The following is a 144,179-nucleotide window of genomic DNA, read 5'->3' on the forward strand; positions in this document are numbered from 1 at the left end:
ACTAAATAACTGACTGTGCATGAAAACTTCCAGTGAGGAAACTTCCATTTTAGAAAACAGGAATTACAATTTATGATGAGTCCACATTTGTTCTCATTGAGACAGGCGGATGCAAACTACACACTGTCTCCTCACTTCAATAATGTCAGTGTGCAGCCCAGCACTGAATCAGGCTGCACAATCAACAGGGGGCCAGTAAAGTGTTTGGATCACCCATCGTTCAGCTCGACCTTCACGTTTAAAGGTTACTACAGGGCATCCACAAACTTTGCAAAAACAAAACTCAAAGTACCTGAGTGCTGAGTGGCCATTGGATGGCTGTCTGTTTAAATGACCTTGTTGGGTGTTGGCTCATTGTCCACCAGCTCGGAGTGATTAGGAGAGGCCATTGACTGGACCCATGGTCTCCACGTTGGAAGGATATGCACCAAATCAGCCAAAGAGGCTGTTTTCACGTCAGAATCTGCTGTATATTTCCAGCTCACCCATAACATGTCCACACATCTACCCTGACAGGAATGGGCTGGAGTGGAATTCTACAGCCCCTATCACTACCACACCTCAATTAAAATACTCATCAAATAGGTTAAGTAGGTCATGGAAATAACTTGTTGATTAAACAAATGATAAACATCAGGAATAATCTGCATAAACAGCAAAATGAAAACAAAATCTACAGCCGCTGCAAGTCAGGAGCTAATTGTCCAATATGGAGGGTGGGCTTTACACACACATTCAATGTTAAAACTGCACTGACCACCTCACAGATGACACCAGAATTACTGACATGTTCTCCTTACACCAATATCTTCTTGGGGATACTGGGGTTAAAGTACAGCGTGTAAAACCAGCAGCTCCATGAGCAGCACTGCATGGTCAAGAGAAAAATGGCCTGAGTGATGTTTGTCTGAATTTGGGCAGTGGGTCAGATAGATCCCTCTGACAACATAGTATTCAATGGAGAGGTCCAACTGTAATGGTGAATCCATGTGAGACTTCAGCAACACGGACAATTAGACTGCATTCACTTCATGTTTACACCACAGCCTCTCGATCTGTGGAAGAAGCATCCACTGCCCTCTGGCCTAAATCACTCACATTGGGGTGTACTCAGGACCCTCATCATTGTGAGACACAAATATCAATCGAGTCAGCTGTCCACTAAACAAAACTGTGACCCTGCAATTCTAATTCCAATGATACTGCTTTCTCACTGTCTTGGAAAGTTCACACAGTGACTCAGAACTTATGATGGACAGGGGATAGGAATTTCTGTTCTTCAGAAAGTCATCCTGATCTGGAACCAAGACCCAGCCTTTGTACAGACTGGATGACTGTGTGAGTGAGTCATATTAACATCCACAGAGAGTAGAAGGAGTATTACTGTGTTCATACAGTCCTCATTCCAAATCTTACACAGGGCAGTATAGGAGCTTCTGAAAACACAGGGACGGCAGGTTCCAGAGTTACACCCAAAGTTGTACACCAATCCCACCCTCACCAATGTGATACCCTCCTGTAGGTCCCACTAACCCTGGCAGGGTCAGTGTTTGGAAGGAACCGTGAGGGACAATAACAGACCAAGAAATTCAGGAACAGTTTGTGTAACTATCCATGAAACAGTGAACAGACAGAGGGTCACAAAATACTTCACACAGAATGTTCTCCTCCTTCCATTATAAAACCTCGATTGGATCAATACATTTATGTTCCGAAATTTGCAAAACACAGAAAAATATACAATTACCCTGAGCATTCCTCACACAACATGTAGTGTTGGTCAGTTTCATTCAGGAAGACTCGATTAATGATAATATATTAAAACAGGCAGGTTTACATTTCACATTCGACTTTGTCAACCTGGACTTCAATAGTAAAAATATTCCGATTAAAAGCATAAATAAAGTAATACCAGCTCCTTCCCTGTGGCCTGTGGGTCCTGGACATTGAGAAACTGACACACAATGTAGGAATTCTATATGTGCTAGAAATTTGCCTGAGCAGGTACTATTGCATTGATAACCAGCTTTATTGATTTCCTGGAACAATCGGAGCTGAGCTCTGTGTGCACCAGTCTCATAAACTTGGAAATACATTCATAGAATCCCTTCTGTGTGGAAACAGGCCCTTCAGCCCAACAGGTCCACACTGGCCTCCAAAGAGTATCCCACTCGAATCCATTCCCCTACATTTACCCCAAACTAACACATCCCTGAACACTGTGGCCAACTCACCCAACCTGAACTCCTTTGGATTGTATGAGGAAACCCACACAGGGACGGGGAGAATGGGCAAATACCACACCGACTGGCACCTGAGGCTGGAATCAAACCTGGGTCCCTGGTGGTATGAGGGAACAGTGCTAACCACTGAGCCACCGTGCCACCCCTAACATTGAGCTGGACACAGGCCTGCAGGAAATGGTATCCATTGATGGTTCAAAAAAAAAGGGAATGTTGAGGCAAGAAATAGGTGAATCCGAATATGTCAAAGGCAGCACCATCTTCTGATGTTATCGATCACTGAGGGAACTCATGCAGTCAGTTACACTTGGGCCAAGCTTCAATGTTGGGGCAGTCTCAGAGGGGATTCCAGTCAGTGAATGTCCTGTGTGGGGGAGGAAAGCATCGGACACAGAAATAATGAGCAGTTTATCCAAATACAATGTGGATATAAATCTTCATGAAAAGGATATTTCAACAAACAGCCCTCTGATTATCTTTAATTCCCAGGGCACAAAGTATGACTCTGACTGAGAGAGTGGTCCCCCTGAGCTACAATCAATGAGACAAGTTTTTTTCCATCTGTTTGCTCCATATTGCGTACTGTCCAAGGCAGAGATCGGATGCTTTGCTGCTGCTGACAACAGGAACAGCAACAAGAGAATGTACAACCTGGGACAGTGCATGGGCAACAGCAGGGGGAGCTGGGAACACTACAACAACAACATGTATTTATATAGCACCTTTACTAATGAAACATCCCAAAGTGTATCACAGGATACTTTGAGGGAGGAGGGAAGGCAGTAATTTGGAGTGAGTGGAGAAATCGATTGTTGGGGAGAAGAGGACACAGATGAGGAAATACAGCTGTGTAAAGTCACTCCAATTCACTGAGCAGGGTCAGGGATGGACTGGAAATAATCCTGAAGGTGAGAAAGGAAGAGGCCAAGGATCGAGGGAAATATAATAATGACCAACATTGGATGGGGTGAGATACCTGTGTCCATCCTCCACCTCCATCATAAACACAAAATCTGTCTCTTCTGATTTGTTTGTGTCCCATCCATGAGAAGATTAAGGACTGTGAGGTGGGCAGTGGGAAAGTGACTCAGCTGCTCCTTCCTTGACTGGGACTCAGACTCAAATGTGTCAAATTCAGCAAAGATTTGGGAGAGGATGTGAATATTCAATGAGTTCAAGGTAATCTCACCACAGGCTGAGTGGTCCATTGCAGAGAGAGAATCAACTGGTCGTGGTTTAACCTGAGGGTCACCCTGCACAGGGGAAGGGAGAGGTTGAGAAGAAGAGCCCTTTATGGGAACCTCAATTCATGCAGGAATTGAACCCACACTGTTGGCATCACTCTGCACTGTAAACCAGCTCTCCAGCCAACTGAGCCCCACTGTCAAAGTTCAAGGATTTTTCTGGGAACTTTGAACAGCACGGGTTCAGGTTCGGTGTTCAGTGGAAAGTCTCAGCTGTGTCCTTTCCCCATTTCTCTTCTCCGCTGTCCTCGGGACCAGAGAGTGATTCCCCAGTCCAGGGAATACCTGCTGGAAATCTGGCTTCTGGATAAATGTTAGATCCTTCTGGTGCACTCTTATTGAATCTCAAGTAGGATAAGCCTGTCATACTACAACAGAAACCATCTGTCACTCTATAAGGAGCTGTTTAGATAAGAAACACAGAAATATACAGCAAATTGAGCAGATGGTAGCTGTTGAAATACCACCGAGACCATGAGAAACTGTGGGAGCTGATTTATTCCCATATCCAGAGAGGAGTCTCACAGGCACAGGCTCCTGAAAGGTCCCTTTTATATTCAGAAAGTCAACAGCTTGAGAACCACAACAAGTATCTCAGCAGCTCGAGTTCCTTTTGCTGAGCAAGGGATTCTGCAAGGACTAAGATTTGACAATGCACCCAATTCAAATCCAGACGGTCAGTCTCGGAGAATGAATCACTGACACTGGGGACAATTTGTGTCTTACAATGGGCTGTGTGCAATAGCAGACCATGTGATAACAAGACCTAGTGTGTGGGGGTTGGTTTGGGGTTGGGTTTCCTAAGCTGACCATTATCTACTCCTTTGTCTGTCTGACTGTCCATCTCTCACTTTGGGCTCTATCTCCACCTGTCGCTTACCCCTCAACCCCTCCCCAAACCCATCTCATGTATAAAAGCCAACTTTCTCCCAGCTACCATCAGTTCTGAGGAACGGTCACTGAACCCAAAATGTCAATTCTGATTTCTCTCCAAAGATGCTCCCAGACCTGTTGACGTTTTCTAGCAATTTCTATTTTTGTTTCTGATTTACAGCATCAGGATTTCTTTTGGTTTTCTTATTGGATCATAATTTTATTAGTTTTAACATAGTTTAGAAAAGGACAGACCTGATCCAAAAATTAAAGTTCAATATTGGAGTGAGGCCAATAAATGAATACAATAAATGATATTGTTGGATGTGCAGGTAAACCTTTGCTGGATGTGGAAGGCTCCTTTGGGGCCTTGGATGGAGGTGAGGGAGGAGGTGTGGGCGCAGGTTTTGCAATTCCTGCAGTGGCAGGGGAAGATGCCAGGACGGGAGGGTGGGTTGTTGGGGGGCGTAGACCTGACCAGGTATTCACGCAGGGAACGGTCTTTGCGGAAGGTGGACAGGGGTGGAGAGGGAAATATATCCCTGGTGCTGGGGTCTGTTTGGAGATGGTGGAAATGTCGGCGGATGATGTGGTTTATGCGAAGGTTGGTAGGGTAGAAGGTGAGCACCAGGGGTGTTCTGTCCTTGTTACGGTTGGAGGGGTGAGGTTTGAGGGCAGAGGTGTGGGATGTGAATGAGAAGCATTGGAGGGCATCTTCAACCACGTGGGAAGGGAAATTGTGGTCTCTAAAGAAGGAGGCCATCTGGAACACACTTCAGTTTGCTTTCCTAATATCCTTTTTGATTTCTCTTTTCACTCTCCTACCCCTCTTAATTTTCTACAGTGTGAGTTCTCAGCATCAGACAGAATTATTTACTTCAGTCAGACACTGGTTAGACGTGATGTGACACACCTTTGGGGCAGGTGGGACATGTACCCAGATCATTCTGGCCCTGAGGAAGGGGCACTGCCGCTCTCCTACAACACCCCTCGGTATTGGATAGAAACTTTCCTTTCTGCCTTATGTTATCCCCATAAGCTCCTTGATATCTTGGGGAGAGTGGGTCTTGAGATTTGGCTATTGCCCCCTGTTTTCTTTGCGGGAACATATTTACTCTAAAACCCTCGAATCTCCCACTTGAATATCTTGCAGCGCACTGACACTGATTTACCTTCAAGAACCTGTTTCCACCACACTTTCGCAAAGTCATTGCACAGCTGACCTTCCACCTCCAATTGAGAATTCTTCTAACTCCTGTTCTATCGCTGTCCTTTTCAGTAATTATGTAGATACTTCTCACTGGTGACCCTGCATCACTGCTATTGACACTTCATTCCCCTGCACATGCTCAGTTCCTCCTTTTCTCTCATTGCAGGACAAATTGGCCAATAACCTGATTGAGAGGCTCAAGGTGGAGGGGAGTGAACAAAGAACAAAGAACGAAGAAAATTTACAGCCCAGGGACAGGCCCTTCAGCCCCCCCAAGCCTGAACCGATCCAAATCTACCGTCTAAACCTGTCGCCCAATTCCTAAGCGTCTGTATCCCTCTGCTCCCCACCTCCTCATGCATCTGTCCAGACGCATCTTAAATGAATCTCCCGTGCCTGCCTCTACCACCCCTGCTGGCAATGCATTCCAGGCACCCACCACCCTCTGCGTAAAGTACTTGCCCCTTTAACTTTTCACCTCTCACCTTGAAAGCGTGACTTCTCGTTATTGGATCCTTCACCCTGGGAAAAAGCTTATCGCTATCCACCCTGTCGATACCCTTCATTATTTTGAAAACCTCAATCAGGATCCCCCTCAATCTCCTTTTTCATAATGAAAGCAAACCGAACCTACTCAACCTCTCTTCATAGCGAGTACCTTCCATACCAGGCAACATCCTCGTAAACCTTCTCTGAACCCTCTCCAAAGCTTCCACATCCTTTTGGTAATGTGGCGAACACAACTGTACACTGTATTCTAAATGCAGCTGAACCAATGTCTTGTACAATTTTAACATGACTTGCCAGCTCTTATACTCAATACCCCGTCCAATGAAGGTAAGCACAACATATGCCTTCTTGACCACTCTATCCACCTGTGCAGCTACCTTCAGGGTACAATGGACCTGCACTCCCAGATCTCTCTGCTCATCAACTTTTCCCAAGGCTCTTCCGTTCACTGTATAATTTACTCTAGAAGTAGACTTCCCAACATGCATCACCTCACAGTTGTCTGGATTGAACTCCATCTGCCACTTCTCCGCCCAACTCTCCAGTCAATCTATATCCTCCTGTATTCTCTGACAGTCCCTTATGCTTTCTGCTACTCTCCCAATCTTTGCGTCATCTGTAAACTTGCTGATCATACCAACAGTGCCCTCTTCCAGATCATTTATGTATATCACAAACAACAGTGGCCCCAGCACTGTCCCGTGTGGGACACCACTGGTCACCTTTTCTCCATTTCGAGAAACTCCCTTCAACTACTACTCTCTGTGTCCTGTTGCTCAACCAGTTCCTTATCCACTGAGCTAGAACACCCTGCACACCATGTGACTTCACTTTCTCCATTAGTTTACCATGGGGAACCTTATCAAAAGCCTTACTAAAGTCCATGTATATGACATCAAAAGCCCTTCCTTCATCAATCAATTTGGTCACTTCCTCAAAGAACTCTATTAAGTTGGTAAGGCACGATATCCCCCACACAAAACCACCACTGATGAGCCCATTCCTTTCTAAATATAAGTAGATCCTATCCCTCAGTGCCTTCTCCAGCAACTTTCCCACCACTGACATCAGGCTCACTGGTCTATAGTTACCTGGAATATCCCTACTAACCTTCTTGTACAGGGGTACAACATGAGCAAACTTCCAGTCCTCTGGCACCTCACCTGTGTTTAAGGATGCCACAAAGATATCTGTCAGGGCCACACCTATTTCCTCTCTCGCCTCCCTCAGCAACCTGGGATAGATCCCATCCTGTCCTGGGGATTTGTCCACCTTAATAATCTCTAGAATACTTAACAGATCTTCCCTACTTATGTTCACATGATCCAGACTAATCTCTAATCTCAATGTTCATCATGTTCCTCTCCTCCATGGACACTGATGCAAAGTAATCATTCACAATCTCACCCATTCTCTCAGGTTCGACACACAGCCTTCATTCTTTATCCTTTCGGGGCGGCACAGTGGCACAGTGGTTAGCACTGCTGCCTCACAGCTCCAGAGACCCGGGTTCAATTCCTGCCTCAGGCGACTGACTGTGTGGAGTTTGCACGTTCTCCCTGTGTCTGCGTGGGTTTCCCCCGGGTGCTCCTGTTTCCTGCCACAGTCCAAAGATGTGCAGGTTAGGTGAATTGGCCATGCTAAATTGCCCATAGTGGTAAATGGTTAGGGGTATGGGTGGGTTGCGCTTTGGCGGGGCGGTGTGGACTTGTTGGGCTGAAGGGCCTGTTTCCACACTGTAAGCAATCTAATCTAATCCTTTCTCTAGTTACCTGCTTGCTTCTTATATAAGAATAAAATGCTTTGGGATTCTCCTGAATTCTGCTCACTCAAGCTATTTCATGACCCCTTTTAGCCCACTTGATTTCTCGTTTAAGACTGGTCCTACTCTTCCGATATTCCTCCAGGGCCCACTCTGTTCTTAGCTGCCTGGACCTTATAAATGCTTCCCTTTTCCTCTTGGCTAATCGTACGATTTCTCCTGTCATCCACGATTCACGAATCTTGCCTTCCCTGTCCTTTACCTTCAACGGGACAGGCCTATCCTGCACTATCTTTAACCTATCTTTTAAAGCCTCCCACATCTCAAATGTGGACTTCCCTTCAAATAGTTGTGTCCAATCCACATTTCCCAACTCCTGCCTAATTTTGATATAATTGGCCTTGGCCCAGTTTAATACTCTTCCCTTAGGACCACTCTCATCCTTGTCTACGAGTATTCTAAAACTTAGAGAATTACAGTCACTGTTCCCAAAGAAATCCCCCACCGCAACTTCTACCACCTGGCCTGGCTCATTCCCCAATATCAGGTACAATATGGCCCCTTCCCTCGTCAGACTATTGATATATTGCTCTAGAAAACTCTCCTGGACACTTCTTACAAATTCTATCCCATCCAGGCCTCTGACGCTAAGTGTATCCCAGTCAATGTTGGGAAAATTAAAATCTCCCATCGCCACTACCTTATTGCCTCGACATCTTTCCATAATCTGGTGGATTTCAGTTCCTCACTCCCTGCAGGGAAAACATTCTGGAATTAGCTGGAGAAGAACCTGGTGGCTCATGTGGGAAGAGGGAAGCCTGTATGTCACACACACTGACCCAGCTTCATTGGGCTGTGCTTCCCTCACATTAACACCAGGGCTAATTGATTCTTAACCACTCCACCCACCCCAGAAGAGGAATATCTGCTCCACCCACTTTTCATCTGGTCTCAGCCATTTTTGCTGCTGTTGTGTAATTGATATTTGAGCTTTTGTGAAAAAGTTTCATGTTCTTGTGAGAGGCTGACAGGCTGCTTCTGTGTGAGAATATTTTCCCTCGATCCTTCATGTTCCCTTTTATGTTGCTGACCCTGTGTCCCCTATGACCTTACAGTGTCCCCCTGATTCTTTGTTACAATTAATGTGCTCACTTTAGTCCGATGGGCAATGAATTTATAAATTCCAATGTCCTTGATGGCTTTGCATGATCGTTACCTGGGAGAGCCAGTCCCCCTCTGATTTCATCTTTCTTCTCTAGAACGTCCCCCTGTCGATTCATATCCCCCTAGTGACTCGATGCAATGAAATCCACCCCTAGGCATGAGTAGCTCACTTTCCCCAGGTTACCATGATCCTTCACCCATATGCCCCTGAATGAGACTGAGCAAAATACAGAAACACAGAAGATAGGAGCAGGAGGAGGCCATTCGACCCTTCAAGCCTGCTTGACCATTCATCATGATCATGGCTGACCATCCAACTCAATAGCCTAATCCTGCTTTCTCCCCATAACCTTTGATCCCATTCGCCCCAAGTGCTATCTCGAGCTGCTTCCTGAATACATTCAATGGTTTGTCACCAGCTCCTTCCTGTGGTAATGAGTTCCACAGGATCACCCCTCTTTGGGTGATGAAATGGCTCCTCATCTCCGTCCTAAATGGTCTACCCTGAATCCTCAGACTGTGACCCCTGGTTCTGGACACACCCACCATTGGGTACATCTACCCTGTCCAGTCCTGTGGAAGTCTCTAAGTCTCTATGAGATCCTCCCTCATTTGTCTGAACTCCAACAAGGACTGAGCTGAGGACTGACAGTGGGCCACCCCTTCGGTCTGACTTGGAGGGACAGCCGTGACTGAACCTAGCAAAGCCCAGACTGATGTCTCCACTACACCCTGACTGGTCTCCCTGTCACCTGGGGATTGGCTGCCCTAGGCCTTTGGGTTTGATCGTGATCCAGTCCATGGACTGTAAGGTAATGGATCTCCGGACTGACCATGTTCCACATCCTGGATTGGAATCAGACCGGTCCCTTGACTGATTATGGATGAAGGGTCAAGGAGGGTGATGGCCATGGAGTATGCAGGGATACTATGCTGAAGGCAGAGATGGCTGATGGCTGGGACAAGCAATCAGTGAGGTGCAGTCTTCAGGGTTACACGGTGGAAACTTGTGCTGTCTCGTTTCTCAGAGAAGGGGAGGAGAATTGTCAGTGTCATATAAATGAGGTGAATTGGACTATTAATAAGATGCAAATGCATCAAAATGAGATAGTTACCTCTCAATAGCGAGATGCTGAAGGATTTAAGGTTGAAGTGAAAAATTACAATCAGTGTTGAGATTCTGATGCCTCTCCATTTTGTCCCGTCGTTGTTGCCATTGCAGAGGTCACACCAAGATGAAGTGAATTCTGTCGTATGTTTAATTTGAAAAGCAAAGCAGATTGGAAAACCTTTGGAGATCAGGAAAGGATGATGAAACGTCCTAAGGAAGAAATTGGGGCATTGGAAGGGAACTAGCAAGAAATAGTAAAACATGATAAAAACTTCAACAAATAGTAAGAGTAGCTACAGTGAACATTCCAGGGTGAAGCTTGAGAATGAGGGATGGGAAAGAAGGTGGTCACAAGGCATTTAGAAGATTACAATACAATCAGGCAGAGTCCAAGCTTGGTTTTGTTAGTGGGAAACCTTTGACAAGGTTAGAAGACTTCTTTGATCATGTGACAAGCAGGTGGATAAAGTGGAACCAGGAGATGTGGTAGATTTGGATTTCCAAAAAACATTCAATCAGGTGCCCCATTAAGGTTTACTGCACATTTAATCCTCAAGGTGATGGGGTAATACATGAGCATGAATACACGATAAGCCAACAGGGAACAGGAAGTTGGGATAAACAGATTAGTTACAATCTGGCAAAGTGTAACTAATGAAGTGCCGCATTGAGTAATGTTGGGCCCTCAAATATATATGATCTGTATTAATTATTTTGATAAAAAGATTGACTGTCTTGTCGCAGGATTTCCTGACACTGCAAAGATAGTTTGGCAAGCAAGTTGAGGCAGCTCCAAGGTGTCTGCAAATGAATATTGATGAGTCAAAATCCAAAGAAAAGGCACTGGAGAATATTATGGGAAAATGTCACTTTGGTAAGAAGGCTACCAATTGGAGAGAGACTGCAGAGTACTTCAGTCCAGAGAGATCAGGGTTTCCTGGAACATGAACCATAAAATATGAGCATGCAGGTATAGGGAGCAATCAGGGAGCAAATGGGATGTTGAGCTTTTATTTCATCGCTGAAGAAGTGTAAAAACATGGATGTCCTGCTACAGATTATTGATGGGGATTGATGAGACAACACCATGAGAACTGTGTAGAGTTTTGGTCTCCTTCCTTCGGGAGGGAGAGAATAGTATTGGAAACAATTTGAAGAATGTTCACCAAGCTGATCCCTGGGGCGAAAGGATTCAATTACGAGGAAACTTTGAACAGGTTGGGGGCATATGCTCATTGGAATTTGGAGGAATGAGGGGGATCTTATTGAAACTGATAAGGTTCTGAGGGGGACTGAGAGGATTGTTTTCCCTTGTAGGGTAATCCACAGCGATGGGGATCACTAATAAAAGGGGCCTCCCATTTCATGTGGAGATGAAGAAGAATTTTCCCTTTTGGAGAATCCTTAATCTTTGGAATTTATCTGCCTGGATCGTGGTGGAGGCCGGGTCATTGAATATATTGAAGGTTGGGTGGGATTGCTTTTAGACCAAAGAAGTCTCTGTCGAAGGCTCCAGGTCGGAAAGTGGAGCCAAGGCCACAATCAGGTCAGCCCCAGGATTGTATTCAATGATGGAGTGGGGTCAATGGGCCAAATGGCCACCTCCTCCTAATTAGTGTATCCTTTTGCTGGTTTGGCACCAGTTTGGTCATCATCGCTTTTGAGAGTATTTTTAAATAATCAGATATAACAATGTGAGAACAGCTATTTCATTTTGTTTTATTATTGGCAAGTAAAGCATTAAACACAATAGGATGTGGACTCTGTCCGAGCAAATTCTCACCAGCCAGCAATAATCAGACACAACTTGTACATTTGTTTGATCCATCAGGTATTCAGATTATTTCAGTGTCTCAACATCCAGCAAGTCTCACACTCAACTCCAATAGGATATGTCTTCCAATGATTAAAACGTCAAAATATAATTTCTCCAACAAACGTGAAACAAGCTTGTTAATGATTTCATAAATTATGTCAATTCTTCTTGGAAATCATTTTTTCAATAGAAAATTACTTTTAATAAATAGAGAAGCACCTCAGCAAATTTGAAATAATTATAAAGTTAAAAATCACACAACACCAGGTTATAGTCCAACAGGTTTAATTGGGAGCACACCAGCTTTCGGAGCGTCGCTCCTTCATCAGGTGATTGTGATGAGGGAACGTCGCTCCGAAAGCTAGTGTGCTTCCAATTAAACCTGTTGGACTATAACCTGGTGTTGTGTGATTTTTAACTTTGTACACCCCAGTCCAACACCGGCATCTCCAAATCAGAAATAATTATAGTGTGTAATGACAAACACTGTTAGAATGGTGACTATGAGGAGAGGGAAAGGGATTATCCAGACAGTGCAGGGACCCCCCTGTGGCCACCCCCCTCATCAATAACTATACCGTTTTGGATACTGTTGGGAGCAGTGACCTATCAGGGGAAAGCCTCAATGGCCAGGTCTCTGTCACTGAGCCTGGCTCTGTGGCTCAGAAGGGAAGGGGGGAAATAGGAGAGCAATAGTGAGAGGAGATTCAATGTTGAAAGGAACAGACAGGAGATTCACTGGTTGCAGACGAGACTCCCGAATGGTAAGTTATCTCCCCGATGCCAAGGTGAGGGATGTCTTGGATCGAGTCTACAAGATCCCTAAGGGGGACGGTAAGAAGCCAGATGTTGTGGTACACATCGGTACCAATGACATAGCTAGGATAAGCGATGAGGACCTGAAAAGTGAATGCAGGGAATTAGTTTGGAAGTTAAAAAGGCAGGATGAGCAGGGGAGGAATCTCGGGATTGCTACCAGTGCCAAGGGCGAGTGAGGCTAGAAACAGAGAGCGAGTGTAGATGATCACATGGCTGCAGGGCTGGTGGAGGAGGGAGGCCTTCAGAGATATGGATCATTGGGATACCTTCTGGGGAAGGTGACCTGTACAAGAAGGACAGGTTGCACCTGAACTGGAGCAGCATCGATGTATTGGGCAGGAGGTTTGCGAGAGCTCTTCGGGTGGGTTTAATCTAGTTTGGCAGACCCCCTCAATAGCAACAGAGACATGGAGGAGCAGATTGGAAGGCAGAATTTGGAATGGCGCAGAAGTAACAGGTTGTTGTCATGGGTGACTTTAACTTCTCTAATATTGATTGGAACCTCCTCAGTTCAAATAGTTTGGATGGAACAGTTTTTGTCAGGTGTATCCAGGAAGGATTCCTGACTCAATATGTAGGTAGGCCAACTAGAGGGAAGGCCATATTAGATTTGGTGCTTGGTAACAGACCAGGCCAGGTGTCAGATCTCTCGGTGGAAGAGCATTTTAGTGATAGCGATCAACAACTCCCTGACCTTTACAATAGTCATGGAGAAGGATAGCAGCAGACGGTATGGGAAAGTATCCAGTTGGTTTAAGGAGACTTACAGTGCTATTAGACAGGTACTGGGACACCTAAACTGGGAACAGATGTTCTCAGGAAAATGCACGACAGAAATGTGGAGGTTGTTTAGGGAGCAGTTGCTGATAGTGCTGGATAGGTTTGTCCCACTGAGGCAAGGAAGGGATGGTCGGGTGAAGGAACCTTGGGTAAGAAGGGATGTGAAACATCTAGTCAAGAGGAAGAAGGAAGCTTACTTAAGGTTGAGGAGGCAAGGTTGAGGACTCTCGAGGGTTACAATGTGGCCAGGAAGGAACTGAAGAACGGACTTAGGACAGCAAGAAGGGGGCATAAAAATGGTTAAGTGGGTGGGATTAAGGAAAATCCTAAGGTTTTTATCACTGATGTGAGGAACAAGAGAACGGCCAGAGTGAGGGTCGGGCCAGTCAGGGATAGTGGAGGGAACTTGTGCCTCGAGTCGGAGGCGGTCGTGAACGTCCTTAATGAATAATTTGCTTCAGTATTCACAACTGAGTGGGACCTTGTCGTTTGTGAGGACAGCGTGAAACAGACTGATATGTTTGAAGAGGTTGATGTGAGGAAGGAGGATGTGTTGAATGTATTCAGCCTGAAACTTTACATTCTGCCTTCTTGCCATGTGCTTTATTACTAACTTTGTAAAATACCTTAGCAAGGTATGACAGACAGGGATAGCACTGGGTTTCAGTGGCTTGATTTGATTAGATTCCCTACAATATGGAAACAGGCTCTTCAGCCCAGCAAGCCCACACTGACCCAGACCCATTCACCCCTGACTTGGCAACTTAGCATGGCCAATTCACCTGACCTTCACATCGTTTGGATTGTGGGAGAAAACCAGAGCACCCAGAAGAAACCCACACAGACAAGGGGAGAATGGGCAAACTGCACACAGACAGTGGCCCAATGCTAGAATTGAACCTGGGTCTCTGTATTGACAGGCAGCAGTGCTAACCACTGAGGCACCATACCCCACCATGAATGACATGCACCCACCCATGTTTCCCGTTATCCTTATCTCATTATGGAAAGCCATGAGGCCTGTCAGCTGCTCATTCCAGAATCACAGCAGTTTGCTTCTTGGGTTTCAGCAATGCTGTTTGAGCTGGACAGACATACATCCTGAAGGCAGAACACCGAGACAGTGAATAGGAAGGAGTGTGCTCTCCTGGTTCAAGACTGAGAACTAGCTCTCACCATTTTTCTAAACAGTTTGGTGCAGTGTAGCACTATGATCGAGGAATGATTTATTTCCTCTTCTTTCTTCACCCACACTCCAAGCTGAGCAGTCATTAAGGTGAGATTGGAATCCATTGACAGTGATAAACAATTTAACAAAGGAAGACTGGCTTCAGAGGCAAACCTGTCACTGGAAGATATTCTGGAGGTTTGTTCCAAGCATTCATGATGTAGTATGACATAGAAATTACCAGCTCTGGTTACAAGGTTATGTTTGTGTCTCTTCATTAGCAGAAACTTTGGAAATTCTTCAGCTATTTGAAAAGTATTCCAGAATGTAATGGCACTCGAGAGGAAAAAGCCAGGATCATTTTGTTCAAATTGCTTAGAACCGGGAACGTCCTGTAGGTTTTCCTGAAGGCCACATCATCCTGCTGTTGAAGAAAGAGAACATAAATATTCAAAGGAAGCAAACCACTGACAGTATATTTCAGAGCCAATTGTCTTCATTCGCTTGACCTTGACATGAGCTTGAAATACTGACACGCCTTTATTCATAATGGCTTTAAGATACAAGTTTCTGACAATAAAAACAACAATTGGGAGAGAACAAGTTGGGTTAATCTGTGAGAGACAGGAAGTTAGAATGATTATTTGTCGAGAGTTGAGTTTAATCTGAAATCCTGATTGTGAGGGAACAGGCCTACACCTTCAGGCTACATACTGTACATTGTGGCAGGTTTGAGGCTGTGTCAGAGGTGAGCTGGGAATTCCAGCAAGTGCAGCACCCTTCACATCAACAGACCCTGCCTTGTCTCAAGGCAGCAATGGGGTTGGTAATGGGCCTCACAGATACCCAAGTACAAGAGTATAAAGCCACTTTGGTCTAGCTCCCCAGCTGTGTTTCAGTCGAGGCCCAGGGGATCTTTTCTATCCACCTGAGAGGGCAGTGAGGCCTTTGATTTAATGCTTCATCTGAAAGACAGCCCCTCTGCCACTGCAGCACTTCATTTACACTTCATTGAGGGACCAGCCTCGATCAGGTGCTCAACTCTCCAGAATGAAACTTGAAACTACAACCATTGATTTGACACAATTTCAACTTAAAACACTTTAACAAAGGCAACATTTCACTTGCCACATCATCGAAAATTCAAAATAGTCAGTACTATAGGCCACGGGTGAACTGATTGAAGTCCCTCCCAGGAGGGGAGTAAAGTCAAGCATCAGCTCCTATGAAAAGCTAAGACTCGGAAGACAAGTCCATGAGAGGAGCTTTCATGAATAAATGAACAATTTGATAAATAAACCTAAAGATTAATGTTTTAGATTCTTTCAGTGTTTCGGTGTGAACATCCTGTATGGATTTTCCCCTCATACACGCTGTGAATCCATATTCTAATTACTTCGACCCAACCTGCAGTTTTCCATCTGCTCACATCCAAGAATACAAAGAATTTCAGGCTGGGATTGCAAGGTTTGAAATAGGGATCATCACATTGGAATGTTCACAGTGAAGTTCAGGAGTTGTTGGCAATTCAAGACAGCAACATTTGATTCAACATTGCCCCTTCTCCTCGTCAAAGGTTTATTAATAGGTGATCATTGCTTTGGGTTTGTTATTATACTGTTCATTGTGTGAAGAAATTCAAATAATCAAAGCTTACACCAAAATCAAAGTAAAACGTGAAAACTAGTCACTTGATCCAATCAGTTTGTATTAGCGTATGTGCATGTCGCCTGTAATTGATTGAAAGAAATAACAATTCAGAATGAACAATGTGTAAATGTAAAACAGAATGGATTTGCAGTAGAAATACACTTCGAAAGGAGAATCACAGCCTTGAGAGCAGATTTTCTTACCTGATTGTCTCATAGCAGTGAACTGTAATCACTATGAAAATGATAAAGGTCCCAACAATAATCAATGCAATAGAATGTGTCGATGAAGCAACATCTGAGGCATCGTCATTGTGATAGTCCTTTGAGAAAGAAAATTCGAAATGTTACTATATCAAAGCACCATCAGGGATCTAGCCACAGATCCACCATATTTAAGGGCTGATCACAAAAATCCTGAAAGCCATTAGAAATGTTCGAAAGGCACTTCCGCCACTTCATACCTTAACTCAAGGCTGAAAGAGGAGAGGTTGAAGAAATAACAGGAAAAAGGAAAATGAAAGGAAACATGAAATATGGACAAGACGAAAGAAGTCCAGTCTCCAGTACAACATGCCTCACTGGTGCAGAGGGAAGTTTCCAATACTGGCTGTACCAGCCTTCAACTGCACAGTGGTTGTAGGTGCCCTTGTAATCCACGCTGCATTTAGCTCCCAGAAGACAGTGTCCCATGGCTGTGAGCAGCTGGAGATGTATGTGGATCGTGCCATCTTGCAGAGTCTGTCAAACCAGCTTCGTTGCCAGTGGGTGACCTTGTTTTCTTTTCACATCAGAATTGAGGCAGTTCAGCCTCAACCAACTATTCTGAATGTTCCTTAAAACTCCAGCTCCCACCCAGCTGCCATTCAATGTGCAGAAGAAACCAAGGTCTAAAGGATCAGAGAAATATCTGTCAATCAAAATGGAGCAGCTGGACAAAACAGCGGAGTATTAGAAACCAGGATTGTTGAAGTCCTTTTTAATTAATTGTCTCTGTTCTGTTAAATCTACATCAAATGCCGCCTAAATTAAGGACATTTCATACACTGTAGAAAGAGACAGTCAAACCAAAATGGACATGTAGCAATTCAAAACGAACCCTCAGAAACCACGATTTCTGTAAAGGTGACAAACAACTCCAACAATTCGGTCTGCTGTGTAATGGATTACACATTTCCAATCTCATCTGCATCAATGATCATGACATGTTGTACTGTCGGAAAAATGATAGCTTACAGTGGCCTGTTCTGGGTGAGAGAAATGTGCACTGGGTATCTAGACTTTGCTTTGGGATTCTCTCTTGCCTGATGCATTTGGAGACATCAAAATTTGTGCCGTGTTTTATTTTGGCGCTGGGTTGGCAAGGGGTTCTGGGAGAAAACTGCCTGCCCTTGAAATGCCTCAACCTTGACTATTGCCAACTTGACTCTTTCCTCGGCTCATCAATGACAATTTCTGATCCCACAAGGATGGAGAGAGTCAGGTGAGTGAAGTGGCTCACAGGAGTAATTGCAGTGATTTCAATGGCAGTGTAACAGAGTAACAGCAAAGGGAGCTGAAGGACACAGCATGAAACACATAACAAAGTGGCATCACAGAGCAAGGCAGATCAGCGACTCACAGGGAAATGTTTCAGTTCAGTTACTGATAACTTCATTGTGATCAAGAAATCAGGTCGAAACAAATGAGGTTGAAATGGAAAGCCTGGAGGGAAGGGAATGGGAGCAGTGGGGATATAAAAGAATAGTGTGATATCAGCACAAGGGGAGGAGGAGCAGATTCCAAGTAACTGGGACTATTTTTCAAATAAGGCACAACCCTCTGTCTTTCTGGTACGTTTATACACTGTGCACTGAAAAAGGACACGGTGGGGCACCTCCGTTGTGTTGAGTACACACCCTGTAGCACGTGACAATCCAGGATGCTTCACGTGTTGGACAAGGTATTTTCTAATGAACCTGTTCAGAATTGTGATGTCACTCCTCTGGAGCAGGGAGGAATTGAACCCAAGCCTCCTGCATCAGGGGTAGGGACACTACCCACTGTACCACAGGAGCCCTCTTGTGCTGGACAATCACGTACACAGGAATTATCACCGTCTGGAGCAGCTTGAGCTTCAGAGTGTGAGCAGGAGCTGACATGCTGCAGTTTAAGAATCCCCGAGCAGAGAGGGAATGAATGACTGCCTAAAGAGAACCAGGGAGGAGTCCCAATGCATCTTTCTCTTTGATTGGAGGTGGGTTTGTGAACTGGTGATGGCAATGCCAAACTGTGAGCATCTTGGTGATTCTGTTTAGGGAAACACCGATAAAATTCCGAATGATGACAGTGGAAGTGCAACCACTACTTAAGGGAATAAACATACATTACTGTAGCCACAGACACCAGGGGGGTATGTTGCCTCCCTGTTATCTGGGTCAGTGATATCACTGAGCAGCCAGGGACCACTCTAAGGGGAAAGAATGATATGGGAGACTGGGCAGAAAAGCAAGAACCCACAGGATCCAAGAGCACAGGACAAATTGAATCTGAGCTGTTCAATGATAAGAAGCAAAGGGAATGGGCAACAGTGCTTTTGTGATTGGGAGGCTGTTTCAGTGGGGTTGTGTAAGGCTCTGTCCCTTACTTTACTTGGCAGGTATCAATGAGGTAGGGACAGGATTCAGTTTGCAGATGTTATAAAAATGGATAGTGAGGAAGAAAGCTTCAAGCATTAGAGAGATTACCACTGAACTGGGAGAAAACACGATGGAGAGAAATGTAAGTAGGGAATTAGAGGAGGGCAAATGGGTGAGGGAAGAAACAATAAATAGTGGAATACTGAATGGTGTGAAGGAATAGAGAGACTGTGGAGCACATGTTCCCTGAGGTTACAAATTAGGTCGATCAGCTGCAAAGAAGGCCAATGGGATTGTTGATTAACCAAGGTGTAAAATATAGCAGCAGAGAGCATCAGCTCAATCTAGGGCAGACACTGGTGGAGTCCTGCACACAACACCATTTACAGGGTTACTGGAAGGATTTAATCACAGACAAAATGTACACAGACATTGACAAAGGTATCACCAGGAATAAAGAACACAAGGACAGGTTGGAGAGACCAGGTGTTTTTGGAACAGGGAAGGTTGAGGAGAAATTTAATTGAGATGGACAATGCAATAGGCGCTTGAGGCAGAGTGAGCCTGTTTCCCTTGGCAGAGAGATCATTAACCATGGGGTAGAAATTTAGATTAATTTGTGGATGAATAGAGGGCAGTTGAGGAGAAGATAGAGATCTGGAACTCGCAACTGAAAAGTGTAATGGAGTCAAACCCTAATTATGTTCAAAAATGAAAATTGGATCTGCTTGTAATTGTTATAATTTACAGAGCAGCTACTGGAAAGTGGGATTGATTTGGGATAGATCCCTCTCGGTACACACAGATGCGATGGACAGAATGGTCCCCATCTGTGCTTTCAATGATCTATGTCTCTCTGCTTCCCTTTCATTCCACAATGAAATTGTATTTAAACCACAATGAGAGGACAGATTGATCACAGCATGCTGGAGATTTATTGTTCCAGAATAAAACACAGTATTTGATTGGATCATTCGTACCAGTAAGACAGCGAAAGAGGTCAAGTGGTTGCACTTGCAGGTGATGTTGTGAAGCTGACTTTCTGTCGTACAGCCAGACTCACTCCAGATGCCATGACTTGTGCTCCCTACAATGAAAAGTTAGAAAATCAGAGGTGAGCCATTACTCCCCAATTCTAGAGCTAACAAATTTTGTTTTATCAAATGTTAACTCACCTTTTCTGAAATCCCAAAAGGCACATTTTCCACTTGAGTTAGTCTAAAATGGAATTGATTTACATCATAAAGGACACTCATTCACTTAAATAACTTATTTGTTCAGTTGCACAACGATGAATGAATGAGTGTTTTTCCCCTTACCGGCAAGGTTGTGTTCTGGAAGACAATGATCACTGGGTCTGTGAGGTTTTCAATGGTGACATTGACCACTTCTATTCCACTTACTAGATTGTTTAACACAGTGCTGTTATTGTCACTCTGGAGACAAAGAACAGCAAGAGTAATGTATACTTAAGGACTGTGTATACTTTTTACAGATGGGACAGTGTATTTTAAACAGGATTAAATTTGAATAAATTCATATATACAACCCTTTTTGCAGAGACTTGGCCTTATTGGTATTTCAGTAAGTGAGGCAAAATAAGGAGCATTTCTGAATGGTATGAGTGTACAGCCAGCATGAAACTGCCCACCCAAACAAGGCAGAGGCAGCTTAGGTTTGCAGAAACATGTTTGGATTCATTTGTCAGAATGTCCTCACCAACATATGGGCAGCACAGTGGCACAGTGATTAGCACTGCTGCCTCACAGCCCCTGAGACCCGGGTTCAATTCCCGCCTCAGGCGACTAACTGTGTGGAGTTTGTACATTCTCCCCGTGTCTGCGTGGGTTTCCTCCAGGTGCTCCGGTGTCCTCCCACAGTCCAAAGATGTGCAGGCCAGGTGAATTGGCTGTGCTAAATTGCCCACAGTGTTAGGTGCAGCGGTAAATATAGGGGAATGGGTCTGGGTGGGTGTGCTTCAGTGGGTCAGTATGGACTTGTTGGGCCGAAGGGCCTGTTTCCACACTGGAAGTAATCTAAAAACATTCCAAAAGGCTGATTAAAACTGAAACTCCTTTACAACTTTGAACACATTGTTTATGATCCGACACTTGAAGGAAGAATCTCTTCCTGTAATGAGAGGCTGTTCATCCGGGGCGCTGAATATTGGAAATAGAAAAGTTCATGTTGTGTGGATGGAAGTAATCTCCTGATCTCTGTACTGGAAAGGAACACTTTGTCTGTGACTGCCGATGTTCCAGTTTACCTGACATCAAGTTAAAACAGGAAATGGTTTTGCAATCCATGGATTTTCCGATGGTTGTAGCACCTTCACTTCCATTTCAGTATTTACTCCAGGTCTCCCAATGTCAGTTATTTTCCCAGCTCGTTAAAGCTGTTCCAACCCATACTGCCCAATTCTTTTACAATTACAGAGGACTTCCCAGGATATGAGAGATTGGGAGAATTGGTGAGTATGAACTGGCCAGAGTAGAAAATTACTGAATGAAAATGGAGCATATAAGGACAACTAATGTTTGAAAAGTCAAAGTGAGGCAAAAGATGAAATAAACAAAAACTGAAAGTATTGTTCCTGTTGGTTCCTTTGTTTTTTTATTTGCTGGAGACTGGTATTCTGGAAGAAACACCAAGCTAGTGATGGATCAATATACTGAGTACCTTGTGTCCATTTTCACACAAGAGGAAGCAGACAAAACACCAGTAATAAACAGTAAACCTATTAACTAGGAGCAGGAGTAGGTAACTCAGCCCCTCAAGCCTATTTTGTCATTCAACTGATCATTGCTGATTTAATCTCTGCCTCAACTCCACTGTCCTGCCCTCTCCCCATAACCCTCTAACCCAGTATTAATTAAACATCTGTTACTCTCCTCCTCAAATTTATTCAGTCTCCCATGTCCACTGCATTCTGGAATAGAGAATCCCATAGATTCATGACCCTTTGAGAGAACAATGGATGAATGAAGGGATTGGGGTTCTCGTCAAGAATACGTGAGATGTAGACAACTGGGATCAAATGATTCTTATGAAGAGTATAAAGAGGGTAGGAGCATTCTGAAGAGGGAGATCAGGAGGTCAGAGAGGGGATATGAGAGCCTTGGCAGATAAGGTTAAGGATTCTCTAAAAACATGAACAGTATAAGAGGAGCTCGAGAGAGAATCCGGTCCCTTACAGGTCAATGAGGTTCTCTCTCTGTTAGGAGATGGGAGAGATACAAAATAAATACTACGTGTCAATCTTTTACTGTGGAGAAAAAAGATGGTGGCTAGGGAACTCTGGGTAAATAAATATTGATGTGTTGAAAACAGTTCACATTGCAGAAGAGGAAGTGTTGAATGCTTGAGAAAACATAACGTTAAATAAATCTCCAGGACCTGATCAAGTGTATCCCAGAATGCTGTGGGAAGTGACGGAAGAAATTGTGGAGCCCATTCAGAAATATTTGACTCATCTGTCATCACAGGTGAGTTGCCAGAGGACTAATGTTGTGCCTTTATTGAAGAAAATTACTTGGAGAATTGTGTTCAAGAGTGAGGGGGTCATGATGCAGCTATGTAAGACATTGATGAGGCCACACATAGGATTTTGTGTTCATTTCTGGTCGTCAGTCCAAAGGAAGGATTGGAGGCTTCAGAAAGAAGAGTTTACAAGGATGCTGCCTGGATGAGAGGGTATGAGCTATAAGGAGAGGTGAGTAAAACTCGGAACGCAGGAGCTGAGGGGAGGCTTAGTCGAAATGTACAAAATGAATGAGATGCATAGCTAGGGTTGACATCACTGTCCTTCTGAGCAGTTTATGCTCTCAAACCCAGTGTTCTCCTGCTATAACTTCAATACAGCCCAGAACTAAAAACTACTTAACGAGTTATGTAAATTGAAGGGTCAAATGCGATGTTGTACAGGCACACAAGCCCCCATACAAGAGGCAAAATACAGTTTCGTGGCAGTGTAAATGATTCATGTAATTTGGTAGCTTTTCCTTTGAGTGACAGAGTGAGTGCTGAAGCTGTGTTCTCTCCTGTTTTCAAGTGTGGGTCTTGTGTCTTAAACAGTGCCACAAGTACGTCAGTGAGCTTACACAGGTGGTCGAGGTCAGTGAATGTATCTTCAAAAGGACATTTCCCCCCAACCACAGCACTCTCACCACACGCTGCTCAATGCACCACAGCCATATCACCCAGCAGTCCCTGGGGACTGGGACTCAGACCAAACATCCAGATACTGCACCTTGTGCTCATGCAGAACCCAGTGAGGCCAGACCCTCACCCAGTTCCTGCTGCTTCCACAAAACTCCAGCTACTCGGTATAGCAGCCCCATCACATGACACGGTACAATACAATCACTGGGACATTTCTCTCTCTCTCTTGTTGGAAAATGTTGACCATGAGAGTATGAAGCAGCGTGTATGAGCATAAACCTGCTGTCCTTTCTTGCATCCCACTCCGAGGCACAGCACGACATTTCACGTTGTTAACTTCATAAATGTAGCAATTACTTGATATAATATTTTCCTCTTGTTATTTTTCAAATGAATTAACTTGCATTGTACTTCAATGTTGATTCTGACTACGTTACCTGGAAATGTTTTGTATTTCCATAGATAACAAAAATGATTCTCGATATCAGAACATTTGGCTGTTCCTTAACCTTGTCCAGAAGAGTTGGAGGCAATTCAATTTCAACCTTTCGGGCTAAGCTTGAGACATTTTTCTGCTGGATCTGTTTGAATGAAACAAGGTAAATCAGTTGTTTATTATGAGCCCAGCTGGTGATAATACTGAACCAGTTAGATTCCAGAGTGAAACCTGACTTGATTGACTGTAAAGTTTATTTTTCCAGTTTGGGTACCATGGTGATCAGTCACTGAACATATTCATAAGAGGTTTCTCATATTCTTTTAACTAAGAGCAGAAGTTTAGCATACAAACTGGAAAAACCAACAACATGATATAAGTGAGACGTTTTGGAAGTATTCAATCATAAACAGCAAAAAGACCCATGAACCCATTTCCACGATAGTATCTCTCAAACAGACTTAACCCCCTGTGAACTGTCGCTCCGGTCAATTTCTTACTCAACTGACAAGCTCACCAGGGTGACATTTACACATTCACCTGTGATCTTTTCTCCTTTTCTGAGATACCCAGACACTGACAGACTAAGAAATGCTAAGGGATTTTTTCTGCTCTGTCTACCTGTACAGCTGAAACAGCTTATGACATCTTGTTCACTCTGATGGTCTGGGGACTGTCAAAATTAAACTGCTCTTTTACTGGTATGTATTCTTTTCTTTCAAATCTCTCCCTACCCTCTCTCCAACTGTCTCTCAGTCTGTCATGAATCTTAAATTGGTAAACACTCCAAGTGGCTCACCTTTCTAACTTGGAAGTATTTCACCATTACCTCATTATCACTGGGTCAAAATCCTGGAGCTCCCTCCCAATCCCATTGTGGGTCTACCTACAGCACAGGGACTGCAGCAGTTCAAGAAGGGCATCTCACCACCACCTTTACATGGGCAACTCGGGATGGGCAATAAACGCTGACCCAGTCAGTGACACCCACATCCAATGGGGGGGGAAAAGAAACAAAGAAACATTGTCCAATAGTCTTTCCATCAGGTGACATGTTTGGGTGTTTAGCTTAAGCATTCCGATGTAATCTGAGGCAGTTCAGAGAAGGGTCACTTTAGGGGCTTGACAGTGTAAATGCTGAGAGACTATTTCACCTCATGGGAGAGTCTAGGACCAGCAAGCATAGTCTCAGAATAAAAGGGATCTTCTTGGAGAAAGTGAAGACTGCAGATGCTGGAGATCAGAGCTGAAAATGTGTTGCTGGAAAAGCGCAGCAGGTCAGGCAGCATCCAAGGAGCAGGAGAAGCAACGTTTCGGGCATGAGCCCTTCTTCAGGAATGAGGAGGGTGTGCCAAGTGGGCTAAGATAAAAGGTAGGGAGGAGGGACTTGGGGGAGGGGCGTTGGAAATGTGATAGGTGGAAGGACGTTAAGGTGAGGGAGATAGGACGGAGTGGGGGTGGGCGCGGAGAGGTCAGGAAGAAGATTGCAGGTTAGGAAGTGGTGCTGAGTTCCAGGGTTGGGACTGAGACAAGGTGGGGGAGGGGAAATGAGGTAACTGGAGAAATCTGAGTTCATCCCTTGTGGTTGGAGGGTTCCTAGTTGGAAGATGAGGCGCTCTTCCTCCAGCCGTCGTGTTGCTATGGTCTGGCGATGGAGGAGTCCAAGGACCTGCATGTCCTTGGTGGGGTGGGAGGGGGAGTTGAAGCATTGAGCCACGGGGTGGTTGGGTTGGTTGGTCCGGGAGTCCCAGAGGTGTTCTCTGAAACGTTCCGCAAGTCGGCGGCCTGTCTCCCCAATAAGAGGAGGCCACATCGGGTGCAGCGGATGCAGTAAATGATGTGTGTGGAGGTGCAGCTGAATTTGTGGTGGATATGGAAGGATCCCTTGGGGCCTTGGAGGGAAGTAAGGGGGAAGGTGTGGGCGCAAGTTTTGCATTTCTTGCGGTTGCAGGGGAAGGTGCCGGGAGTGGAGGTTGGGTTGGTGGGGGGTGTGGACCTGACGAGGGAGACACAGAGGGAGTGGTCTTTTCAGAATGCTGATAGGGGAGGGGAGGGAAATATATCCCTGGTGGTGAGGTCCATTTGGAGGTGGTGGAAATAGCGACGGATGATACGCTGTATATGGAGGTTGGTGGGGTGGTAGGTGAGGACCAGTGGGGTTCTGTCCTGGTGGCGATTGGAGGGGTGGGGCTTAAGGGCAGAGGAGTGGGAAGTGGAGGAGATGCGGTGGATAGCATTGTCGATCACGTCTGGGGGGAAATTGCGGTCTTTGAAGAAGGAGGCCATCTGGGTTGTTCGGTATTGGAACTGGTCCTCCTGGGAGCAGATGCGGTGAGACGAAGGAATTGGGAATATGGGATGGCGTTTTTACAGGGGGCAGGGTGGGAGGAGGTGTAATCTAGGTAGCTGTGGGAGTCGGTCGGTTTATAGTAAATGTCCGTGTTGATTCGGTCGCCTGAGATAGAAATGGAGGGGTCTAGGAAGGGGAGGGAGGAGTCTGAGACGGTCCAGGTAAATTTGAGGTCAGGGTGGAAGGTGTTGGTAAAGTGGATGAACTGTTCAACCTTCTCGTGGGAGCACAAGGCAGCGCCAATACAGCCATCGATGTAGTGGAGGAAAAGGTGGGGGATGGTGCCACCACCGTCAGGGGTTATGTGGAAAGTGGCCATGGGGAATGTCGGCTCAGCTGTTATCCTATTGAATGGCAGAGGAGCCTCAAGGGGCCAAACAGCCTCCTCCTGTTCCCATTTCTTATGGCCTTATGGAATTCCGGGAGGTAACTGGCATCTTCCTTGAGAAATAGCTTCCCTTCCCCTGTCAATACAGTCCCTTCCTCTGTGGGTTATTCACTGATAGGAGTGACCATATTAAAGTAAGCTGTTAGTTGTCTGCCAGTCTCCTGCTGAGAGTTGTAACAATAACTGCAGCAATCCATTAGGTTCGGATGGAGATCTCCCTGGGATACAGTACAAAGCAAACAAATCTGGATGCTGGAAATCAAAAGTAATAAGAGGAAATGCTGGAAATACACAACAGGTCAGGCAGCATCTGTGGAGAGAGAAGTGGAGTTACATTTTAGGTTGGAAACCTTTTGTCAGAATTCTAAACAAAGTCAAAGATACAACAGGTTTTAAGCAACACGGGCAGGAGAATGGGAAGATCTGTGATGGGGCCAGGCAAAAGGACTCTCCCTGTCTTTTCACACAGCCGCTGTTGGTGAGGATTCTGCCATTTCCCATCTGTACTCCTGGTCGAGACTCATCTTTTGTTTCTTTGTTTGTTCCATTCTCATCTTCTTTAGCCTTGTACCATCGTCTCTCTTATTATTCAATCACTGCTGCCTTTCACCTTGTCACCAAAGAAGGTACTTTCAGTGTGAGGTATGAATTGGTACTTGGGACTCTGCAGTGGTCACCCTCATCAATACTGTCATGGACAGATGGGTTTGGGACTTTCCTATAACTTATCTGTGACTTTGAGGATTGCCAGGCTATTTCAGAGGGCAGCTAACATCAAAACATATTGGTCAGGAGCAGGAGGACGCTATGAGACTCCCCCCCACTCATTCATCTGAACTCCAGCAAAAACCATCCTAACCTCGTCAATCTCTCCTCATCTGTCAGTCCCGCCATCCCTGCAATCAGCCTGGTAAACCTTCACTGCACTCCCTCGAGAGCAAGTGTATTCTTCCTCAGAAAAGGAGACCAAAACTGCAACAATATTCTCGGTATGGCCTCACCACGGCCCTGTACAGGAGTCACATGTAGCGCAGACCAGGTAAACACAGCAGATTTTATTCCCGAAAGGGGATTCGGGGATTTCAATATCTAACTCTAAGAGACTTACCCTGTGTTCCAGGGTTCTGAACCTTTCCCACCCAGGGCACCTGTACAAGGCTGAAAAGTTGTTGTGGCCATTCAGGGAGAATGGGAGGTGTCAGGGCCAGTGGAGCTGGGGAAGACCGATAGAGCAGGGGAAGGGCAAAGACTTTTAAAAGAAGGGGGAAACGTTGAAGAATGGAGGCATGTGGGACTGTAAGAACAAGAGGTATAGGTCAGAGAGGTTTGAGGAAATCTCATGGTTTTCAAACAGTGTGTAAGGTTGGCCAACGTCAGTGCTGCAGGAGCCACGCCTCAAAGGTGAATCATTAAGGCCACACCCACAGATTGGTAAAATGGAAGAATGTAAAGCTGCATCATTCTGTCAGAGCATTTGCAAACCCACTTTGGAAAGCTTTGCTGTATTCCCTTCTCCCACATGGACGTACAGTACTTCACCTTCCCTTCAATCCATTCCCGCAGCTCAACACAATTCCTCCCCCTGGTAGTGAGTTCCACATTCTCTTGGAGTAAACAGGACTCCAAGAGTGATCTAACCAAGATTTGAGATAAGTTTTGCATAATTTCCTTCCTTTTCAGTCTATTCATCCTGATGTGAACTAAGCACGATGATTCTTTTATTCTGAACTTAAAAACCTGCATTTTTATAGAATCCCTACATTGTGGGAGCAGGCCATTTGGCCCATCAAGTTCATACCGACCATCCAATGAGCATCTCACCCATACCCACACACCGACATTTCCCATGGCTAACTCACCGAGCCTGTACACCCCAGGACACTATCACGGTCAATCCATGCAACCTGCACAACTTTGGACTGTGGGAGGAAATCTGAGCACCTGAAGGAAACTCACACAGACACGGGGAGAATCTGCAAACTCCACACTAACCCAAAGGTGGGATCGAATCCAAGCCCATGACGCTGTGGGGTAGCAGTACTATCCATCAAACCACCATGCCACCCTAATTATCTGTGTACTGCTGCTGAGATCCTTTTGTTACTGTCCTCAAATTAAATTCTTGTTTTTCAAGTAAGAGATGATGTCTTTATCTTTCAAACCAAAATGTATATCACATGTTGATACATATTGATATTTTGTTTGTAAACTTTGTGCCCATTCTGCAATTATTAGATTTCTGATCATTTGTGGTAATCCCCATCTTTATTGGTTTCATCCATAAATTTACAATGTTTTTCAATTCCAAACTCTAAGTGAATAATAAAAATTATCAACAATTGTGATGTATCTCCTGATGCCAAATTCAAGAGCACCTTTGGAGAGGCTCAGGATCGGATTCAGTATGACCCTGAGGTAGTTCATAAACATTGAGTGGAATTAAATAAGTCCAGAATACATTATCAACGTGAATTCACAGGAAGGGTGAACTTCAGTTTAAAATAACTACACTGAAAGATTCTCAAGCCCTCTCACAACATTTTCTCTAAAAATGGTGTTAGTTTCCAACACATGATAGTCATTGCTTACAATGCCCAGCTAAACACAGCACTCACCAAATCTGATGGAGGAAAGTGAAGTCCTGGGAACTTTTCAGCTTCTATTTTTTGAATGTGAGCAAAGTAATTTGGCGTTGAGAAGGATTGATTTCCTCCTTCAATTTCTATCTCTGCGAGTATTCTCTCCAGTGTTGTACTACAACAGAAACACAATTTAATAAAAGCAGAAAGTGCTGGAAATATTCAGCCTGGCAACATCTGTGCAGTGAGCAACATGTATATGGCTCCACAATAAAACGTAAAGGGGTCACCCCCACAAGCTCATAACCAGAGGGACCTTGTTGATGGCACATGTAGGATTTTCCAGGGGAAATGCTGTAAAGTGCTTCAATAAATCCAGGAAAACATACTGTGGATTATTAAGTAAATGATGAAATGAAGCAAGATATATTTCTCATACTGTGAGCCCTGGGGGTGCTCAGAGTCTGGCAGCCAGCATTACCAGGGACTGGGCATGTGTGTCAGGCACTAACCATTTTAATCACGGATTAGTGCGATCAATCGGGGAGCTTTAAACAGACAAAAGGGAGCTGTAAAAAGGTGAACATGTAAAGAAATTCTTCCATCTTCTCATGATATTGCAAATGCCCCCATTCCATCAGCAATGTTAATAGACCTGCTCACCACTGCCAACATGGAACCTGACCTTGATGGGTGGAAATTATCCTGAACCAGGATCTGAACCAGGAACATAGGGAAAGAAGAGAAATACCCAACACGTGACAAAAGGTAAGCACCTGACCCCCACACAACATTCACATGAACGCTTGCTCGTAGATGTTTGATTTAATCACCGGGCTGAAACTGGAATTGTACATTAATTGGAGGTGAAAATTAGACGGTGTCTATAACAGACAGCTGATTAGCAACAAGTTGAAAATCACAGATCTCCTGCAGTGCCACATGGCCCATTGAGTCTGCACCAATCAGACAGTCAGCCAAGGCTGGAATTGAACTGAGATAACTGGTGCTGGGAGGCAGCAGTGCTAACCACAGTGTGACCAATCAATCCCACAGATTCTGTTCTCAGATGAACATCACATTTTATGAGCACTGATACCTACCTGTCAGGAATGACACCATCACATTGCCCTAGGAATTTGTTCACTGAATTAGAGTTGTTCATATTTTTCTCCCAGGAAAGCAGTTGCTGCATCATGTCACGGCACATTTGGTTGGGATCCAAATTCTGGGGAGTGGGATTGTTCCCTGCACGATGACGGAATATGAAGGAGACAAAATATAAACAAGTAAAATGGTTTGAACTTTGTCAGGAGTAATACAGGAAATAACAAGAAACTACCCAAAACTTGTAACGAGAATTGGGGAATTGGAAACCTTTGTTCAGATGTTTCTTTGAAAGGAGGAGAGGGTGTTTAGTCATAAGCCCGTGGGTAATGTAAGAAAGGGCCCTTTATTTATTTATTCATTTGGGGGATGTGGGCGTTGCTGGCTGGCCGACATTTATTGCCCATCCCAGCTGCCCTTGAGAACGTGGGGGTGAGCTGTCTTCTTGAACCAGTCCACCTGCTGTGGGTTGACCCCCAATGCCATTAGGGAGGGAATTCCAGGATTTTGACCCAGCGATGGTGAAGGAATGGTGATATATTTCCAAGTCACGATGGTGAGTGTCTTGGTGGGAAATATGCAGGTGGTGGTGTTCCCATGTCTGTGCTGCCCTTGTCCTTCCAGATGGGTGTGGTTGTGGGTTTGGAAGGTGCTGTCTGAGGATCTTTGGTGAATTTCTGCAGTGCATCTTGTAGATAGTTCACACTGCTGCTACTGAGCATCAGTGATGGAGGGAGTGGATGCTTGTTGATTTAGTGGAGATGAAGCGGGCTGCTTCATCCTGGATGGTGTCAAGCTTGTTGAGCATCTTTGGGGCCGCACTCATCCAGGTAAGTGGGGAATATTCGATCACACTCCTGATTTGTACCTTGCAGATGGTGGACAGGCTTTTGCGGAGTCAGGAGTTACTCGTCACAGCCTCTGACCTGCTCTTGTAGCCACTGGGTTAATGTGGTGAGTCCAGTTGAGTTGCTGGTTAATGATAACCCCAGGATGTTGATGGTGGAGCATTCAGTGATGGGAACATCATTGAATGTCGAGGGGTGGGGGTTAGATTGTGTCTTCTTGGTGATGGTCACACCCTCGCATTTGTGTGGCTTGAAACTTGTCAGTCCAAGCCTGGATATTGTCCAGATCTTGTTACATTTGAACTTGGGCTGCTTCAGTATCTGAGGAGTCATGAATGATGTTGAACATTGAGCAATCATTGGCAAACACCCCCACTTCTGACTTGGTGATGGAGGGAAGATCATTGATGAAGCAGCTGAAGATGTTTGGGCCTAGGACACTACTCTGAGGAATGTGTCCAGAGATGTCCTGGAGCTAAGATGACTGACCTCCAACAACCATGAGTATCTTCCTATGTGTCAAGGGATGACTCTAAATACCAAAGATTTTGCCCCCTGATGCCCACTAATTCCAGTTTTGCTAGGACTCCTTGATGCCACACTTGGTTGAATGCAGCCTTGATATCAAGGACTGTCACTCTTACCTCACCATTGGAATTCAGATTTTTTGTCCATTTTTGAGCCAATGCTGTAATGAGGTCAGGAGCTGAGTGGCCTGGTGGAACATAAACTCGGCGTTACTGAGCAGGTGCTGCTGGAACGCACTGTTGATGGACACCTTCCATCACTTTCCTGATGGTCGAGAGTAGACTGATGGGCGGGAATTGGATTTGTCCTGCCTTTTATGTGCAGGACATGCCTGGGCAAATTTCCACATTATTATGTAGATCCCAGTTTTGTAACTGCACTGGAACAGCTTAGCTGGGGATGTAGCAACATCTGGAACACAAGTCTTCAGTACTATTGCCAGATCAGGGCCCAGAGCCTTTGCAGAATCCAGCATTTCCAGCCATCCCTTGATATTATGTGGAGGGAACTGAATTGGCTGAAGATTGGTATCTCTAACGCTGGGGGCCACTGGAGGAGGCCAAGATGGATCATCCACTCAGCACTTCTGGCTGAAGGTTACTGTGAAAGCTGAGGGGAATGATGGTTGATGCAGAGCAGTGCATGAGTGAAAATCAACAGGATCTGGTGGGAGGGGGGAGAGACAGGTTAGGGGGAAGACTACACCAAGTTAGTGAGATTGGTGGACTCCTGAGGGGAAGTATCCTGAATATAAAATACCATTGCCATCATTATCTCATATTTAATTCTATTCTGAAGACTTTGGAAACTAACAGCAGGTTGCTCTACATTTGCAGTAAAACAATGGATACACCATAAAGCTGAAATCATTGGAACTGTGGTTTAGATTAGAGTGGTGCTGGAAAAGAACAGCAGGTCAGGCAGCATCTGGGGAGCAGGAAAATTGACATTTCAGGCAAAAGTCCTTCATCGGGAATAGAAGCAGAGAGCCTCCAGGGTGGAGAGATAAATGGGGACTGTGTTTTATAAGAAAATGCAAACAAGATATTTCCACAATCTGCTGTTACAGTGGTCTTTCTCCCACTGTGCTTCCATCCAGCAAGTTCTGCACTAATACAGCCATCACTGTAGCACAATTCCCAAAACTGAATAGTCGATTTTATGATAAAGTTCATTTACCTGCTGAAGAGGACAGGCTGGAGGATGATTCCTAAAGTGGAAATTCATACGTGAGATATTTTTCAATCAAATCAATGTTTATAAATAATGGAATTGAGATACTGAAGGGTAATTCTGTCTTACCGGGGGTGTTTCACAGGGTCTGCCTGTCACTGGGGTAGTGACACTGACATGATTGGAAAGGTTACTCTGTGTTGTAATTTTAAGTGGGTCACCACTTGGAAAAAAGGCAAAAATGTCCTGTAAAGAAATATGGTAAAAATATTGCAACAGATCATCCTAAATTAAGGATTCATACTATAAGTATTTCACAGATTGATTCATCTCCAACATGGAAATGTTAAACATCTTCATGTCTCTACCTGTCATCAGAACTCAGAAAAATGAAAAGTATAATTAGTTTTGAGCAAGTGAAAGGAGATCAGGGAACATTCCAGAATGTCCCTGTACTTGATCAGTACCCAAGTATCATTTAAATGTTGAAATACTTCAATGGTGAAAAAAACAAAATCATTTTTTTCACTAAGTGTCAGTCCGCAGACTCCAAATGTGAGAATTCCCAATTCTTAGCCCTTCAGTGGGTGCTATTGTGTAACTGCTCTATCTATCCCTGATTGGAGGGGAATCCCACATTAACAGGAGTGGAATTGGGGCTAACCAGGGGCTCAGGCTGAGATCAAGTATTGGACTGCTGAAGGAAATCCAAACATTTAAAATTAAAGCTTTAATACAACTCTCACTGGGGCCCTATTCAGCCTTCCCAGTCTGGTGGAGGTTCCAGATGTACCTGTTAAACATTGAGGCCTAGCAGGCAGGGACACATATAAACAGATGGACATGGAGCAGGAGCAGGACAGACCGGCCTTTGGGCCTATTCCACAATTTAATAAGATCATCATACATTGGAGCAGAAGGAGGCCATTTGGCCCATCGTATCTGCTCTGTGATTCAATAAGTTCAAGGGTGATGTGATCATCCTCACTTCCACTTCCCGACCTTTCTCCAATAATTCTTAACTCTGTCACTGAATAAAAATCTGTCTAACTCAGTCTTTAATACACTTTATGGCCCAGGCTCTCCAGGCCTCTGCAGTAAATAGTTTCATACGACCAGTGCCTCGGAGAAAAGACATTCCTCATTGTCTCTGTCTTAAACAGACACACCTTACTCTGAGATTATTCCCTCTGCCCCTGAACTCTCTCACGAAGAGAAATAACCCTCAGCATCTAGCCTGTCAAACCCCCATAACCTGAAATGTTTCAACAAGGTCATCTCCCAATCTGTGAGACCTCAAGTACAGGCAAAACCTCCTCAACTTCTTGTCAGAGCGATATCCCTCCGTACAGTATCACTGAATTCTTACAATGCAGAATGAGGCCATTTGGCCCATTGTGCTTGCACACCTCTTCAAACGAGCATCATTACCTCATCCCAATCTCCTTTCACAAACAGGAGCAGTTTCTCCCTGAGTGCTCCATCCAGCCCACTCGGTTTCAAAAGCCTCTATCAAATCTCCTCTCAGCCATCCTTTCTCGAATGAGAACAGTGTCAACGTCTTCAATCTATTCCCATCACTTTCATTCCTCATTCCTGGACGTATTCTTGTAAATTACTTCTGCATTCTCTCCAATGCACTTAAATCCTTTCGATAATAATATGCCCACATCTCCGAACAATACTTTACTTGTGGTCCAACCAATGAATTATACAAGTTCAACATTGCCTCCCTGTTCTTGTACTCCATGCCCCTACTAATACACGTGAGAATACTGTGGGCTTCAACTGCTTTCTCCACTTGTCCCACCACCTTCAATGATCTGCACGCCTAAACACCCAAGACCTAACTGTTCACTGTCTTCTTGGTGTGTTCCAGCAGGTGCCCAGTTTCATTTCAAGTCTTCCTTATTTTTACACTTCATTCCCTTTGAAATAAGGAGCAACATTCCATTGGCCTTTCCTATTACCTTCTGAACTTACACACTGACATTTTGAGATTCCTGGAAGAGAACTACCAAAACCCTCTTTTGTAGTTTCCTGCAGGCTTTCTTCATTAAATAACATTCAGCTCCTCCAATCTCCCTGGCAAACCTGACAAACAGCCATGGTGTGATTGAAAACCATGTCCCCAGAAGACCAACCTGGGGTTCAGCATTACTAATCCAGTTACATTCCCACTTTCCCACCACTTCCCCTCCAGTTTGATTGGGCCGTGCTGTGCTGCTTTCTCGTTATTGCCAGCGCCAACACGTTCTCAATACGCACCGACCTTTCGTCCTTTCACACAATTAGTTCCCTTTCTTCTCTTATGCAGGCTCTTGTGAGACCCAGCAATCCACCACAAAGAAGAGACACAGACTGGAGTGCTTCAGTTCGAACCCCACCTCTGAAGAGGATGCTGCTGAGTACTCAGAGGATGTCCCAGCAAGGCTTTCACTGCACCCTGTACCAGCTCAGACTTTCATCTCAGTGGGTAAACTTTCTAGATTAGAGATAGGAGCACAGTCTGGTGAGCACATCATTGTGCTGTCCCACAGTTGGCCGAGGAAGAAATGTCCCAGGTCACTGGTCAGGAGAGAACTGGAGACCAGGCACCTGCACAACACCAGGCAGAATATGACCCTCTGTTCACAGCAATTAAAGGAGATCAGCAACATGCAGAGAAACACCCAGCAACAGTATACAAGCTTGTCTGCAGCAGGCAGGAAAGTGAATCCAAGGATGGATGAGTGCACCAATGCTAGCTCTGGCACCATGGACAGGCTGGTGACTGCTCTGGAAACCCAGGTCCTGCACACCAAGTGTCTGCTGCTTATACACACAGGCCTGAACTCCATTAGTGTAGCTATCGGCTCTCAGCATCAATGGCAAAGCCAAAGGGGGATGAGGGACCTCAACCTCATTCCAGATCCTTCTTCCTCTCAGGGAGACAGGATGGTGCCAGCAGACACCCACAGGAGAAGGAGTCCCACATGAGACCTCCCACAGTTTCTCAGGACAGTCTAGTGGTGTCTGGTCCCTTCACCTCCCTCCTGCCTTTGATGCTAATACCTACTGAAGTCCAAGCCAAGAGGGATGAGCCTGTAACCCGGCAGGACAATCTCAACTAACCTGGGCCCTCCAGAATCAAATATCCCTGATTTGGGTGACCAACCAAGTCTTCCAGGCTAACAAGACCAGCTACAGAGAACATTGCTCTATCCCAGCAGCAGAAGGCCGGACTGCGCTGAGACATCGGACCGAGACTGAAAGGAAATTAAAAACTGCACTGAGGGCGTATGGGTGACAGGGATGACATATCAGTGCATTTCTCTAAGAAAATGCTCCTTTGCATTCTCAAAGTGTCAGCTTCATTGCCTGTGCAGCTGTTGGAGCTAGTGAGAGGTGAGCAGCCTTTTCAGATATCCCAAGGGAGAAAGAAGCTGTCATGGCCAAGCCTTATCCATTCTCTCAGAAGCACCCAACTCCTCGACTGCAGATAGCATCAGAATTATGGATCCTGAACTGTGACCTCGATGACTACAGCTAAGGCAGGTTAATGTTAACAACACTAAGGATAAAAACAATGTTCAGGGATTCTGATAGGGCCTGGCCTGCACAAATCATCCACATTTACACAAACCTTGACAGTGAGAGGGTAGATTCAGTGATGATATCACATATCTCTGCAGGCAACGTTTTATTCAATCTCTCAGCTTTCGGAGGGAGTGCATTGTCATTAAAAGCTGGGAGGTACACAATGGGGCGTTCACATCTTCCCTCTCCCTCATAGCACAATGATCTGCTGAGAGAATCTGCACAAAACACTGCTTCTCTCTGGTTAGGTGCTGCCCAACAGGATGCCCAAGTTTTTCAGGGCAATTGAGCAGTTTGACACATTGAAGTCTAACCAATGATGGAAGGCTGTAATGGAGGTCCCTCAGAATTGCTCCCAACCTGCTGCAAATCGTGAGGGACTGCATCACCCAACACTCAGATCTCATGCTGTTGTTGAAGATCTAAAACTCCATAACCTCATGAGATGGGACTGTCCTATCTCACTGACTGCTGCTTTCTCCAAAATAGCAGGAAAACCTGCAAAGTGCAGATACTGGAAGGTGGAAGCACCTGAAGAGAGCAAGCAGACAATCACATGAAGAACAAACCATTTCTTCATTAACAGACAAGTTCAAGGAGTACAGAAATTGTCTGCTCCACACATACTGACCTGGGGTGTCTTGCCTTACACCTCACCGAGAGTTACAGAATGAAAGGAACTTGAAAACCCAGCACATTCATCCTGGAAGCAGGTTTCAGTTATTTCCTTGTGCTTGATGAAACATAGCTCTATCATGCTTCCTTGGGCACCTCTCCTTGTCAATGTCCTGATCCTCATCTTCCTCCTCAGAAACTTCCTCAATGAAGTAGCACACCCTTTCTGGTTAGACTCTAAGTCGTGACAGGAGCAGTCCAGGCAGCAAAGCCTCACAGGAACGCAGGAGCCAAGATGGCCATTCAGCCCATTGAAACTGCCCTGCCCTTCAGTATGATCAGAGCTGATTGAACATTTCAAAAGTCCTTTACTCACCCTATCCCCATATTAGTGACCACCAGAAATGTATCAATCTCTCCCTGAAACATACTCAAATCTGGATTCTCCACATCCTTCTGCGGAGAATTCTTTGGAAGTCTGAGAGTTCCAAAGGTTCACAACCCTCTGAGTAAAAACAATTCTCCTCATTCGCACCGAAGTGGCATCCCCCTTATTTTTCAATTGTTCCTGGTTCTAGACCCCCCCCACTAGGGGTAACGTTACACCCACATCATCCCTTTAACTATTGTGCATTTTTCAGTGAAATCATTTCTTATTCCTTGAAACTCTAGAGAATAAAGACCAATTTTTTTTCAATCTTTCTTCATTGGACAGTATTACCAACTGAAACAGGTCTATGATCAGTTCCATTATGGCCCTGGTGGAAACATGGACAGTGTCGTGTCTCTGTTCTGCCTCAGTCTGAGCCTTTTGTAAAGGTGTCATCAGTTTTTGATGGAGTTGATGAAGTGGGAACCTTTTCAGTTGCCGATGTTTACCGGCTGGTGATAGGAAACGATCAGAGCAAGATGGGTGCACTCTATAGCACCCTGTACCTGGGAGAAACCAGCTCTAGGGGAGAATCCCACTGTTCAGGCTGCTTGACTGAGCCAGCACATACATCATTTGTAGATGTATGAGATTCATATGTGTCCCTGTCTGCAAAGTAACTGGCAGAAGCAAGCAGCTCATTAGCATCCCTGAGCTCGAAAGTGAAGTCTGAAGGGGGTGACGAGGTGTGTGTTTTGTCTAGAAGCAGCCATGATGATGTGCTGAGGCTGGGTGTTTGGTGATGCCCACTTGCATGGATCAAGGGTGGAAGAGGACAGTGTCCATGGAGCATGTGGTGAACTGATGGAAAGATGGAGTTGTCCAAAGGCATGGAGAAGGAGGCAATAAGCTGCAGTTGCCAGGTAACCGCAGTGACATCCATGTAGTTTAGTTTGAATTGGTGTCATCTAGTTTCTCAGGGACAGGGAGGAGAACTGGAAGCTGCATACAGTGATGGGATTGGGGCTGATAATGAGATGCAACTTCATGGAAATGAAATGGTGACCGCTCATGTGCAAGATTCAGAATTTGCTGTGTGAACTGTTGGGAAAACTGGAAATGCTATTCCCAACATTGAGGACCTGATTTTTCCATTCTCTCTGTATTTTCCCAATTTTCTTACCATTTCCCATGCCACTCAAGGGAGCAGAAATTTCCACCCAAAAGGACACTCTCCTCAAGTCAAACTGAGAGATGCTGAGAGCGGGAGTGAAATCCAAAAGCTGATGTTTCTTTTGAAACAAGATGTAACACAGGAACAACATTGCACTGATTGCTGGAAATGGACCCATAAACCAGAGGCAATAGAAGAGCAGCATGTTCTCCCAGAACCTTCTAGAATAGAGAATGTACCTCAGGATAGATAAGGTAATATTTCCTTGAACTCCATTGAACTTAGCCAGATTACAGGAGGTTACAGAGGTTTTATCTCTCAGTGAGAAGTATTCCCTTTCCTCTCCAACAAAACAAAGGAACAAATTCATCTTTTGAGAGACACTGAGACAGTGTCATTGATGAGTGTCTTGTTGCAGCTCCTGATCATGTTGGTCTTATCCAAACTCTCCACAATTACTGAGGCCAAACCCAAGCAGCCTATTGCTGATAATGACAGTGAAAGGAAAAGCTGATCAAGTGGTGAACCAATTTTGTGCTGAAATGGTGAATTTGCTGAAGAAAATACAAACTGGTGAGAGCACTTCAGCAGCGATCACTGGAACTAAAGTACTTGAGCGAGAACTTACAATGTCTCAATGATAAACACGTGGAAGCAAATTCAACAAAGATTGATCTTCACTTTAAAACTCAAATGTCAAAAACCTCTCTGAGATCGTGTGACAAATACGGTGAATAGGAGAAGGAATTGCTGATGGCTCAGAATAGTTGGCTGAGTGCAGAATTAAAAACCAGGGCAGATGGATTACTGATGCTTTGACATGAAAAGAACAATTAAAGTTCGAAATGCTGATGCAAACTGGGAAACACAAATGATGAGATATTCAATGTGAAAGACAATATCCAGACTTTACAACAGGCAAAGAGATTTTTAAGGAACAGATTTAGGACCAATTAGTAACCTATGGAGGAAAAGTTTTGAAATGAACGGAATTGCCATGTAAACTGGTCAAACTTGTGTCTGGGATTTACAGATAACTCTGAAACAAAGATAACTGCACTGACCAGAGGAGGTGAATGAAAAAAAATCAATAAATTTGAGAATGAATTGGGAGATAAGAGAGAAAACAAATGTTTGAAGGAAATTAAGTGGCAGATAACATTCACACTAACTGTCAGACAATAATCATCTCCAACAAGAGAGAATCGAACATTCAAGCCATTACTATTGTTGACTTCCCCCCTCCCCCCCCGGAACCTTATAACATCATGGTCTTACCCCTGACCAGAAATGGGACTGATCAGCTATATCAGTCCTGTGGCTGTGAGAGCAGGTCAGTGGCTCGGTATTCTGCTGTGAGTGACTCACCTCTGCACTCGTAAGCCTGTCTACAAGGCACACCTCAGCATTCTGATGGGATACTCTCCACTTGTCCTTACTATGGTTCCAGCTGATGACGGGACTGGACAGGTCAGATCTTAAAATGAAATCGACCTTGATAGATTGCATAGATCATACTTCTATTTACTTAGATGTGGGGATTATGTATCAAATCTGACAGTGAGGAAGGCAAATGCAATGTTAGCATTCACTTAGAGAGGACAAGATTACGAGAGCAGAAATGTCCTGCTGAGGCCACAAGACAGGGGTAGAATGAGGCCATTCAGCCCATTGAATCAGCTCTAGCATTCAATCATGGCTGGCCTGTTCCTCAACCACATTCTCCTGCCTGCTCCCCATAACCCTTACTCCCTTACTGATCAAGAACCTGTCCATCTCTATCTTAAAGACACTTGGACAATGAGATCCACAGCTTCAGCACCCTCTGGCAGCAGAAATTCCTCCTCATCTAAATGGTCGTCCCTTCACCCTGAGGCTGTGTCCCCAGGTCCTAATCTCCTATTGGTGGAAACAATTTCTCCATATCCATTCAATCCAGGCCTCTTAGTATCAAGTTTCAGTCAGATCCCGCCATCCGACTACATGCCATTGAGTATGTTCCCAGAGTTCCCATTTGCTCCTCATGGGACAAGCCCTTTATCCTCGGGATCATTCTTTTAAGCCTCCTCGAGACCTCCTCCAATACCCTTCCTTCGATATGGGCCCCAAAACTCAGACTCAGCAACACATTTCTGTTATTATATTCGAGCTGTCTTAAACTTATTGTCAATAAAACATTTGCCCGTATGTTCATCTCGGGAGAATTCTGAATGAGGAACAACATTCTAGAAGCTTGGCAGTTCGCAGGATAAAGGAAACCACTTGGTTGGCATCACATCCACCACCTTCAACACTCACTACGTGCAGCTCAGGCTCACAGTGGTAGCAGTAAGTACCATTTATTGGATTAACTCACCAAAACTCCTTGAAAAGCACCTTTCAAACCTGCTACATTCATCATCAAGAAGGATGATGCCAGAAGATTAATGAAATCAGCACCGTCTGCAAGTTACCCTTCAAGCCACACACCATCTGATCTGGTCATAAATCACCATTAGTTCACAGCCACTGAGTAAAACTCCCAGAACTCCCCTCCTGTCAGCATTGTGGGGATAAACATTATGGAGGTTCAAGTAGGCAGCACACAACCAACTTCTCCAGAGCAATTAGGGACAGGGAACTATCGTTGGCCCATCCAGCAACACCTGCATCCTGGGAGAGAATGAAAAAACATGACTGATTTCCCTGGTTTGTCTGCACTAGCGGGAGCTCAGACACTGCAGCAGAGTTGGGAGGCCCATTGAAAATCCATGTATGGGCACTGATATCAAAGTCAGAACGGGATTTCAAGCAGGAGGTTCATCTGAACTGAGAGGCTGAAATATTGTTACATTGCTGGTTTTTAAACAGATTAAAAGTAAACATAGAGACTGGGGTGGGAGAGCTACAGAATATTTTGCAGAGGCATGTTCAAGACTTGGGCAGAGCTGTATTGAACTGCAGTAAGAATGTGATAACAGTCTCACTTTCCAGGCCAATTGAACCTTATATTGGAGTTTATTTACAGTGTGGAGATGAGCACGATTCATACCTTCGATTCCAGTGTTAGTACAAAGAAGAAACCCAGACGGTCACATCTGCAAGTGATTGTATCCACTCTGTTCCCCAGTCTGCTCATGGGGGTGTTACATCCATTCTGATTGAAGGAGCCTGTATTGGAGAATTATTAATCATGAGAATCATTCCCTCATTTACACATTCCAGTATTGAGTGATGTCGGCATTTTAAAACAATCTTCACTTACCATTTCCACCAGAGTCCCAGGCGCTGCATGGTGTAGAATCGAACTAAAATGGAAAAGATAAACCAGAACATTACCTTCACCAACAATAACACAGTTGAAGCAGCTGGGTCGATACAAACACATTGAGACATTTCTCTCTCGCCTGTCTAACAGGGTAAGGCAGGGAAGGAGGAGGAAATGTGATGCCAACTGGGAAATTGTTGGGTTAAATTTTCCGGATCCTGGGTATGACCTCAGTGTTCCCACCAAAGCAACTTTACACAAAGCAGATTCCTAATTGGTCACCTCCCCATTCACCATCTTTAACTTTACCAGGAAGTACAGGGGGAGGGTCTGAAGCAGTGTCCAGACAGCAGCCTCATTGGGAGAGGAGAACGCTGCTGGACATGGGAGAGACCGAGCAGACACCTTCAAATCGGGGCACTCACAAATGTCCCTCTCTTCAGTGGTGAGAACGATACAAAGTCCTGTGAGGAACCTCATGTTGGACAGTGATCCCTCTGAAAGACTGTCTGCACTACTCCAGGACCACTGTGAGCATTGCAGCTCCCTGAAGCTGTCAGTTATATCAGTTACCCATGGTCCACTGCCCTCCCAGTGAGAGAGCCCTCCACCATGTTACTCAACTCCTGACAGAGCAGGGGCCTGTGTAACACCAGCAGCATTGCAGCACTGGAGGATCATGGTCCCTGATTGGGGCCATATTTGGCCTCACTGCCTGGCCATCTCTGTGGAGGTTGCTGCTGAGTCCTGTGATAGCTCCAGTCCCTTATCATGAGAAACTCAACCCTGGACAGAGTTAAGGAATACCCACTCAAGCCACTGTCCCCATAACCACGCCCACTCAAGTTACTGTCTCCACCCCCACCTTGAATTCCAGCCCCACTCCAGGCCCTAGCTCCCATCCATGCTGTGTCTTCACCATTCCCCCAGACCTCCCCCTCACTGACGATGAACGTTTTGTCCTCAATATTGGCCTCACTTTTATTCCTCTACACTCCCAGATTAATGAGTTCGACACACGCTGTGGCCTTGAACGTTTCATCCACCACCTCCTCCTCTGGGCCTACTTTTACAACCAAGACTCCTGCCCACCCACCGAGGATCCCTTCTCCCACCTCCAAGACACCCCATCCACCTCGACACCCCATGCTGGCCTGTTACCCGCCCTTGATCTCTTCATTTCAAACTGCTGCCAGAACATCAACCGGCTCAACTTGTTCACCCCTCTCACCCACTCCAACCTCCCACCCTCACAATGCACAGCCCTCCACTCCCTCCGCTCCAACCCCAACCTCACCATCAATCCAGTGGACAAAGAGGGTGCAGTGGTGGTTTGGTGCACTGACCTCTACACCGCTGAAGCCAGACTCAAAGTCACATCCTCCTACCGCACCCTCGACCATGACTTAACCGCCCCCCCCCCATCACCAAACCAACATCTCCCAGACCATACACAATCTCATCACTTCAGGGGATCTCCCACCCACCTTCCAACCTCATTGTCGAGGAACCCCGCACTGCCCAATTCTACCTCCTACCCAAGATCCACAAGCCTGACTACCCCAGCCCACCCACTGTCTCAGCCTGCTCCTGCCCCACTGAACCCATCCCCACCTCCCTCAATCCTGTGCTGTCCTCCCTGGTCCAGGAACTCCCCACATTTGTTCGGGACACCACCCATGCCTCCACCTCCTCTAAGACTTCTGTTTCCCCGGCTCCCAATGCCTCATTTTCACCATGGACATCCAGACCCTCTACACCTCTATCCGCCATGACCAGGGCCTCCAAGCCCTCTGTTTCTTCCTCTCCCAGCATCCCCACCAGTTCCCTTCCACTGACACTCTTATTCATTTGGCTGAACTGGTCCTCATCCTCAACAATTTCTCCATCGAATCCTCCCACTTCCTCCAGACAAAACAGGTAGCCATGGGCACACACATGGGCCCCTGCTCTGCCTATCGCTTTGCTGGCTACGTAGAACAGTCCATCTTCCGAAGATCCACCGGCAGCACGAGGAAGTCAAACAGTTCATCAACTTCACCAACACATTCCACCCCAACCTAAAATTCACCTGGACCATCTGTGACACTTCCCTCCTCTTCCTAGACTTCATCATCTCCATCCATGAGGACCGACACAACACTGACATTTTTTGCAAACTCTCCAACTCCTGCAGCTACCTGGATTACACTTCCTCCCACCCTACCTCCTGCAAAAATGCTATCCCATTTTCTAAATTCCTCCACCTCCTGTGCATCTGCTCCCAGGAGGACCAGTTCCACCACAGAACACACCAGATGGTTTCCATCTTTCAGGACCGAAATTTCCCCTCCACCACATCTCATCCACGTCCCGAACTTCCAGCCTCAAACCCCACCCTTCCAACCACAACAAGGACAGAACCTCCCTGGTCCTCACCTTCCACTCCACCAACCTCTGGATACATCACGTCATCTTCCGCCATTTCCACCACCTACAAATGGACCCCACCAGCAGGGATACATCCCCGTCCCTATCCCATCTGCTTTCCACAAAGACAGTTCCCTCCACCACTACCTGGTCAGGTCCATGCCCCCTAACAAGCCACCCTCCTGTCCTGGCACCTTCCCCTGCCACCACAGGAATTACAAAACCTGCGCCCACACCTCCCCCCCCCTCACCTCTGTCCACATCCATCAAAGTTTCACATGCACTTCCACACACGTCATTTATTGTGTCCGTGGCTCCTGATGCGGTCTCCTCTACACTGGGGAAATTGGACGCCTTCTACAGAGTGCTTTAGGGAACATCCCTGGGACACCCACACCAACCAACCCCCCCCACCCCATGGCTGAACATTTCAACTTCCCCTCCCACTTTGTCGAGGACATGACGTTCTGGGCCTCCTCCATCGCCACTCCCTTTCCACCCGACGCCTGGAGGAAGAACGCCTCATCTTCCACCTCAGGACCCTTCAACCCCAAGGGCATCAATGTGGACTTCACCAGTTTCCTCATTTCCCCCCCCTCCACTTTACCCCAGTTCCAACCTTCCAGCTCAGCACCAACCTCATGACTTCTCCCATCTGTCAATCTTCCTTCCCACCTATCTGTCCACCCTCCTCTCTGACCTATCACCTTCACCTTTACCTCCACCTCCATCCACATATTGCACTCTCAGCTACCTTTTCCCCAGCCCCATGCCCCTCCCATTTATCTCTCCACCTCCTGAGGCTCCCAGCCTCATTCCTGATGGAGGGTTCTGGCCCAAAACGTCGATTCTCCTGCTCCTCGGATGCTGCCTGACCTGCCGTGCATTTCCAGCAACACATTCTCAACTCTGATCTCCAGCATCTGCAGGCCTCACTGTCTCCTCACGGAGTGACCTGTCAGGGTTTCTGGCTGTTTTACCAGGCCATTCACCTCCAAACCTGTCTCCCATGCAGCCCATGCTGAGTGCCTTCCAGAACTTGTGGAGGTCATTTTACTGAAACAGGGATTAGTGCTAATGAAGGAAAGATGACAGCTAAAACCATCATAGTCTGGGAGAGATTTAATTGAAGACTTACCTCAATTCTCTGAGGACAGGCAGGACATGGCTGTTACTGTCAGGGAATTGAGGTGAGATTGTGTCGCTCTGTTTGAGGTGATGCTCCATGAACAGGTTTCACTCCCAGAGTCTCTCAGGCTGTAAAGGGGATGGTTTTTGGGTGTTTTAGATGGCCAATGGGGCAGCACCTGTTTACACCGAGTCCCTGTCCTTCTCCTGCTGATCTGAAACTGTGGCCATGGGGGGCTGTGGGTCTATTGATGTAAATGAGGGAAAGGTCCCATTGAATTTCTTTCTGCTGTTTATGGTCCTTCGAATTCCAGGAGCAGCAATTACTGTTTTATCTGCTGCTGCATTGTTTGGAACTTTGGAGAAAAAAAGTCAAAAGAGCAGAAGTTTTAAAAGGGAGAGGTACAGACAAAGGAAGCACAAGGTGAGGTCAGTGCAGGAGAAGGAGAGAGAGAGAGAGACAGACCCACATTGCTAACTGACCCAGCAGTGAACCTGTACAGTTACAGCCTTTGCTGTTTGAATTCATGTATCACTGGACATCGGAGTGCGTCTGGGAAAATTCACAAACAGTGAAATTCACACCTGATCTTGGAGGAAACAGAGAAGTGAATATTTTCGGTATGGCCTTACAGTAAGTCTGCAATAGTGAGTAGAGTGGTTTATTTCTTGATTATATGTTATATTGAGATCTATCTCTTGATTAAACTTAAAAATATAAGCCCTAAGTATTAATTTAACCTGGAGCAGTGTTTTGTAGAGGAATAAGACAGAGCTCTTTTCTACATCTATGGATTGAAAGAAGCAAAAATAGCCTTTAGTAGAGTGATATGCTCTTCTTGTCAGATGTGGGAGTTGAGGGAGAGTTTACATGTAAGTGAGGATTATACTGGAGTAAATGCCATTAGTTGCAAATCCTCTCAGATTGAATGGATCAACTGAAGCGACAGTTAGAGGAAATGAGGAATTTACAAGAGCAAGGGGATGTGATGGATTGCAGTCATAGGAAGGGAGAAAAGCCACAGATGCAGTCAACTGGCTAAAAGGTAGAAGACAGAGGGTGGTGGTGGAGGGTTGATTTTCGGACTGGAGGCCTGTGACCAGTGGAGTGCCACAAGGATCGGTGCTGGGTCCTCTACTTTTTGTCCTTTACATAAATGATTTGGATGCAAGCATAAGAGGTACAGTTAGTAAGTTTGCATTTGACACCAAAATTGGAGGTGCAGTGGACAGCGAGGAGGGTTACCTCAGATTACAACAGGATCTGGACCAGATGGGCCAATGGGCTGAGAAGTGGCAGATGGAGTTTAATTCAGATAAATGCGAGGTGCTGCATTTTGGGAAAGCAAATCTTAACAGGACTTATACACTTAATGGTAAGGTCCTAGGGAGTGTTGCTGAACAAAGAGACCTTGGAGTGCAGGTCCATTGCTCCTTGAAAGTGGAGGTAGATAGGATAGTGAAGAAAGTGTTTGGTATGCTTTCCTTTATTGGTCAGAGTATTGAGTGCAGGAGTTAGGAGGTTATGTTGCAGCTGTACAGGACATTGGTCAGGCCACTGTTGGAATATTGCATGCAATTCTGGTCTCCTTCCTATCAGAAAGATATTGTGAAACATGAAAGGGTTCAGAAAAGATTGACAAGGATGTTGCCAGGGTTGGAGGATCTGAGCTACAGGGAGAGGCTGAACAGGCTGGGGCTGTTTTCCCTGGAACGTCGGAGGCTGAGGGTTGACCTTATAGACGTTTACAAAATTATGAGGGGCGTGGATAGGATAAATAGACAAAGACTTTTCCCTGGGGTGGGGGAGTCCAGAACTAGAGGGCATAGGTTTAAGGTGAGAGGGGAAAGATATAAAGGAGACCTAAGGGGCAATGTTTTCACGCAGAGGGTGGTGCGTGTATGGAATGAGCTGCCAGAGGATATGGTGGAGGCTGGTACAATTGCAACATTTAAGAAGCATTTGAATGGGTATATGAATAGGAAGGGTCTGGAGGGATATGGGCCGGATGCTGGCAGGTGGAACTAGATTGGATTGGGATATCTGGTCGGCATGGACGGGTTGGACTGAAGGGTCTGTTTCCGTGCTGTACATCTCTATGACTTTATGACTGCATGACATAGATGGGTTAACTCCAGGAAAACGAAGAGAGGTAGGCAGGTAGTGCAGGAGTCTTCTGTGGCGATCCCCATTTCTAACAAGTATGCTCTTTTGGAAAATGTAGGGGGTGATGGATTCACAGGGGAATGTCACACGAACAGCCAAGTTTACGGTATCAAGACAGGCTCGAATTTAATGTGGGGAACGTCAGGTTCCAAGTGTTCGATTGTGTTATGGGACTCTCTAGTCAGAGGCACAGACAAATGTTTCTGCAGCTAGCAGCAAAAAATCCAAATGGTGTGTTGCCTCTCTGGTGCCAAGATCAAAGGTGTCTCAGAGAGGGTGCAGAGTGTTCTCAAAGGGGAGGGGGCAAGCAGGAGGTCATTATACACATTGGAACCAATGACATTGGAAGGGAAAAGGTTGAGACTCTGAAGGGAGATTACAAAGAGTTAGGCAGGAAGTTAAAAAGGAGGACCTTGAGAGTAGTAATATCTGCTACCAGTGAGTGAGGGCAGGAACAGGAGGATAGAGCAGATGAATACATGACTGAGGAGCTGGTGTATGGGAGATGGATTCACATTTTTGGATCTTGGGAATCTCTTTTGGGGTAGAAGTGGCCTGTACAAGAAGGACGGATTGCACCTAAATTGGAAGGGGACTAATATACTGGCTGGGAAATTTGCTTGAGCTGCTCTGGGGGATTTAAAATAGTAAGGTTGGGTGAGGAGGGGAGGTGGTAGTGGTTGGGGGGGAAGGGTGGTGGTGGGGGAAGGGTGTGGGGGGGGTGGGGAGTGGGTGTGGTGGTGGGGGGAGGGGGTGATAGTGAGATTAGATTAGATTAGATTAGATTGCATGACTTTACAGTGTGGAAACAGGCCCTTCGGCCCAACAAGTCCACACCGACCTGCCGCAGCGCAACCCACCCATTCCCCTACATTTACCCCTTACCTAACACTACGGGAAATTTAGCATGGCCAATTCACCTGACCGGCACATCTTTGGACTGTGGGAGGAAACCGGAGCACCCGGAGGAAACCCACGCAAACACAGGGAGAACGTGCAAACTCCGCACAGTCAGTTGCCTGAGGCGGGAATTGAACCCGGCTAACCACTGTGCCACCGTGCCGCCCCCAAGAGGAAAGAGATCAATCTGAGACTGGTACAGTTGAGAACAGAAGCGAGTCAAACAGTCAGGGCAGGGAATTACAGAAACATAGCTCAGGGATGGGCAGGACTGGCAGCTTAATGTTTCAGGATACAAATGCGAGAGGAAGGATAGAAAGGGAGGCAAGTGAGGAGGGCAAGTGGCATTTTTTCATAAGGGATAGCATCACAGCTGTACTGAGGGAGGATATTCCTGGAAATACATCCAGGGAAGTTATTTGGGTGGAACTGAGAAATAAGAGAGGGATGATCATCTGCTTGGGATGTATTATAGACCCCCCCAATACTCAGAGGGAAATTGAGAAACAAATACGTAAGGAGATCTGAGTTATCTGTAGGAATAATAGGGTGGTGATGGTTGGAGATTTTAACTTTCCAAACAGAGACTGGGACTGCCACAGTGTTAAAGGTTTAGATGGAGAGGTGTTTATTAAGTGTGTCCAAGAAAATTTTCTGATTCAGTATGTGGATTTACCGACCAGAAAAGGTGCAAAACATGACATACTCTTGGGAAATAAGGCAGGGCAGGTGACTGAGGTGTCAGTGGGGGAGCACTTTGGGGCCAGCGAACATAATTCCATTTGTTCTAAAATTATGATGTAAAAAGATATAATCGATCTAAAAGTTGAAGTTCTAAATTGGAGAAAGGCCAATTTTGATGGTATTTGGCAAGAACTTTCCAAAGCTGATGGGGGTGAGGGGAACATGCAGATGTTTGCAGGATGGCTGGAAAATGGGAAGTTGTCAGAAATGAGGTAATGAGAATCCAGAGAAAGTATATTCCTGTCAGGGTGAAAGGGAAGGCTCTAGGTACAGGGAATGCTGGATGACTAAAGAAATTGAGGGCTTGGTTAAGAGAAAGAAGGAAGCATATGTCAGGTACAGACAGGATAGATCGATTGAATCCTTAGAAGAGTATAAAGGAAGGAGGAGTATACTGAAGAAGGATAACAGGAGGGCAAAATTTGTGGGCGGCACGGTGGCACAATGATTAGCACTGCTGCCTCACAGCGCCAGAGACCCGGGTCAATTCCCGCCTCAGGCGACTGACTGTGTAGAGTTTGCACGTTCTCCCCGTGTCTGCATGGGTTTCCTCTGGGTGCTCCGGTTTCCTCCCACAGTCCAAAGATGAGCAGGTCAGGTGAATTGGCCATGCTAAATTGCCCATAGTGTTAGGTAAGTGGTAAATGTCGGTGTATGGGTGTGTTGCGCTTCGGCGGGGCGGTGTGGACTTGTTGGGCCGAAGGGCCTGTTTCCACACTGTAAGTAATCTAATCTAAAAATGGGGACATGAGATAGCTTTGGCAAACAGAGTTAAGGAGGATCCAAAGGGTTTTTACAAATACGTAAAGGACAAAAGGGTAACTAGGGAGAGAAAAGGGCCCCTCAAAGGTCAGCAAGGAGGCCTTTGTGTGGAGCCACAGAAAATGGGGCAGATACTATTTTGTATCAGTATTTGCTGTGGAAAAGGACATAGAAGATATAGAATATAGGGACATAGATGGTGACATCTTGCAAAATGTCCATATTACAGAGGAGGAAGTGCTGGATGTATTGAAACATATAAAAGTGGATAAATCCCCAGGACCTGATCAGGTGTACCCGAGAACTCTGTGGGAAGCTAAGGAAGTGATAACTGGGCCTCTTACTGAGATATTTGTGCCATCAATAGTCACAGGTGAGGTGCCAGAAAATTGGAAGTTGGCTAATGTGGTGCCACTGTTTAAGAAGGGTGGTAAGGACAAGCCAGGGGACTATAGATCAGTGAGCCTGATGTCGGTGGTGGACAGGTTGTTGGAGGGGATCCTGAGGGACAGGATGTACATGTATTTGGAAATGCAAGGACTGATTAGGGATAGTCAACAAGGCTTTATGCGTGGGAAATTATGGCTCACAAATTTGATTGAGTTTTTTGAGGTAATAACAAAGAGGATTGATGAGGGCAGAGTAGTAGATGTGATCTATATGGATTTCAGTAAGGTGTTCAACAAGGTTCCCCATGGGAGACTAGTTAGCAAGGTTAGATCTCATGGAATACAGGGAGAATTAGCCATTTGGATACAGAACTGGCTCAAAAGTAGAAGACAGAGGGTGGTGGTGGTGGTTGTTTTTCAGACTTGAGGCCTGTGACCAGTGGAGTGCCACAAGAATCAGTGGCACTCCACTCTACTACTTTTCGTCATTTACATAAATGATTTGGATGTGAGTGTAAGAGGTACAGTTAGTAAGTTTGTTGATGACACCAAAATTGGTGTGTAGTGGACAGCGAAGAAAGTTACGTCAGATCACAACGGGATCTTGATCAGATAGGCCAAAGGGCTGAGGAGGGGCAGATGGATAATTTAGATAAATGTGAGATGCTACATGTTGAGAAAGCAATTCTTAGCAGGAGTTATACACTTAATGGTAATGTCCTAGAGAGTGTTGCTGAACAAACAGACCTTGAAGAGTAGTTTAGCTCCTTGAAAGTAGAGTCGCAGGGAGATAGGATAGTGAAGAAGGTGTTTGGTATGCTTTCCTTTATTGGTCAGAGTATTGAGTACAGGAGTTAGGAGGTCATGTTGTGGCTGTCCAGGACATTGATAAGGCCACTGTTGGAATATTGCATGCAATTCTGGTCTCCTTCCTATCAGAAAGATGTTCTGAAACTTGAAAGGGTTCAGAAAGGATTTACAAGGATGTTGCCAGGGTTGGAGGGAGAGGTTGAATAGGATGGGGCTGTTTTCCTTGGAGTGTCGGAGGCTGAGGGGTGACCTTATAGAGGTTTATAAAATCAGGTGGGCCATGGATAGGATAAATAGACAGGTCTCTTCACTGGGGTGGTGGAGCCCAGAACTAGAGGGCATAGGTTTAGGGTAAGAGAGGAAAGATAGAGACCTAAGGGGCAACTTTTTCACGCAGACGTGTATGGAATGAGCTGCCAGAGCAAATGGTAGAGGTTAGTACAACTGCAACATTTAAGAGGCATCTGGATGTGTATATGAATAGAAAGGATTTGGAGGGAGATGGGCCGGTGCTGGCAGGTGGGTCTGGATGGTGTTGGGATGTCTGGTTGGCATGGATAGGTTGGATGAAGGGTCTGTTTCTGTGCTGTACATCACTATGATTCTATGACTGTAAGTGACCAAACCAGACTGTGGCCATTTTTAATGATTTTTTTCCATAATCTCCATAAACCTGAATAAACCGGGTCACCTGACCTGAGGGGAACCACCTGTTTTACCAGGAATGTTGTGGGGGGTCCACCTGTAACAGAGAAATCCCTCTGACCATGGGGTTTTGGATGGGGTCAGGGTCATATCCATGGGGTGGACAATCATTCTGTCCTGTCCCAGACCCTCCTTTCTCAACTCTCCAGAGGAATTTCAGGACACAAGTGATGGGAAATATCTCACAAGGCCCAGCGATCCTCATTTGTACAGCATCATAACATTCCACACCCTCATCATGATCACAGCTTCTGATGGACATTAAAGAGACAAGGAGATCACCTCCGAATCCTCCAAACCTGCCCAGACAGGGCTCCATTCACAGCCTGAGGACTATAGAATTTCGGGGTCATTCAGTTTAACTTGTTCATCAACACTGGAGATGATCCAGACTCTGCTGCCCAATCCAGTCAGACCTGGCTGCTCACAGGCTCAGCTCGATGATAATGTGGAGGTTTATCTCACCTGGAAAGGTACATCCTGAAATGTAACTGTCAGAGGGCTGGTGAGATCATCAATCATTGAATCCCCCACTTGGATTGTAACATCGGGTGAGACAGGGTTCCTCTCCTGGCCCTGTAACAACACACAGAATGAATGATTGAAAATCTACTCACTGAGGATTTACAGAACACACAGAAACATTTCAATGATCTTCATTTCTGTGGTGAGGGTGAACAGAGGAGGCTTCCTCATTGTAACAAATGTTACCTTAGGGGCTGCAATCCCAGAAGCTCCCTTTGCTGTCAGAAATGTGTGAATGATAACTCCAGACCCTCCATGAAGCTTTCTGCCCGCCCTGCCCTAGACTGTGGGGATGGGTCATTAACACATTAAAGTACATCAGTGATGTCCACCCCAATGGGAGTTCAGAGAGACAGAGCAACCCCTTACACAGGGACAGAAACAGAAATACAGAGACACTCAGTGTTGGGGAATGAAGGGGTGTGGGCTACAAACCCTGTTCCTGATGATTCAGCCCAGTCACCCTCTGGTTTTGATTCTTGGGTGCTTATTGAGACTCACTAATGGTTCCTCCATTCCCACTGTTCACCTTGTTAAACATAACGATTCTCCCAAAATCCAGAGCTTTCAGTTGTGACTGATGCAGTGTGACTCGTCTGGGGGGATATATAGTGAACACCAGACAACTGGTATCTCTTATTCCCTGAAGGACGTGGTCTCCAACTGCACCAGCTCCTCTACAACTCATAGACAAGGGATTCTCAAGACAATGAAGATGTTCATCGGAAATAACACAAAGAACTGTGGATGCTGAAATTCTGAAATGAAAACAGAAAGTGCTGGAGAAACTCAGCAGGTCTGGCAAAACCTGTGGAGAGAAAGTAAAGTAATTGTATCTATATTTCTATTTGTCCAGTAAACCTTGTTCAGGACTGTTCTGAAAATGGGTCAATGGACTCAACTCTGCTTTCTCTCCGTAGATGCTGCCAGACCTGCTGAGTTTCTCTAGGAAGATGTTCTTCTAGCTCTACTCCACACTGTTACAGAACATCTTTACCCCATGCCAGCTTTCGAAGGGCTGCAGGCTGTGAACCCGATTTCCCCTTTCCCAGGCTCTAACCCCACCAACCAGAAACAGAGCCCTGAAACTGGGGAGAAGGAACCTCAGACTGAAAATCCCGAATCCCTACTGAAAGCACAGAAGAAGGTGATTTGGTCCATCGAATCTGTACCTGGTGTTTCAAAGAGCAATCCACTGAGGGTCCCCTCCTTTGCTCTGTCCTGGTAGACTCAGACAGCACGGACTCATCTTCTGGCAATCCTTCTCCCTCAATTAGTTATTCCATTCCATTTTAAAATTTAATCCTGAATGTGCACCCACTGCACTATCAGCCATTACATTTCACAGGCGAACTGCAGATTATATTAAACTGTTTCTCCACATATCACCTCTGCCCCTTTTTCTAAATCTGTGCTCCCTGATGAACCACCCTTCAGCTATTGGAAACAGATTCTATTTCTTTGCTCGATCAAAACCCTTCACCGTTTTAAATACCTTTATCAAGTCTCCCCTTGGCCTTCCCTTCCACAGTCTCTGTGCTGCTCTTTTCTCAGTCCATTTGACCCTTCCCTGACTCCATGCCTTTGACCTTCTGACCTCAGACCCTCCTGCTCCTGTACTCGAATCCTCTTGCTGCGAAGGCTGGTGTACCATTTACCTTCTTCCCGACCTGCTGCTCCTCCATGCTTCCTTTCAGGGACTGGTGTACAAGGACACCCAGGTCTCATTGCACCACCCCCTTCCCCAATTTATCACCATTCAGATAATGATCGGCCTGTCTGTTTTTGCTACCAAAGTGAACAATCTCACATTTATCCACTTTATACTGCGCCTGCCATGTACTTGCTCATTTACTTAACTTGTCCAAAACATACTGCAGCTTCTCTGCATCCTCCTCACAGCTCACCCTCCCACCCAGCTTTGTATCATCTGTAAACTTGGAGCTATGACACATAGTTTCCTCATCGGAATCATTCATGTCCATTGCGAATAGCTGGGGCCCAAACACTAATCCCTGCAGTACCCAACACTGCCTACCACAAAGAAAAAGACCCATTTCATCCCACCTATTGTGGATTCAGTCAGTTTAACACTTCGGCCTCCCTGGTCCCTCTTGGGAATGTCACACAAGATTAAAACTGGTGACAAGGATAAAACAGCTTTGAAATCGACTGGATCAATAAACTGACTCATCAGGGAAAAAAAGCAGAATCGTGGACCTCACTGTAGATCTCAGAGGCATTTTTATAAAATGGAGGAAAATCATCAAAAGACACTCTCGCTGCACTGAAGCAGGTACGGTCAGGAAATAAAACAAATTCACCCGAGGGAAGAGGGGAACAGGACAGAAGAAGCTCACCATGGGCCCCCCCCCCTGAAAGGACACTGTGAGGAACAACTACCCCACACTGAGGGAAATGGTTAACGCTCAGGGTGTAGTGTTGGAAAAGAAACAGGCAGCCTCAGGAATACCTTACTTTTAACAGGAACAAGTGAACCAGCGTTAAACATTTAACTCCAGGGGACCATGAGGTGAAAATACTGAGAGCTGGTACTCGCACTCACAGAGATTTTCATTGTCTTGTTCAAGCTGACAAAATTGAAGCAGATATAGTCATCCTTGTGTTCTTGAGTATTATGGGATGGGGAGAGGCTTTTAACATCCTGAGGAGTCTGGGACAGCCAGAGAAGCTGGGTTCCAAAACTTATCAAGAAATAATAGGAATCCTACAGAACTATTTTTCACCAAAATCATTGGGGATTGCTGAAAGGTTCAGAGTCCATAAAGCTAACCAGCAAGATGGTGAGTCTGTCTCCCAGTTTGTAGCAACGTCAAAGTCATTAGTAGAATGTTGTGAATTTGGAGACAACTTAAATGATGCAATCAGAGACAGACTGGTGTGTAGTTTAAGATTTGAAACAATCCAGAAGTCATTACTGACAGAAAGGAACCGAGGAACCTGGAGAGTGGCGAATGTTGTGCCCCTGTTCAAAAAAGGGAATAGGGATAACCCAGGGAATTACAGGTCAGTTAGTCTTACTTCGATGGTAGGCAAAGTAATGGAAAGGGTACTGAGGGATAGGATTTATGAGTATCTGGAAAGACACTGCTTGATTAGGGACAGCCAGCACGGATTTGTGAAGGGCAGGTCTTGCCTTACAAGTCTTATTGAATTCTTTGAGGAGGTGACCAAGCATGTGGATGAGGGTAGAGCAGTGGATGTAGTGTACATGGATTTTAGTAAGGCATTTGATAAGGTTCCCCATGGTAGGCTTATGTGGAAAGTCAGGAGGCATGGGATAGAGGGAAATTTGGCCAGTTGGATAGAAAACTGGCTAACCGGTCGAAGTCAGAGAGTGGTGGTAGATGGTAAATATTCAGCCTGGAGCCCAGTTACAAGTGGAGTTCCGCAGGGATCCGTTCTGGGTCCTCTCCTGTTTGTAATTTTTATCAATGACTTGGAAGAGGGAGTCGAAGGGTGGGTCAGTAAATTTGCAGATGATACGAAGATTGGTGGAGTTGTGGATAGTGAGGAGGGCTGCAAAGGGACTTAGATATGATGCAGAGCTGGACTGAGGAGTGGCAGATGGAGTTCAACCCTGTCAAGTGTGAGGTTGTCCATTTTAGAAGGACAAATAAGAGTGCGGAATTCAGGGTTAACGGTAGGGTTCTTAGTAAGGTGGAGGAGCAGAGGGATCTTGGGGTCTATGTTCACAGATCTTTGAAAGTTGGCACTCAGGTGGATAGAGCTTGTAAGAAGGCCTATGATGTATTAGCGTTCATTAGCAGAGGGATTGAATTCAAGAGTCGTGAAGTGATGTTGCAGCTGTACAGGACCTTGGTTAGGCCACATTTGGAGTACTGTGTGCAGTTCTGGTCGCCTCATTTTAGGAAAGATGTGGAAGCTTTGGAGAGGGTGCAGAGAAGATTTACCAGGATGTTGCCTGGAATGGAGATTAGGTCGTACGAGGATAGGTTGAGAGTTCTCGGCCTTTTCTCATTGGAACGGCGAAGGATGAGGGGTGTCTTGATAGAGGTTTATAAGATGATCAGAGGAATAGATAGAGGAGACAGTCAGAAACTTTTTCCCCGGGTACAACAGAGTGTTACAAGGGTTCATAAATTTAAGGTGAAGGGTGGAAGGTATAGGGGGGATGTCAGGGGTAGGTTCTTTACCCAGAGAGTGGTGGGGGCATGGAATGCGCTGCCTGTGGGAGTGGCAGAGTCAGAATCATTGGCAACCTTTAAGCGGCAATTGGATAGGTACATGGATGGGTGCTTAAGCTAGGACCAATGTTCGGCACAACATCGCGGGCCGAAGGGCCTGTTCTGTGCTGCATTGTTCTATGTTCTATGTAGATTTAAAGAAAGCACTGGAAATAGCAGTCCCTGTGGAACCAGCAGATCAGAAACTTAAAACTCAACAGCTCAGCTTGTTTTTTAAATATTCACTCATACGATGAGTATGTGACTGGCTAGGCCTGCTTTTATTGCCCATCCCGAATTGCCCAGAGGATAGTTAAGGGCTAACCACATTGCTGGGTCTTGAGTCAGATGTAGGCGAGACCAGGTAAGGATGGCAGTTTACTTCCCTCAACCAGATGGGTTGTTTTCCTAAAAGTTGACAATGACTGCATGATCATTAGACTCTTAATTAGAGATTATCAATCAAATTTAAATTCCACCATCTGCTGTGACAAAATTTGAACCCAGGCCCCAGAATATTCCTGGTGTTTCTGGGTTAATAGCCCAGCGATAATACCACTGGGCCATTGCCCCTTCAAGGTGGAACATGAGAGCTTGTAAAATGGCGGCTGAGAAAGTTTGCAAAATGGTGGCTGAGAAACAATCACTAATGCAGACTCAAAACGTTACTGCCTTGAGGACTCAGTTCCAAGTTTAATCATTTTAAATCATGAATATCTCCTTCCTTGTCTTGTACCTTCTCCCACATTTGCCATTGATGTGGTAAAACAAGTCAGAGAGCAGCACATCGCTGGGATATAGAAGGTATATGCTGAATCAGCAGCAGAAAAGGACTCATTTCATGGGTGTAGTTGATTGTATCGATGTGAATGTTCCCTTGTACGGTCAGGCTGAATATTTGCCCTTACACATTGTCAAAGGAAATTTTCTAGCTTTAATGTGAAGAGTGTAGTTGGAAAAAGTCAAAATCAACTGGACGGAAGTGAATTACTTGTTAGATTCTGAGACTGATCTCCACAAAAGGTTTTCAATGGAGATCTGGGAAGCATGGAAAAGGTCTCTTGTTGAATGGGATGAGGGTCAAGCAGAATGTTACATTGCTGGGTTATCGTCATGCAATCAGAGCAAAGATCGAGGCAGAATGAGAGAGGCTGCTCAAGATGGGAGTCCTTGGACCCATCAATGTGAGTGATTGGGCCATGGCCATTGTGACAGTGTGAAAGAAAGATATTTGGTACCCACCTACGATGAATTTAAGATCAATATTAACGCGGAACTGTGTGCTGTGCAGTATACTTTCCATTTAATCAATGATCTATTTGCTGGAACAAACAAAACCAAAATTGCTGCAGAAACTCAGCAGAACTGGCAGTATCTGTGGACCAAAAACAGAGTTAATGTTTTGTGTCCTGTGACCCTTCTCCAGAACTGATAGCAGGTGGGAAAGGGTGATATTTATGCTGGGGACAGGGGTAGTGGAGGGGTGGGGTGGGGAGGAGAGCTTGGAGTTAGTGGATGAGTGGAGACTGGGCCGAGAGAGAGAGAGAGACAGAGGGAAAAAATGTCAGTCAACAACAGGACTGATTACAGTAAGCCAAGAATAAAAGAAGCCAGAGAGATGACAATGGGGACTTTAAGTCGGTGAGAGGGGGATTGCTGTTTTCCTCTTCCTCGTGTGCTGAAAGCAACCCATTTCATGACAGGATCTGGGGTGTGTGGGGCTCAGTAACAGAAAGGAAAGGAGGTGTTCATGCTGTAAAATTATTAAACTGGAGACTGAGTCCTGAAGGCTGTAAGGTCCCCAAGCAGACGATGAGATGCTGTTCCTCCAGTTTGTGTTGAGCCTCACTGTAACAGGCCTGAGACAGGAATGTTAGGGTGGGAATGCAGTGGTGTGTTGAAGTGGCAGGCAACTGGAAGCTCAGGGTCACTTTTGCAGACAGCACATCGATGTTCCACAAAGTGGGAACCCAGTCTGTGTTTCATCCCCTCAGTGTAGAGACCACATTGTGAGCAGCGCAGACAGTAAATCAGATTGAGTGAAGTGTAGGTAAATCGCTGCTTCACCTGGAAGGTGTCTCTGGGGCCTTGGATAGTGAGGAGGGAGGAAGTAAACGGTCAGGTGTTACGCCTTCTACAATGGCATTGACCTCTTTGCTGGATTAGCTGGGGGTCAGCATTTCACTAAAATTGATCTGAGTCGAGCCTATCTCCAGATAAGTATAGACCCTGAGTCACAGAAATACTTCTCAATTCTATCACATAAAGGAATATTCCAGTACAAGAGCACTGTATTTGGAATCACATCTGCACCTGTGTTACTCCAACGTGCCATGGATCAGATTGTCAGTGGATTGGAAGGAATCAGTGTTACCGAGACAATATTTTACACAGGGGCAGAAATGAAGGAGAACATCTCAATAATTTAGATGCTGTTTTGCAGAGACTTGAAGATTATGGCCTCAGACTAAGACAAGACAAATGTAAATATTTTAAATCTCCCATTGAATATTTAAGGCATGTTATTGATGCTCAGGGACGACACAAGTCACCTTCACAAGTAAATGCCTCATAATTGAGGCACCACTACCTAAAATATACCAACCACTGTGGTTTTTGGGTTGGCTAAATTATAATGGAAACTCGATTATCCGAATGAGATGGGCAGGCACTATTTCGTTCGGAAAATTGAATATTCGGAAAATTGATTAAATGCCTTTGCTCTGGGGCTCGGAGTTTTAAAGTCTGCTCCCGATTCAGGAGACTGCAGCAGCACACGGCACACGAGACCCGACACCATCACTGCCCCCCCCGCCCCGTACAACCCTGCCCCCCAGTCCGGTCCAACCCTGCGCCCCCCAATCCAGTCCAACCCCGCGCCCCCCAGTCCGGTCCAACCCTGCGCCCCCCAATCCAGTCCAACCCCGCGCCCCCCAATCCGGTCCAACCCCGCGCCCCCCAATCCGGTCCAACCCTGCGCCCCCCAATCCGGTCCAACCCCACCCCCCGCCCAATCCAGTCCAACCCCGCGCCCCCCCAGTCCGGTCCAACCCTGCGCCCCCCAATCCAGTCCAACCCCGCGCCCCCCAATCCGGTCCAACCCTGCGCCCCCCAATCCAGTCCAACCCCGCGCCCCCCCAGTCCGGTCCAACCCTGCGCCCCCCAATCCAGTCCAACCTCGGCCCCCCATCCGGTCCAACCCCGCGCCCCCCAGTCCGGTCCAACCCTGCGCCCCCCAATCCAGTCCAACCCCGCGCCCCCCATCCGGTCCAACCCCGCGCCCCCCATCCGGTCCAACCCTGCGCCCCCCATCCGGTCCAACCCCACCCCCCGCCCAATCCGGTCCAACCTCGGCCCCCAATCCCTTCCGACCCCGCCCCCACCCCCCCAATCCAGTCCAACCCACTCCCCCAATCCAGTTCAGCCCCACCCACCTCCCCAGTCCGGTCCAACCCCGACGCCCCCCAATCCAGTCCAGCCCTGCCCCCAATCCGGTCCAAACCACACCCCCCAATCCGGTCCAACCTCGGCCCCCCAATTCGGTACAACTCCCCCCCCCCACCCCCTCAATCCAGTACTATTCCACCCCCAATCCTGTCCAACCCCAACCCCCCCATTCTGGTCCAAAACACTCCCCCAATCCGGTCCAACCCCACCCCCCACCCTCCCTGTCCAACCCACATCCCCCAATCTGGTCCAACCCTGACCCCCCCCCCCCCCCAATCCGGTCCAACCCTGCCCCCAATCCGGTCCAACCCACATCCCCCCAATCCGGTCCAATCCCGACCCCCTCAATCTGGTTCAACCCTGGCCCCCAGCACAAGGTGTGCGAGTCCCCGCCCCAACACAGCTCTTCACCACCGCACCCCGACTCCTCTCCTGGGCACCCGGACTGTACACCAACAATACTACTGCTGCTGCTGTCTGTGTGGGGTAAGTCTCCAAATAGCACACACACACACACACACACACACACACACACACACACAGACACACACACACACAAACACACACACACACAAACACACACACACACACACACACAGTAGTACAGGTCAATGTTGGAGAGATTACTCCTGGGAACCTGTGGGGGTGGGGGTGTGTGTGTGTTCCGGTACACTCCTCTATAGAACTTCAGGGAAAGTGTGGGGAGAGAGAGAGAGAGGATGGGAGGTCACTCACTTGGAGATGGTGCCTGTTTAATCACTGTAAACAAAAGATGCAATCACTGCTGGAAACATGATTTTCGGATAATTTCTATTCGGATAATTGAGGTTCCCCGGCTATGTCAGGTTTATCCAAGTCTTGCAGCCATTCTCCAGCCGTTACCAATTATTCTGCCAAAACAGGAACTGGAAATGGGAAGATCAATGTGAAAGCTTTTACACAAGCCAAGGATTCTTTATTAATTCAGGAGGCCTGACCCAGTTTGACTGAAAGCTCTCACTGCAGCTAGCATGTGATGTCCCACTGAATGGAGTGGGAGCAGTCATTTCTCACATGGTACCCAGCGGGAAAGAGAACCCATACATTTTACACCAAGATCATTGAACAAAGCAGAAATGAGCTCTGCACAGATAGAGAAGCTCTTGGAATCATTTCTGGCAATACAACAATCCCTTTATGGCCTGGAACTTACCCGACTAACAGACCACCGCCCACTGACCACATTATTTGGGCCTCATACAGAGATACCTTCTCGAGCAGTGAGCCATATGCAGAGGTGGGTGTTGTTGCTGATACAATTAAGTATCAGCAATGCAACTTACATGGGAATGTCCACGGGCTCTTTCAGTTACCTTTGTCAAATGAGTTGAATACAAATAGTCCTTATGCAGACATCTTCTACATTGAACAAACAGAGAACATTCCGGAAATGGCCGGAGAAGTTAAGAAGTGCACCAGAAATGATCCACTGTTATCAAAAGTGACGGATGTGGTGTTTCGTGGTAAAGTCACACGAACACCACCAGAACTGAAGCCATATGTCACACAGAAGCTCCAACTATCCATACAAGCAGAATATCTTCACTGGGGAATGTGGGTCACCATTCCACCACAGTTAGGGAACTGTGTGTTAAATCAACTACATGAAGGACACTGTGGCATTGTCAGAACAAAGGAGACAACCAGAAACTAATTTTGGGACCAGGGCTCGACTCTGAAATTGAGGAGAAGGTGGGAATATGTGCTGCTTCTACAAGAGCCTCAACCGACCTCCATTAGTGCCTTACCCCCATGGGAATGGCTGGAAAGGTCATGGGAAAGAATCCATATCGACCACACCAGACCTTTCGAAGGGTGAATGTTTCTCATGGTGGTTGATGCACACACTAAATGACCTGAAGTTGCCATCATGGAGACATCCTCTTCAGGGAAATCCATTGAAAGACTGGGGGTGATTGTTGAGAGGTTTGCTTCACTGAAACAATTTGCTCCTAATAACGGTCCACAGATTTTGTCACAAACATTTACAGATGATCTGAAGCAGATTGGAATCCAACATGTCCAATCAGCTCTTTATCCCCCAACCATCAATAATTTGACAGAAAAATTTGTTCAGACAATGAAACATTCCTTCAGGGTAACAACAACAAGAATCACAATCCAAAAGACTGAGCCAAGTTTTGTTCCCATACCAGAACACAACCCACTCGATGACTAAAGGTTCCGGCATCCTGACTGCCCTGTCTTATTTCCCAAGAGTAGGTCACGTTTTGCACCTTCTCCGGTAGGTACAACCACATACTGAATCAGAAAATTTTCTTCAACACACTTAACAAATTCCTCTCCATCTAATCCCTTAACCCTATGGCAGTCCCAGTCTCTGTTTAGAAATTTAAAATCCTCTCCCATAACCACCCTATTATTCTTACAGATAACTGAGATCTCCTTACAAATTTGTTTGTCAAATTCCCTCTGGTTATAATACAATCCCAATAAGGTGATTATTTCTTATTTCTCAGTTCCACCCAAATAACTTCCCTGAATGTATTTCTGGGAATATCCTCCCTCAGTACAGCTGTAACGCTATCCCTTATCAAAAAGGCCACTTTCCCCCTCCTCTCTTGCCTCCCTTTTTATCCTTCCTGTTACATTTGTATCCTGGAAAATTAAGCTGCCAGTCCTGTCCATCCCTGAGCCATGTTTGTGTAATTACTATGATATCCCAGTCCCATGTTCCTAACCATGTCCTGAGTTCATCTGCCTTCCCTGTTAGGCCTCTTGCATTGAAATAAATGCAGTTTAATTTATCAGTCCTACCTTGTTCTCTGCTCTGTTCCTGCCTGCCCTGACTTTTAGATTCACCTTTGATCTCAACTGTACCAGTCTCAGATTGAAATCTTTCCTCACTATCTCCCTGGGTCCCACCCCTTCACCATACTAGTTTAAATCCTCCCGAGCAGCTCGAGCAAATCTTTCTGCTCGTATATTTGTCCTCTTCCAATTTAGGTGCAATCGGTCCTTCTTGTACAAGTCACCTCTACCCCAAAAGTGCTTCCAATGATCCAAAAATCTGAATCCTTCTCCCATACACCAGTTCCTCAGGCATGCATTCATCTGCTCTAACCTCCTATTCCTGCCCTCACTCGCATGTAGCACTGGGAGTAATCCAGATATTACTACTCTCGAGGACCTTCTTTTTAAATTCCTGCCTAACTCACTGTAATCTCCATTCAAAATTTCAACCTTTTCCCTTCCTATGTCATTGGTTCCAATGTGTACAATGACCTCCTGCTGGCCCCTCTCCCCCTGCAGAACATTCAGCACCCTCTCTGAGACATCTTTAATCCTGGCACCAGGGAAGCAACACACCGTTCTGATTTTTCACTGCTGGTCACAGAAATGTCTGTCTGTACCTCGGACTAGCGAGTCCCCTAAGACAAGCGATGGCTTGGAACCCGAAGTACCTCCCATTAAAATTAGAGTCAGTCTCAATACCAGAAACTTGGCTGTTCGTGCTACGTTCCCCTGAGAATCCATCACACTCTACATCTTCCGAAGCAGCGTACTTGTTTGAAATGGGGATAGCCACTGTGGGATATAGGTAAATTAATGTTACTTCTGCAATTCTGCAATTCTAATTTCTGATACAAGCTGAATGAACTCACACCAGTGTGTAATTGTTTCAGCCAAGAGCTGAGCCAATAAGAATGGAAACTATGTGGAGGAAATACATAATTGTTTTTGTATTAGCTAAAAATGTATGCAGGAAAGAAACGGGACTGCAAGACAATGGTAGATATTACGGGCGAATAGATAAAATACTGTGAAGAGAGGCAGTTAAATTAGATATGCCTGTATAAACAGTAGGTGTAAACATCTGTTTCCCACTTTTACAGAATCACAGGAACAAACCCCAATTAAAAGGGCTTAGTGATAAGATACTGTGAGAGAAAGGTATAGATGGAGGGGGTAGATAATGATGAAGAAAGGATATGCCTAACAATGACCTACAGTGGGATGAGGTCAAATGGCCTTGTGAGGCCAGAAATAAGCATTTTGTCACAGACAAGGCCGGATAAGGCAAGAGATAAACAGGAGTAATGGGGCCAGTCTTAGGGAAGTGGAGGATGTAAACAGGGGAGGAGCAATGTAAAACAAAAGAAACCAAATTATATAAATATTGTGTATGAATTGAATTTGGTGTGTGTATGTCCTCTGCCTTATAGACACTGGACATCACACCCACTTGCAAGTGTAAAATAAATGACACTACTGATTCAGATCTTGTCTCGGACTGAAATTATTGAAGTGAGTGAGCTTTGTTTCTCACAGCCACAGAAGATTCCTGCACTACCTGCCTAACCCTCTTACCTTTCCTGAACCCATCTGTGTGACTGTATCTGAGATATCCCCCCTTCCTATAATTGCCATCCATCACATCCTCTTGCTCTTGTAAATTCCTCATTGCCTCTAACTGCCTCTCCAACTGATCCATTCGATCTGATAAGATTCACAACCAATGGCTTTTATTGCAGCTATAATCCTCAGTAACCCGTAAACTCTCCCTCAACTCCCACATCCGACAAGAAGAGCATATCACTCTACTAAGGGCCATTTTTGCTTCTTTCAATCTACAGACCCAGAAAATAGCACTGTCTTAAACCTCTACAAAACACTGGTCCAAGTTAAATTAATACTTATGGCTTATATGTTAAGTTTCATCAAGAGACATAGCTCAATAAAACATATAATCAAGAAAGAATCCACTCTACTCATCACTGCAGACTTCTTTTAAGGTCACTCTTAAACATCCCCTTCTCTGTTTCTGTGCTGTCACCTCTCCCAACAGGTTCCTCCAAGATCAGTTGTGAATTTCACTGTTTTTTTAATTTTCCCAGACACACTCCACTGTCCACGAGACATAAATTCATCAGCAAAGGCAGTAACTGCTAACTCTGTCAGTTAACAATGTGGGTTTCTTTCTTGCTCTCTCTCTCTCTCTCTTTCTCTCTCTCCCTCTCTCTCTCTCTCTCTCTCCTGCACTGACCTCACCATGTGCTTCCGTTCTCTGTTTTTCTCCCTTTTTAAAGTGCTGTTGTTTTGAGTTTTTTTCCTGGCCAAGTTCCAAAACAATGCAACAACATTTTAAACAGTAATTGTTGCCCCTGGAATTCGAGGAAATCACCTCTAATCCCTAAAACACCTCAAAAAAGGAGCAGCTGTTACAGCCAGATATTTTTCCCGTCCTCCATCTTGGATTACCCAGAATCACTAAATTTTCAATTATTCCTTCCTGATTACACAAACCAGGTCAAGGATGGCCTTTTCTCTAGTTGGTGCCTCAAAGTATTGATTCAGAAGACTAACCCTTACACCCACCAAGAATTCCTCCTCTCTGCTGTTCCTAATGAGTTGGTTTGTCCAATCTATATGCAGATCGAAATAGCCCATAATTACAGCATTACCTGTATTAGTTGTGACTCTAATTTCCTTTTTCATGCCTTGCCCAATATTACTACCACAGTTTGGGGGTTGATATTCCAACTCCCACTATCATTCCCTGCCCCCTGGTGTTTCTAAACCCATACAGATTCTACTTCACAAGAGCTATTCTCGGGCAGCTCGGTGACACAGTGGGGAGCACTGCTGCCTCAAAGTGTCAGGGACCCGGTTTCAATTCGAGCCTTTGGATGACTGTCTGTGTGGAGTTTGGATGTTCTCCCAGTGTCTGTGTGGGTTTATGCCAGATGCTATGCTTTCCTCCCACAGTCCAAGGATGTGCAGGTTAGGTGGATTGGCCACGCTAAAAACATTGCCTTACAGTGCCCAGGGATGGGCAGGCTAGGTGGGTTAGCCGTGGCAAATGTGAGCTGACTGGGATAGGGTGGGATGCGTTTCACGAGGTTGGTCCAGACTTGATGGGCTGAATGGTCTCTATCTGCATTGTTGCATGCCTATTCTAATATCTTTCTTCACAATCACAATTTCCCTTTTAATCAACCGTGTTACTGTCCCTTTTCTTTGTGTCTGTCCTTTATAAAATCTGAAAACTTGTGGTAATTCAGGTCCTATTCCTGGTCACCCTGCAGCCACATCTCTGTAATACCCACTATATCATATCCACTCTGATCTATTTGTGTGATAAATTTATCTGTTTTATTGAGAATGATTACACATTAAGGCACAAGGCCTTAAGGCTTCCATAGTTCTGTTCGCTGTGGCCCTGATCAATTCTCGCCCTTGTAATCTGTGCCCAGCATCATTCTGACCTCCCATTCTCTTTTCTGATTTAATACGTATTTCAGTGTCATCCATCTCCCTGTATAGAGTTTCATCCCCTTGGCGTATTAGTATAAACCTTCCTGACTGCACTCACCAATATATTCCCAAGTTCCAGTCCTGTCCAGGTACTACACATCCAGGTTGTCATTATGACACCTCCCCCAGAAAAGGTCCCAATACTGCAGCAAACTGAAACCCTCTCCCATGTACCAACTTTCCAGTCTGATATAACCTGCTATTTCTACTCTGATATGCACAGAGCATCGGCAGTAATCCTGAGATCACTGTTTTTGAGGTTCTACTTTATAACTTGCTTCCTAAATCCCGATATATTCTGTTTTTAGGACATCATCCCTTGTCTCACCCATGTCATTGGTATCAATGTCTACCACGGTCAATGGCCGTTCACCCTCTCACTTCAGAATGTCCTGTAGCCACACTGAGACATCCTTCACCCGAGCAGCTGGGAGGCAACATTCCATCCTGGAGTCTGGTTTACAGCCCCAGGCCCATCGAATCACCTCTGACAACAATCCTGCTCATTTTCCTCCAGGGGGTAGGCCTCCAAATCCTCAAATCATAGAAACTCAACAGTGTGGAAACAGGCCATTGTGCCCAACAAGTCCACACTGACCCTCTGAAGAGTAACCCAGCCAGACCATTCCCCTACCCTACTGGTCTCACTAATGCACCTAACCAACACATCCCTGAACACTTTAGCATGGCCAATTCCCCAAACCTGCAAATCTTTGGACTGTGGAGGAAACCAGAGCACCCGGAGGGGACCCACACAGACACGGGGTGAATGTGCAAACTCCACACAGAGAGTCGCCCGAGGCTGGAATTGAACCTGGGGCCCTGGTGCTGTGAGGCAGCAGTGCTAACCACTGAGCCACTGTGCCACTCTGAACTGTGTGGGGGACAGACACTGGGAGTGGAGTCAGCACTGGGCCCCTTGGGGGAGGGGCACAGAGCAGTGCGTACAAATGTTGGCCACTGGGATAAAGGCACAGGGCCCAGTGTTGGCTCCACTCCCCGTGCCCCTTCCGCACAGGGCCCAGTGTTGGCTCAACTCCCTGTGCCCCTCCCCCACAGGGCCCAGTATTGGCTCCACTCCCCGTGCCCCTCCCCCACAGGGCCCAGTGTTGGCTCCACTCCCTGTGCCCCTCCCCCACAGGGCCCAGTGTTGGCTCCAATCCCAGTGCCCCTCCCCCACAGGGCTCAGTGTTGGCTCTAATCCCAGTGCCCCTCCCCCACAGGGCCCAGTGTTTACTCCACTACCTGTGCCCCTCCCCCACAGGGCCCAGTATTAGCTCCAGTCCCCGTGCCCCTCCCCCACAGGGCCCAGTGTTGACTCCACTCCCTGTACCCCTCCCCCACAGGGCCCAGTGTTGGCTCCACTCCCTGTGCCCCTCCCCCACAGGGCCCAGTGTTGGCTCTAATCCCAGTGCCCCTTCCCCACAGGGCCCAGTGTTGGCTCCACTCCCTGTACCCCTCCCCCACAGGGCCCAGTGTTGGCTCCATTCCCCGTGCCTCTCCCCCACAGGGCCCAGTGTTTGCTCCAATCCCAGTGCCCCTCCCCCACAGGGCCCAGTGTTGGCTCCAATCCCAGTGCCCCTCCCCCACAGGGCCCAGTGTTGGCTCCACTCCCTGTACCCCTCCCCCACAGGACCCAGTGTTGGCTCCACTCCCTGTGCCTCTCCCCCACAGGGCCCAGTGTTGGCTCCACTCCCCGAGCCTCTCCTCAACAGGGTCCAGTGCAGACTCCCCACAACATCCTCCTCCTCCTCAACAGCGCCCAGTTCTGACACCACTCCTTGTCCCCCTCCCCCACAGGACACAGTGCTGACTCCACTCCTTGTCCCCTTCCCCCACACGGCCCAGTGCTGACTCCACTCCCCATGCCCCTCCCCCACAGGGGCTGGCACTGACACCCCATGCCATCCTGCTCTAAGGTTGTCACTGGGGTAAAGCAGTCTGAACTGTTTGGTGGAATGCCCAGTGCTATAGGAAGAAAACAATGACCTTCTCCAGTCTGCCAGCATAAGTCCCACCATCTTCTCTCGAATACCTCATACTCACACTGTGCTCACTCTGGTTCCCCAATCAAGTTTCCCTGCCATCGGGCTTGTTAGTGAGTTTGGTGAGATGGCAGTCTGACTGTTAATGAGATGGTCTGGGTTATGAGCCTGGTGTTTAACCATCAATACTGAGCATCAGTTGGTAACTCCCCTCTGCCAAGTGAGAAACTTGCCATGGTGCTTGTGAAAAGATGGTGTGAGTCTCTCCTGATGTTGAGATGGGTCTCACTGCACGTGTCACCCAATTCTGTCACACAGCTCACCATAATACATGCTGCTCAGACCCCGATACGATTCTACCCATTACATTTGGTCCCCACATCCACATCATTGGTTGAGATTGTGAACAGCAGTGATGCAAACACTGATCCTTGAGGAACCTCACTGGACACAGGCTGCCACCTTCAGAGTGACCCATTTATTCCAACTCTGTTTTCTGTCTGGTAACCAATTCCCAACCCCCACAGCAGGACCTTTCTCCCAGTCCCTGCTGCTCAAAGTGTGTTTCCCAACCTCCTGCTTCAAGCCTAATGAAAATCCAATACATCCCATCCTCCTGTTCTCCATTATCTACGTTACAAGTAATAGCTTCAAAAATCTCCAACAGATTTGTCAAACATGATTTCCCTTTCACAAATCCGTGTGGACCCTGTCCAAACAAATGTTATTTTCGAAGTATTCAGTTATCACAAACTTGCAAATCGATTCTCGTATTTTCGCTCCTCCTGGTATAACACTAACAGGTTTGTGGTTTTCTGTTTGTAGTTCTCTTTCTCCCTTCTTCATTGTTGGGGAATATATTTCTGAGTGGTTTCAGCTACTGCTTGGATAACAGTGGTGAGGATTGTGGGAATGATGGTGTCAGGGAAAGGTTACTAGACTAGTCATCCAGAGGCCTCAGTCAATGCAGGATGTGGGTTTAAATCCCAGTGCAGATGTGAAAATTAAATCCAATTAACTAACAAATACATTTGGAATCAAAAGCACGTCCCAGTAATGGTGACCATGGAACTATCAGGTTGTCACTAATGCTGTTCAGGGAAGGAAATCTCCCATCCTTCCCCAGTCTGGCTGATATGTGACTCCACATTGGCTCATGTGAAATGGCCCAGTAAGGTGAACCGAACAGCCCCTCCATTGTAATGACTGTGCACAGGAAGGGGAAATGGTGAACCAGGAAGAGCAGTCCATCACACACAATACAGGAAGTTTCCCACAATTTGGACGATAGCAGATATGTCCTGACAAAGGACAGAAAGTGCTGGACAAATCCATCCCAACTAATTCCCATCTGATCAGTCTGCTCTCAGTCATCTGTGAAAGTGATGGTCATGGTGTTAATGTCAATATCAGCCAGCATTTGCAAAGGAATAGACAAACAGGCTGGGACAGACAGATTATTAATCAGTCAGGAATTAAGGGTATCAGGGAAAAGGCAGGAAATTGGAGTTGAGGATTATCAGACCAGCCATGATCACATTGAATAGTGGAACAGACTTGATGGGCTGAATGGCTTCCCTTCGCTCCTCCATCTTATGGTCTTAGTTTAACCACAAAACATGAGTCAAATAAGAGATGAACCATCACCAACCCAGTGACAAGGGGAGGCTCCACACGGAAACAGATGATAACGAGCTGCTCCTTTTTGGCTGGAGAATGGAAGAATGGTGACTCCAGAAAAAGTAATGGCAAAACTTTAAGGAGCTGGAGGAAAATACCCCGTGTTTCTGAAACACTGGAAATTGCAAATGGTGGAGCATATCCCAACCCAAATTACTGAGTGCAGTGGGATGTCCAGTGGGCACCCCCGTGTCTACTAAAGTGGAACAGGCCGGATTGTTCAGTTTGTGATGAAAGGTGTGTGACGACGGAGCTTCATCTGTGTCGATAATGTCTACTCCTCTGACAAGTTAAAAAATCATGCAACACCAGGTTATAGCCCAACAGGTTTATTTGGAAGCAGTAGCTTTTGGAGTGCTGCTCCTTCTCAGGTGGTTGTGGAGTATAAGGGATTTTCAGAATGGTTCATGGATTCATGCAGTAAAATGGAATTCTGCTGGTACAGATTACACCACAAATGTATGTGTGTTTGTATGTGTGTGAGTGTGACTGTAAAAGGGTAAAAGTCTGTGTGAGGGTGGGAGTGTGGGAATGTGCAGAATTACGTTTTACTTTGTAATTTATTAAAATGTTGTTCTGCAAGTACAAATGACCTCACAAACTTACATGTATGTGTGTGTAAGTGTGTGTGAGAGAGAGGCTGTGAGAGAGTGTGTGTATGTGTGGGAGTGTGACTGTAAAGGGATATAAAACTGTGAGAGTGTGTGCAGGAGGGTGGGAGGGTGAGAATGTGCACAGTTACCTCTTATTTTGCTCAAAAACTGCATGAATCCCTGTATGATTCTGTAAATCCCTTTTTGAGAAATAGAATCAGTCTGAACATTGGGGCACAGACAGCCTCACACAGGGCACCTCACACCTTCAATGCATTATCTGGGCGAGCATGGCACCTATTGTTAAAGTTCATTTGAGAATATAACTTTAATAAAGTTCTGGAATTTACATATGAAAGAACTGAAACCAACAAGTCATGGTAAAATGAGAGACTTAACAAACCATCCAGGTCTTTTTCAATATATAATGTTAGTGACATCACACTGTAAACTTTTGCTATAAATTCTGTGTCTTACGATCTTATGCTCCACAACCACCTGATGAAGGAGCAGCGCTCCAAAAGCTAGTGCTTCCAAATAAACCTGTTGGGCTATAACCTGGTGTTGCGTGATTTTTTTAACTTGACAGAGGGGTAGACATTGACTGCATGGATTTTTAGTGAGGCCTTTGACCAGGTTCCACATTGCAGACCAATTAGTAGAGTTATAGAGTCATAGAGATATACAGCACAGAAAACCATCCTTCACTCCAACCCGTCCATGCTGACCAGAAATCCCAAACCAATCTAATCTCACATGTCAGCAGCTGGCCCATAACCCTCCAAAACCTTCCTAATCATATACCCATCCAGATGCCTTTTAAATGTTGCAATTGTACCAGCCTCCACCCCTTCCTCTGGCAGCTCATTCCATACACGTACCACTCCCTGAGTGAAAAATGTTGCCCCTTAGGTCTCTTTTATATCTTTCCCCTCTCACCCTAAACCTCTAGTTCTGGACTCCCCCAAATGAGGGAAAAGACTTTGTCTATTTCTCCTATCCATGCCCCTCATGATTTTATAAACATCTATAAGGTCACCCCTCAGCTTCTGACGCTCCAGGGAAAACAGCCCGAGCTTATTCAAGCTCAAATCCTCCAACTCTGGCAACATCCTTGTAAATATTTTCTGAACCATTTCAAGTTTCACAACATCTTTCCGAGAGGAAGGAGACCAGAATTGCACGCAACATTCCAACAGTGGCCTAACCAATGCCCTGTACAGCCATAACATGACCTCCCAACTCCTGTACTCAATACTCTGACCAATAAAGGAAAGCATACCAAAAGCCTTCTTCACTATTCTATCTACCTGCAACTCCACTTTCAAGGAACTATGAACCTTCTCTCCAAGGTCGCTTTGTTCAGCAACACTCCCTGGGACTTTACCATAAAGTATATCAGTCCTGCTAAGATTTGCTTTCCCAAAATGCAGCACATCACATTTATCTAAGTTAAACTCCATCTGCCACTTCTCAGCCCATTGGCCCATCTGGTCCAGATCCCATTGTAATCTGAAATAACCCTCTTCGCTGTCCACTACACCTCCAATTTGGTGTCATCTACAAACTTACTAACTGTACCTCTTACGCTCACATCCAAATCATTTATATAAATGATGAAAATTACTGGACCCAACACTGATCCTTATGGTCCTCCAATGGTCACAGGCCTCCAATCTGAAAAACAACCCTCCACCACCAGCCTCTGTCTTCTACCTTTGAGCCAGTTCTGTATCCAAATGGTGAGTTCTCCCTGTATTCCATGAGATCTAACCTTGCCAAATAATCTCCCATGGGGAACCTTGTTGAATGCCTTACTGAAATCCATATAGATCACATCTACCACTCTGCCCTCATCAATCCTCTTTGTTATTTCCTCAAAAAACTCAATCAAATTTGTGAGACATGATTTCCCTCACATAAAGCCTTGTTGACTATCCCTAATCACTCCTTGTGTTTCCAAATACATGTACATCCTGTTCCTCAGGATCCCCTCCAACAACCTGTCAAAATTGGCCTTTCTCCAATTTAGAACTTCAGCTTTTAGATCTGGTCTATCTGTTTCCATCACTATTTTAAAACGAATACAATTATGGTCGCTGGCCCCAAAGTGCTCCCCCACTGACACCTCAGTCACCTGCCCTGCCTTATTTCTCAAGAATCGGTCAAGTTTTGTACTTTCTCTAGTAGGTGCATCTACATACTGAATCAGAAAATTTTCTTTTACACACATAACAAATTCCTCTCCATCTAAACCCTTAACTCTATCGCAGTCCCAGTCGATGTTTGGAAAGTTAAAATCCCCTACCATAACCACCCTATTATTCTTACAGATAACTGATATCTCCTTAAAAATTTGTTTCTCAATTTCCCTCTGACTGTTAGGGGCTCGATAATACAATCCTAATAAGGTGATCATCCCTTTCTTATTTCTCAGTTCCACCCAAATAATTTCCCTGGATGTACTTCTGGGAATATTCTCCCTCAGTATAGCTGTAATGCTATCCCTGATCAAAAACGCCCCTCCCCCTCCTCTCTTGCCTCCCTTTCTGGTCTTCCTGTAGCATTTCTATCCTGGAACATTACGCTGCCAGTCCTGTCCATCCCCGAGCCACATTTCTGTAATTGCCATGATATTCCAGTCCCATGTTCCTAACCATGCCCTGAGTTCATCTGCCTTCCCTGTTAGGCCTCTTGCATTGAAATAAATGTAGTTTAATTAATCAGTCCTAACTTGTTCCTGCCTGTCCTGACTAATTGACTCTCTTTTGTTCTCAACTGTACCAATCTCAGATTGACGTCTTTCCTCACTATCTCCCTGGGTCCCAACCCCACCTCAAAATTAGATCACATGGGATTCAGGGTGAACTTGTCAATTGGATACAAAATTGGCTTCATGGTAGGAGACAGAGATTGGTGGTGGAGGGTTGTATGTCAGACTGGAGGTCTGTGCCCAGCAGTGTTCCACAGGGATCAGCACTGGGCCCACTGTTATTTGTCATTGAAATAAATGATTTAGATGAGAATATAGGAGACAGGGCCAGTAAATTTGCAGATGACAACAAAATTGGTGGTGTTGGAGACAGTGATGACGATTATCTGAGATTACAAAGGGATCTTGATCAATTGGGCCAATGGGCTGAGGTGTGGCAGATGGAGTTTAATTTGAATAACTGTCAGGTGTTGCATTTTGGTAAAACAAACAGGGGCAGGACCTACACAGTTAATGGTCGGGCCTGAGGGAATGTTGTAGAACAGAGAAACCTTGGGGTTCAGGGACATAGTTCATTGAAAGTTGTGTTACAGGTAGACAGGGTGGGAAAGAAGGTGTTTGGCACCTTTATTGCTGAGACCATTGAGTCAAACTGTTGGGATGTCATGGTGTGATTGCACAGGGCATTGGTGAGGTCAATTTTGGAGAACAGTTATATAATCCTTTTTCTGGGGCCAGTTGTTTTTCTGAATCAGGAATTTTCGGATTCGGAATAAATGACATTTTCACAGTAAAATGAAAAAAGTATTACCTAACAGCAGATACACGTGTCAATAGGACAAGCACTGAGACCCAATTGATGCCAGTCAGTGCTGGGCCACACCACCATGTCACATCTGAGTGATGCGAATTCGAGTGGGTCACCTGTTCTCACGCCAAAATGGCGCTCCACACTCCACGAAAACAATCTTGGATTTTGGAGCTTTTTGGAGTTTGGAATTTTGGATAAAGGATTGTGTACCTGTACTGTGTACAGTTCTGGTTCCCCTGCTATAGGAAGGATATGGTTGAATTGGAGAGGATGTAGAAAAGGTTCACAACGATAGTATAAGGAATGGAGGGTTTGATTATAAGGAATGGCTGGAAAAGCTACAAGGCTTTTTTCACTGGAGCATAAGAGGTTAAGGAATGACCTTCGAACCCAGAACACAGAACAGGACAGCACAGGACAGGCCCTTCAGCCCACGAGGTTGTGCTGAGCATTTACTTTAATCTAAGATCAATCTAACCTCCACACCCCTCAGGTTACTGCCATCCATGTGCTTGACCAACAGTCGCTTAAACATCCCTAATGTCTCTGACTCTACTACCACCACTGGCAGTGCATTCCACGCACCCACCACTCTCTGAGTAAAGAACCTGCCTCTGACATCACCCCAATACCTTCCTCCAATCACCTTAAAATTATGATCCCTTGTGACAGCCATTTCTGCCCTGGGGAAAAGTCTCTGGCTAACTACTCTATCTATGTCTCCCATTCCCTTGTACACCTCTATCAAGTCACCTCTCTCTCTTCCTCTCTCCAGTGTGAAAAGCCCAAACTCACTCAACCTCTCTTCATAAGACAAGCCCTCCAATCCAGGCAGCATCCTGGTAAATCTTCTCTGCACCCTCTCTAAAGCATCTACATCCTTCCCCTAATGAGGTGACCAGAACTGGACACAATATTCCAAGTGTGGTCTAACCAGGGTCCGATGGAGCTGCAGCAAAACCTCTTGGCTCTTATCCTCAATCCCCCTGTTAATGAAAACCAAAACACCATCCACCTTCTTAACAACCCGATCAAGTTGGCAGCAACTTTGAGGGATCTATGTCCATGGGCCCCAACATCCCACTGTTCCTCCACTCTGCCCACAATCCTGTCTTTAAGCCAAAAGCCAATATCACCCGCACTGTCTGTGTCCTCATTGCATCCGGTGATCTCCCCTCCACTGCCTCCAAACTCATAGTCCCCAGCCCCACACTGCCCGGTTTGATCTGCTCTCCAAGGTCCACAAGCCCAATTACCCCGACCGACCCATCGTCTCGGCATGCCCCTGCCCCAATGAACTCATCTTGTCTTACCTCGACTCCACCCTCTGTCCCTCAGTTCAGGCTCTTCCCACCTCCATCCGCGACATCAACCACGCTCTCCATCTCTTCAGCAACTTCCAGTTCCCTGGCCCCCAGTGCTATCTCTTCACTATCGATGTGCTGTCCTTATACATGTTAATATCTCACAAGGATGGCCTCCAGGCCCTTTGCTTCTTCCTGTCCAACAGACCCATCCAGTCCCCCTCCACCTATACCCTCCCGTCCCTCGCCAAACTGGTCCTCATCCTCAATAACTTTTCCTTTAACTCCTCCCATTTCCTCCAAATCCAGGTGGTGGCCTTGGGTACCCACATGGGCCCCAGCTATGCCTGCCTCTTTGTTGGCTATACCAAACAGTCCCTCTTCAGCACCTACACAGGCAATGTACCCCAACTCTTCTGCCATTATATCAATGACTGCATCGGTGCAGCGTCCTGCACCCAGACTGAACTGGAGCAGTTCATCGACTTCGCCCACAACTTCCATCCCGCTCTCAAGTTCACTTGGTCCATCTCGGACACTTCCCTCCCATTTCTTGACCTCACCGTTTCCATCTCAGGCGAGTCACCAGACGGATGTTTACTACAAACCCACAGATTCCAATACCTCCCTGGGCCACACCTCCTCCCACACAGTATCCTGCAAGAACTCCATCCCGTTCTCCCAATTCCTCCACCTCTGCCACATCTACTCGGACGAGGAAACATTCCACTCGTGAGTATCCCAGATGTCCACCTATTTCGAACAGCATGATTTTCCTCCCTCTCATCCAAACAGCTCTCCACTGCACCACCTTCATTCCCCGTTCCACTGCTCCAAACCCCCGCCCCTCCCAACGCAATAAAGGCTGGGTCCCCCTTGTCCTCACCGACCACTGCAATCGTCTCCGCATCTAACACATCATCCTTAAACGCTTCAGCCAACTCCAATTAGACCCCACCTCCAAGACCATCTTCCAGTCCCCACCCCTCTCTGCCTTCCACAAGGACCATTCCCTTTGACAATCCTTGGTTTGTACCACTCTCCCCACCAACCCCTTCGAGCCACCAAGTACCTTCCCCGGTAACCGGAAAAGATGCAGAACCTGCAGGTACACCAGCCGGTCACCTCCATCCAGGGCCCCAAACAGTCCTTCCAGGTGAGACTGAGGTTCACCTGCCTCTCTTCCAACCTAGTTTACTGCATCAGGTGCTCCCGATGTTGTCTTAGGAAATGGTTCGCCGAACATCGCAACTGGGTCCAAAGGGACTGACCGGACCTCCCACTCATCCCCCAATTTAATTCGCCTTCCCACTCCCTTTCTGACATGACCATCCTTGGCATAGTCCATTGCTGCAATGAAACACACTGCAAATTGGAGGAACAACACCCGATCTTCCACCTGGGCAGCCTACAGGCCAGATGACTCAATATTGGGTTCTCCAATTTCAAATAACCTCCCTTTCCATCCCCCAACTCCCTTTCCAGCCCCTCCCCCTCCCTCCCAGTGCTCCCTGCCACCAACTGGATTCATTCCTCCCATTGACCCAACCAGGTCGTCCCCTCTACCTGTCTTCACCTGACCCTACTTTACAACCTTACCCCCACCACCCGTTTTATCTGCAGCTCCCCCCCCCCCACCCCACACCCAGTCCCAGTCCTGAGGAAGGGTTACTCCCAAAACATCAGCTTCTCCACCTCCTGATGCTGCCTGTCTTGCTGTCTTCTACTTCTAGCCTCCTCCTGTCTACCTTGGATTCCAGCATCCAGTATTGCATTTGTTTTGGCTTTAACCCTGTATTCAACATCCAAATTTGACCTTCCTAAATGAATCACTTCTTATTTAACCAGATTTAACTCTATCTGCCACTTCTCAGCCCAGCTCTGCATCCTGTCAATGTCTCGTTGTCGTCTGCAACAGCCCTCGCCATGATCCACGACATCACTGACCTTTGTGTCACTGGCAAACTTACTAACCCATCCTTCCACTTCTTCATCCAAGTCACTTATAAAAGCTACAAAGGGCAGAGGCCCAAGAGCAGATCCTTGTGGGACACCACTGTTCACCGATCTCCAGGAGGAATACTTTCTGTCCAATACCACTCGCTGTCTTCTTTCGGCCAGTCAATTCTGTATCCAGACTGCCGAATTTCCCGATATCCCATACTTTCTGAATGAACCTACCATGGGGAACCTTATTAAATGCCTTACTGAAATCCATTTACAGCACATCCACTGCTCAACCTTCGTCAACTTGTCTCGTCACATCCTCAGAGATCTCAATAAGGCCAGTGAGGCATGACCTGCCCCTCACAAAGCCACGCTGACTGTGTTTAATCAAATAATGTCTTTCCAAATGGTCATAAATCCTGTCTCTCAGAATCCTTTCCAGCACCTTGCTTACCACAGACGTAAGACTGACTGGTCTGTAATTCCCAGGGATTTCCCTATTCTCTTTCTTGAACAGAAAAACAGCATTCTCCTCCCTCCAATCAGCCTGTACTACTCCCATGGAGAGTAAGGATGCAAAGATCATTACCAGAGGTGTAGTAATCTCATTCCTTACTTCCTGTAGTAACCTCAGATATATCTGGTCTGGCCTGGGGACTTATCAAACTTGATGCTTCCCAGAATTTCCAGCACATCCATTTCCTTAATGTCAATCTGTTCAAGCTTATTAACCTGGTCCACAATGTTCTCATTATCAACGAGGTCCCTCTCTCTTGAACACAGAAACAAAAGCTCATTTAGGGCCTCCCCTACCTCTTCAGACTCCAGGCACAAGTTCCCTCCATTATCCCTGATCAGCCCTACCCTCTCGCTGATCATTCTCTTATTTCTCATGTAAATGTAGACCGCCTCTTGGTTTTCCCTAATCCTTTCCCCCAAGGCTTTTTCATGCCCCCTCCTAGCTCTCTTCAGTCCATTTTTTGAGTTCTTTCCTGGCCATACTTTAATCCTTTAAAGCTGTGCCAAATCCTTGCTTCCTAAACCTTCAGTAAGCTTCCTTCTTCCTCTTGACAAGAAGCTCCTCTTCTCTTGCCATCCAAGGCTCCTTCACCTTCCCATTCCTTTGCCTGTCTCAGTGGGACAAAGTTATCCGACACTCACAACCAGTGTTCCTTAAACAGCCTTCACATTTCTGTTGTACATTTCCCGCAGAACAATGTTCCCAATTTATACTCCACAGCTCCTATCTAATAGCGATATAATTTCCCCTCCCCCAATTAATTATGGATGTTTATAAATTCATGAGGGGCATGGATAAGGTAAGAAACAAACTCTTTTCCCAAAGAGTTAGGGAGTTCAAAACTAGAGCGCATAATTTTAAACTGAGTGGAGAAAGATTTAAAAGGAAGCTGAGGGGAAATGTTCTCACACAGAGGCTGGTTCATATGTGGAATGAACTGTTAGAGGAAGTGGCAGATGCAGGTACAGTTACAACTTTTAAAAGATATTTGGACAGGTACATGAACAGGAGGATCACCGTGTTTCCACATTAAAGTTCCCCATTCAGCTCACACAGGTATAATTGGGCTGTGCTGTTTTCACCTTACTGACCTCCAGGAGATTTTGGAGACTGCTCAACAGACAGTAGCTCTTCGATGTGACTGAACCTACAAGTATCCTTTGATTTTCTGTACAATTCTGCCTTTCTGTGTTATGTTAACCCTGTCAGTAGACAACAGCTGTTTCTCTTTCAATAACTTTAATTTCTAATGCACTGAACTGTTCACCTCAAGATCTATTCCAGTCTGTAAACCCACAGTAAAGTGATGATGAACAAACTGTCCAACATTTCAATACCAATAACAAAAATCAAAAGTGAAACTAAAACTGTGTTCCTCCATTCTTAACACACACTTTAGAAATACACATCAACCTGAAAGCTATCCATGTATCTCCTGCCTGAGAACACAGGTTCCCAAGTGATATTAATATTATTTCCTGAACCTTCATCACTCGGGTAACCAACTGAGTTTTATTATGTATCAAGATTGCCTCCATTTTGTGTCCAGCAGATGTTCACTGAGCAAAGTGATTTGACCTTGTGTCCTTCACCAAGGTCAGTGCTGTTTACTGTATTGACAAGAATGTGGAATACTGCAGCTCAGTGCATACAGGCAGTGGTCACAGCAATGGCTCCATGGGCCATTGATCTGGTCAGAAGGAAATAATGTCCAATTCTCTGGCCTTGGTGTTCCACTCTAGGGAAACAGGTTATCCTTCCCATAAAGTTATGGAGGTTGTGGGCAGTCACCTTCATATAAGAGATGCAATTTTGTGAAAAAATACTTGACCGTGGTGAATCAACATGTCACCCAACTCAAACCAGCCAGTGACCTGCTGGTGTCCAGCAGCTCCCACTGCTGCTGGTGAATTCCTGGCTGGTCATTCTAGGCAGTGGCTTCACCTTCATTGTTGCTGTGGCTGGATGGCAAGTCCCACTGCATTGGAGTTTAGGATGGGAAGCCCACAGGCAGAAAGACCTCACAGTCTTTGCTGTTCTCTCTCATGGAGGTCTCAGACAGCAGTATGAGGGAGAGTCTGGACAAACACCTCAGTGAGGCCAGAGGGGTTTGGAGACGTGACTTGTCAGCTTGGACCTGGAGAAGGCCTTTGGAAGAATATCCAACACCTACTTAATCAACTTGCTCTTCAAATGGGGTTAATGCAGGGATTCCACAATTGGATCCATCTGCTCTGAACAAACATCAGTGGAACAGTTTAAATAATGGTTGGGAATGGGAAAGCTTTCCGATCAGAGATGGAGCCAGGCAGGACTGTCCTCTCTCCCATCCTGTTTGTGTGCTGTATTGAACCATTTACTGAGTACAATAGGAAGGAGGCAGGTGTAGGAAAAGGGAAAATGCCAGATACTGCAGGCACTGAGTTCAAATCATCCCTGCACATGGAAAACATCACTGCTTTCTGCACAGATCCACCGTCAGTGATCAGATTGATGAGAATCTGTGACCAGTTCAAACTGGCTTCAGGACACAAGGTCAACTGCAGCAAGAATGAGCTCCTGTTCCTTTTCAGAACTGGACCAATCAATCCTTTGCCCTTTGCCCTGTCCGAGCAGACTACCTGAAGGTGCTGGGAATGTGATTCAGAGGAGCCGAGGTGTGTGCTAAAACCTGGAAGGTGTGGGCAACTGTGATGTGACTGAAACTGGGCTGGGGAAGTGACATTCCCTCTCCATTGGAGATAAGGAGCTGGTCATCAGCTGGGAGATGTTTCTTCATTTCTCAATGTGCTGTAACTTTGGCCCATACTCCACTCCTGGACAGTGGAGCAAACTCAAAACATCTTCCACTTTGTCTGGAGTTCAACAATGGGCCATGTCTGTGGGGACACAGCAGTAGGGAATGTACCCAACACCCACCTCAGCCCAATATAAAACAAAGAACTGTGGATACTGGGAATCTGAAAGGAAACAGGCAAGTGCTGGAGAAACTCAGTAGATCTGGCAACATGTACAGAGAGAAAAACAGTTAATGTTTCCAGTCCAGTGATCCTTCTTCAGAATTGCTGAGTTTCTCCAGCACTTTGTGTTGTGTTTCTGATTTCCAGAACCCACAGTTCTTTGTTCCAGATGACTGTGGTTTATCAGGTCAGGTTTCACTCTGAGATCTGATGTGTCCAGTATCACCATCAGCTGGGATTGGAACACAACTAAAGTTACCTGGACCTTGGGCGTTCTGTATATCCAGAATGTTCCCATTTGGATTCACTGTAGTTGATCTTGTTCTGATCCCAGCTGGAGGAGAGAGGGTACTCCCTGTCAGATCCACCCTGTCCACCCAGAGTCTCACTGCCTCTGCATGTTGCTCTCACCGTGGTTCAGGTGAGGAATAGACCAACACCAGCTCCTTGTGGGATGTGCCTCAGTGGGAACAGATAAACTCATCGCCCGGGAATGACTTTATCAGCTAACAGCCTGAGGTGGAGCCAAATGTGGACAGGACTGACACCACCTTCAAGGCCCCTCATTTCCTTACCCTGTCTGACTGTTCCCAGTCTATCGCCATTCCCTATCCCACCTCTGCCCTCCCCTGAATTCCTTGTGTATCCCTCCACCCCATTGACCCCATTCCCCCAGCTCCCCTCACTGCCACAACCTGGCCATTCCCAATGCTCCATGCCAGCTGCCATCTTTCTGTCCCTCTCCCTTGTGCCGTAACCAAGAGAAAGTGCTGCCCTCAGACCAAACTGCAGAAACCTGCCGCTGTAAATCACCGGGAAACAAACATGAACCGGGCTCACCAGATTCTCACACACTGTTGACTGGGTCTTCAAGGAAGGACTGGGTTTTTATGTTAATGAATATTCATGGGATCCAAATGTAAACCAAGTACGAAGCACCACAGTCTGGTGTAATACCTGACAAACTGTAAACACACGGCTTTATCTCAACACCACAACCTGTCATTGGGAAATACAACAATTCATACCCGGCCTAATTCAGCCACACTCCCAGCACATCTCCTCAGTTCATCAGAAAAGCAAGATTGGACGGATAACATTAACTCTGTTTCTCTCTCCACAGATGCTTCCAGACCTGCTGAGTTTCTCCAGCACATTCTGATTTCATTCCATTTCCTGCTCTTGCAGGTTTCATGAGATCCCCTTGACATTTCTGTTCTTGCTGTAAACCAGGCAGTCAGTCTGGGCGACTGTCCCTCGGGAGGCTGGACAGAATGATGGAAATGTCTCTCTCCAGGGAAGATCATGAGGAGCTCCACCTCCCCAGCCTTGTCAGGTCGGCCTGGGCAGCCATCCTACAGCCCAAAGGACTTAACATTGAGTTCCTGAATCTCCAATAACCTTCCCACCCATCCCCCTGCTCCCTTTCCAGCCCCACCTCCTTCCTTCCATTCCACCCACTGACCCTTCCTTCCAGTTCCCAACTGGATCCATCCCTCCCATTGACCAAACAGGTCGAACCCATTACCTGTGTTTACCAATCACTGCATCACCGTTCTGCTACTCTCCACATCCCTCCCCTCCCCTCTCTCTATCTGCAGCTCCCCCTCTCCCCCCTCCCCACATCCAGTCCTGATGAAGGGTTAGACCTGAAGCATTGACTTCTCCACCTCCTGATGCTGCCGGGATTGCTGTGTTCTTCCAGCCTCCTGTTTGTCTACTTGGTCAGGTCCTTCACCCCCTGCTGGGCTCCCTGCACCCTCCCCATTTCCCCATTAATATCGAGGCCCCTGTCCCAGCCATTTACACTGAATAACATCCTGATTGTGGACATACTGCTATCCACAGGTCTGGATCAATAATATCATAGAATCCCGACAGTGTAGAAACAGCCCATTTACTAACCAGTCCACACCGACCCTCCGAAGAGTATCCCACCCAGACCCATTCCCCTACCCTATTACTCTACATTTTCCCTGAATACTGTACCTAACCTCGATATTCGTGAAGACTATGGGCAATTTAGCTTGGCCAATTCACCTAACCTGTACATCTTTGAACTGTGGGAGGAAACTGGAGCACCCGGAGGAAACCCACGCAGACACGGGGAGAATGTACAAGCCCCACACAGACAGTCGCCTGAAGCTGGAATCGAACCCAGGTCCCTGGCGCTGTGAGGCAGCTAATCACTGAGTTACTGTGTCACCGTAATCTCCTGTAGTTCGATGTTTGGTGAATAAACAGATTTATTCTCGCGGTATATAGAAGGAGATGGGGTGGATCGGATATACTCAGATGATGTCATGATGATTGTAAATGTAAGATCTTGTTCACGTGAAGCCCAGGAATTAAAGCCTGCCTTTAGCTGAAGTGAGGAGGAGCCATGTCAGAAATACTGGAGACACAGCAGGTTCCAGATAAAGAGAGAATAATCCCCAGATTCATCCACAAAGGGAATAACAAACAGAAACATTGACAGTCTGGAATCCAGATCAATCCAGATTCAGAGGGAGTGGGTTCCTTCCATTACCTGGATGGAGGGTTCATTCTTCAACTGAGTGACAACGGCCCTCCCGTTCCTGGCCATGGGTAATGCAAATGAAAAAGAAATCCGAACAGCAGTGACCTCCATCCGACCATCAGGGCCCACCTGCACAATGACAATAAGATTGTTTGAAATAGTTTCCATCGTCTTTTACTGAACAAGCCACTGACAATGTAACCTTGTTGTTTAATAATTCCATGGGGACAGGTTGAACGAGGCAGAGAGTGGGTTTTAAGGGAGTTGATGATCTGTCACTCCAACCTTCACTCTGAATGTGGGATATGATTTGGAGGAGTTGGTGTTGGACTGTGGTGGACAAAGTTAAAAATCCCACAACACCTCGTTACAGTCCAACAGGTTTATTTGGAAGCACTAACCTTCGGAGCGCTGCTCCTTCATCAGGTGGTTGTGCTGTAGGATCATAAGACAGATAGCAAAATTTTGCTCTTAATCTTGTGTCTTACAATCTTAGACTCCACAACCACCTGATGAAGGAGCAGCGCCTCAGAATGTTAGTGCTTCCAAATAAACCTGTTGGACTATCCCAGCATTCCACAGTTCATCAATCTTTCAGGAATGTTTAATGGGAATCAGACAGAAAATGCAGTTTATGGACTTGGAGCCTCCCTGAACCCTCTGTTTTTAATGATGGGGCCCATCTTGGTGTTGGCAGTAGGAGCGGGTGCTGTTCCCACACAAGGAAAAGGCCCAATGGTAATAGGACTTGGGGGATGAGGGACATGCTGAATGGATAAGTGGGAGTGGGTAATGAGGTGCCAATCTCAGTGTCCCCTCACTGAAAGACAGGGCCTGGCACCCATCTCAAAAGAACTTTTCATCCTGTGAGCAGAGCGATCTTGTTCATCAGGATCACTTGGCTGATTTCCAACTGCCCTCTGAAATGGCCGAGCAAGCCACTCAGTTGTGTCAATCGCGATAAAGTCTGAATTGGACAGCAGTGGGTCAGGAAGGCAGCTCACCACCACCTTCTCAAAGGGAATTCCCAACGGGCAAGAAGTGCGGACCTCGCCAGTGACACCCGTGTACCAGGAATAAATTGAAGGAAATAGTTTAGGATGAAAACCTGGTCCATGTTTTCTGTTAACCTGGGTCTAAAAAGACAAGTAAATGAGGGAGTTTTGAATATGATGTAAAAATCATTAACTTTTGTCATGACTCTGGGAATAGGAGGGCTTGATTTCCAGTCCATTCCCCCCGTGAGGTGGAACAGCAAAGAGAGTGAGGGGGCATTGAGCTCCTGTGTCACCACTGGGCACACAGAGATTCACAACAGGCAGGGCAGGGCTGGGAGGAGGGGATCTGAAGCCCTTACCCCCTGACTGTTTGTGTTTTCTCAGACAGGACTCCGTGCTCCAGAAGGACAGTCAGCTGCTGAGACCAGGGAGCTGTATTCCACTCGGAGAAGAAGGATCCTTCAGAGGATGCAGCATCACATCATTCCCCGACATTCCCCCCCCCCCAACCAACACAGACCCTCTCCGGGCAGTGGCTATCTGCTCACTATCTGATACAATGTCACAAGCTGTTGAGTACATCACTGCCTCTCCTGAGCAGCTAATGGAGACTGTGATGACTGAAGCCACTGACAGACAGAGGTCTGGTAGAGGCCAGGCCCAGGCTGAGCCCCAGGCTGATGAGGGGCCTCTGCAGTCAGTAACATGGAACCTGCTGCAGTCGCAGCGAGAGGTGAGGGAGCTTCCAGGGGCTGACAACCCCACGGATGGACAATGGAGGAGTCCATTCAGGCCATCGGTGCTATCCTGTCCCAGCCATGGGTGTGTCTTGCTTCCTGTATCGATGGGTTAGTGCCCCTCATGGAGAGCCACATCTAGCAGGTCACTTGATGGATACACACACACAGGGTGACCAGGTGAGAGAGGAACAACATAGCTGGAGAGTCTCTCCCAGGGGCTCCTCCATCTCCCCATCACACAATGGGGCAGGTGTCCCATACAACGGAGGAGAAGAGACTCCTTCTGGCTCGGGGCCTTCTCTCAGTGTGCTCCAAGTACACACAGAGCCTCCTCAGCCCCTCTGCCAGTGACCCCAGCACCTCCAGGAGCCATGGGGACACAGTGAGCTCCTGTAGCTGTGAGGCAGTCCCACAGCATGTCAGGACCCTTCAGGCCTCAGGCAGTGAATGGGCAGCTCCCAAGGACATCAGGGAAGGCAGTGTTTGGTCATTACCTCAGCTGGGTCACTGTGTGTGGAGAGTCTGGGCCCTAGACCCCCTTACCCCCTCTACATCCTCCTGGTCAGATGAAGAGTGACAATTGATGATGTGGTCCTGATAAAAGACCTCCCCTCTCTGCAGTGTGAGGTTACACAGAGCACAGGGACAGTATGGGAGGCCCTTTCTGGGACATAGTGCAGACCAGCCAATGGGATCACATGTTTAAGAGGCCAAGGGCCTGCTCATGCATTGCTGGGTCACACTGTGACAGGCCGTGTACCTTTCCCCTGCTATAATGGGAGGGTTGGCCACGTGTCTGTGTCTGCAATGGCCATCCCTTGTCCCTGAGGATCCTTTCCGGAAGGTGCACAGGAGGAGAGGACAGCTGGAGCATCGGGAACAGGGAAAGTGTGTGGATCAGTGACTCCCAAACTTTAGACAAAAATCACTGTGTTCCCAGAGCTGTGAGAGTGTGGGTGGGAAGAGGACACTGTGACAGTATTGGAGGGACAGGGGGGAGAGTTGTGAAAACTGAGGTGTGTAAAGGGAGCTGTGAGAGTCTAGTCTCGTCTGCTCACTCCCATTTCCCTTATTGCTCTCAATTGGGGAAAGTGCAGGGATTGGAACAAGGTCAGGCAGCAGGCCCTCAGAGAATATACACTCCCTGATTGGGGCTATTCACCTGGTTCAACCATTAGGAGAACATCACATGATCCAGGGTTCAGAGGTTGGCTGGTGCTCTGAAATGGAAGTAACACAGTTGAGCTAAAACCTGACAAAAGGTGATTTTGGAAAGACTGTTTTCCGGAGCAATGACAAGGCTAAGTGTTCCTATGAGAAAGGCAAGAAGGGGTAAGATGAAGGAACCTTGGATGATGAGAGTGGAGGAGCTTCTCGTCAAAAGGAAGAAGGCAGCTTCCGTAAGGTGGAGGAAGCTAGGGTCAAGCTCAGCCCTAGAGGATTACAGGCAGGTGAGGAAGGAGCTCAAAAATGGTCTGAGGAGAGCCAGGAGGGGGCACGAGAAAGGCTTGGCAGGAAGGTTTAGGGAGAATCCAAAGGCATTTTACAACAATGTGAGGAATAAGAGAATGATCAAAGAAAGAGTAGGACCGATCAGGGATAGCATTGGGAACTTGTGTACAGAGTCTGAGGAGGTAGGGGAAGCCCTAAATGAGTTTGTTGCTTCTGTCTTTACGAAGTAAAAGGACCTTGTACTGAATGAAACCATAGAAGAGGAGGTAAGCATACTGGAACAGATAGAGATTGAGGAAGCTAATGTGCTGAAAATTTTGACAAACATTAAGATTGAAAAGTCACCAGCATTGTCCTCGGCTGCTTTGGGAAGCGAGAAATGTGATTGCTTTGCCACTTGCGAAGATCTTTGCATCCTCGCTCTCCACCAGAGTCATACCTGAGGACTGGAGAGAGGCAAATGTAATTCCTCTCTTCAAGAAAGGAAATAGGGAAATCCCTGCAAATTACAGACCAGTAAGTCTCACGTCTGTCGTCTGCAAGGTGTTAGAAAGGATTCTGAGGGATAGGGTTTATGACCATGTGGAAGAGCATGGCTTGATTAAAGGCAGTCAGCATGGCTTTGTGAGGGGCAGGTCATGTCTCACAAATCTTATTGAGTTCTTTGAGGAAGTTGATGAGGGGCGAGCGGTGGATGTTGTGTCTATGGACTTTAGTAAGGCATTTGATAAGGTTCCCCATGGTAGGCTTGTTCAGAAGGTCAGGGGATACAGGGAAATTTAGCTGTATGGATACAGAATGGGCTGGTTGACAGAAGACAGCGAGTGGTAGTGGAAGGAAAATATTCTGCCTGGAAGTCAGTGGTGAGTGGTGTTCCACAGGGTTCTGTTCTTGGGCCTCTCCTCTTTGTAATGTTTATTAATGACTTGGATGAGGCGATTAAAGGATGGGTTAGCAAGTTTGCAGATGACACAAAGGCTGGAGGTGTCATTGACAGTATAGAGGACTGTTGTAGGCTGCAGCGGGACATTGACAGGATGCAGAGATGCGCTGAGAGGTTGCAGATGGAGTTCAACGTGGATAAATGCAAAGTAATGCATTTTGGAAGGTCGAACTTGAAAGTTGAATACAGGATTAAAGACAGGATTCTTGGCAGTGTGGAGGAACAGAGGGATCTTGGTGTGCAGGTACACAGATCCCTTAAAAGTGGACAGGGTTGTTAAGAAAGCATATGATGTTTGGCTTTCATTAACAGAGGGATTGAGTTTAAGAGCCATGGGATCTTGTAGCAGCTCTATAAAACTTTGGTTAGACCACACTAGGAATACTGTGTCCAGTTCTGGTCGCCCTATTATAGGAAAGATGTGGATGCTTTGGAGAGAGTTCAGAGGAGGTTTACCAGGATGCTGCCTGGAATGGAGGGCTTATCTTACGAAGAGAGGTTGACTGAGCTCGGACTTTATTCCCTGGTAAAAAAGAAGGCAGAGAGGGGACCTAATTGAGTTGTACAAGATAATGAGAGGCATAGATGACAGCCAGAAACTTTTTCCCAGGGCCGAAATTGTTTACAAGAGGGGTCATAGTTTTAAGCTGTTTGGCGGAAAGTATAGAGGGGATGTCAGAGGTGGGTTCTTTACACAGAGAGTTGTGAGAGCATGGAATGTGTTGCCAGCAGCAGTTGTGGAAACGAGGTCATTGGGGATATTTAAGAGACTGCTGGACATGCATCTGGTCACAGAAATTTGAGGATTCGTTCATTAGGTTTACCTCACATGAGGATTAATGGTCGGCAATATCCCAACAGTGGCCTAACCAATGTCATGTACAGCTGTAACATGACCTCCCAACTCCTGTACTCAATACTCTGGCCAATAAAGGAAAGCATACCAAACGCCTTCTTCACTATCCTGTCTACCGGTGAGTCTACTTTCAAGGAGCTATGAACCTGCACTCCAAGATCTCTTTGCTCGGCAACACTCCCTAGGACCTTACTATTAATTGTATAAGTCATGCTAAGATTTGTTTTCCCAAAAGGCAGCACCTCGCAATTCATTCAAACTAAGATGTGACTTCAGCCCTGTTCTGCATGGCTGATTCTTAATACCTTCAGGATCACGAATCAGAGAGATCACTGCTCTACAGATGAACAAATTAACTGCTGACTCTGCTAGCACTTGGATGTTTTTCACTTTCATCCTGAGCTTTCGAAATGTTTTTCCACGCACACACACACAGACACACATGCACGCACACAGACACACACGCACACACACACAGATACACACGTACACACATGCACACACACAGGCACACACACACACGCATACAGAGACACACACACAGACACACACGCAACACACACAAACACACAGACACACAGGCACACACACACACACACACACACACACAGACACCCACACACACACACAGACACGCACACACATACAGACACACACACAGACACACACACACGCACAGGCACACGCATACACACAGACACACAAAGACACGCACACATATAAACACAGACAAACACACACAGACACGCACGCACAGACACACAGACACAGACACGCACATACACACACACAGACACACACAGACACACACACACACACACACACAGACATACACACAGACACACACACACACACAGACATACACACAGACATACACACAGACACACACACACACAGACATACACACAGTCACACAGACGAACACCACCTCTTGCTGCTTCCACTCCCATCCAGCGATTCAGCTGTGGGTCATCACCCCAACACACTGCAACAGACTCAATCACATTTTACAGCAGAAGGTTCTCCATAATAGCTACAGGGCCGACAGAATCAGTGGGGACAGGACCATTTCATTCACAGAGGGACCTCTGGGAATATGCTGAGAATCATGGGGACAGCTGGAACAGAGCCCATGGCTTCATGGGGGACATTAAGGATGACGGTGAGTAACTGCCTCTGCTGCTCTCAATCCCATCCTCACTCTCACCCTGAGATGGGGAATCAAATGAAAGCTGCAGACTGTGGGACCATGGATCTGGTGCTTTCCTCTGCCTCTCCCTCCAACATCCCAACCCTCCCGTTCTGATTGGCTGCTTTCAGATTCCCAGGAACTGCCGGCTGGGGACCTGCTCACAGCCGTGAGGAGGTGGAAGTTCAAACCCAGGTCACTGGTGAGGGGGCATTGTAACTTGATCTCACAGGTGAGCTGCCAGGGGAAATGGGTATGTCGTGTGCCAACTCAATGGAGGGCAGGTTCTGCTGCAGGGAACACAGATGGGGACATTAATGGGAGGCCTACAGAAGGAGGTTGATGGGAATACACACTGAGATGCTTGGGACATTAGCAGGCCATGTCAGACAGCCTATCAAAGGGCATGGTGAAGCTCAGTCCCAATGTGACAGAGGGCACTGTACAGAGCTTGGATCCCATCATTTCCCCCTGGGCCAGTGGGAACCAGCTCTTTGAGTGCAGCAGCTGACAGGGCAGTGATCCAGTATCTGTACTCACTGTCTCAGCCTCTGCTGAAGCTCAGACAGAAGCCAAGAAACCCCTCAATGCTGCAGTGAGAGTTCAGACTGAGGTTGTGCTTGGTCCCATGCAGACTCAGACCTGCTGTGAACATGACTGTGGATCCCAGTGGGCAAAAGGGTTTGCAGGCTCTTGGAGCAGGCCAGCAGCTCATCCTCCAACAGATCACTAGGGATCTGGGGATGCTGCCAGGGGGACTGGCAGAGGCACCATGGAGCATCAACCTGCTGCCCTCTCTCAGGGCGACAGCATTTGTGCTCTCACTGTGGCCACTCCACAAGTCCCCTTGCTGTTGTCCCTTACCCTGTCAGTCCAGACAGCTGCTGTCTGTTGGGAGATGGTTCAGTCTGAAGCCAGGCCCAGGGTTTCCCCAGGAAATCCTGCAAAAGCCACCTGCAGTCTCCCCCATTGGATGTCAGCTGCTTTCCACTAACCATGCAGTAACCAAAGGGGTAAAGCTGCACAGGAACACCAGGACAGGCACTCGGGCACTGCACAAGGATGGTCAGTTCCCATTTGCCCATGACACTGGATATGTTCCTGAATAAAGATTCTGTGATGCACATGTTTGGTGCTTGGCCCTGGGTGGTCCAAGTTGGGGAATTCAGTATTACATCAGGCAGGGAGGCTGCTGTGTAAAACCAGGATAGCAGCTCATCACCTGGTTCCAGTAACACACAGGGCTCAGGGGGCACCTTCTCAAGAGGCTGTACCATGTGAGGTATACTGGAAACAGCTGGCACCACAGCACCCATCTCCAGGAGAGCACAGGGCCCATGTAGTCTCATCACAAGCAACACGACAAAGCTGGGACTTTCCCCCTTGGTCATTGTTCAGATTATCCAGTTAGAAATGATCTGATTCTATTGAACTGTTGCAGTTAAATATTTGTGTGATCCTTACTCCGGGGGGGTATTTAATACTCAAATATTATCAAGTCAGACAATGTCACATTTCATTACTACACCCTTATTGGGTGGCACGGCGGCACAGTGGTTAGCACTGCTGCCTCACAGCGCCTGAGACCCAGGGTTCGATTCCCGCCTCAGGCGACTGACTGTGTGGAGTTTGCACGTTCTCCCCGTGTCTGCGTGGGTTTCCTCCGGGTGCTCCGGTTTCCTCCCACAAGTCACAAAGATGTGCAGGTCAGGTGAATTGGCCATGCTAAATTGACCGTAGTGTAAGGTAAGGTGTAAATGTAGGGGTATGGGTGGGTTGCGCTTCGGCGGGGCGGTGTGGACTTGTTGGGCTGAAGGGCCTGTTTCCACACTGTAATGTAATGTAATCTAATCTTATTAATTACTGCATTGTGAAAACACTTACCCATGAGAAATTGGCAATAACCTTAAACTCAGGAACATTCATATCCACTTTGATCACAGCAGCCTTAACATTTGGAAGTACAAAGGTTTCACTGTCCATTGGAAAATCCATATCCATCAGGACCTTACGTAGATCAGACTCCAGGCTGGAAAATGCAAAGACAGTTAGCATTGGACTGGATAAGAAACAGGGATTCACACATTAGGGTCAATATTAACTTATTTATTACAGTTCAGTCTCTGTCATGAAACAAAAACAGTAATTGCTGGTGAAACTCAGCAGGTCTGGTATCTGTGGGGAGAAAGCAGAATGAATGTTCCGAGTCCAGTGACTCTTCATCAGAACCCATCAGCCTTTATCATGATGTCATCACTGTGTGTGCTGAGGGACCAATTATTTACATTTGTTTTAAATGGAAATATGTAAATTAGTTTGACACAACCATGCTGTAAGTTGACCTTCAATAGATATTGCTGCTTTAATTTAAAATGAAATGCCTCACAGTTTGAATCAAATCCTTCCACAAAATGTTTCTATTTCCTCTGTGCGTTTCTGTCCAAATTCACCACCATTTTCTGTCCCGGGACATTTACAGATTTCAGAGGGACAATGGCAGGGATCCGTGTGAGAAAATGTTTAGGATGAGGCCAAACCTTTCCATGCAGTGAGTTTGATGAAGATGTAGAGAGTGATGCTGCTCTGATACCTTACTGCCGTGCTCAGTGTGATCATAAACATACTGTAATAATTACTAAGGTGTCTGATCTGAGTTTCTGTTAATCCCCAAAGAAACCACATCACCACCACATCAAACATAGCAGCTTCAATGGGGGCATCAGTCTCTTCTCAGTTCCTTCTCAGATGAATCTGAAGAACCATGAGGTAAGATTAAACTGGGAGACAAGAGAATTGTCAGAATTCCTGAAGGCAGCAGCTCAATGGCTTACTCAGCAGGAGGTGCAGTTACTGAACACCGTCGTGACTGACACAAGGTCAGCCAGGTGGATCTCAGAGAATATGAGTTCCCATATCGGGGCTGTTAACCTGGCCAATTAGGGAGCCCTGGCTGACAGATACAAACTGGAGTGTCCAGGGGTTCTGCTCCCTCCAGGAGCCTGCTCTGAGCTAGCTGGGTCAGTGTTATTGACTCCGTTGGTGTCAATAAAGTGTGACTTGGTGATGGGATACCAGCTTTCAGTGAGTTATTTCTGTAATGATGAGAAAAAAGCACATTCCTGAAGAGATCCACTTGCAACAGGTGTCTTTGAGTTGGGCTCAACATTTCTGACATTGTGCTGCTATTTGGGAAGCTTGACTCATTCAATCCTGAAAAACGAAGACTGGGCCCAGAATGTGGAAAAATGCAGTATTTTTTCCGGCAAATCACATTACAGCAGAACACAAGCAATGAGTAATTCTACTGACAGCGCGTGGCCTCACAACCTTTTTGGTTATTAGGAGCCTGAGTTTTCTTGCAGCACCAGACACTAAAACATTTCAAGAGTTGATAGATTTAGTGAAGGTTTGTTTCAGACCCAAGCCTGCTCTCATTCTGAGACACCATCGGTATTACTTGACAGTTTGAGAACCTTTCAGGGAAATCCGTATCAGAGATTTGGTTCAGACAACTGACAGAGGAATATGATTTTGGTTTAACCCTCAGTGAGATGCTGAGACACCGTTTGGTGTGTGGGCTTTATGAGGTGACCATGCAAAAGCACTGACTCGCTGAAGCCCAACAGGACTTCAAACAGGCACTACAACTGGCTTTGTGGTTAGAAAATACAGCAAGTGGAGCTTGAGTTACAGGGTATGTTGGTGGAAGTGGACAGTCTCACCAGGTCGACTGAGCTTGGGAACACCACATGAGGGAAGGCCATTGCACAGCCTCACTCAGGACATATCCTGAACAGAGGGACCCTTGGACAGCCCACAGCAAAACCCCAAAACAAAGCCAGGCCTCGGACAACCAGTTGATGTTTTCTTCTTGATCCGGCCTGGTAGACCATTGTAGTCACAGCCAGTAGGTGGACCCGAGACGGCAAAGGGTCCCACTTGACCTGAATTGAATAAGAACTCACAGGACGTTATCCAGGAGAGTGCACACACTGGAAAGTTCACCAACAGCTGGTTAGGAACAGTTAAAATGCTCCATCATCTCCAAATCAGAACCAATCAAAATAAAGGTCGGGTTAAATGGTCACCCAGTTCCAATGGAGGTCCATACCAGCGCGGCTGAATCAGTGATTGTGGAACCAGTCTTTACCAAAATTCCCTCAGGACTCTAACCCTTAAGTCTGTGTAAGATCTCGGCCAGGCTGAGAGCCTGTACTGGGGACCCTTTCCAGATTAAGGGTACAACTTCAGTTCCAGTCTTTTCTGAGAAGGAGCTGGTTCAGTTCCCACTGATTGTAGTAAAAAGCCCAGACCCAAGCTTGATAGGACAGAACTGGTTGAGATTCATTGAAAAAAGATCCCGAGGCTCCTTCATCTGCACCGGAGCATAAACCTTTCCTTGGGTTGGTGGATTATTACAGAACGTTCATCCACAACCTGGCCTCCATTCTGGCATCCTTCCATCTTCTATTGAAAAAGGGTCAGCCTTGGGAATGGCCTTGGAGCTCAGATGTTGCCTTTAGGGAAGTAGAGAAGCAGCTGTCATTGTCTCAGGTATTTGCTCACTGCAATCCCAAGCGAGATATGGTGCTGATGTGTGATACCTCCCTGTGGGGTATCAGGGTAGTGTTGGGCTCACTGGAGGGCCAATGGAGAGGAACGCTCGATAGTGCATGCTTCCTGGAATTTGGCTAATGCTGAACGAAGATACGCCCAGATAGAGAAGGAAGGTTTTGTGGTCACCTTTGATGTGAGAAAGTTCCACCTGTACCTTTCCGTGTGTACATTTGTAATAGGAACAGACCACAATCCCCTGCTAGGGCTACTTAAAGAGGACTGGGCCATGCCGCCCAGACCTTCAGGATGAATACAGTGGTGGGCTCTTATTCTGAGGCAGACAGTGACAAGTTACAACCCTGTCCGGGAGGCCAAGTGGGAAATGCAGATACATTGAGGCACCTCCCACTGGCCAGTGGTTCCACCACAAGAAGAGTCTGTTCTGGTTTTAAACTTTCTGGACACCCTTCTGGTCACCACCGAAAATATCAGATTGTTGCCACAAAAACATCCCGTCCTGGCAAAACAAACACAGCTGGTGGTGATAGTGGAAAGAACCCATCACCAGAATTGAAACCTTTCTGGACTCAGTGAGACCAGATCACCATAAAGGGTGGCATATTGTTATGGAGAGCAGGAGTGATTGTCCCGAGTAAAGGTCATTGACAGATACTGGCTGAACTCCACCGGGGTCATCCAGGGGATTCCAAAATGAAGATGTTAGTGAGAAGTTACATCTGCTGGTCAGGATTGGATGATGACATAGCTGCATTGGTGGGGCAGTGCCCAGAGTGCCAACAAGGACACAAATTACCACCAGCAGCTCCCCAACATTTGTGGGAATGACTGGGTAAACCCTGAACTCAGTCACACGTCTACAACGCCAGCCCTTTCACACACTCCGTGTTTTCAGTCATTGTGGATGCTCATTTAAAGTGGTTGGATATGCACAGAATCCATTTGTTCAACACGGGGAAAACGATTGGAAAGGTGCAAGCATCCTCCACAATGCATGGACTCAAGGGAATGTTGGTCACAGACAACGGCCCATTATTCCCAAAGCTGAGTGGCATTAGGCAGGAAGGGACAGCCCCATACCATCCACTGTCCAATGGTCTGGTGGAAAGTGCAGGGCAACCTTTGAAGGTAGGCTCAAAGAAACAGCCATACAGCTTCACGTGATACCAAACTGTCCCAGTTCCTGTTTGATATCAGACCACCCCTCACCCAGCTCCAGGGACAGCTCCAGCAGAGTTGCTAATGGGGACAAGATGCTGCACCAGGTTAAACCTGATCTTCCTGGATCTGGGCAGGGAGGAGGGTAAAACAACATCAGGAACATCAATGCTGGACACAAGAGTCCACTCAGCGAGAGAGACAGTTTACCAAAGGGGATGAGGTAGGATTGTCAAAACCACAGGAATGACCCTGCGAGGGTAAGAGGCTTGGTCAATGCAAGGGCAGGTCCCATAAAGTTCAGGAAGGTGAGGCGGTCCGGAACAAGCATGTGGATCACATGACAGCTGCAACCATGTAACTGGGGCAGGAACAAACTGTACCCAGCCCCTCAGAACGTCCAGCAAGGCTGTCAGAATCCATGGGGTTCACCCACTTCACCGAACATTGAAGAAACCTCTGAGGATGAGATGGCCATGACAGATGTTACAGCCTTGATGCGCTTATCGTCTGATGAAGATGTAGAATATGAATCCTGGCTGAGACACTCCGGGTACAGTAGGTGGCCCACAGAATGTACATGCTGCCAATATCCGAGGCATTGTCAGGGGAACTGTATCTGAAGCAAAAATATCCCAGGAGAAGGTACAGGAGAAAGAACAGGCCTCTGGCCCAGGTCTCAGAGGGAAAGGATGTAGTGACTGGAACAAGGTCAGTCAGGTGGATATCCTGGAATATGAGTTCCCTGATTGGGGCTGTTAATCTGGTCCAATCAGGGGGCCCTGGCTGACAGATACAAACAGAGTGTCAGGGGTTCCACTCCCTCGAGGAGCCAGCTCTGAGCTTGCTCGGTCAATGTCATGGATTATGTTTGTGTTGGTGACTTGATGACGGGGTTCCAGCCTTGGTGGAGTTATTTCAAAGACGGAGCTGAAATGGGGGGAATTAAGGCTTATTTTCAAATTCCAACATATTAGTATCAGCCCCACAGTCCAGTGTTGTTGAAGGACCAACGTGAGAAGTTCGATGGGAGGTATGGACCCGACAGACCCACAGGTACAGAGTCACCAAGCTCTCCATTTGAAACAGAAGCTGCTCCAGGTCAGTAATTCCTTTTCTGCAGTGGGCCCCATTGCTAAAGAGATCCTCATGAAGCAAGGTATTGATGAAGCTTCAGCCAGTTCCAGTCAGTGCCAGCAGCCTTTGATGTTTATTGCAGTCCTGAGAATGTCATTGTTGTGTGTGATTGGTCCGGCCAGATGTCCCAGCAAACAGCCACCTTGTCTCTCCCAAAGATTTATTTAGTGTCACTAATTCATGCGAAGATGCAGCATTGAGAGATAGTTTTGTTTGAACTCTGAATGGTATAATCTGTCAGTTCCTACAGTCAGAGCAAGGGCTGCCCTTTGTACAGGAGAGCCAGAGTACAAAGCAGGCTGGGCTTGAAGTTAACACCATGATGTTGTGGGTAAATCACCACAAGTTCCCTTTAATTTAGCAACTGATTCAGAAATATCACAATCAAATACTGAATTAATTCCTTAAACTTTACTGCATGTAGCGACCAAAATAAGTCCCCTCAAGTAAGTTCAGCCTCACAACCCAACTTCACTATGACCCGATTAATGATGGCATTTAACACCGACTCCAACCAACAATGTCTCTCTCTGGAGGTTCAGGATTCCATGTCTGTGCAATATTGCTCTTCTGTTACTGAAGAATCCTGAAGATGAAATCTTAAAGCTTTTCCAGTCCTTCAAGTTTCCATCATTGATGATCCTTTAGATTCTTCCATCCACAATACTGACTACTGTGCAGACTGAATTCTTATCAAAAGTAGCTTCCCTGCTCCTGTTACATTTACATTTGGCTGTCTGTTTGAAGACACAACTTTCCTGCAATTAACTCCTTCAGTTCTTCTGCAGGGCAATCATTGGGCCTTGGGGCAGAAGGCAGCCAGTTACCCAGCAGTTATTCAAATGGTTTTTGTTATGTCACAAAGATCGGTGCAGGTGTGGGAGAGGGTTGTCACAGGATACAGTGGGAGATCGATCGGTCACAGATATGAGCGGAGCAATGGTCAATGGAGTTGAATCTGGGTAAGTGTGAGGTGATGTACTTTGGGTGATCAGATGTTAAGGAAAAGTATATGGTTAACAGCAAGACCCTAAACAGCATTGATACAGAGAAGGATCTTGGGGTTGAAGTCCATAGCTCCCTCAAAGTGGCCACACAAGTAGCTCGGGTGGGAAAGAAAGCATATGACCATGCTTGTCTTTATTCCTCATGGAGTGAATACAAGATTCGGGACGTCAAGTTGCAGCTTTACAAGACTTTGATTCAGCCACATTTAGAATGCTGCATTCAATTCTGGTCAGCACATTGCAGGATGGCAATAATGGAGGCTTTGGACAGGGTGAAGAAGAGGTTTATCAGGATGCTGCCTGGGGTAGAGGGTATGAGCGAGAGGGAGAGAGTAGACATACTCAGGTTGTTTTCTCTGGAGCAGCAGAGGCTGAGGGAAGACTCGATGGAAGTCTATAAAATGGTGAGATGCATAGATACAGTATCATTCAGAATCTTTTTCCTCAGAGTTGAAATGTCTAATACTCATGGGCATGGTTATAAGGTGAGAAGGGGAAAGTTGAAAGGAGATGTGAGAGTCATGTATTTTTCACAGAGAGTGGGAGGAGTCTGGAACATGCTGCCAGGGGTGGGGGTGGAGGCAGATCCATGGGGCCTTTCAGAGACTTTTAGATAAGCACATGAATAGGCAAGGAATGGAGGGAAATAGCACAAGGACAGGCAGAAAGGGATTAGTTTAATTTGGCTTCATGTTTGGCAAAACACTGTGGGCCGAAGGGCCTATTCCTGTGATGTACTGCTCTATGATCATGAAGTGGGGGGTGTTAGTGTTGGACTGGGGTGGACAAAGTTAAAAATCACACAACACCAGGTTATATCTGATGAAGGATCAGTGCTCTGAAAGCTCAGACTTCCAAATAAATCTGTTTGGCTATAACTTGGTGTTGGGTGGTTTTTCAGTAATATTTCATGCTCGTTCTTGCAAGAAGATTGAGCTGAATTGTAATTGGATTCCAGATGGGTGCCCTTACTGAATCAGTGCATTTACGATGAACACAATTGCCCCTGGCAGGGCAACACAATCAAAGAATTAAACTTCATCCCCAAAGTGAAAACCATTTGGTGGCAGTCATTTTGTTTTCTTGTTCAGTGTAATTTGAATTGAAAATGGTAAGGTTTCATAGAAACATGAAGAATAGGAGCAGAGTAGGCCATTCGGCCCTTTGAGCTTGATCTACCATTCAGTATGATCATGGCTGTTTGTCCCCTCATCTACATCATGAATATATATTGTGAATAACTGGGACCCAAGCATCACTCCATGTGGTACCCCACTACTTACCGCCTGTCACTTAGAAAAAGACCGATTGATTCCTGCTCCTTGTTTCCTGTCTGACAACCAGCTCTCTATCGATGACAGTGCACGACCACCAAACCCACACACTTTAATTTCACATTAACCTCTTCTGTGAGAGCGAACCAAAAGCCTTCTGGAAATCCAAGTAGACCTCATCCACTGGATACCCCCTTAATAACTTTTCTAGTTAGATTCTCAAAACCTTCCACTGGATTTGCCAAGCACGGCTTCCCTTTCCTTCATCTACAATGACTCAGTCCAGTCATCTCACTGCTTTCTAATGCACTGTTATTAAATCTTTCCAAATGGACTCTAGCATTTTGCTAAATCCTGCTGTTAGGCTCCCTCCTCTATAAATCCCTGTTTGCTCTCTTTGTAATATACTGGGTTAAATTAATAACCCTCCCATCCATTGGAACTGTTCCAGAGTCGAGAGAATTCTGAAAGATGCCCACCAATGCATCCACTATTTCTCAGACCACTTCCTTAATTACTCTCGGATGGAGATTGTCAGGCCCTGGGCAGTTATTTATCTTCAATCCCATCAGTTTCTCCAATTGTTTTCCTTCAGTTCCTCCCTCTCACTAGATCCTGATTCCCTCAACATATTTCAAATGTTATTTATGAAAATCAGACCAAACTCTGTATTTAAATGGTCTGCCATCTCTTTGTGCCCCATTATAACTTCCCTCTTTCTGATTGTAACTGATATACTTTTGTCTTCAATCATCTTTTTCTCGGCAATATCTCCACAAGCTTCTACATTCAGTTTGTATCTTTCCCACTAGCTTACTCTCATATTCTATGTTCCCTCTCTTTATCAATCCTTTTGTCCTCCTTTGTTAAATTCTAAACTGGGCTCCCAATCCTCAGGTCGGCTGTTTACTTTATGCCTGTTCTTTGGATCTAATGATATCTATAATTTCCTTTGGGAGCCATGGTCAGGTCACCATTCAGGCCACCATTTTATTGCATTGCCAGGCAGGAATGGAAATTGTTGCAGTTCCTCAGTGTTCTGTAAATGTTTGCCATTGCCTATACACCATCATTACTTTAGGTAACATTCCCCAATTTGATCATAGACAGCACATGCTTCATACTATCACTGTTTCCTTTATTTAGATTCAGGACCTGAGTCTCAGAATCAGCTCCGTTACTCTCCATCTGAGTGAGGAATTCTATCGTGTTATGATCACTCTTTCCCAAGGGGCCTCTGACATTATCACTTCCAATTATTCCTTCCTCATTCCACAATACTCAGTCGAGGATGCCCTATTCTCTATTTCGTTCATCAACACATTGATCTAGAAAATCATCTCGTAAACACACTGGAATTCCTCTTCCTACAGCATTGTTACTGACTTGATTTGCCCAATCCATCTTCAGATTAAAGTTACCCTTATTTACCATGTACCTTTATTTCCTGTTTCCATGACTTCCTGTTTAATGCCGACTTTACCATGACATTGTTGTGGTATAGACAACTCCCACTATCGTTTTATGTCCCTAGGTGTTTGTAAGCTCCACCCATACAGATTCCATTTCATTGGAGCCATTATCCTTCATTACTATTGTGTAAATTGCTCTTTAACCAGCAAATGTTCCTCTCCCTCCTTTTCCCTTTTTGTCTGTTCTATCATTTGTTTTTGTCCTGGTTTCCCTCTCTGTCTCCCTGGATAGGTTCCCATCCCCCTGCTATTTCAGTTTGAATCCTCCCCAACCAGACTGGGAAATAATCCCAGCAGGACATCAGTAACAGTCCAGCACAAGTGTACACCATCCAGACTGTACAAGTCCCACCGCCCCCAGAATTCTCCAATGCCCCAGTAATCTGACACCCTACCCCTCACACCATCTCTCCAGCCACATATTCAACTGATGTATCCTGCTATTTCTACTCTGACTTGCACATGGTATTGGGATCAATCCTGAGATCACGGCCTTTGACAATGTCCTTTGTAACTTGTTTCCTAACTCCCCACATTCTAGTGAGTTTTGAGAAGATTTGTAACTCAGATTGAGGTTCTGGATGGAGGATTGCCCGCTGAGCTGGAAGGTTCATTTTCAGATGTTTCATCGCTGTACTAAGTAACATCATCAGTGAACCTCTGGATGAAGCTTCACCTGAAGGCTCACTGATGATGTTACCCAGTACGGTGACGAAACATCTGAAATCGAATCCCAATATTCTGCTTGTATGACCCCATTCCATTTTTTAACCCATGATGTTGATATCTGTGCAGTCTACAACCATTGGCTGTTCACCCTTCCACTCCAAAGTGTTCCTCCTCTCCAATACAGCAGAGCCAACCACGGTGCAACAGATTTTAGAGTCACTACGTTCCTCTGAGAGGCCATTACCCCCAGCAGGATCCATTGTGGGTCTATCTGTTTTGCAGGGGGATAGCCACAGGGGATTCCTGCACTTGCTGCATCGTTCTGTGACTCGGCCCGGTGATCAACTATTCACTTTCTCACTTTGGAGTCTAAGCCTGTGATGTGACCATCTCTCTGTACGTGTTATCCTCGATACCCTCAGCCTCCCAGATGCTCCACAGTGTCCCCAGTCTCTGCTCCAGCTCTGAAACCCAGGCTCCCTTCCAGTAGCTGCAGCTGGAGCCACTTCCTGCACATGTTCTGGTCCCACTTTCCCCACAGAGCAGGAGGAGCACACCACAGCATTGAGATCTACTCCCATGACTTTCTGCTTAATTAGACCCTCAGATTGTCTGTAAAATCAATAACGCTGATTTTTTCCAGGTTCTTCTTCTCTGGGCCACAGCACTATTGCACTTGTAAACTATAAACCCAAAATAAAGACGTTAAGTGATAAAAATAAACTAAACGCTCACCCAACTGTATTCAGTAAATCAACTGCTTCTTCTTGCCCCACATGACTATTTGAATCTTCCCAGAGTGCCTCACTATGATGCTGACTGTGGGACACCCTTCCCAGAGTGCCTCACTATGATGCTGACTGTGGGACACCCTTCCCAGAGTGCTTCACTATGATGCTGAGTGTGGGACACCCTTCCCAGAGGGCCTCACTATGATGCTGACTGTGGGACACCCTTCCCAGAGTGCCTCACTATGATGCTGACTGTGGGACACCCTTCCCAGAGTGCCTCACTATGATGCTGACTGTGGGACACCATTCCCAGAGTGCCTCACTATGATGCTGACTGTGGAACACCCTTCCCAGAGTGCCTCACTGTGCTGCTGACTGTGGGACACCCTTCCCAGAGTGCCTCACTGTGATGCTGACTGTGGGACACCCTTCCCAGAGTGCCTCACTGTGATGCTGACTGTGGGACACCCTTCCCAGAGTGCCTCACTGTGATGCTGAGTGTGGGACACCCTTCCCAGAGTGCCTCACTATGATGCTGACTGTGGGACACCCTTCCCAGAGTGCCTCACTATGTTGCTGAGTGTGGGACACCCTTCCCAGAGTGCCACACTATGATGCTGACTGTGGGACACCCTTCCCAGAGTGCTTCACTATGATGCTGACTGTGGGACACCCTTCCCAGAGTGCCTCACTATGATGCTGAGTGTGGGACACCCTTCCCAGAGGGCCTCACTATGATGCTGACTGTGGGACACCCTTCCCAGAGTGCCTCACTATGATGCTGACTGTGGGACACCCTTCCCAGAGTGCCTCACTATGATGCTGACTGTGGGACACCCTTCCCAGAGTGCCTCACTATGATGCTGACTGTGGAACACCCTTCCCAGAGTGCCTCACTGTGCTGCTGACTGTGGGACACCCTTCCCAGAGTGCCTCACTGTGATGCTGACTGTGGGACACCGTTCCCAGAGTGTCTCACTGTGATGCTGACTGTGGGACACCCTTCCCAGAGTGCCTCACTGTGATGCTGAGTGTGGGACACCCTTCCCAGAGTGCCTCACTATGATGCTGACTGTGGGACACCCTTCCCAGAGTGCCTCACTATGTTGCTGAGTGTGGGACACCCTTCCCAGAGTGCCTCACTATGATGCTGACTGTGGGACACCCTTCCCAGAGTGCTTCACTATGATGCTGACTGTGGGACACCCTTCCCAAACTGCTTCATCGTAATGCTGACTGTGAGACACCCTTCCGAAACTGCTTCACCGTGATGCTGACTGTGGGACACCCTTCCCAAACTGCTTCACCGTGATGCTGACTGTGGGACACCCTTCCCAGACTGCTTCACCATGATGCTGACTGAGGGACACCCTTCCCAGAGTGCTTCACCGTGATGTTAATGATACAATACTCATATCTGACGATTTCAGTTGAGTGTCCTTGTGAGTGATGAGCAGTCTTTATCGAGATGAATGATGATCTTCCCTTTGCTCCATGCTCCCTTTCCTGTTGCTGTCCTTGCACCTTCAGTGACCTGTCAGTCTCCACCGTTTCTATCCTTCCCCTTTATAGAACCATCAACGTTCCCACTTTACCCTCAGAGCCCATGGTTCTGTGAATTGCGATGCCCTCGTTGGCCATACACCTCCTCCATGTTGTGGCTAAAGTAGTAGCACCTTGTGAAAACCATCCCTCCCTTAGCTTTCCATCCCATTCCATGCTTCAAGAAATTCCAGCCTTCCATTTTGAATTTCCTCCTTTCACTCCCACCATTCCCTCATCAACCCAATCCAATGAACCTGATCCTCAGACCTGAGATTCCTGCTTTCCCCAGGAGTCCATGGAAAGGACCCTGAAAAGCCCCTGACCATTAATACCCAAACCTCCAGCTCGGACCATGTCCGAGTCCCCAGAGTAACTTGGGCAGGCCAGCCTCGAATGAGAGCCAGCCCAAAGACAGGTGTCCCCACAGCACCCCAGCTGATATACCTGTGATCTCCAACCTGCTTGAACTTTACCTCAGGGCTGTTCCTGGCCTGGTCCCTGGACTGCATGGATCCCCACATTCTGGGAGACTGTGCCCAAGCCCCTGGACTGGGATTAGATGAGCTCCTTGACACATAGTCCCCTTCACTCCACTAAGGACTGGTCCCTCTGACCTTTAGACAGAGCCATGTGCTTGAAGCCCATGCAAATTGTTGCCACATAAGCTGCTGCCACAAGCTCTCGGTGTGAGATTGACAGAGCCCAGTGCTGTACAACAACATGTCCAGCCCCTTGACTGCTCAGTGCTCCCAACAATGGCACGCTGCCTGCCTCTCCCTCTGCTGCTAAAAAGCAATGCAGGCCACAGAGCCTCCAAGTCAGTGCAAAAAGTGTCAGTTTGAATGAAATGGCAGAATACAGTGTGCAGGCTCATTTTTACTGGGTTGATGAACTTGAATTAAAACATTTGAACTAAGCCCCTTCACTACATCACCTTTTAAACATTGTTTTTAACTTCAAGTTGTTCACACTTACCCGACTGAAATGTTCCCCTCACATTGCCCCAGGATTCTGTTGGTCAGTAACATTGCATAGCGAGCATCATTTAGTTTCAATTGTCCTTTCCTTGTCAGGTCAGTCAATTTGTTTTTCTGATTTATGCAATCAGCCAATGGGGATTCTAATAGGAAAGATACCGGTAGAAAGAAGAGGGAATCTCAACATTTCAATATCAGGAAAGTATGTCAAACTTTGAAATGTTATGTCCATGTGTTTGCAAATTGCAGCTTGATGTAAAAAAGGCTTTGTGTACACACATCTCCATCTTTGTGTTGAACTCTGTCCTGAACAATACAATTAAAATTGTGAAACACTAACAGGAAATGTTGGAACTACCCAGCAGGCCTGCAGCATCTGGGGAGAGGGAAACTGAATGGACGTGGTAACTCAGTGATGTCCAGCCAGATCTTTCTCCCGAGTGAAAGGTCCCGCATCAGAAACAGGAACAATACAAGGAAAGGAGAAAGGAAGCTTGGGACTGGGAAAGGAAATCACTTGTGGTCCTGGTAGAGCATCGGGAACATTAAACTCTCAACATGGGTCCTGATAAATAGCTGAAATCTTTACATCTGTTGTGATTATTATCAATCATCTAATTTACCAAAAACCTTTCAGTTTTATCAGATTACAATTGAGTCTGGTTAGAACAGACATTGGCAAATCTAGCTGGACAGGAACTAATATTCCTGGAATACTGGGAGAAGTTTACCTGTGAGAAATATACTCTCAAGCTTAAAGAAATGCATATTCCACAATCTGGGTTTAAAGCCATCGATCCTTTTCATTAAGCAGGTCATGAAATTAATTGTGTTGTGACATACAATTAACATTATCTACAGAATACAGGTGTTGTTTTTAGTGCTCATCTGGTGCTCCATAATATAGCCCAGGCCTCCCATCTCCCCCTCCCCATTGACTGGGGACATCTCTGAAGACAGGGAGCAGCACACACCCCCCACTCACACTTTCCTCCTCCTGTGGTTGGAGGAGAAACAGAGAAAGCCTGGGCCTATGTTTCTATTTTATTCTTTATCTGTGATAAATAGAGTCATCGAGTCACATATCTATGATTCACAATGTGTCAGTTATTATTCTACTCACCCCATGCTCCTTCAGATCCAGTAAATTCCAAATAAGAAGCATTTTCCATGTGAGCTGGACTGAAGTCTGACTGATTTATGTAAATAAGGTCTCTCAGCAACGGTGAACTCTTGTGTGAACTGCTATTGGTGAGAGTGAAATGTTGACAACATTCCCCTCTAGTGGACATGGCAGTTGGATACGACTTTCCAATATCACCACGGGTTATGTAGAGTTGGCCAACGGATCCTTTCCAGGTGATGCAGATTTCTGATAAAGCTGCAGGTGTCGGTGCTGCAGGATCTTGTGTCCAGGAAGATGAACCATTCCCAATGAGATGAGCTTCTATTTCTAAGCCTGTTTTCTTTCCAGACACTTTCAATGAACATGGGTCTGGGCCAATGTAGTGATGAAATTTATTAATGTGACTGTTCAGGTATCCACAAACTGTAAACTCAGCACCAACGATTGCTGCAAATATAATCACAAAGTAAGCATTAATCAACACCTGAGAAGTCTTCTCAGAAACTTTTAAAATCAATACTGTGACTTTGCTGGAAAATTGAGGGAACTCCCACACCAATTGCATTATCAGGAATTGATAATCAGTAACAACAACAACTTTTTTTTCATACCACCTTTAGAGTAATAAAATGTTGCAAGGCCCTTCAAAAGTGGGTTCTCAAACAAAACTTTGATGCCATTGTAAGGTCTCAATAGTATTTGTAAAACACAGGCTAAAATATTAAAACATTTTGCTGGTTAGAATTATATAAGGATGGAGTCAAGAACTGGGTGAAGAATAGACAGTGTCTGTGTCGTAAGTAATGTTGTAATATGTTGTATAAAGCTGGGAGTTGGCTGTAACCCAGGTGAGTTGATTTTACATTTTATGATGATCAGACTCACTGTCCTTGTATACACATGAAAATATACAACTGTTTGACCTGTTTCCTCAATCCTCCATCAACTTATCAAGTTGTGTGATAAAATAAGGCCACAGTCAAAGGCTTTGAGCTTGCCAACACTGAGATGGAGGAAGTTATAGCTTTTACAAACCAGAACCCTGGAAAAGGGATCAGGCAATGTAAAGGCAATAGGTAGTACCGAACAGCAAAGTGACAGTGTGAGTTTAATCTGTAACTTTGATGAAATGAGCTTGCCTGAGATTTTGCACTGAAAGGTGATCGCATTTTCAGAGAGTTCACAATATTCCCTCCTCCTGCCGTGTCTGTTCCCTTCCTCAGCCTGAGCCTGTCACCAAGGAAGAAGGTCAGGAACAGAATCTCGTGTCATATCCTGCTCACTGAGGAGACCTTTCACCAAACTGAATGACTTCGCTGCTGGAGAGTTTATTGGACTTTGACTGGAGGAAGTTTCAGGATTCAGGAGGATAAATGTACTTTTCCAATTTTTTATTCCGTTTTTGAACTTTTTATAACGAGTTGTGTGAAGGGAACCAGCTCCCTGTTTTCTCACTCCTATTAGTCAGCTGCAAAAACATTTTATTTATTTTGTTCAGCTTACAGTGATGATCTTTCAACTTCAACCAAGTTCACTACACAATGCAAGAGCCCATTTTCAAGCCTTTCTTAAATGAAAAGGGACTTTTATGACTCACTTGATTCAAGAACCAATGATTAAAATGAACAGACGCACACATACACAGAGGGAGGAAGTTCAAAATAGACAGTGGTAAAGGCAGTGAGAATAATGTTGATGTGGCCTTAGACACCTTGGGGTGTTACTTCTTAACCTGAAATCAGAGTTTAGTGACTTTTATCCTCAACAGTAACAGAATCTGTCGATCTTTGAATTCTTGGTGAACAGTTGTTTCTCAAATTTACTTTTTCACTGGGTACTGTTTCTGAATAGTTTGAATAGAGATAGTCAGCATGGTTTGTGAGGGGCAGGTCATGCCTCACAAACTTTATTGAATTCTTTGACGATATGACAAAACACGTTGATGAAGGTAGAGCAGTGGATGTGGTGTACATGGATTTCAGTAAGGCATTTGATAAGATTCCCCATGGTAGGCTCATACAGAAAGTAAGGAGGCATGGGATACAGGGAAACTGTCTGTCTGAATACAGAATTGGCTGGCCCATAGAAGACAGAGAGTGATGGTTGATGGAAAGTATTCACCTGGAGCTTGGTGAACAGTGGTGTTCTGCTGGGAACAGTTCTGGGACCTCTGTTCTTTGTGATGTTTATAAATGAGTAAGATGAAGAAGTGGAAAGATAGCTTAGTAAGTTTGTTGATGACACAAAGATTGGTGGAGTTGTGGAGAGTGCAGAGGGCTGTTGTAGGTTGCAACAGGATATTGACAGGATGCAGGACTGGGCTGATTAGTGGCAGATGGCATTCGACCTGGAAAAGTGTGAAGCTGTTCTCATTGGAAAGTTGAATTTGAATGCTGAATACAGGATTGAAGGCATGATTCTTGGCAGTGTGGAGGAACAGAAGGATATTGGGTTCCATGTCCATAGATCCCTCAAATTTGCCACCCAGGTTGATAGGGTTGTTAAGAAGGTGTATGGAGTGTTAGCTTTCATGAGCAGGGGGATTGAGTTTTCGAGCTACGAGGTTATGCTGCAGCTCTACAGAGCCCTGAAATGTTGTGTTCAGTTCTAGTTGCCTCATGATTGGAAAGCTTTCAAAAAGGTGCAGAGGAGATTTACCAGGACATTACCTGGACTGGAGGGCATGACATCTGAAGAAAGGAGCTAGGGTTTTTCTCATTGGAGCGAAGAAGGATGACTTGATAGAGATGTTCAGAGGCATAGAAAGAGTGGATTGCCAGAGAGTTTTTCCCATGGTAGAATGTCTATCATGAAGGGGCATAATTTTAAGGTAATTGGTGGAAGATTTAGGGAAGATATCAGATGAAGGTTCTTTACTCAGAGATTGGAGTGGGGGTGGGGGAGTTGTAATGTGGAATGCACTGCCAGCAGTGGTTGTAGAGTCAGATACATTAGGGACATTTAAGTGAATCTTGGATAGGCACATGGAAGATCGTACAAGGAAGGGTGAATCGGTGAGTCTGATCTAAGAGGAGGATAAAAGACTGGCACAACATTGAGGGCCGAATGGCCTGTACTGTGCTGGACTATTCTATGTCTGTCAGCAGCACTTGTGTGATAACTTTATCTCTACAATTGTCTTAATTTGTTACTTTATCTTTGACGAACTCTGTTTGTATCGTGTTAATTTTCTGTCTCTCTTTTCAACAGTCAATGATGGGAAATGTACAGGAATCACATTAAGACTGGGACCAATGTTCACACTGAGATACATAATCCATCCCATTGGATCACCAGCCTCATACAGCATTGAAAATAAACTGGGGAATTTAAAAGGAGTGAAATAAAGCAGGTGCTGAGAAATGAATTACCTTTCCCAATGTGAAAGCTGAAGAAACAGAACAGAAGGCATTGAGAGTTGATCAGTCTGTGAAAGGAGCTGGTTTTGAGAGGCATCTTCCACTGGGTTCCTCCTCTGGAAAATCAACATTGGGAATATGAGAGCACAGGGTGAGGATCACACAAATGGTGGTTACATCCAAAACATACAAAATTACATGGAGTTAAATGATGACCTGTCATTGTACCAACGCCCAGTGACACCAATTGACAGGGTGTAGCTCCCATTTGAAATCACCGTGTTCGGTGAATTTTGGGGGAAATTATTGAGATTTTATTGGAGTGAAAACCTCAGCTGGAGTTGTCAGGCTGCTGGGACTCAGCTGTGAGTGACCAAGTGAAACAGGGACTGATAGAGGCTGAGGGCAGCTCATCTGTCCTTGTTAGTTCATGGTCTGAGGAGACCAGAGACCCCAATCTTCATTCTCCTCATGTTTTTAATCATTCAGGACCATACATTATGAAAAAGAGTGAATCAAATTACACCACTGCAGAATATTTAAGGCAGGAATCAGACCAGCCACAATTCCTGGGCAAATGGATGAATAGCGCTGAAAATGTGTTGCTGGAAAAGCACAGCAGGTCAGGCAGCATTCAAGGAACAGGAGAATCAACGTTTCGGGCATGAGCCCTTCTTCAGGAAAGGCTCCTGCTGTGCTTTTCCAGCAACACATTTTCAGCTCTGATCTCCAGCATCTGCAGTCCTCACTTTCTCCTCCAAATAGATGAATAATCAATTGAAAACACACATGATTATTCAGACCATAACCGATAGACCTGCTACTGGCAACGTATGGTTTATAGATCTGGGGGAAGATTTGAAGTGGTTCAAGTGATAAACTGGGGATAGGGTCAGAGGTTATTAGTTCAGATTAGGTGTTCAAGTTGGAAATCAGGATGACTGATGTAAATTGGGTTTTGGGCTGGGGTTTGGGAGTTGGGGTTAATGCTGAGGGTTTTTAGTTAAGGAGTGGGGATGGTATATTGGTGAAAGTTTAACCCAGCAAGACCAGCTTCCTCATTGTGACACCAGTTACTGTTAATGCCACTAATGTCAATGCTGTCGACATCACAAGCATTCTGTAAAGGAATGAACAATCGATAAAAAGGTGTGAAATGGAAGAACTGAACAGGGACAGAGCATTTAGTAAGGGGTTTCAGAATGACACTGAACAAACCAATTTCAATGGTCTGAACAATATGAAAATAAGTACTCAATACAGCACAGAATGGTCAGACATAAGAATGTCACTGTTTAAAAGTCTTTCTTGGATTTTTGAGTTCGCATCTTGTCACCAAAAACATATGCATTCATTCATTAAACAATATTCAAAAGGAGTATATTAATAATATGAAGATTGATCCCTGTTTCAAACATGGAAAGGCGAGAGAAACCCAACTGCTCAATGGGAAATGGTATTTCCAGGGCGATATTGTTAATGTCCCTCAGGTACGAATCTGTCAGGATGAACACAGAATACAGCTTCAACTAAATAACTGACTGTGGATGAAAACTTCCAGTGAGGAAACTTCCATTTTAGAAAACAGGAATTACAATTTATGATGAGTCCACATTTGTTCTCATTGAGACAGGCAGCATGCAAACTACACACTGTCTCCTCACTTCAATAATGTCAGTGTGCAGCCCAGCACTGAATCAGACTGCACAATCAACAGGGGGCCAGTAAAGTGTTTGGATCACCCATCGTTCAGCTAGACCTTCGCGTTTAAAGGTTACTACAGGGCATCCACAAACTTTGCAACAACAAAACTCAAAGTACCTGAGTGCTGAGTGGCCATTGGATGGCTGTCTGTTTAAATGACCTTGTTGTGTGTTGGCTCATTGTCCACCAGCTCGGAGTGATTAGGAGAGGACATTGACTGGACCCATGGTCTCCACGTTGGCAGGATATGCACCAAATCAGCCAAAGAGGCTGTTTTCACGTCAGAATTTGCTGTATATTTCCAGCTCACCCATAACATGTCCACACATCTGTCCAGACAGGAATGGGCTGGAGTGGAATTCTACAGCCCCTGTCTCTACCACACCTCAATTAAAATACACATCAAATAGGCTAAGTAGGTCATGGAAATAACTTGTTGATTAAACAAATGATAAACATCAGGAATAATCTGCATAAGCAGCAAAATGAAAACAAAATCTACAGCCGCTGCAAGGCAGGAGCTAATTGTCCAATATGGAGGGTGGGCTTTACACACACATTCAATGTTAAAATTGCACTGACCACCTCACAGATGACACCAGAATTACTGACATGTTCTCCTTACACCAATATCTTCTTGGGGATACTGGGGTTAAAGTACAGTGTGTAAAACCAGCAGCTCCATGAGCAGCACTGCATGGTCAAGAGAAAAATGGCCTGAGTGATGTTTGTCTGAATTTGGGCAGTGGGCCAGATAGATCCCTCTGACAACATAGTATTCAATGGAGAGGTCAAAGTGTAATGGTGAATCCATGTGAGACTTCAGCAACACGGACAATTAGACTGCATTCACTTCATGTTTACACCACAGCCTCTCGATCTGTGGAAGAAGCATCCACTGCCCTCTGCCCTAAATCACTCACATTGGGGTGTACTCAGGACCCTCATCATTGTGAGACACAAATATCAGTCTAGTCAGCTGTCCACTAAACAAAACTGTGACCCTGCAATTCTAATTCCAATGATACTGCTTTCTCACTGTCTTGGAAAGTTCACACAGTGACTCAGAACTTATGATGGACAGGGGATAGGAATTTCTGTTCTTCAGAAAGTCATCCTGATCTGGAACCAAGACCCAGCCTTTGTACAGACTGGATGACTGTGGGAGTGAGTCATATTAACATCCACAGAGAGTAGAAGGAGTATTACTGTGTTCATACAGTCCTCATTCCAAATCTTACACAGGGCAGTATAGGAGCTTCTGAAAACACAGGGACGGCAGGTTCCAGAGTTACACCCAAAGTTGTGCACCAATCCCACCCTCACCAATGTGATACCCTCCTGTAGGTCCCACTAACCCTGGCAGGGTCAGTGTTTGGAAGGAACCGTGAGGGACAATAACAGACCAAGAAATTCAGGAACAGTTTGTTCAACTATCCATGAAACAGTGAACAGACAGAGGGTCACAAAATACTTCACACATAATGTTCTCCTCCTTCCATTATAAAACCTCGATTGGATCAATACATTTATGTTCCGAAATTTGCAAAACACAGAAAAATATACAATTGCCCTGAACATTCCTCACACAACATGTAGTGTTGGTCAGTTTCATTCAGGAAGACTCGGTTAATGACAATATATTAAAACAAGCAGGTTTACATTTCACATTCGACTTTGTCAACCTGGACTTAAATAGTAAAAATATTCTGATGAAAAGCATAAATAAAGTAATACCAGCTCCTTACCTGTGGCCTGAGGTCCTGGACATTGAGAAACTGACACACAATGTAGGAATTCTATATGTGCTAGAAATTTGCCTGTGCAGGTACTATTGCATTGATAACCAGCTTTATTGATTTCCTGGAACAATCGGAGCTGAGCTCTGTGTGCACCAGTCTCATAAACTTGGAAATACATTCATAGAATCCCTTCTGTGTGGAAACAGGCCCTTCAGCCCAACAGGTCCACACTGGCCTCCAAAGAGTATCCCACTCAAATCCATTCCCCTACATTTACCCCAAACTAACACATCCCTGAACACTGTGGCCAACTCACCCAACCTGAACTCCTTTGGATTGTATGAGGAAACCCACACAGGTACAGGGAGAATGGGCAAATACCACACCGACAGGCACCTGAGGCTGGAATCAAACCTGGGTCCCTGGTGGTATGAGGGAGCAGTGCTAACCACTGAGCCACCGTGCCACCCCGAACATTGAGCTGGACACAGGCCTGCAGGAAATGGTATCCATTGATGGTTCAAAAAAAAAGGGAATGTTGAGCCAAGTAAGAGGTGAATCCGAATATGTCAAAGGCAGCACCATCTTCTGATCTTATCGATCACTGAGGGAACTCATGCAGTCAGTTACCCTTGGGCCAAGCTTCAATGTTGGGGCAGTCTCAGAGGGGATTCCAGTCAGTGAATGTCCTGTGTGGGGGAGGAAAGCATCGGACACAGGTTCAGGTTTCTCTTCCACGCTGTCCTCGGGACCAGAGAGTGATTCCCCAGTCCAGGGAATACCTGCTGGAAATCTGGCTTCTGGATAAATGTTAGATCCTTCTGGTACACTCTTATTGAATCTCAAGTAGGATAAGCCTGTCTTACTACAACAGAAACCATCTGTCACTCTATAAGGAGCTGTTTAGATGAGAAACACAGAAATATACAGCAAATTGAGCAGATGGTAGCTGTTGAAATACCACCGAGACCATGAGAAACTGTGGGAGCTGATTTATTCCCATATCCAGAGAGGAGTCTCACAGGCACAGGCTCCTGAAAGGTCCCTTTTATATTCAGAAAGTCAACAGCTTGAGAACCACAACAAGTATCTCAGCAGCTCGAGTTCTTTTTGCTGAGCAAGGGATTCTGCAAGGACTACGATTTGACAATGCACCCAATTCAAATCCAGACGGTCAGTCTCGGAGAATGAATCACTGACACTGGGGACAATTAGTGTCTTACAATGGGCTGTGTGTAATAGCAGACCATGTGATAACAAGACCTAGTGTGTGGGGGTTGGTTTGGGGTTGGGTTTCCTAAGCTGACCATTATCTACTCCTTTGTCTGTCTGACTGTCCATCTCTCACTTTGGGCTCTATCTCCACCTGTCGCTTACCCCTCAACCCCTCCCCAAACCCATCTTCTGTATAAAAGCCAACATTCTCCCAGCTACCATCAGTTCTGAGGAACGGTCACTAAACCCAAAATGTCAATTCTGATTTCTCTCCAAAGATGCTCCCAGACGTTTTCCAGCAATTTCTGTTTTTGTTTCTGATTTCCAGCAAAAGGATTTTTTTTGGCTTTCTTATTGGATCATAATTTTATTGGTTTTAAAATAGTTTAGAAAAGGACAGACCTGATCCAAAAATTAAAGTTCAATATTGGAGTGAGCCCAATTTTGATGATATTAGGTAGGAACTTTCAAAGGTTGATTGGGTGAGGCAATTCACGGGGTTGAGATGGGGAGGTGATGGTTAGAGATGGGGAGGCCTTCGAAAATGAGATAATGGATGTTCAGAGACAGTATGTTCCTGTTAGTGCAAAGCGTAAGGCTTGTGGGTACAGCAACTACTGGATGAATATAAAAATTGAGGCGAGATAAGAGTGGTGCTGGAAAAGCACAGCAGGTCAGGCGGCATCCGAGGAACAGAAAAATCAACGTTTCGGGCAAAACCCCTTCATCAGGAATAGAAGCAGGGTGCCTGCAGAATGGAGAGATAAATGAGAGGGGGATGGGGCTGGGGAGAAAGTAGCATAGAGTACAATAGGTGAATGGGGGTGGGGATGGAGGTGATAGGTTAGGGAGGAGGGTGGGGGAAGGTAGCATAGAGTACAATGGGTGAATGGGGGTGGGGATGAAGGTGATATGTCAGAGAGGAGGGTGGAGTGGATAGGTGGGAAGGAAGATTGGCAGGTAGGACAGGTCATGAGGGCAGTGCTAATCTGGAAAGTTGGAGCTGGGGTGAGGTGGGGGAAGGGGAAATGAGGAAACTGGGGAAATCCATATTGATGCCCTGGGGTTGAAGTGTTCCAAGATGGAAGATGAGGCATTCTTCTTACAGGCGTCGGATGGTGAGGGAGTGGCGGTGGAGGATGCCCAGGACCTCCATGTCCTCGGCAGAGTGGGAAGGGGAGTTGAAATGTTGGGCCACAGTGCGGTCTGGTTGATTGGTGTGGATGTCCCAGAGATGTTCCCTAAAGCGCTCTGCTAGGAGGTGTCCAGTCTCCCCAATGTAGATCAGACCGCATCGGGAGCAACAAATACAATAACTGACTTTGGTGGATATGCAGGTAAAACTTTGATGGATGTGGAAGGCTCCTTTGGGGCCTTGGATAGATGTAAGGGAGGAGGTGTGGGCGCAGGTTTTGCAATTCCTGCAGTGGCAGGGGAAGGTGCCAGGACGGGAGGGTGGGTTGTTGGGGGGCATAGACCTGACCAGGTATTCACGCAGGGAATGGTCTTTGCGGAAGGCGGACAGGGGTGGGGAGGGAAATATATCCCTGGTGCTGGGGTCTGTTTGGAGATGGTGGAAATGTTGGCGGATGATGTGGTTTATGCCAAGGTTGGTAGGGTGGAAGGTGAGCACCAGGGGTGTTCTGTCCTTGTTACGGTTGGAGGGGTGAGGTTTGAGGGCAGAGGTGTGGGATGTGAATGAGAAGCATTGGAGGGCATCTTCAACCACGTGGGAAGGGAAATTGTGGTCTCTAAAGAAGGAGGCCATCTGGAACACACTTCAGTTTGCTTTCCTAATATCCTTTTTGATTTCTCTTTTCACTCTCCTACCCCTCTTAATTTTCTACAGTGTGAGTTCTCAGCATCAGACAGAATTATTTACTTCAGTCAGACACTGGTTAGACGTGATGTGACACACCTTTGGGGCAGGTGGGACTTGTACCCAGATCATTCTGGCCCTGAGGAAGGGGCACTGCCGCTCTCCCACAACACCCCTCTGTATTGGATAGAAACTTTCCTTTCTGCCTTATGTTATCCCCATAAGCTCCTTGATATCTTGGGGAGAGTGGGTCTTGAGATTTGGCTATTGCCCCCTGTTTTCTTTGTGGGAACATATTTACTCTAAAACCCTCGAATCTCCCACTTGAATATCTTGCAGCACACTGACACTGATTTACCTTCAAGAACCTGTTTCCACCACACTTTTGCAAAGTCATTGCACAGCTGACCTTCCACCTCCAATTGAGAATTCTTCTAACTCCTGTTCTATCGCTGTCCTTTTCAGTAATTATGTAGTTACTACTCACTGGTGACCCTGCATCACTGCTATTGGCACTTCATTCCCCTGCACATGCTCAGTTCCTCCTTTTCTCTCATTGCAGAACAAATTGGCCAATAACCTGATTGAGAGGCTCAAGGTGGAGGGGAGTGAACATAGAACGAAGAACGAAGAAAATTTACAGCCCAGGAACAGGCCCTTCAGCCCCCCAAGCCTGAAGCCACATCTACTGTCTAAACCTGTCGCCCAATTCCTAAGCGTCTGTATCCCTCTGCTCCCCACCTCCTCATGCATCTGTCCAGACGCAATTTCAATGAATCTCCCGTGCCTGCCTCTACCACCCCTGCTGGCAATGCATTCCAGACACCCACCACCCTCTGCGTAAAGTACTTGCCGCGTGTAACCCCTTTAACTTTTCACCTCTCACCTTTAAAGCGTGACTTCTCGTTATTGGATCCTTCACCCTGGGAAAAAGTTTATCGCTATCCACCCTGTCGATACCCTTCATTATTTTGAAGACTTCAATCAGGTTCCCCCTCAATCTCCTTTTTTCTAATGAAAACAAACCTAACCTACTCAACCTCTCTTCATAGCGAGCACCTTCCATACCAGGCAACATCCTTGTAAACCTTCTCTGAACCCTCTCCAAATATTCCACATCCTTTTGGTAATGTGGCGAACACAACTGTACACTGTATTCTAAATGCAGCTGAACCAATGTCTTGTACAATTTTAACATGATCTGCCAGCTCTTATACTCAATACCCCGTCCAATGAAGGTAAGCACAACATATGCCTTCTTGACCACTCTATCCACCTGTGCAGCTACCTTCAGGGTACAATGGACCTGCACTCCCAGATCTCTCTGCTCATCAACTTTTCCCAAGGCTCTTCCGTTCACTGTATAATTCACTCTAGAATTAGACTTGCTAAAGTGCATCACCTCACAGTTGTCTGGATTGAACTCCATCTGCCACTTCTCCACCCAACTCTCCAGTCTATCTATAACCTCCTGTATTCTCTGACAGTCCCTTACGCTTTCTGCTGCTCCCCCAATCTTTGAGTCATCTGTAAACTTGCTGATCATACCAACAGTGCCCTCTTCCAGATAATTTACGTATATCACAAACAACAGTGGCCCCAGCACTGACCCGTGTGGGGCACCACTGGTCACCTTTTCTCCATTTCGAGAAACTCCCTTCAACTACTACACTCTGTGTCCTGTTGCTCAACCAGTTCCTTATCCACCGAGCTAGAACACCCTGCACACCATGTGACTTCACTTTCTCCATTAGTTTACCATGGGGAACCTTATCAAAAGCCTTACTAAAGTCCATGTATATGACATCAAAAGCCCTTCCTTCGTCAATCAATTTGGTCATTTCCTCAAAGAACTCTATTAAGTTGTTAAGGCACGATATCCCCCGCACAAAACCATGTTGCCTATCACTGATGAGCCCATTCCTTTCTTTATATAAGTAGATCCTATCCCTCAGTGCCTTCTCCAGCAACTTTCCCACCACCGACATCAGGCTCACTGGTCTATAGTTACCTGGAATATCCCTACTAACCTTCTTGTACAGGGGTACAACATGAACAAACTTCCAGTCCTCTGACACCTCACCTGTGTTTAAGGATGCCACAAAGATATCTGTCAGGGCCACATCTATTTCCTCTCTCGCCTCCCTCACCAACCTGGGATAGATCCCATCCTGTCCTGGGGATTTGTCCACCTTAATAATCTCTAGCATACTTAACAGATCTTCCCTATTTATGTTCACATAATCCAGACTAATCTCTAATCTCAACATTCATCATGTTCCTCTCCTCCGTGGACACTGATGCAAAGTAATCATTCAGAATCTCACCCATTCTCTCAGGTTCGACACACAGCCTTCCTTCATTATCCTTTAGGGGACCAATCCTTTCTCTAGTTACCTGCTTGCTTCTTATATAAGAATAAAATGCTTTGGGATTCTCCTGAATTCTGCTCACTCAAGCTGTTTCATGACCCCTTTTAGCCCACTTGATTTCTCGTTTAAGACTGGTCCTACTCTTCTGATATTCCTTCAGGGCCCATTCTGTTCTTAGCTGCCTGGACCTTATATATGCTTCCCTTTTCCTCTTGGCTAATCGTACGATTTCTCCTGTCATCCATGATTCCCGAATCTTGCCCTTCCCTATCCTTTACCTTCAATGGGACATGCCTATCCTGCACGATCTTTAACCTATCTTTGAAAGCCTCCCACATCTCAAATGTGGACTTCCCTTCAAATAGTTGTATCCAATACACATTTCCCAACTCCTGCCTAATTTTGATATAATTGGCCTTGGCCCAGTTTAATACTCTTCCCTTAGGACCACTCTCATCCTTGTCTACGAGTATTCTAAAACTTAGAGAATTACAGTCACTGTTCCCAAAGAAATCCCCCACCGCAACTTCTACCACCTGGCCTGGCTCATTCCCCAATATCAGGTACAATATGACCCCTTCCCTCGTCGGACTATTGATATATTGCTCTAGAAAACTCTCCTGGACACTTCTTACAAATTCTATCCCATCCAGGCCTCTGACGCTAAGTGTATCCCAGTCAATGTTGGGAAAATTAAAATCTCCCACCGCCACTACCTTATTGCCTCGACATCTTTCCATAATCTGGTGGATTTCAGTTCCTCACTCCCTGCAGGGACAACATTCTGGAATTAGCTGGAGAAGAACCTGGTGGCTCATGTGGGAAGAGGGAAGCCTGTATGTCGCACACACTGACCCAGCTTCATTGGGCTGTGCTTCCCTCACATTAACATCAGGGCTAATTGATTCTTAACCACTCCACCCACCCCAGAAGAGGAATATCTGCTCCACCCACCTTTCATCTGGTCTCAGCCAGTTTTGCTGCTGTTGTGTAATTGATATTTGAGCTTTTGTGATAAAGTTCCAATTTCATGTTCTTGTGAGAGACTTGCAGGCTATTTCTGTGTGAGAATATTTTCCCTCCATCCTTCATGTTCCCTTTTATGTTGCTGACCCTGTGTCCCCTATGACCTTACAGTGTCCCCCTGATTCTTTGTTTCAATTAATGTGCTCACTTTAGTCCGATGGGCAATGAATTTATAAATTCCAATGTCCTTGATGGCTTTGCATGATCATTACCTGGGAGAGCCAGTCCCCCTCTGATTTCATCTTTCTTCTCTAGAACGTCCCCCTGTCGATTCATATCCCCCTAGTGACTCGATGCAATGAAATCCACCCCTAGGCATGAGTAGCTCACTTTCCCCAGGTTGCCTTGATCCTTCACCCATATGCCCCTGAATGATACTGAGCAAAATACAGAAACACAGAAGATAGGAGCAGGAGGAGGCCATTCGGCCCTTCAAGCCTGCTTGACCATTCATCATGATCATGGCTGACCATCCAACTCAATAGCCTAATCCTGCTTTCTCCCCATAACCTTTGATCCCATTCACCCCAAGTGCTGTCTCGAGCTGCTTCCTGAATACATTCAATGGTTTGTCACCAGCTCCTTCCTGTGGTAATGAGTTCCACAGGCTCACCCCTCTTTGGGTGATGAAATGGCTCCTCATCTCCGTCCTAAATGGCCTACCCTGAATCCTCAGACTGCGACCCCTGGTTCAGGACACACCCACCATCAGGTACATCCTCCCTGCATCTACCCTGTCCAGTCCTGTGGAAGTCTCTAAGTCTCTATGAGATCCTCCCTCATTTGTCTGAACTCCAACAAAGACTGAGCTGAGGACTGACAGTGGGCCACCCCTTAGGTCTGACTTGGAGGGACAGCCGTGACTGAACCTAGCGCAGCCCCGACTGATGTCTCCACTACACCCTGACTGGTCTCCCTGTAACCTGGGGACTGGCTGCTCTAGGCCTTTGGGATTGATCGTGATCCAGTCCACGGACTGTAAGGTAATGGATCTCCGGACTGACCATGTTCCACATCCTGGATTGGAATCAGACCGGTCCCTTGACTGATTATGGATGAAGGGTCAAGGAGGGTGATGGCCATGGAGTATGCAGGGATACTATGCTGAAGGCAGAGATGGCTGATGGCTGGGACAAGCAATCAGTGAGGTGCAGTCTTCAGGGTTACACGGTGGAAACTTGTGCTGTCTCGTTTCTCAGAGAAGGGGAGGAGAATTGTCAGTGTCATATAAATGAGGTGAGTTGGATTATTAATAAGATGCAAATGCATCAAAATGAGATAGTTACCTCTCAATAGCAAGATGCTGAAGGATTTAAGGTTGAAGTGAAAAATTACAATCAGTGTTGAGATTCTGATGCCTCTCCATTTTGTCCCGGCGTTGTTGCCATTGCTGAGGTCACACCAAGATGAAGTGAATTCTGTCGTATGTTTAATTTGAAAAGCAAAGCAGATTGGAAAACTTTTGGAGATCAGGAAAGGATGATGAAACATTTTGAGGAAGAAATTGGGGCATTGCAAGGGAACTAGCAAGAAATAGTAAAAGATAATAAAAACTTCAACAAATAGTAAGAGTAGCGACAGTGAGCATTCCAGGGTGAAGCTTGAGAATGAGGGATGGGAAAGAAGGTGGTCACAAGGCATTTAGAAGAATACAATACAATCAGGTAGAGTCCAAGCTTGGTTTTGTTAGTGGGAAACCTTTGACCTGCTAGATTATTGATGGGGATTGATGAGACAACACCATGAGAACTGTGTAGAGTTTTGGTCTCCTTCCTTCAGGAGGGAGAGAATAGCATTGGAAACAATTTGAAGAATGTTCACCAAGCTGATCCCTGGGATGAAAGGATTTTATTATGAGGAAACTTTGAACAGGTTGGGGGCATATGCTCATTGGAATTTGGAGGAATGAGGGGGATCTTATTGAAACTGATAAGGTTCTGAGGGGGACTGAGAGGATTGTTTTCCCTTGTAGGGTAATCCACAGCAAGGGGGATCACTAATAAAAGGGGCGTCCCATTTCATGTGGAGATGAAGAAGGATTTTCCCTTTTGGAGAATCCTTAATCTTTTGGAATTTATCAGCCTGGATCGTGGTGGAGGCCGGGTCATTGAATATATTGAAGGTTGGGTGGAATTGCTTTTAGACCAAAGAAGTCTCTGTCGAAGGCTCCAGTTCGGAAAGTGGAGCCAAGGCCACAATCAGGTCAGCCCCAGGATTGTATTCAATGATGGAGTGGGGTCAATGGGCCAAATGGCCACCTCCTCGTAATTAGTGTATCCTTTTGATGGTTTGGCACCAGTTTGGTCATCATCGCTTTTGAGAGTATTTTTAAATAATCAGATATAACAATGTGAGACCAGCTATTTCATTTTGTTTTATTATTGGCAAGTAAAGCATTAAACACAATAGTATGTGGACTCTGAGCAAATTCTCACCAGCCTGCAATAATCAGACACAACTTGTACATTTGTTTGATACATCAGGTATTCAGTTTATTTCAGTGTCTCAACATCCAGCGAGTCTCACACTCAACTCCAATAGGAAATGTCTTCTCATGATTAAAACGTCAAAATATAATTTCTCCAACAAACGTGAAACAAGCTTGCTAATGATTTCATAAATTATGTCAATTCTTCTTGGAAATAATTTTTTCGATAGAAAATTACTTTTAATAAATAGAGAAGCACCTCAGCAAATTTGAAATAATTATAAAGTTAAAAATCACACAACACCAGGTTATAGTCCAACAGGTTTAATTGGGAGCACACCAGCTTTCGGAGCGTCGCTCCTTCATCAGGTGATTGTGATGAAGGAGCAGTTCTCCGAAAGCTAGTGTGCTTCCAATTAAACCTGTTGGACTATAACTTGGTGTTGTGTGATTTTTAACTTTGTACACCCCAGTCCAACACCGACATCTCCAAATCAGAAATAATTATAGTGTGTAATGACAAACACTGTTAGAATGGTGACCATGAGGAGAGGGAAAGGGATTATCCAGACAGTGCAGGGACCCCCCTGTGGCCACCCCCCTCATCAATAACTATACCGTTTTGGATACTGTTGGGAGCAGTGACCTATCAGGGGAAAGGCTCAATGGCCAGGTCTCTGTCACTGAGCCTGGCTCTGTGGCTCAGAAGGGAAGGGGGGAAATAGGAGAGCAATAGTGAGAGGAGATTCAATGGTGAGAGGAACAGACAGGAGATTCAGTGGTTGCAGACGAGACTCCCGGATGGTATGTTATCTCCCCGATGCCAAGGTGAGGGATGTCTTGGATCGAGTCTACAGGATCCCTAAGGGGAAGGGTAAGAAGCCAGATGTTGTGGTACACATCAGTACAAATGACATAGCTAGGAAAAGCAATGAGGTCCTGAAAAGTGAATACAGGGAATTAGTTTGGAAGTTAAAAAGGCAGGATGAGCAGAGTAGGAATCTCAGGATTGCTACCAGTGCCAAGGGCGAGTGAGACTAGAAACAGAGAGCGAGTGTAGATGATCACATGGCTGCAGGGCTGGTGGAGGAGGGAGGTCTTCAGAGATATGGATCATTGGGATACCTTCTGGGGAAGGTGACCTGTACAAGAAGGACAGGTTGCACCTGAACTGGAGGAGCATTGATGTATTGGGCAGGAGGTTTGGGAGAGCTCTTCGGGTGGGTTTAATCTAGTTTGGCAGACCCCCTCAATAGCAACAGAGACATGGAGGAGCAGATTGGAAGGCAGAATTTGGAATGGTGCAGAAGTAACAGGTTGTTGTCATGGGTGACTTTAACTTCTCTAATATTGATTGGAACCTCCTCAGTTCAAATAGATTGGATGGAACAGTTTTTGTCAGGTGTGTCCAGGAAGGATTCCTGACTCAATATGTAGGTAGGCCAACTGGAGGGAAGGCCATATTGGATTTGGTGCTTGGTAACAGACCAGGCCAGGTGTCAGATCTCTCGGTGGGAGAGCATTTTAGTGATAGTGATCAACAACTCCCTGACCTTTACAATAGTCATGGAGAAGGATAGCAGCAGACGGTATGGGAAAGTATCCAGTTGGTTTAAGGAGACTTACAGTGCTATTAGACAGGTACTGGGACACCTAAACTGGGAACAGATGTTCTCAGGAAAATGCACAAAAGAAATGTGGAGGTTGTTTAGGGAGCGGTTGCTGATAGTGCTGGATAGGTTTGTCGCACTGAGGCAAGGAAGGGATGGTCGGGTGAAGGAACCTTGGGTAAGAAGGGATGTGAAACATCTAGTCAAGAGGAAGAAGGAAGCTCACTTAAGGTTGAGGAGGCAAGGTTGAGGAATCTCGAGGGTTTCAATGTGGCCAGGAAGGAACTGAAGAATGGACTTAGGACAGCGAGAAGGGGGCATAAAAATGGTTAAGTGGGTGGGATTAAGGAAAATCCTAAGGTTTTTATCACTGATGTGAGGAACAAGAGCAGATTGGAAGGCAGAATTTGGAATGGTGCAGAAGTAACAGGTTGTTGTCATGGGTGACTTTAACTTCTCTAATATTGATTGGAACCTCCTCAGTTCAAATCGTTTGGATGGAACAGTTTTTGTCAGGTGTGTCCAGGAAGGATTCCTGACTCAATATGTAGGTAGGCCAACTAGAGGGAAGGCCATATTGGATTTGGTGCTTGGTAACAGACCAGGCCAGAGTGAGGGTCGGGCCAGTCAGGGATAGTGGAGGGAACTTGTGCCTCGAGTCAGAGGCGGTAGTGAAGGTCCTTAATGAATAATTTGCTTCAGTATTCACTACTGAGAGGGACCTTGTCGTTTGTGAGGACAGCGTGAAACAGACTGATATGTTTGAACAGGTTGATGTTTGGAAGGAGAATGTGTTGAATGTATTCAGCCTGAAACTTTACATTCTGCCTTCTTGCCATGTGCTTTATTCCAAACTTTTTAAAATACCTTAACAAGGTATGACAGACAGGGATAGCACTGGGTTTCAGTGGTTTGATTTGATTAGATTCCCTACAATATGGAAACAGGCTCTTCAGCCCAGCAAGCCCACACTGACCCAGTCCCATTCACCCCTGACTTGGCAACTTAGCATGGCCAATTCACCTGACCTTCACATCGTTTGGATTGTGGGAGAAAACCAGAGCACCCAGAAGAAACCCACACAGACAAGGGGAGAATGGGCAAACTGCACACAGACAGTGGCCCAATGCTAGAATTGAACCTGGGTCTCTGTATTGACAGGCAGCAGTGCTAACCACTGAGGCACCATGCCCCACCATGAATGACATGCACCCACCCATGTTTCCCGTTATCCTGATCTCATTATGGAAAGCCATGAGGCCTGTCAGCTGTTCATTCCAGAATCACAGCAGTTTGCTTCTTGGGTTTCAGCAATGCTGTTTGAGCTGGACAGACATACATCCTGAAGGCAGAACACCGAGACAGTGAATAGGAAGGAGTGTGCACTCCTGGTTCAAGACTGAGAACTAGCTCTCACCATTTTTCTGAACAGTTTGGTGCAGTGTAACACTAAGATCGAGGAATGATTTATTTCCACCTCTTTCTTCACCCACACTCCAAGCTGAGCAGTCATTAAGTTGAGATTGGAATCCATTGACAGTGATAAACAATATAACAAAGGAAGACTGGCTTCAGAGGCAAACCTGTCACTGGGAGATTTTCTGGAGGTTTGTTCCAAGCATTCATGATGTAGTATGACATAGAAATTACCAGCTCTGGTTACAAGGTTATGGTTGTGTCTCTTCATTAGCAGAAACTTTGGAAATTCTTCAGCTATTTGAAAAGTATTCCAGCCACAGAAAGTAATGACACTCGAGACGAAAAAGCCAGGATCATTTTGTTCAAATTGCTTAGAACCGGGAACGTCCTGTAGGTTTTCCTGAAGGCCACATCATCCTGCTGTTGAAGAAAGAGAATATAAATATTCAAAGGAAGCAAACCACTGATAGTATATTTCAGAGCCAAGTGTCTTCATTCGCTTGACCTTGACATCAGCTTGAAATACTGACACGCCTTTATTCATAATGGCTTTAAGATACAAGTTTCTGACAATAAAAACAACAATTGGGAGAGAACAAGTTGGGTTAATCTGTGAGAGACAGGAATTTAGAATGATTATTTGTCGAGAGTTGAGTTTAATCTGAAATCCTGATTGTGAGGGAACAGGCCTACACCTTCAGGCTACATCCTGTACCTTGTGGCAGGTTTGAGGCTGTGTCAGAGGTGAGCTGGGAATTCCAGCAAGTGCAGCACTCTTCACATTAACAGACCCTGCCTTGTCTCAAGGCAGCAATGGGGTTGGTAATGGGCCTCACAGATACCCAAGTACAAGAGTATAAACCCACTTTGGTCTAGCTCCCCAGCTGTGTTTCAGTAGAGGCCCAGGGGATCTTTTTTATCCACCTGAGAGGGCAGTGAGGCCTTTGATTTAATGCTTCATCTGAAAGACAGCCCCTCTGCCACTGCAGCACTTCATTTACACTTCACTGAGGTACCAGCCTCGATCAGGTGCTCAAGTCTCCAGAATGAAACTTGAAACTACAACCATTGATTTGCCACAATTTCAACTTAAAACACTTTAACAAAGGCAACATTTCACTTGCCACATCATCGAAAATTCAAAATAGTCAGTCCCATAGGCCACGGGTGAACTGATTGAAGTCCCTCCCAGGAGGGGAGTAAAGTCAAGCATCAGCTCCTATGAAAAGCTAAGACTCGGAAGACAAGTCCATGAGAGGAGCTTTCATGAATAAATGAACAATTTGGGAAATAAACCTAAAGATTAATGTTTTAGATTCTTTCAGTGTTTCGGTGTGAACATCCTGTATGGATTTTCCCCTCATACACGCTGTGAATCCATATTCTAATTACTTCTACCCAGCCTGCAGTTTTCCATCTGCTCACATCCAAGAATACAAAGAATTTCAGGCTGGGATTGCAAGGTTTGAAATATGGAATGTTCACAGTGAAGTTCAGGAATTGTTGGCAATTCAAGACAGCAACATTTGATTCAACATTGTCCCTTCTCCTCGTCAAAGGTTTATTAATAGGTGATCATTGCTTTGGGTTTGTTATTATACTGTTCATTGTGTGAAGAAACTCAAATAATCAAAGCATACACCAAAATCAAAGTGAAACGTGGAAACTAGTCAATTGATCCAATCAGTTTGTATTAGCGTATGTGCATGTAGCCTGTAATTGATTGAAAGAAATAACAATTCAGAATGAACAATAAAACAGAATGGATTTGCAGCAGAAATACACTTCAAAAGGAGAATGACAGCCTTGAGAGCAGATTTTCTTACCTGATTGTCTCATTGCAGTGAACTGTAATCACTATGAAAATGATAAAGGCCCCAACAATAATCAATGCAATAGAATGTGTTGATGAAGCAACATCTGAGGCATCGTCATTGTGATAGTCCTTTGAGAAAGAAAATTCGAAATGTTATTATATCAAAGCACCATCAGGGATCAAGAGGACACGGTGGGGCACCTCCGTTGTGTTGAGTACACACCCTGTAGCACGTGACAATCCAGGATGCTTCACGTGTTGGACAAGGTATTTTCCAATGAACCTGTTCAGAATTGTGATGTCACTCCTCTGGAGGAGGGAGGACTTGAACCCAAGCCTCCTGCCTCAGGGGTACGGACACTACCCACTGTACCACAGGAGCCCTCTTGTGCTGGACAATCACGTACACAGGAATTATCACCGTCTGGAGCAGCTTGAGCTTCAGAGTGTGAGCAGGAGCTGACATGCTGCAGTTTAAGAATCCCCGAGCAGAGAGGGAATGAATGACTGCCTAAAGAGAACCAGGGAGGAGTCCCAATGCATCTTTCTCTTTGATTGGAGGTGGGTTTGTGAACTGGTGATGGCAATGCCAAACTGTGAGCACCTTGGTGACTCTGTTTAGGGAAACACCGAGAAAATTCCGAATGATGACAGTGGAAGTGCAACCACTACTTAAAGGAATAAACACACATTACTGTAGCCACAGACACCAGGGGGGTATGTTGCCTCCCAGTTATCTGGGTCAGTGATGTTACTGAGCAGCCAGGGACCACTCTAAGGGGAAAGAATGATATGGGAGACTGGGCAGAAAAGCAAGAACCCACAGGATCCAAGAGCACGGGACAAATTGAATCTGAGCTGTTCAATGATAGGAAGCAAAGGGGAATGGGCAACAGTGCTTTTGTGATTGGGAGGCTGTTTCAGTGGGCTTGTGTAAGGCTCTGACCCTTACTTTACTTGGCAGGTATCAATGAGGTAGGGACAGGATTCAGTTTGCAGATGTTATAAAAATGGATAGTGAGGAAGAAAGCTTCAGGCATTAGAGAGATTACCACTGAGTTGGGAGAAAACGCGATGGAGAGAAATGTAAGTAGGGAATTGGAAGGGGGCAAATGGGTGAGGGAAGAAACAATAAATAGTGGAATACTGAGCGGTGTGAAGGAATAGAGAGACTGTGGAGCACATGTTCCCTGAGGTTACAAATTAGGTCAATCAGCTGCAAAGAAGGCCAATGGGATTGTTGATTAACCAAGGTGTAAAATATAGCAGCAGAGAGCATCAGCTCAATCTCGGGCAGACACTGGTGGAGTCCTGCACACAACACCATTTACAGGGTTACTGGAAGGATTTAATCACAGACAAAATGTACACAGACATTGACAAAGGTATCACCAGGAATAAAGAACACAAGGACAGATTGGAGAGACCAGGCTTTTTTGGACCAGGGATGGTTGAGGAGAAATTTAATTGAGATGGACAATGCAATAGGCGTTTGAGGCAGAGTGAGCCTGTTTCCCTTGGCAGAGAGATCATTAACCATGGGGTAGGAATTTAGATTAATTTGTGGATGAATAGAGGGCAGTTGAGGAGAAGATAGGGATCTGGAACTCGCAACTGAAAAGTGTAATGGAGTCAAACCCTAATTATGTTCAAAAATGAAAATTGGATCTGCTTGTAATTGTTATAATTTATAGAGCAGCTACTGGAAAGTGGGATTGATTTGGGATAGATCCCTCTCGGTACGCACAGGCGTGATGGACAGAATGGTCCCCATCTGTGCTTTCAATGATCTATGTCTCTCTGCTTCCCTTTCATTCCACAATGAAATTGTATTCAAACCACAATGAGAGGACAGATTGATCACAGCATGCTGGAGATTTATTGTTCCAGAATAAAACACAGTATTTGATTGGATCATTCGTACCAGTAAGACAGCGAAAGAGGTCAAGTGGTTGCACTTGCAGGTGATGTTGTGAAGCTGACTTTCTGTCGTACAGCCAGACTCACTCCAGATGCCATGACTTGTGCTCCCTACAATGAAAAGTTAGAAAATCAGAGGTGAGCCATTACTCCCCAATTCTAAAGCTAACAAATTTTGTTTTATCAAATGTTAACTCACCTTTTCTGAAATCCCAAAAGGCACATTTTCCACTTGAGTTAGTCTAAAATGGAATTGATTTACATCATAAAGGACACTCATTCACTTAAATAACTTATTTGTTCAGGTGCACAACGATGAATGAATGAATGTTTGTTTTTTCCCTTACCGGCAAGGTTGTGTTCTGGAAGACAATGATCACTGGGTCTGTGAGGTTTTCAATGGTGACATTGACCACTTCTATTCCACTTACTAGATTGTTTAACACAGTGCTGTTATTGTCACTCTGGAGACAAAGAACAGCAAGAGTAATGTATACTTAAGGACTGTGTATACTTTTTACAGATGGGACTGTGTATTTTAAACAGGATTAAATTTGAATAAATTCGTATATCCAACCCTTTTTGCAGAGACTTGGCCTTATTGGTCTTTCAGTAAGTGAGGCAAAATAAGGAGCATTTCTGAATGGTATGAGTGTACAGCCAGCATGAAACTGCCCACCCAAACAAGGCAGAGGCAGCTTAGGTTTGCAGAAACATGTTTGGATTCATTTGTCAGAATGTCCTCACCAACATATGGGCAGCACGGTGGCACAGTGATGAGCGCTGCTGTCTCACAGTGCCTGAGACCCGGGTTCAATTCCCGCCTCAGGCGACTGACTGTGAGGAGTTTGCACATTCTCCCCGTGTCTGCGTGGGTTTCCTCCGGGTGCTCCGGTTTCCTTCCACAGTCCAAAGATGTGCAGGCCAGGTGAATTGGCCATGCTAAATTGCTCGCAGTGTTAGGTGCAGCGGTAAATATAGGTCTGGGTGGGTGCGATTCAGTGGGTCGGTATGAACGTGTTGGGCCGAAGGGCCTGTTTCCACACTGTAAGTAATCTAAAAACATTCCAAAAGGCCGATTAAAACGGAAATCTCATATCTTCTTTACAACTTTGAACACATTGTTTATGATCCGACATTTGAAGGAAGAATCTCTTCCTGTAATGAGAGGTTGTTCATCCGGGGCACTGAATATTGGAAATAGAAAAGTTCATGTTGTGTGGATGGAAGTAATCTCCTGATCTCTGTCCTGGAAAGGAACACTTTGTCTGTGACTGCCGATGTTCCAGTTTACCTGACATCAAGTTAAAACTGGAAATGGTTTTACAATCCATGGATTTTCCAATGGTTGTAGCACCTTCACTTCCATTTCAGTGTTTACTCCAGGTCTCCCAATGTCAGATATTTTCCCAGCTCGTTAAAGCTGTTCCAACCCATACTGCCCAATTCTTTTACAATTACAGAGGACTTCCCAGGATATGAGAAATTGGGAGAATTGGTGAGTATGAACTGGCCAGAGTAGAAAATTACTGAATGAAAATGGAGCATATAAGGACAACTAATGTTTGAAAAGTCAAAGTGAGGCAAAAGATGAAATAAACAAAAACTGAAAGTATTGTTCCTGTTGGTTCCTTTGTTTTTTTATTTGCTGGAGACTGGTATTCTGGAAGAAACACCAAGCTAATGATGGATCAATATACTGAGTACCTTGTGTCCATTTTCACACAAGAGGGAGCAGACAAAACACCAGTAATAAACAGTAAACCTATTAACTAGGAGCAGGAGTAGGTAACTCAGCCCCTCAAGCCTATTTTGCCGTTCAACTGATCATTGCTGATTTAATCTCTGCCTCAACTCCACTATCCTGCTCTCTCCCCATAACCCTCTAACCCAGTATTAATTAAACATCTGTTTCTCTCCTCCTCAAATTGATTCAGTCTCCCATGTCCACTGCATTCTGGAATAGAGAATCCCATAGATTCATGACCCTTTGAGAGAACAATGGATGAATGAAGGGATTGGGGTTCTCATCAAGAATACAAAAGTATTATACGTGAGATGTAGACAACTGGGATCAAATGATTCTTATGAAGAGTATAACGATGGTCGGAGCATTCTGAAGAGGGAGATCAGGAGGTCAGAGAGGGGATATGAGAGCCTTGGCAGATAAGGTTCAGGAGTCTCTAAAAACATGAACAGTAAAAGAGGAGCTCGAGAGAGAGAATCAGGTTCCTTACAGATCAATGGAGAGATTAATTAGGAGATGGGAGAGATACAAAATAAATACTACGTGTCAATCTTTTACTGCGGAGAAAAAAAGATGGTGGCTAGGGAACTCTGGGTAAATAAATATTGATGTGTTGAAAACAGTTCACATTGCAGAAGAGGAAGTGTTGAATGTCTGAGAAAACATAACGTTAAATAAATCTCCAGGACCTGATCAAGTGTATCCCAGAATGCTGTGGGAAGTGACGGAAGAAATTGTGGAGCCCATTCAGAAATATTTGACTCATCTGTCATCACAGGTGAGTTGCCAGAGGACTAATGTTGTGCCTTTATTGAAGAAAATTGCTTGGAGAATTGTGTTCAAGAGTCAGGGGGTCATGATGCCGTTATGTAAGACATTGATTGGGCCACACGTAGGATTTTGTGTTCATTTCTGGTCGTCAGTCCAAAGGAAGGATTGGAGGCTTCAGAAAGAAGAGTTTACAAGGATGCTGCCTGGATGAGAGGGTATGAGCTATAAGGAGAGGTGAGTAAAACTCGGAACGCAGGAGCTGAGGGGAGGCTTAGTTGAAATGTACAAAATTAATGAGATGCATAGCTAGGGTTGACATCACTGTCCTTCTGAGCAGTTTATGCTCTCAAACCCAGTGTTCTCCTGCTCTAACTTCAAGACAGCCCAGAAAGAAAAACTACTTAACAAGTTTTGTAAATTGAAGGGTCAAATGTGATGTTCGTACAGGCACACAAGCCCCCATACAAGAGGCAAAATACAGTTAAGTGGCAGTCCAAATGATTCATGTAATTTGGTAGCTTTTCCTTTGAGTGACAGAGTGAGTGCTGAAGCTGTGTTCTCTCCTGTTTTCAAGTGTGGGTCTTGTGTCTTAAACAGTGCCACAAGTATGGCAGTGAGCTCACACAGGTGGTCGAGGTCAGTGAATGTATCTTCAAAAGGACATTTCCCCCCAACCACACCACTCTCACCACACGCTGCTCAATGCACCACAGCCATATCACCCAGCAGTCCCTGGGGATTAGGACTCAGACCAAACATCCAGATACTGCACCTTGTGCTCATGCAGAACCCAGTGAGGCCAGACCCTCACCCAGTTCCTGCTGCTCCCACAAAACTCCAGCTACTCGGTACAGCAGCCCCATCACACGACACGGTACAATACAATCACTGGGACATTTCTCTCTCTCTCTTGTTGGAAAATGTTGACCATGAGAGTATGAAGCAGCGTGTATGAGCATAAACCTGCTGTCCTTTCTTGCATCCCACTCCGAGGCACAGCACGACATTTCACGTTGTTAACTTCATAAATGTAGCGATTACTTGATATAATATTATCCGATTGTTATTTTTCAAATGAATTAACTTGCATTATACTTCAATGTTGATTCTGACTACGTTACCTGGAAAAGTTTTATATTTCCATAGATAACAAAAATGATTTTCGATATCAGAACATTTGGCTGTTCCTTAACCTTGTCCAGAAGAGTTGGAGGCAATTCAATTTCAACCTTTCGGGCTAAGCTTGAGACATTTTTCTGCTGGATCTGTTTGAATGAAACAAGGTAATTCTGTTGTTTATCATGAGCCCAGCTGGTGATAATACTGAACCAGTTAGATTCCAGAGAGAAACCTGACTTGATTAACTGTAAAGTTTATTTTTCCAGTTTGGGTACCATGGTGATCAGTCACTGAACATATTCATAAGAGGTTTCTCATATTCTTTTAACTAAGAGCAGAAGTTTAGCATTCAAACTGGAATAACCAACAACATGATATAAGTTATAAACAAGATATAAACAGCAAAAAGACCCATGAACCCATTTCCACGATAGTATCTCTCAAACAGACTTAACCCCCTGTGAACTGTCACTCCGGTCAATTTCTTACTCAACTGACAAGCTCACCAGGGTGACATTTACACATTCACCTGTGATCTTTTCTCCCCATTACTGCCTTTTCTGAGATACCCAGACACTGACAGACTAAGAAATGCTAACGGAGTTTTTCTGCTCTGTCTACCTGTACAGCTGAAACAGCTTATGACATCTTGTTCGCTCTGATGGTCTGGGGACTGTCAAAATTAAACTGCTCTTTTACTGGTATGTATTCTTTTCTTTCAAACCTCTCCCTACCCTCTCTCCAACTGTCTCTCAGTCTGTCATGAATCTTAAATTGGTAAACACTCCAAGTGGCTCACCTTTCTAACTTGGAAGTATTTCACCATTACCTCATTATCACTGGGTCAAAATCCTGGAGCTCCCTCCCAATCCCATTGTGGGTCTACCTACAGCACAGGGACTGCAGCAGTTCAAGAAGGGGATCTCACCACCACCTTTTCATGGGCAACTCGGGATGGGCAATAAACGCTGACCCAGTCAGTGACACCCACATCCAATGGGGGGAAAAAGAAACAAAGAAACATTGTCCAATCGTCTTTCCATCAGGTGACATGTTTGGGTGTTTAGCTTAAGCACATCATTTCATGGAGAGGTCGTTTTGATCCAATGCTTCACAGAACATTTTTCACAGAACTGAAAATCCATTTACCTTGAGAGTCCAAGATCCCTGATAATAGCATATTGGGAGCCTTTATCACAGTCTGTACTCTGAAATACCAGGAACAATATGCTGAAGGAAAATAGGTGGAAAGGCAGCTTGTCAGAGGGAGATCAACAGTTTATACAGAAATACTGATCGGTTCAGTGAGTGGGCACAAAGTTGGTAAATGGAGCAGAATGTGAGAAAATGCAAAGCTGTTCATTTTGGAAGGGAAACCAAAACAGTGTCATTTAAATGGAGAAACTCTGCAGAAAGCTGCAACACAAGGGGACTTGGGGAAACTTGTGCACAAAACACAACAAGCCCACTCACAGGTGCAGCAGGTAATCAGGAAGTCGAATACAATGTTGGCTCTGATTTCAATGGGGTTGGAATATAAGAGTAGAGAAGTCTTACTGCAACTGAACAAGGTGCTAGTGAGACCACATCTGTAGTATTTTGGTCCCCACCTCTTGAATACATTCAACATTTTGTCATCAACTACTTCCTGTACTAATGAAGTCCACAGGCTCACCACTGTCTGGGTGAAGAAATGTCTCCTCATCTCCATCCTAAATGGTCTACCCTGAATCGTCAGACTGTGACCCTTGTTCTGGACACACCCACCATCAGGAACATCCTCCTGCATCTACTCTGTCTAGTCCTGTTAGAATTTTATAAGTCTCTATGAGATTCCCCACTCACTCATCTGAACTCCAGCAAAAACCATCCTAACCTCGTCAATCTCTCCTCATGTGTCAGTCCCGCCATCCCTGCAATCAGCCTGGTAAACCTTCACTGCACTCCCTCGAGAGCAAGTGTATCCTTCCTCAGAAAAGGAGACCAAAACTGCAACAATATTCTTGGTATGGCCTCACCACGGCCCTGGACAAGAGTCACATGTAGTGCAGACCAGGTAAACACAGCAGATTTTATTCCCGAAAGGGGATTCGGGGATTTCAATATCTAACTCTAATAGACTTACCCTGTGTTCCAGGGTTCTGAACCTTTCCCACCCAGGGCACCTGTACAAGGCTGAAAAGTTGTTGTGGCCATTCAGGGAGAATGGGAGATGTCAGGGCCAGTGGAGCTGGGGAAGACCGATAGAGCAGGAGAAGGGCAAAGACTTTTAAATGAAGGGGGAAACATTGAAGAATGGAGGCATGTGGGACTGTAAGAACAAGAGGTATAGGTCAGAGAGGTTTGAGGAAATCTCATGGTTTTCAAACAGTGTGTAAGGTTGGCCAACGTCAGTGCTGCAGGAGCCACACCTCAAAGTTGAATCATTAAGGCCACACCCACAGATTGAGGAAATGGAAGAATGTAAAGCTGCATCATTCTGTCAGAGCATTTACAAACCCACTTTAGAAAGCTTTGCTGTATTCCCTTCTCCCACATGGACGTACAGTACTTCACCTCCCCTTCAATCCATCCCCGCAGTTCACCACAATTCCTCCCCCTGGTAGTGAGTTCCACATTCTCTTGGAGTAAACAGGACTCCAAGAGTGATCTAACCAAGATTTGAGATAAGTTTTGCATAATTTCCTTCCTTTTCAGTCTATTCACCTAGATGTGAACTAAGCACGATGATTCTTTTATTCTGAACTTAAAAACCTGCATTTTTATAGAATCCCTACATTGTGGGAGCAGGCCATTTGGCCCATCAAGTTCATACCGACCGTCCAATGAGCATCTCACCCACACCCACACACCGACATTTCCCATGGCTAACCCACCGAGCCTGTACACCCCAGAACACTATCACGGTCATTCCTTGCAACCTGCACAACTTTGGACTGTGGGAGGAAACCTGAGCACCTGAAGGAAACTCACACAGACACGGGGAGAATCTGCAAACTCCGCACTGACAGCCACCCAAAGGTGGGATCGAATCCAAGCCCATGACACTGTGAGGTAGCTGTACTATCCATCAAACCACCATGCCACCCTAATTATCTGTGTACTGCTGCTGAGATCCTTTTGTTACTGTACTCAAATTAAATTCTTGTTTTTCAAGTAAGAGATGATGTCTTTATCTTTCAAACCAAAATATGTATCACATGTTGATACGTATTGATATTTGTTTGTAAACTTTGTGCCCATTCTGCAATTATTAGATTTCTGATCATTTGTGGTAATCCCCATCTTTATTGGTTTCATCCATAAATTTACATTGTTTTTCAATTCCAAACTCGAAGTGAATAATAAAAATTATCAACAATTGTGATGTATCTCCTGATGCCAAATTCAAGAGCACCTTTGGAGAGGCTCAGGATCGGATTAAGTCTGACCCCGAGGTAGTTCACAAACATTGAGTGGAATTAAATAAGTCTCGAATACAGTATCAATGTGAATTCACAGGAAGGGTTAACTTCAGTTTAAAATAACTACACTGAAAGATTCTCAAGCCCTCTCACAACATTTTCTCTAAAAATGGTGTTAGTTTCCAACACATGATAGTCATTGCTTACAATGCCCAGCTAAACACAACACTCACCAAATCTGATGGAGGAAAGTGAAGTCCTGGGAACTTTTCAGCTTCTATTTTTTGAATGTGAGCAAAGTAATTTGGCGTTGAGAAGGATTGATTTCCTCCTTCAATTTCTGTCTCTGAGAGTATTCTCTCCAGTGTTGTACTACAACAGAAACACAATTTAATAAAAGCAGAAAGTGCTGGAAATATTCAGCCTGGCAACATCTGTGCAGTGAGCAACATGTACATGGCTCCACAATAAAACGTAAAGGGGTCACCCCCACAAGCTCATAACCAGAGGGACCTTGTTGATGACACATGTAGGATTTTCCAGGGGAAATGCTGTAAAGTGCTTCAATAAATCCAGGAAAACATACTGTGGATTATTAAGTAAATGATGAAATGAAGCAAGATATATTTCTCATACTGTGAGCCCTGGGGGTGCTCAGAGTCTGGCAGCCAGCATTACCAGGGACTGGGCATGTGTGTCAGGCACTAACCATTTTAACCACGGATTAGTGCAATCAATCAGGGAGCTTTAAACAGACAAAAAAGGGAGCTTTAAAAAGGTGAACATGTAAAGAAATTCTTCCATCTTCTCGTGATATTACAAATGCCCCCATTCCATCAGCAATGTTAACAGACCTGCTCACCACTGCCAACATGGAACCTGACCTTGATGGGTGGAAATTATCCTGAACCAGGATCTGAACCAGGAACATAGGGAAAGGAGAGAAATACCCAACACGTGACAAAAGGTAAGCACCTGACCCCCACACAACATTCACATGATGTTTAATTTAATCACTGGGCTTAAACTGGAATTGTACATTAATTGGAGGTGAAAATTATACGGTGTCTATAACAGACAGCTGATTAGCAACAAGTTGAAAATCACAGATCTCCTGCAGTGCCACATGGCCCATTGAGTCTGCACCAATCAGACAGTCAGCCAAGGCTGGAATTGAACTGAGATAACTGGTGCTGGGAGGCAGCAGTGCTAACCACAGTGTGACCAATCAATCCCACAGATTCTGTTCTCAGATGAACATCACATTTTATTAGCACTGATACCTACCTGTCAGGAATGACACCATCACATTGCGCTAGGAATTTGTTCACTGAATCAGAGTTGTTCATATTTTTCTCCCGGGAAAGCAGTTGCTGCATCATGTCACGGCACATTTGGTTGGGATCCAAATTCTGGGGAGTGGGATTGTTACCTGCACGATGACGGAATATGAAGGAAACAAAATATAAACAAGTAAAATGGTTTGAACTTTATCAGGAGTAATACAGGAAATAACAAGAAACTACCCAAAACTCGCAACTAGAATTGGGGAATTGGAAACCTTTGTTCAGATGTTTATTTGAAAGGAGGAGAAGGTGTTTAGTCATAAGCCCGTGGGTAATGTAAGAAAGGGCTCTTTATTTATTTATTCATTTGGGGGATGTGGGCGTTGCTGGCTGGACGGGATTTATTGCCCGTCCCAGCTGCCCTCGAGAACGTGGGGGTGAGCTGTCTTCTTGAACCAGTCCACCTGCTGTGGGTTGACCCCCAATGCCATTAGGGAGGGAATTCCAGGATTTTGACCCAGCGATGGTGAAGGAATGGTGATATATTTCCAAGTCACGATGGTATGTGTCTTGGTGGGAAATATGCAGGTTGTGGTGTTCCCATGTCTGTGCTGCCCTTGTCCTTCCAGATGGGTGTGGTTGTGGGTTTGGAAGGTGCTGTCTGAGGATCTTTGGTGAATTTCTGCAGTGCATCTTGTAGATAGTTCACACTGCTGCTACTGAGCATCAGTGATGGAGGGAGTGGATGCTTGTTGATTTAGTGGGGATTAAGCGGGCTGCTTTATCCTGGATGGTGTCAAGCTTGTTGAGCATCTTTGGGGCTGCACTCATCCAGGTAAGTGGGGAATATTCGATCACACTCCTGATTTGTACCTTGCAGATGGTGGACAGGCTTTGCGGAGTCAGGGGTTACTCGTCACAGCCTCTGACCTGCTCTTGTAGCCACTGGGTTAATGTGGTGAGTCCAGTTGAGTTGCTGGTTAATGATAACCCCAGGATGTTGATGGTGGAGCATTCAGTGATGGGAACATCATTGAATGTCGAGGGGTTGGGGTTAGATTGTGTCTTCTTGGTGATGGTCACACCCTCGTATTTGTGTGGCTTGAAACTTGTCAGTCCAAGCCTGGATATTGTCCAGATCTTGTTGCATTTGAACTTGGGCTGCTTCAGTATCTGAGGAGTCATGAATGATGTTGAACATTGAGCAATCATTGGCAAACACCCCCACTTCTGACTTGGTGATGGAGGGAAGATCATTGATGAAGCAGCTGAAGATGTTTGGGCCTAGGACACTACTCTGAGGAATGTGTACAGAGATGTCCTGGAGCTAAGATGACTGACCTCCAACAACCACGAGTATCTTCCTATGTGTCAAGGGATGACTTTAAATACCAAAGATTTTGCCTCCTGATGCCCACTAATTCCAGTTTTGCTAGGACTCCTTGATGCCACACTTGGTTGAATGCAGCCTTGATATCAAGGACTGTCACTCTTACCTCACCATTGGAATTCAGTTTTTTTGTCCATTTTTGAGCCAATGCTGTAATGAGGTCAGGAGCTGAATGGCCTGGTGGAACCTAAACTCGGCGTTACTGAGCAGGTGCTGCTGGAACGCACTGTTGATGGACACCTTCCATCACTTTCCTGATGGTCGAGAGTAGACTGATGGGCGGGAATTGGATTTGACTTACCTTTTATGTGCAGGACATGTCTGGGCAAATTTCCACATTATTGTGTAGATCCCAGTTTTGTAAGTGTACTGGAACAGCTTAGCTAGGGATGTAGCAACATCTGGAACACAAGTCTTCAGTACTATTGCCAGATCAGGGCCCAGGTCCTTTGCAGAATCCAGCATTTCCAGCCATCCCTTGATATTATGTGGAGTGAACTGAATTGGCTGAAGATTGGTATCTCTAACGCTGGGGGCCACTGGAGGAGGCCAAGATGGATCATCCACTCAGCACTTCTGGCTGAAGGTTACTGTGAAAGCTGAGGGGAATGATGGTTGATGCAGAGCAGTGCATGAGTGAAAATCAACAGGATCTGGTGGGAGGGGGGAGAGACAGGTTAGGGGGAAGACTACACCAAGTTAGTGAGATTGGTGGACTCCTGAGGGGAAGTATCCTGAATATAAAATACCATTGCCATCATTATCTCATATTTAATTCTATTCTGAAGACTTTGGAAACTAACAGCAGGTTGCTCTACATTTGCAGTAAAACAATGGAGACACCATAAAGCTGAAATCATTGGAACTGTGGTTTAGATTAGAGTGGTGCTGGAAAAGAACAGCAGGTCAGGCAGCATCTGGGGAGCAGGAAAATTGACATTTCAGGCAAAAGTCCTTCATTGGGAATAGAAGCAGAGAGCCTCCAGGGTGGAGCGATAAATGGGGGCTGTGTTTTATAAGAAAATTCAAACAAGATATTTCCACAATCTGCTGTTACAGTGGTCTTTCTCCTGCTGTGCTTCCATCCAGCACGTTCTGCACTAATACAGCCATCACTGTAGCACAATTCCCAAAACTGAATAGTCGATTTTATGATAAAGTTCATTTACCTGCTGAAGAGGACAGGCTGGAGGATGATTCCTAAAGTGGAAATTCATACGTGAGATATTTTTCAATCAAATCGATGTTTATAAATAATGGAATTGAGATACTGAAGGATAATTCTGTCTTACCGGGGGTGTTTCACAGGGTCTGCCTGTCACTGGGGTAGTGACACTGACATGATTGGAAAGGTTACTCTGTGTTGTAATTTTAAATGGGTCACCACTTGGAAAAAAGGCAAAAATGTCCTGTAAAGAAATATGGTAAAAATATTGCAACAGATCATCCTAAATTAAAGATTCATACTATAAGTATTTCACAGATTGATTCATCTCCAACATGGAAATTTAAACATCTTCATGTCTCTACCTGTCATCAGAGCACAGAAAAATGAGAAGTGTAATTGGTTTTGAGCAAGTGAAAGGAGATCAGGGAACATTCCAGAATGTCCCTGTACTTGATCAGTCCCCAAGCATCATTGTGTCTTGGATAAATGTTTAAATACTTCAATGGTGACTAAAACGTGATCATTATTATCACAAAGTGTCAGTCCGCAGACTCCAAATGTGAGAATTCCCAATTCTTAGCCCTTCAGTGGGTGCTATTGTGAAACTGCTCTATCTATCCCTGATCGGAGGGGAATCCCACATTAACAGGAGTGGAATTGGGGCTAACCAGGGGCTCAGGCTGAGATCAAGTATTGGACTGCTGAAGGAAATCCAAACATTTAAAATTGAAGCTTTAATACAGCTCTCACTGGGGCCCGATTCAGCCTTCCCAGTCTGGTGGAGGTTCCAGATGTACCTGCTAAACATTGAGGCCTAGCAGGCAGGGACACATATAAACAGATGGACATGGAGCAGGAGCAGGCCAGACAGGCCTTGGGCCTGTTCCACAATTTAATAAGATCATAATACATTGGAGCAGAAGGAGGCCATTTGGCCCATCGTATCTGCTCTGTGATTCAATAAGTTCAAGGGTGATGTGATCATCCTCACTTCCACTTCCCGACCTTTCTCCAATAATTCTTAACTCTTTCATTGAATAAAAATCTGTCTAACTCAGTCTTTAATACACCTTATGGCCCTGTCTCTCCAGGTCTGTAGTAAATAGTTTCATACGACCAGTGCCTCGGAGAAAAGACATTCCTCATCGTCTCTGTCTTAAACGGACACACCTTACCCTGAGATTATTCCCTCTGCCCCTGAACGCTTTCACGAAGAGAAATAACCCTCAGCATCTAGCCTGTCAAACCCCCATAACCTGAAATGTTTCAACAAGGTCATCTCCCAATCTGTGAGACCTCAAGTACAGGCAAAACCTCCTTAACTTCTTGTCATAGCGATATCCCTCCATACAGAATCACAGAATTCTTACAATGCAGAATGAGGCCATTTGGCCCATTGTGCTTGCACACCTCTTCAAACAAGCATCATTCCTCATCCCAATCTCCTCCTTCCTCCCCATAACCTTGCATATGATTTTGATCCAAATAACCAGCCAACGCCCTGTTGAAGGCATCAATTGAACCTGCCTGCACCACATTTCCAGGCAGTACATTCCATACTCTAACTCTTCACTCAGTGAAAATGTGTTTGTTTGTTCTCACATCACCCCTGTTTGATTTGCCCATCCCTTAAACTCTCTGCCCTCTTGTCCTTGTACCTTTCACAAGCAGGAGCAGTTTCTCCCTGTGGGCTCCATCCAGCCCACTCGGTTTCAAAAGCCTCTATCAAATCTCCTCTCAGCCATCCTCTCTCGAACGAGAACAGTGTCAACTTCTTCAATCTATTCCCATCACTGTCATTCCTCATTCCTGGATGTATTCTTGTAAATTACTTCTGCATTCTCTCCAATGCACTTAAATCCTTTCGATAATAATATGCCCACATCTCCGAACAATACTCCACTTGTGGTCTAACCAATGAATTATACAAGTTCAACATTGCCTCCCTGTTCTTGTACTCCATGTTCTAATACAGGTGAGAATACTGTGGGCTTCAACTGCTCTCTCCACTTGTCCCACCACCTTCAATGATCTGTGCACCTAAACACCCAAGACCCTCTGCTCCTGCACCCCCTTTTCCTTGGGACCCACACAGTGAACATTTCGGGACTATCTCCAATGCCCGTACATCTTTCCTTAGAGTAGGGGACCAAACTGTTCACTGTCTTCTTGGTGTGTTCCAGCAGGTGCCCAGTTTCATTTTAACAAGTCTTCCTTATTTTTACACTTCATTCCCTTTGAAATAAGGAGCAACATTCCATTGGCCTTTCCTATTACCTTCTGAACTTACACACTGACATTTTGAGATTCCTGGAAGAGAACTACCAAAACCCTCTTTTGTCGTTTTCTACAGGCTTTCTTCATTAAATAACATTCAGCTCCTCCAATCTCCCTGGCAAACCTGACAAACAGCCATGGTGTGATTGAAAACCATGTCCCCAGAAGACCGACCTGGGGTTCAGCATTACTAATCCAGTTACATTCCCACTTTCCCACCACTTCCCCTCCAGTTTGATTGGGCCGTGCTGTGCTGCTTTCTCATTATTGCCAGCGCCAACACGTTCTCAATACGCACCGACCTTTCGTCCTTTCACACAATTAGTTCCCTTTCTTCTCTTATGCAGGCTCTTGTGAGACCCAGCAAACCACCACAAAGAAGAGACACAGACTGGAGTGCTTCAGTTCGAACCCCACCTCTGAAGAGGATGCTGCTGAGTGCTCAGAGGATGTCCCAGCAAGGCTTTCACTGCACCCTGTACCAGCTCAGACTTTCATCTCAGTGGGTACACTTTCGAGATTAGAGATAGGAGCACAGTCTGGTGGGCACATCATTGTGCTGTCCCACAGTTGGCCGAGGAAGAAATGTCCCAGGTCACTGGTCAGGAGAGAACTGGAGACCAGGCACCTGCACAACACCAGGCAGAATATGACCCTCTGTTCTCAGCAATTAAAGGAGATCAGCAACATGCAGAGAAACACCCAGCAACAGTATACAAGCTTGTCTGCAGCAGTCAGGAAAGTGAATCCAAGGATGGATGAGTGCACCAATGCTAGCTCTGGCACCATGGACAGGCTGGTGACTGCTCTGGAAACCCAGGTCCTGCACACCAAGTGTCTGCTGCTTATACACACAGGCCTGAACTCCATTAGTGTAGCTATCGGCTCTCAGCATCAATGGCAAAGCCAAAGGGGGATGAGGGACCTCAACCTCATTCCAGATCCTTTTTCCTCTCAGGGAGACAGGATGGTGCCAGCAGACACCCACAGGAGAAGGAGTCCCACATGAGACCTCCCGCAGCTTCTCAGGACAGTCTCGTGGTGTCTGGCCCCTTCACCTCCCCCCTGCCTCCGATTCTAATACCTACTGAAGTCCAAGCCAAGAGGGATGAGCCTGTAACCCGGCAGGACAATCTCAACTAACCTGGGCCCTCTAGAATCAAATATCCCTGATTTGGGTGACCAACCAAGTCTTCCAGGCTAACAAGACCAGCTACAGAGAACATTGCCCCTATCCCAGCAGCAGAAGGCCGGACTGCACTGAGACATCAGACCGAGACTGAAAGGAAATTAAAAACTGCACTGAGGGTGTATGGGTGACAGAGATGACACATCAGTGCATTTCTCTAAGAATATGCTCCTTTGCATTCTCAAAGTGTCAGCTTCATTGCCTGTGCGGCTGTTGGAGCTCGTGAGAGGTGAGCAGCCTTTTCAGATATCCCAAGGGAGAAAGAAGCTGTCATGGCCAAGCCTTATCCATTCTCTCAGAAGCACCCAACTCCTCGACTGCAGATAGCATCAGAATTATGGATCCTGAACTGTGACCTCGATGACTACAGCTAAGGCAGGTTAATGTTAACAACACTAAGGATAAAAACAATGTTCAGGGATTCTGATCGGGCCTGGCCTGCACAAATCATCCACATTTACACAAACCTTGACAGTGAGAGGGTAGGTTCAGTGATGATATCACATATCTCTGCAGGCAACGTTTTATTCAATCTCTCAGCTTTCGGAGGGAGTGTATTGTCATTAAAAGCTGGGAGGTACACAATGGGGCGTTCACATCTTCCCTCTCCCTCATAGCACAATGATCTGCTGAGAGAATCTGCACAAAACACTGCTTCTCTCTGGTTAGGTGCTGCCCAACAGGATGCCCAAGTTTTTCAGGGCAATTGAGCAGTTTGACCCATTGAAGTCTAACCAATGATGGAAGGCTGTAATGGAGGTCCCTCAGAATTGCTCCCAACCTGCTGCAAATCGTGAGGGACTGCATCACCCAACACTCAGATCTCATGCTGTTGTTGAAGGTCTAAAACTCCATAACCTCATGAGATGGGACTGTCCTATCTCACTGACTGCTGCTTTCTCCAAAATAGCAGGAAAACCTGCAAAGTGCTGATACTGGAAGGTGGAAGCACCTGAAGAGAGCAAGCAGACAATCACATGAAGAACAAACCATTTCTTCATTAACAGACAAGTTCAAAAGGGCACAAATTGTCTGCTGCACACATACTGACCTGGGGTGTCTTGCCATACACCTCACCGAGAGTTACAGAATGAAAGGAAGTTGAAAACCCAGCACATTCATCCTGGAAGCAGCTTTCAGTTATTTCCTTGTGTTTGATGAAACATAGCTCTATCATCTTCCTTGGGCACCTCTCCTTGTCAATATCCTGATCCTCACCTTCCTCCTCAGAAACTTCCTCAATGAAGTTGCACACCCTTTCTGGTTCGACTCTAAGTCCCGACAGGAGCAGTCCAGGCAGCAAAGCCTCACAGGAACGCAGGAGCCAAAGATGGCCATTCAGCCCATTGAAACTGCCCTGCCCTTCAGTATGATCATAGTTGATTGAACATTTCAAAAGTCCTTTACTCACCCTATCCCCATATTAGTGACCACCAGAAATGTATCAATCTCTCCCTTAAACATACTCAAATCTGGATTCTCCACATCCTTCTGCGGAGAATTCTTTGGAAGTCTGAGAGTTCCAAAGGTTCACAACCCTCTGAGTAAAAACAATTCTCCTCATTCACACCGAAGTGGCATCCCCCTTATTTTTCAATTGTTCCTGGTTCTAGACCCCCCCCACGAGGGGTAACGTTTCACCCACATCAACCCAGTCTATCCCTTTAACTATTTTGCATTTTTCAGTGAAATCATTTCTTATTCTTTGAAACTCTAGAGAATAAAGACCAATTTTTTTTCAATCTTTCTTCTTTCGACAGTATTACCAATGTCAACAGGTCTATGATCAGTTCCATTATGGCCCTGGTGGAAACATGGACAGTGTCGTGTTTCTGTTCTGCCTCAGTCTGAGCCTTTTGTAAAGGTGTCATCAGCTTTTTATGGAGTTGATGAAGTGGGAACCTTTTCGTTTGCCGATGTTTACCGGCTGGTGATAGGAAATGATCAGAGCAAGATGGGTGCACTCTATAGCACCCTTTACCTGGGAGAAACCAGCTCTAGGGGAGAATCCCACTGTTCAGGCTGCTTGATTGAGCCAGCACATACATCATTTGGAGATGTATGAGATTCATATGTGTCCCTGTCTGCAAAGTAACTGGCAGAAGCAAGCAGCTCATTAGCATCCCTGAGCTCGAAAGTGAAGTCTGAAGGGGGTGACGAGGTGTGTGTTTTGTCTAAAAGCAGCCATGATGATGTGCTGAGGCTGGGTGTTTGGTGATGCCCACTTGCATGGATCAAGGGTGGAAGAGGACAGTGTCCATGGAGCATGTGGTGAAATGTTGGAAAGATGGAGTTGTCCAAAGGCATGGAGAAGGAGGCAATAAGCTGCAGTTGCCAGGTAACCGCAGTGACATCCATGGAGTTTAGTTTGAATTGGTATCATCTAGTTTCTCAGGGACAGGGAGGAGAACTGGAAGCTGCATACAGTGATGGGATTGGGGCTGATAATGAGATGCAACTTCATGGAAATGAAATGGTGAC

General features: G+C 45.8%; 2 protein-coding genes across 2 annotated transcripts in view; both read right to left on the bottom strand.

Annotated features, from left to right (window-relative positions):
- Nucleotides 1–12,338: 12,338 nt before the first annotated feature.
- On the bottom strand, nucleotides 12,339–105,034 carry LOC140453126 (uncharacterized). The gene is made up of 17 exons (XM_072547536.1): nucleotides 104,915–105,034; nucleotides 103,790–103,934; nucleotides 91,131–91,275; nucleotides 83,078–83,197; nucleotides 52,002–52,112; nucleotides 41,520–41,562; nucleotides 41,307–41,425; nucleotides 32,667–32,783; nucleotides 32,544–32,574; nucleotides 29,985–30,129; nucleotides 28,918–29,056; nucleotides 23,566–23,709; nucleotides 20,287–20,403; nucleotides 20,143–20,185; nucleotides 19,948–20,054; nucleotides 16,554–16,672; nucleotides 12,339–15,124 (listed from the first exon to the last, which is right to left on the bottom strand). The coding sequence occupies exons 1-17, from the start codon at nucleotides 104,961–104,963 to the stop codon at nucleotides 15,076–15,078; spliced, it is 1,743 nt and encodes a 580-aa protein (XP_072403637.1). The 5' UTR covers nucleotides 104,964–105,034; the 3' UTR covers nucleotides 12,339–15,075.
- Nucleotides 105,035–123,095: 18,061 nt separating this feature from the next.
- The window catches only part of LOC140496211 (adhesion G-protein coupled receptor G1-like), a 24,255-nt gene continuing 3,171 nt past the window's right edge, over nucleotides 123,096–144,179 (bottom strand). Inside the window, exons 2-11 of the mRNA XM_072595710.1 lie at nucleotides 138,357–138,473; nucleotides 138,234–138,264; nucleotides 135,676–135,820; nucleotides 134,622–134,760; nucleotides 130,987–131,130; nucleotides 127,695–127,811; nucleotides 127,547–127,589; nucleotides 127,352–127,458; nucleotides 125,438–125,556; nucleotides 123,096–124,031 (exon numbers count right to left, since the gene is read on the bottom strand). Coding sequence (XP_072451811.1) covers nucleotides 123,983–124,031; nucleotides 125,438–125,556; nucleotides 127,352–127,458; nucleotides 127,547–127,589; nucleotides 127,695–127,811; nucleotides 130,987–131,130; nucleotides 134,622–134,760; nucleotides 135,676–135,782 — 825 coding nt within the window. The 5' untranslated portion in view covers nucleotides 135,783–135,820; nucleotides 138,234–138,264; nucleotides 138,357–138,473 and the 3' untranslated portion in view covers nucleotides 123,096–123,982. The remainder of the gene's footprint in view (nucleotides 124,032–125,437; nucleotides 125,557–127,351; nucleotides 127,459–127,546; nucleotides 127,590–127,694; nucleotides 127,812–130,986; nucleotides 131,131–134,621; nucleotides 134,761–135,675; nucleotides 135,821–138,233; nucleotides 138,265–138,356; nucleotides 138,474–144,179) is intronic.

Source organism: Chiloscyllium punctatum, chromosome 26 (genome assembly GCF_047496795.1).
Source record: "Chiloscyllium punctatum isolate Juve2018m chromosome 26, sChiPun1.3, whole genome shotgun sequence".
NCBI classification, from domain to species: domain Eukaryota; kingdom Metazoa; phylum Chordata; class Chondrichthyes; order Orectolobiformes; family Hemiscylliidae; genus Chiloscyllium; species Chiloscyllium punctatum.

Excerpts from the sequence above, each read along its gene's own strand:
- LOC140453126 (XM_072547536.1), bottom strand. The coding sequence starts at position 104,963 with ATGGAAAATGCTTCTTATTTGGAATTTACTGGATCTGAAGGAGCATGG. Across the intron at positions 32,784-41,306 it reads TACTAACACTGGAATCGAAG|GACATTTTTGCCTTTTTTCC; the intron begins GTATGAATCGTG and ends ATTTCTTTACAG. Across the intron at positions 20,404-23,565 it reads GAAATACAAAACATTTCCAG|AGTGACAATAACAGCACTGT; the intron begins GTAACGTAGTCA and ends CTTTGTCTCCAG.